Genomic DNA, 135,897 nt, shown 5'->3' on the forward strand with positions numbered 1-135,897 from the left:
TATGAGTGACCAGAGAATACAGGACGCACAGGCTTTCTCTTTGGGGGGGAGGGGAAAGCTGGACTCACAGGCTTTTCTTTGGGAGGGAGGGGAAAGCTGGACTCACAGGCTTTTCTTTGGTGGGAGGGGAAAGCTGGTCTCACAGGCTTTCTCTTTGGGTTGATGGGGAAAGCTGGACTCACAGGCTTCCTCTTTGAGTGGGCGGGGCAAGCTGGACTCACAGGCTTCCTCTTTGAGTGGGCGGGGCAAGCTGGACTCACAGGCTTTCTCTCTGAGTGGGAGGGGAAAGCTGGACTCACAGGCTTTCTCTTTGGGTTAATGGGGAAAGCTGGACTCACAGGCTTCCTCTTTGAGTGGGCGGGGCAAGCTGGACTCACAGGCTTTCTCTTTGAGTGGGAGGGGAAAGCTGGACTCAAAGGCTTTTCTTTAGGTGGATGGGGAAAGCTGGACTCAGGCTTTTCTTTGGGTGGATAGGGAAAGCTGGACTCACAGGCTTTTCTTTGGGTGGATGGGGAAAGCTGGACTCACAGGCTTTCTCTTTGGGTGGATGGGGAAAGCTGGACTCACAGGCTTTCTCTTTGAGTGGGCACGGGAGACAGGATACAGACTTTCTCTATGGTGGGTCAATGAAGCAAGACTCACAGGCTTTTTTTGTCTTGTTCTAACCCTTTTTTACTGTGGGATCTCCTGCTCCAGCGCCTGCTGTGATATTTTTATGTTACTGTCCCCTTAATGCCGACACCTTTTAGCTATCACAGAAAACTTAATTCACCCACACGGCGACACTGAGTCAGATTACAGTATATGCAGCAGCAAAAAAAATCTGCTTACATTCACATTTTACTGAATGACAGGAATACCGAGAGCATGCAGCCAAATGCAAGGCCCTGGTGGTCCGGAGAGCAGCCGTCATAGCACATGGTGGCAGCCAGGAATGTAAGTCACATGTAGAAGAAGGGCTCTGGATCTGGAGGATCTGGGACATCCATGTATGACACAGACAGCCTATTGATTTTAAGTAAAATAGTGTAATACCTCACTTCCCCTGCGGGGGCACTGTAGGGAGATGATAGACTTCCTTACAGGCCCCTTACACTTTATAGCTTGTAGACACATGACTAAGGACACTGTATCTGTAGCCTACTTTCAGGGAATCCTTAAATTTTAGTAAAATGTGTATGGGATATGGCATGTAAAACACAAATTTTAGATTTAATGAATTTTTTCTCTAGCCCCTACACTTCCTTAGCACTTTGTAACATGAGTTTTAGCATCCAGCATTCTAATTGCATTCCCTATTGTCAGGTGGGTGGTTCTAGGCGATTGCGGATAGCCTGGGACCGCCCACTTGACCATAGACGGCTCTATTAGTGTATTGGGTGTTGAAACTAAAAACCAAAATTACTGAGAACGGCAGCAGCGCCAGAATCAGTGGAGTGGCACCTATAAAAGAGTAACATGAAGGAGGTGAGAGGCCCTTATTTATTTTAATAAACGGGATCCACAGAGGAGACAACCTCTGGTGGTATTCTGGTTACTACTGATTGGTTATTGTAAAGCCATGGTTCTTGTATGGTATTAAAGAAGAGAATCTTATCTTTCAAACAGCATCAGGCTTGTAACCGATGAATATAGTTATGTGATCTGCAGACCAAATTCCTGCCTTATTCTTAAACTGCTCGTACCTCCAGTTCTGTAACTCACAGAACGGACCTGAAGATTAGATTCTCTTCTTTAATATGATACCAGAACCATAGTTCTAACTATTGCAGAGCCCAAAATATAGGCATCTAGAGTAATGCTCTCCCTACAGCCTGACTCATCTCAGGTAAAAATTGACTCTTTTCTGCCCATTGTCACATGACTGTTAAAAAGAGGTTGCTTATGGGTAGACGGGTGAGATTTCACCTAAAACAGGGAATTCTGGAAAGTATATTTTATATTGTACCTCAGGGGGTAGTAGTTTATTGGGGTAAAATCTGGTGACAGGTTCCCATTAAGAAAAATGTCTTGTTACAGCAGAAACGTGAGTCTGGGGCATATGGTGCGGTGAATTTCTGGCCTGCGCATGTGGTGCTATTACAGCAGGAATTTCTAGATGGAAACATAATGTTACAAAGAACTGTTCAGACTTTTTTTTATTTTTCCTTTTTTATTTAGTCTGTTTATTGACGTTTATGAAAGAAGCCGAGTTTATTGTTTGTATTTTTTGAAATATATTAAAAAAAAAAAAACTTGGAAAGAAATTTGCTACAGTGTAAGAGTGCCACCTAGTGGACGCCATATGAACTGCGCACAGAGTGGCTTCCAGCACCCAATGTGATCAGAAATCCAGGGATACTACAACTCCCAATATGTGGTTTAGCTCAATCATACAGCTGATAAGAGCAGGGACCTTGTCCCCCCCCCCCCCCCCTCCAGTCCTTGCTGATCCTATGCAGCCAGCAATAGTGGATGAAGAAACTCTGGCCCCAACAGGAATATTAGACAGGTCGTTCTCTGTGGAGTAGATGTGTTTAGGTATTTGATAATTGATCTTTTAATGTCTAATTTGACCTTAACTTTTGGAAGAAAGGTGAAGTCCGTTTTAAGCACAGGTGTCAAACAACAGGACAAATCCAGCACAAATGTGGATTATCTCCCTGCCAGGTTGGCATTAGGGGACAGCAAACTGGGCATTTACTCAGAGCCCTATGTCCTAAAGGGGCCCCCTGTGTGTGGACTTCTGTAGGTAGAGGATGTATTGCTCCTTTCATACTTCTTGGTTGAATCATTTATCATTGAATTGTCTATCCATCTATCCCATATCTATCTATCTATCTATCTATCTATCTATCTATCCAATATCTATCTATCTATCTATCTATCTATCTATCTATCTATCTCATATCTATCTATCTATCATCTATCTATCTATCTATCTATCTATCTATCTATCTATCTATCTATCTATCTATCTCATATCTATCTATCTATCTATCTATCTATCTCATATATATCCATCTATCTATCTATCTATCTATCTACTTAAAGAAAATGTCAGCAGCCACAATCCAAAGATGGTGGGTGCAGGCACAAATAAGACCGGGCCTAGGGTCCTTGGTAAATAAGTCGTAGAAAGAGGCAGCACACCAAACGAAGTCCAGTATCAAGTGTAAAAAGTGGGTTCCATTTTATTCCATGTTTCAAAATACAGCAACGTTTCGGCTCACACAGAGCCTTTTTCAAGCCAAATAACAAGAGTGTGCAAACATACATATATACCCTGTTCGGGTGATCATGTGATACAATTGTTCCCGCCCCTTATTTTGCATATTACATCATCATATTGAAATTTCCACAGTGAACATAAATACAAATTGGTTAAATTCATGATAATAAATGTTACATACAACATGGTAAAGTGCGTGTGCTTATGTAGTGTCTGAATTGACTTGTGCTTAACCGCTAGTGTGTCAACATACATCGAGTGCTAAGTGAATTGTAAACAAAGTTGATCAAAAAAGAAGGTTTAAAAACAATCCGGGTGTCTCACCACCTCATCCACCCACCGCGTGTGCACAAGGTAAAGGAAGCGATCCGATCATCCTTGCCTCTGTTGTGGAGTTGGGCTTGGCGCGCCAATGTCAGAAAGCACTTGACACGCATGGCTGGAACGCAAGCGCAGCAGTGTCATACTGCGCATGCGCGAACTCATCCTGTCGTCAAGGAGATGGCGTGCGACCTGAATAAACAAAGCAGGTTGCTGATGTGTAACTGAAATATAGTAGAGTGAAATCTCTACTGTCGACAATTGTGTCGCGTGGGGAGGCTACTGGCACAGCACGGAGTATGCTTATGATAATGAAGAACAACCACATATATGGGGGAGTAACATGATTATTAACCCCTATGATCCGGGGAAAAAAGTCAGAATTATGTAATCCCTGATGGTCCAGTAGGGACCCTATAGGGAAATTGTAAAAGTAGTGGTACGGCCCCTGGTGGTTAAATAGGAAAATGCAAATACTCCCATTGGCACAAATTGTAGCCACCAGATGATAAATGGTGCGTCACGTGAACATCACCTTGGCAGATTCATTATGTACAAAAGGAAAAAAAGGGGAAAAAAAGGGAGAAGAGGCAGTGCAGGATCTGTTGCATCACAAAAAAGGTGGTGGAAGGGGCTGGTGAGAGAAAAGACGACCCCGGAATGGCTTTCTTAGATTCATATTATCTGAGAAAAGAAAAAGAAAAATTCTTAAGTTAGATATATCATCATTTTTGAGGTATAGGGTATTTCTTGTTACTTGAAAAACCTACATTATGTTTTAGACAATGAATGAGGAGTCTGTCATGACTATATAGTGTGCATTAAATACCTGTTAGCTTAAAGTCAACATTTAGTCCATGTGGACGTAGAGTGTTTAGAGTGAAAATCCAATATAGTTCCTTCTTTTTAAGGATTTTTTCTCTGTCACCTCCCCTGCGTAAGGGGGGAATGTGATCTATGATCTGAAATTTGAGGTCATTCTCCGTATGGCCAGCATCGGAAAAATGTTTTGATACAGGTAAGTCACGTCTATTGTTGCGAATAGTATATCGGTGTTGGTTGAACCTTGTTTTGAATTCCAAAGTTGTTTCACCTATATATAAAAGACCACAGGGACAACTCAATTTGTAAACAACGAATCGACTGTCACAGTTCAGATAATGTTTGATTTTATATTCTGTGTTGTTGTGGAAAAAAGAACCACCTCTGATCATTTGTTTGCAGTTTATGCAACTGCGGCATGGAAAGGAACCCTTGTTTAGTTCACCAAAAATGCCCTTCTGTCTACTAGGTCGCAGAGATCCCACGTCAGCTTTCACTAACCGATCTCTGATCGACTGGGCTCTGCGGTATGAAAAAATGGGGGGTTTTTTGAACTCAGGGGCGGACATGGGGTTACCAGTTAATTTAGACCAATGTCTGCGAATGATCCTCGTGACAGGGGTACTGTATTCACTGTAGGTGGAGATGAATGGAATTCTGCCTGTATCTGCCTTCTTGGTGGTGGACACTAGTGTGCTGGGTCTGTCTATAAGCTGTGCCTTGTCAAAATTTCTTTTGATGATTCTGCGTGGATAACCACGTTGTGTAAATTTGTGTAACATGGTATTCAAATTTGTTGTAACTTTCTGTGAATCACTGGTGATGCGTTTAACCCTGAGAAGTTGGCTATAGGGTAAACTGTTGATCATGGCACGTGGGTGATGACTCTCGAATCTGAGCAAAGTGTTCCTATCGGTCGGTTTCACATATAGATCTGTTTCAACACTCCCATCCTTTAGTGTCACCAAAACATCCAGAAATTGTATTTCACTTCTGGAATATGTCAAGGTGAATTTGATTGTGTCATCGATTGTATTGAGGTACGTATGGAATTCGTTGAGTTCCTGTTCGGTGCCAGACCATAGGAGGAAGACGTCGTCTATGTATCTCCACCACCTCAGGCAATGCCTGAAGTGAGTGGAGGCATAGACGGCGTCCTCCTCCAGAAATCCCATGACAATATTAGCATATGTTGGTGCCATATTGGCCCCCATAGCGACCCCCATTAACTGTAAATAGAAATCGTCTCCAAATAAAAAGTAGTTATTTCTCAAGATCATATCAAGTAAATCTACAATGAATGTTTGTGTAGGTAATGTATAGTCGCTGTTGGAGAGTTTGCTTCGAACTGCATTGATGCCTCTTTCATGATTGATAGATGTATATAAGGAAACAACGTCAAAAGAGGCCAAAATGGTATTGTCAGTGATCAATGTGTCTGCTTCGGTGATTTTATTTATAAAATCAGTGGTGTCTTGGATGTAAGATGACCCAGAAATGGAAAAAACTCGTAGTATTTTGTCAAGGAAAGTAGCGATATTTGAAAAGATGGAACCTCTTCCAGATACTATAGGTCTACCCGGGGGAGACCTCAGATTTTTGTGTATCTTAGGTAGCGTGTATAGTACCGGAGTAGTAGGATGTAATATTGTTAAGAACCTATGCATGTCATCATCGATAATGTTATCAGCCTTCGCTTTATCTAACATAAGTTTGATTTTTTTACTCAGGGTGAATTTCGGATCACCTGGGATCCTGCGGTATACTGTGCTATCAGCCAATTGTTTCTGTATCTCAGCTAGATAGGCACTCGTGTCCATGACGACGACAGCCCCGCCTTTGTCGGCGGGCTTGATGGTGATGTCGCCGTCATGGACAAGTTCCTCTAGTGCCCTGATTTCAGTGTGCGTAAAATTAGGATGGAGAAGGTTATCATTAGTGTTATTCTGTCGAAGTGCATGTATCTCATTTTTTACCGCGGCCATGAATGCATCAATGTGTGGTGCATTCACGTCGGGGTTAAAATGACTGATATTGCGAAGCTGGAACTGTTTCAGAGAAAGTTCAGTATTGTTAGGCATGTTAGTATTGGTTTTTACAGATTGGTTGCAAAAATAATGTTTAAGCTTTATAGACCTAAAGAAATATTGTAAGTCCAGCTCAATTTGGAACCAGTCAGGTTTTGAAGCAATGCAGTATGACAAACCCTTAGTTAGTACAGACATTTGATCAATAGATAACGGTTTAGATGAGATATTTACCACAACTGGTTCTATGTCCTTTTCCTCAGGGCCATGGCTGGTAAAATCTGTTTCTGTTTGGAATATTGGGTGCTTTCTTGATCTATGGTGTTTGTGTCCACCTCGTCGGGTCTTTGGTCGTTGGTCGCAGGTGTGGTCACGCCTAAAAAAGGTGTAGATGCCTGTGAGTTCATGTTGTTGCGTTCCATACGCGATCTTGTACTGTTTTTTCTTATATTTGGGGGTCGTCCTCTGTATTTCTGGTTGGTCTTTTGCTGGGGTGGGGTTTGGAGACCTTGCCAGCTGTAAATCTGTCCTGTTCTGTAGTCCTCGGTGTCACGATTCCATTTTTTTCTTTTTATACTCTCTTGTTCATTTTTAAGAGATATGGTTCTTGTGCTTGTGGTCGAGATGCATTTTGTGAATTCCTCTTCCGTCAATGCAGATTTGAGAGTAGATTCAGTTATTTGTATGTTATTTTTCAAGGTGCTAATCTCTCTTTTCAAAAATTCTATGTTTAAAAGCATCAAATCCAGCGAGTATTTGTTGGAGATAGATGCAAATTTCGTGCAAAAATCGGTGTCATGTGCAAAAAAAGAAGGTGCAATTCTGGAGCGCATGCCCCTGGGTATCATCTGAGCCTTGTAATAACCACATAAGGTTGCAAGATGTAACTGTAAAGATATTAGTCTCTTAGAATCGTTTTCAAACTTACGTTGAATTTCAGAGGTGCCAGGAGTGGTAAGAAATGCATCATCTATGTCTAAGTCCTGCAGGATCCTCTCACTGTCCTCCATACTGTAGGCGAAAACATGGGTTGGGTTGAATGGTGGTGGCACATCCATGGTGTGCGTCAATATCAGTTGGTGTGCACGCTTCAGCCAAAAAATACTTAAAGAAAATGTCAGCAGCACACTTAGTAATCCAAAGATGGTGGGTGCAGGCACAAATAAGACCGGGCCTAGGGTCCTTGGTAAATAAGTCGTAGAAAGAGGCAGCACACCAAACGAAGTCCAGTATCAAGTGTAAAAAGTGGGTTCCATTTTATTCCATGTTTCAAAATACAGCAACGTTTCGGCTCACACAGAGCCTTTTTCAAGCCAAATAACAAGAGTGTGCAAACATACATATATACCCTGTTCGGGTGATCATGTGATACAATTGTTCCCGCCCCTTATTTTGCATATTACATCATCATATTGAAATTTCCACAGTGAACATAAATACAAATTGGTTAAATTCATGATAATAAATGTTACATACAACATGGTAAAGTGCGTGTGCTTATGTAGTGTCTGAATTGACTTGTGCTTAACCGCTAGTGTGTCAACATACATCGAGTGCTAAGTGAATTGTAAACAAAGTTGATCAAAAAAGAAGGTTTAAAAACAATCCGGGTGTCTCACCACCTCATCCACCCACCGCGTGTGCACAAGGTAAAGGAAGCGATCCGATCATCCTTGCCTCTGTTGTGGAGTTGGGCTTGGCGCGCCAATGTCAGAAAGCACTTGACACGCATGGCTGGAACGCAAGCGCAGCAGTGTCATACTGCGCATGCGCGAACTCATCCTGTCGTCAAGGAGATGGCGTGCGACCTGAATAAACAAAGCAGGTTGCTGATGTGTAACTGAAATATAGTAGAGTGAAATCTCTACTGTCGACAATTGTGTCGCGTGGGGAGGCTACTGGCACAGCACGGAGTATGCTTATGATAATGAAGAACAACCACATATATGGGGGAGTAACATGATTATTAACCCCTATGATCCGGGGAAAAAAGTCAGAATTATGTAATCCCTGATGGTCCAGTAGGGACCCTATAGGGAAATTGTAAAAGTAGTGGTACGGCCCCTGGTGGTTAAATAGGAAAATGCAAATACTCCCATTGGCACAAATTGTAGCCACCAGATGATAAATGGTGCGTCACGTGAACATCACCTTGGCAGATTCATTATGTACAAAAGGAAAAAAAGGGGAAAAAAAGGGAGAAGAGGCAGTGCAGGATCTGTTGCATCACAAAAAAGGTGGTGGAAGGGGCTGGTGAGAGAAAAGACGACCCCGGAATGGCTTTCTTAGATTCATATTATCTGAGAAAAGAAAAAGAAAAATTCTTAAGTTAGATATATCATCATTTTTGAGGTATAGGGTATTTCTTGTTACTTGAAAAACCTACATTATGTTTTAGACAATGAATGAGGAGTCTGTCATGACTATATAGTGTGCATTAAATACCTGTTAGCTTAAAGTCAACATTTAGTCCATGTGGACGTAGAGTGTTTAGAGTGAAAATCCAATATAGTTCCTTCTTTTTAAGGATTTTTTCTCTGTCACCTCCCCTGCGTAAGGGGGGAATGTGATCTATGATCTGAAATTTGAGGTCATTCTCCGTATGGCCAGCATCGGAAAAATGTTTTGATACAGGTAAGTCACGTCTATTGTTGCGAATAGTATATCGGTGTTGGTTGAACCTTGTTTTGAATTCCAAAGTTGTTTCACCTATATATAAAAGACCACAGGGACAACTCAATTTGTAAACAACGAATCGACTATCACAGTTCAGATAATGTTTGATTTTATATTCTGTGTTGTTGTGGAAAAAAGAACCACCTCTGATCATTTGTTTGCAGTTTATGCAACTGCGGCATGGAAAGGAACCCTTGTTTAGTTCACCAAAAATGCCCTTCTGTCTACTAGGTCGCAGAGATCCCACGTCAGCTTTCACTAACCGATCTCTGATCGACTGGGCTCTGCGGTATGAAAAAATGGGGGTTTTTTTGAACTCAGGGGCGGACATGGGGTTACCAGTTAATTTAGACCAATGTCTGCGAATGATCCTCGTGACAGGGGTACTGTATTCACTGTAGGTGGAGATGAATGGAATACTGCCTGTATCTGCCTTCTTGGTGGTGGACACTAGTGTGCTGGGTCTGTCTATAAGCTGTGCCTTGTCAAAATTTCTTTTGATGATTCTGCGTGGATAACCACGTTGTGTAAATTTGTGTAACATGGTATTCAAATTTGTTGTAACTTTCTGTGAATCACTGGTGATGCGTTTAACCCTGAGAAGTTGGCTATAGGGTAAACTGTTGATCATGGCACGTGGGTGATGACTCTCGAATCTGAGCAAAGTGTTCCTATCGGTCGGTTTCACATATAGATCTGTTCCATTCATCTCCACCTACAGTGAATACAGTACCCCTGTCACGAGGATCATTCGCAGACATTGGTCTAAATTAACTGGTAACCCCATGTCCGCCCCTGAGTTCAAAAAACCCCCCATTTTTTCATACCGCAGAGCCCAGTCGATCAGAGATCGGTTAGTGAAAGCTGACGTGGGATCTCTGCGACCTAGTAGACAGAAGGGCATTTTTGGTGAACTAAACAAGGGTTCCTTTCCATGCCGCAGTTGCATAAACTGCAAACAAATGATCAGAGGTGGTTCTTTTTTCCACAACAACACAGATTATAAAATCAAACATTATCTGAACTGTGATAGTCGATTCGTTGTTTACAAATTGAGTTGTCCCTGTGGTCTTTTATATATAGGTGAAACAACTTTGGAATTCAAAACAAGGTTCAACCAACACCGATATACTATTCGCAACAATAGACGTGACTTACCTGTATCAAAACATTTTTCCGATGCTGGCCATACGGAGAATGACCTCAAATTTCAGATCATAGATCACATTCCCCCCTTACGCAGGGGAGGTGACAGAGAAAAAATCCTTAAAAAGAAGGAACTATATTGGATTTTCACTCTAAACACTCTACGTCCACATGGACTAAATGTTGACTTTAAGCTAACAGGTATTTAATGCACACTATATAGTCATGACAGACTCCTCATTCATTGTCTAAAACATAATGTAGGTTTTTCAAGTAACAAGAAATACCCTATACCTCAAAAATGATGATATATCTAACTTAAGAATTTTTCTTTTTCTTTTCTCAGATAATATGAATCTAAGAAAGCCATTCCGGGGTCGTCTTTTCTCTCACCAGCCCCTTCCACCACCTTTTTTGTGATGCAACAGATCCTGCACTGCCTCTTCTCCCTTTTTTTCCCCTTTTTTTCCTTTTGTACATAATGAATCTGCCAAGGTGATGTTCACGTGACGCACCATTTATCATCTGGTGGCTACAATTTGTGCCAATGGGAGTATTTGCATTTTCCTATTTAACCACCAGGGGCCGTACCACTACTTTTACAATTTCCCTATAGGGTCCCTACTGGACCATCAGGGATTACATAATTCTGACTTTTTTCCCCGGATCATAGGGGTTAATAATCATGTTACTCCCCCATATATGTGGTTGTTCTTCATTATCATAAGCATACTCCGTGCTGTGCCAGTAGCCTCCCCACGCGACACAATTGTCGACAGTAGAGATTTCACTCTACTATATTTCAGTTACACATCAGCAACCTGCTTTGTTTATTCAGGTCGCACGCCATCTCCTTGACGACAGGATGAGTTCGCGCATGCGCAGTATGACACTGCTGCGCTTGCGTTCCAGCCATGCGTGTCAAGTGCTTTCTGACATTGGCGCGCCAAGCCCAACTCCACAACAGAGGCAAGGATGATCGGATCGCTTCCTTTACCTTGTGCACACGCGGTGGGTGGATGAGGTGGTGAGACACCCGGATTGTTTTTAAACCTTCTTTTTTGATCAACTTTGTTTACAATTCACTTAGCACTCGATGTATGTTGACACACTAGCGGTTAAGCACAAGTCAATTCAGACACTACATAAGCACACGCACTTTACCATGTTGTATGTAACATTTATTATCATGAATTTAACCAATTTGTATTTATGTTCACTGTGGAAATTTCAATATGATGATGTAATATGCAAAATAAGGGGCGGGAACAATTGTATCACATGATCACCCGAACAGGGTATATATGTATGTTTGCACACTCTTGTTATTTGGCTTGAAAAAGGCTCTGTGTGAGCCGAAACGTTGCTGTATTTTGAAACATGGAATAAAATGGAACCCACTTTTTACACTTGATACTGGACTTCGTTTGGTGTGCTGCCTCTTTCTACGACTTATTTACCAAGGACCCTAGGCCCGGTCTTATTTGTGCCTGCACCCACCATCTTTGGATTACTAAGTGTGCTGCTGACATTTTCTTTAAGTATTTTTTGGCTGAAGCGTGCACACCAACTGATATTGACGCACACCATGGATGTGCCACCACCATTCAACCCAACCCATGTTTTCGCCTACAGTATGGAGGACAGTGAGAGGATCCTGCAGGACTTAGACATAGATGATGCATTTCTTACCACTCCTGGCACCTCTGAAATTCAACGTAAGTTTGAAAACGATTCTAAGAGACTAATATCTTTACAGTTACATCTTGCAACCTTATGTGGTTATTACAAGGCTCAGATGATACCCAGGGGCATGCGCTCCAGAATTGCACCTTCTTTTTTTGCACATGACACCGATTTTTGCACGAAATTTGCATCTATCTCCAACAAATACTCGCTGGATTTGATGCTTTTAAACATAGAATTTTTGAAAAGAGAGATTAGCACCTTGAAAAATAACATACAAATAACTGAATCTACTCTCAAATCTGCATTGACGGAAGAGGAATTCACAAAATGCATCTCGACCACAAGCACAAGAACCATATCTCTTAAAAATGAACAAGAGAGTATAAAAAGAAAAAAATGGAATCGTGACACCGAGGACTACAGAACAGGACAGATTTACAGCTGGCAAGGTCTCCAAACCCCACCCCAGCAAAAGACCAACCAGAAATACAGAGGACGACCCCCAAATATAAGAAAAAACAGTACAAGATCGCGTATGGAACGCAACAACATGAACTCACAGGCATCTACACCTTTTTTAGGCGTGACCACACCTGCGACCAACGACCAAAGACCCGACGAGGTGGACACAAACACCATAGATCAAGAAAGCACCCAATATTCCAAACAGAAACAGATTTTACCAGCCATGGCCCTGAGGAAAAGGACATAGAACCAGTTGTGGTAAATATCTCATCTAAACCGTTATCTATTGATCAAATGTCTGTACTAACTAAGGGTTTGTCATACTGCATTGCTTCAAAACCTGACTGGTTCCAAATTGAGCTGGACTTACAATATTTCTTTAGGTCTATAAAGCTTAAACATTATTTTTGCAACCAATCTGTAAAAACCAATACTAACATGCCTAACAATACTGAACTTTCTCTGAAACAGTTCCAGCTTCGCAATATCAGTCATTTTAACCCCGACGTGAATGCACCACACATTGATGCATTCATGGCCGCGGTAAAAAATGAGATACATGCACTTCGACAGAATAACACTAATGATAACCTTCTCCATCCTAATTTTACGCACACTGAAATCAGGGCACTAGAGGAACTTGTCCATGACGGCGACATCACCATCAAGCCCGCCGACAAAGGCGGGGCTGTCGTCGTCATGGACACGAGTGCCTATCTAGCTGAGATACAGAAACAATTGGCTGATAGCACAGTATACCGCAGGATCCCAGGTGATCCGAAATTCACCCTGAGTAAAAAAATCAAACTTATGTTAGATAAAGCGAAGGCTGATAACATTATCGATGATGACATGCATAGGTTCTTAACAATATTACATCCTACTACTCCGGTACTATACACGCTACCTAAGATACACAAAAATCTGAGGTCTCCCCCGGGTAGACCTATAGTATCTGGAAGAGGTTCCATCTTTTCAAATATCGCTACTTTCCTTGACAAAATACTACGAGTTTTTTCCATTTCTGGGTCATCTTACATCCAAGACACCACTGATTTTATAAATAAAATCACCGAAGCAGACACATTGATCACTGACAATACCATTTTGGCCTCTTTTGACGTTGTTTCCTTATATACATCTATCAATCATGAAAGAGGCATCAATGCAGTTCGAAGCAAACTCTCCAACAGCGACTATACATTACCTACACAAACATTCATTGTAGATTTACTTGATATGATCTTGAGAAATAACTACTTTTTATTTGGAGACGATTTCTATTTACAGTTAATGGGGGTCGCTATGGGGGCCAATATGGCACCAACATATGCTAATATTGTCATGGGATTTCTGGAGGAGGACGCCGTCTATGCCTCCACTCACTTCAGGCATTGCCTGAGGTGGTGGAGATACATAGACGACGTCTTCCTCCTATGGTCTGGCACCGAACAGGAACTCAACGAATTCCATACGTACCTCAATACAATCGATGACACAATCAAATTCACCTTGACATATTCCAGAAGTGAAATACAATTTCTGGATGTTTTGGTGACACTAAAGGATGGGAGTGTTGAAACAGATCTATATGTGAAACCGACCGATAGGAACACTTTGCTCAGATTCGAGAGTCATCACCCACGTGCCATGATCAACAGTTTACCCTATAGCCAACTTCTCAGGGTTAAACGCATCACCAGTGATTCACAGAAAGTTACAACAAATTTGAATACCATGTTACACAAATTTACACAACGTGGTTATCCACGCAGAATCATCAAAAGAAATTTTGACAAGGCACAGCTTATAGACAGACCCAGCACACTAGTGTCCACCACCAAGAAGGCAGATACAGGCAGAATTCCATTCATCTCCACCTACAGTGAATACAGTACCCCTGTCACGAGGATCATTCGCAGACATTGGTCTAAATTAACTGGTAACCCCATGTCCGCCCCTGAGTTCAAAAAACCCCCCATTTTTTCATACCGCAGAGCCCAGTCGATCAGAGATCGGTTAGTGAAAGCTGACGTGGGATCTCTGCGACCTAGTAGACAGAAGGGCATTTTTGGTGAACTAAACAAGGGTTCCTTTCCATGCCGCAGTTGCATAAACTGCAAACAAATGATCAGAGGTGGTTCTTTTTTCCACAACAACACAGAATATAAAATCAAACATTATCTGAACTGTGACAGTCGATTCGTTGTTTACAAATTGAGTTGTCCCTGTGGTCTTTTATATATAGGTGAAACAACTTTGGAATTCAAAACAAGGTTCAACCAACACCGATATACTATTCGCAACAATAGACGTGACTTACCTGTATCAAAACATTTTTCCGATGCTGGCCATACGGAGAATGACCTCAAATTTCAGATCATAGATCACATTCCCCCCTTACGCAGGGGAGGTGACAGAGAAAAAATCCTTAAAAAGAAGGAACTATATTGGATTTTCACTCTAAACACTCTACGTCCACATGGACTAAATGTTGACTTTAAGCTAACAGGTATTTAATGCACACTATATAGTCATGACAGACTCCTCATTCATTGTCTAAAACATAATGTAGGTTTTTCAAGTAACAAGAAATACCCTATACCTCAAAAATGATGATATATCTAACTTAAGAATTTTTCTTTTTCTTTTCTCAGATAATATGAATCTAAGAAAGCCATTCCGGGGTCGTCTTTTCTCTCACCAGCCCCTTCCACCACCTTTTTTGTGATGCAACAGATCCTGCACTGCCTCTTCTCCCTTTTTTTCCCCTTTTTTTCCTTTTGTACATAATGAATCTGCCAAGGTGATGTTCACGTGACGCACCATTTATCATCTGGTGGCTACAATTTGTGCCAATGGGAGTATTTGCATTTTCCTATTTAACCACCAGGGGCCGTACCACTACTTTTACAATTTCCCTATAGGGTCCCTACTGGACCATCAGGGATTACATAATTCTGACTTTTTTCCCCGGATCATAGGGGTTAATAATCATGTTACTCCCCCATATATGTGGTTGTTCTTCATTATCATAAGCATACTCCGTGCTGTGCCAGTAGCCTCCCCACGCGACACAATTGTCGACAGTAGAGATTTCACTCTACTATATTTCAGTTACACATCAGCAACCTGCTTTGTTTATTCAGGTCGCACGCCATCTCCTTGACGACAGGATGAGTTCGCGCATGCGCAGTATGACACTGCTGCGCTTGCGTTCCAGCCATGCGTGTCAAGTGCTTTCTGACATTGGCGCGCCAAGCCCAACTCCACAACAGAGGCAAGGATGATCGGATCGCTTCCTTTACCTTGTGCACACGCGGTGGGTGGATGAGGTGGTGAGACACCCGGATTGTTTTTAAACCTTCTTTTTTGATCAACTTTGTTTACAATTCACTTAGCACTCGATGTATGTTGACACACTAGCGGTTAAGCACAAGTCAATTCAGACACTACATAAGCACACGCACTTTACCATGTTGTATGTAACATTTATTATCATGAATTTAACCAATTTGTATTTATGTTCACTGTGGAAATTTCAATATGATGATGTAATATGCAAAATAAGGGGCGGGAACAATTGTATCACATGATCACCCGAACAGGGTATATATGTATGTTTGCACACTCTTGTTATTTGGCTTGAAAAAGGCTCTGTGTGAGCCGAAACGTTGCTGTATTTTGAAACATGGAATAAAATGGAACCCACTTTTTACACTTGATACTGGACTTCGTTTGGTGTGCTGCCTCTTTCTACGACTTATCTATCTATCTATCTATCTATCTATCTATCTATCTATCTCATATCTATCTATTATCTATCTATCTTTCTATCTCATATCTATCTATCTATCTAATATCTATCTCCTATCTATCTATCTATCTATCTATCTATCTATCTATCTCATATCTATCTATCTATCTATCTATCTCATATCTATCTATCTATCTATCTCATATCTATCTATCTATCTATCTATCTATCTATCTATCTATCTATCTATCCATTATCTATCTATCTATCTATCTATCTATCTATATATCTATCTATCTGTCCCTTTATCTATATCCTATCATTTATCTATCTCGCTTTGTCTATCTATTATCTATCCATATATCAATCAATCTTCTATCTCTCGTCTCATATTTCTGCGTTTAGAAATCTCTATCATCTTTCATCTTTATCTTCTATCATCCATCTCCCTATCATCTGTCTCTCCTATAAGATTCTCCTACAGCCCCGTGTTACAGATACTTACCTACTACTGTGTGTAACTACAAAGGGCCACATTTAACACTCGTTTTTCTGTTGTTTTTGCGCCTTTTGCGCCTTTTCGCACCATTTTTGCGCCTTCTTTGCGATTAAACGCCAAACTAGCCACGCAGCAAAAATAACCAGCTTTCCCTCATCTATCTTACCAATCCAGATGTTTTGCTGCGCCTAATGATATTCATCACTTGCAACGTTTAAATTTAGGCGCAAAAACGGGCGCAAAAACACTCCAGCCCGAAGGTGGCGTTATCTGAGAAGAAAGCACTGAGCCCCTTTGCAGAACAGCTCATTTATAGCAGCAAAGCTCAGCCAGACACTGGAACATATAATAGATACATTAGATACACTGCAGACACTAGAACATATAATAGATACATTAGATACATTACAGACACTGGAACATATAATAGATACATGAGATACACTGCAGACACTAGAACATATAATAGATACATGAGATACTCTGCAGACACTAGAACATATAATAGATACATTAGATACATTACAGACACTGGAACATATAATAGATACATTACATACACTGCAGACACTGGAACATATAATAGATACATTAGATACATTGCAGACACTAGAACATATAATAGATACATTAGATACATTACAGACACTGGAACATATAATAGATACATTACATACACTGCAGACACTGGAACATATAATAGATACATTAGATACATTACAGACACTGGAACATATAATAGATACATTAGATACACTGCAGACACTGGAACATAGAATAGATACATTAGATACATTGCAGACACTAGAACATATAATAGATACATTAGATACATTACAGACACTAGAACATATAATAGATACATTAGATACATTACAGACACTGGAACATATAATAGATGCATTAGATACATTACAGACACTGGAACATATAATAGATGCATTAGATACACTGCAGACACTAGAACATATAATAGATACATTAGATACACTGCAGACACTGGAACATATAATAGATACATTAGATACACTGCAGACACTGGAACATATAATAGATACATTAGATACATTGCAGACACTAGAACATATAATAGATACATTAGATACATTACAGACACTAGAACATATAATAGATACATTAGATACATTACAGACACTGGAACATATAATAGATGCATTAGATACATTACAGACACTGGAACATATAATAGATGCATTAGATACACTGCAGACACTAGAACATATAATAGATACATTAGATACACTGCAGACACTGGAACATATAATAGATACATTAGATACACTGCAGACACTGGAACATATAATAGATACATTAGATACATTACAGACACTGGAACATATAATAGATACATTAGATACATTACAGACACTGGAACATATAATAGATACATTAGATACTCTGCAGACACTGGAACATATAATAGATGCATTAGATACATTACAGACACTGGAACATATAATAGATGCATTAGATACACTGCAGACACTAGAACATATAATAGATACATTAGATACACTGCAGACACTGGAACATATAATAGATACATTAGATACACTGCAGACACTGGAACATATAATAGATACATTAGATACATTACAGACACTGGAACATATAATAGATACATTAGATACATTACAGACACTGGAACATATAATAGATACATTAGATACTCTGCAGACACTGGAACATATAATAGATACATTAGATACATTACAGACAGGAGCTGCAGACTCTATTTACAGTTCATCACCTTCTATTTACAAAACAATCTGCAAAACCTGAGCTCACAGCAAGAGCAAGAGAAGCTTGCAGAGGTTTGCAGATACTACAAACAAGTGTCCCCCATGTAATTCTGCACAGTGTCTGAGGGGGATACTGTGCAGAATTACAGGGGTGCAGCAGGAGACCAGCACTGGGGGATCCCCTCCAGGAGAAGCCCCTGCTGAGGAGGTCACTGGGTGCAGGGTGTCACACACCTGGGTGCTGCTGTGGGGGTCATTCTCATTCTGGGCTGTGGGAGAAGCAGAGAGGAGCTTGTAGCAGGATCACATGTAAGTGCCTGAATCTAACATTGCGCCTAAACTGCGCCTAAACTGTGTTACAGTAAAGTGATTAATAAGAGGCAGAAAATATACTTATCACAGATGGTTGTAGCTTGTGATAATTCTGGCAAAACAGTGCGCCCGAATTTAGGCGCAACTACTACACTTAGGCGCACAAAAGTGATAAATGTGGCCCAAAGTGTTATTATAGTGCAGGGCTAAAGGAGCCTCTTACTGACTGTGACACTTCATAAAATAAGTTTATTTTGGGTCCCACTTTTAGTTTTGCCCAGTGCCCCACTAAAACCGGCCCCAGTATCAGGGCTACCTCTATACTCACCTTTTCCTCTTCCCCTGAAGCTACAGCAGCTTCTTCTTCTCATCTGTGCAGTGGCTATAAACGCCGGCTCTGGAGCCGGTAGACGTGATGATGTCATCGCCTCATGTCTGCCGCGTCAGCACTTTAATTGTCACATCGTCCAGTTGTTTGTGCTGTTTGTTTTTATGATGGGGTATTTTTAAACATTGTTGTTCATTGGTGTTTTCTAATAAAGTTATGGATATGAATTACCATTAATCTAGAGATTTTGATATTTATTAACTAAATATTATAATGATCTATTTGTAGTTATAGATTTTGTGAATATTAGGGTGAACCTCAGTATTTTGTAAGTACTTTGAAATAATCAGACCGTATTTGGTGTCTGGAATTATACTCTGAGGAGTGGGGGGGGGGGTACTCTGACTGCTGGGGGGGCACTCTGACTACTGGGGGGGGGGCACTCTGACTGCTGGGGGGGCACTCTGACTGCTGGGGGCTGCACTCTGACTGCTGGGGGATGCACTCTGACTGCTGGGGGGGCACACTGACTGCTGGGGGGGCACTCTGACTACTGGGGGGGGGCACCTGACTGCTGGGGGGGCACTCTGACTGCTGGGGGCTGCACTCTGACTGCTGGGGGATGCACTCTGACTGCTGGGGGGGCACTCTGACTGCTGGGGGCTGCACTCTGACTGCTGGGGGATGCACTCTGACTGCTGGGGGGGCACACTGACTGCTAGGGGGCACTCTGACTGCTGGGGGGCACACTGACTGCTGGGGGGCACTCTGACTGCTGGGGGGGCACACTGACTGCTGGGGGTGCACACTGACTGCTGGGGGGTGCACTCTGACTGCTGTGGTGTGCACTCTGACTGCTGGGGGATGCACTCTGACTGCTGGGAGGGGGCACTCTGACTGCTGTGGTGTGCACTCTGACTGCTGGGGGATGCACTCTGACTGCTGGGAGGGGGCACTCTGACTGCTGGGGGATGCACTCTGACTGCTGTGGTGTGCACTCTGACTGCTGGGGGATGCACTCTGACTGCTGGGGGCACTCTGACTGCTGTGGTGTGCACTCTGACTGCTGGGGGCACTCTGACTGCTGCAGGATGCACTCTGACTGCTGTGGGGTGCACTCTGACTGCTGGGGGGGCACTCTGACTGCTGGGGGGCACTCTGACTGCTGGGGGATGCACTCTGACTGCAGTGGGGTGCACTCTGACTGCTGGGGGATACTCTGACTGCTTCGGGGCTCTCTGACTGCTTCGGGGCTCTCTGACTGCTTGGGGGCACTCTGACTGCTGGGGGGGCAGTCTGACTGCTGGGGGGTGCACTCTGACTGCTTGGGGGCACTCTGACTGCTGGGGGGGCACTCTGACTGCTTGGGGGCACTCTGACTGCTTGGAGGCACTCTGACTGCTGGGGGGGCACTCTGACTGCTTGGGGGCACTCTGACTGCTTGGAGGCACTCTGACTGCTGGGGGATGCACTCTGACTGCTGGGGGATGCACTCTGACTACTGGGGGGGGCACTCTGACTACTGGGGGGGCACTCTGACTGCTGGGGGATGCACTCTGACTACTGGGGGGGGGCGCTCTGACTACTGGGGGGTGCACTCTGACTGCTGGGGGATGCACTCTGACTGCTGGGGGATGCACTCTGACTACTGGGGGGGCACTCTGACTGCTGGGGGGGCACTCTGACTGCTGGGGGGTGCACTCTGACTGCTGGGGGGTGCACTCTGACTGCTGGGGGATGCACTCTGACTGCTGGGGGATGCACTCTGACTACTGGGGGGGCACTCTGACTGCTGGGGGATGCACTCTGACTGCAGGGGGATGCACTCTGACTGCTGGGAGGCACTCTGACTGCTGCTGGGGGGGCACTCTGACTGCTGGGGGACACTCTGACTGCTTGGGGGTACTCTGACTGCTGGGGGACACTCTGACTGCTGGGGGGCACTCTGACTGTTTGGAGGCACTCTGACTGCTGGGGGGCACTCTGACTGCTGGGGGGGGCACTCTGACTGCTGGGGGGGCACTCTGACTGCTGGGGGGCACTAAGACTGCTGCGGGGCACTCTGACTGATGGGGGGCACTAAGACTGCTGGGGGGCACTCTGACTATTAGCTACTGTAGGGGAGCATGCGTGCCTCTGGTTATTTAACCCCTTCCAGACATGTGATGTACTAGTACGTCACGTGTCGGGTCCCGGTACATGGAGAGGGCTCGCGGGCTGAGCCCTCTCCATAGCCGGTAAGTCTTTGCTGCATATTGTAGCAAAGGCTTACCGGTAACACCCGCGATCGGTGCCGGCACCGATCGTGGGTGTTTTAATGCTGATCGCCGACGTCATCGGGGAGCGGCGATCCGTCGCCATGGTAGCTTTGGGTCTCACGAAGACCCAAAGTTACTTCGGGTTAACCCATGCATTACAATGTGCTATCAGCACTGCTATCAGAACTGATATAAATACAAATAAACAGTAAAAATCATTAACACATTAGGTATCGCCGCGTCCGAAAATGCCCGATCTATCAAAATATGATAACGGTTTTTCACTACGTTTAACCCCGTAAAGGAAAATCGTGCCCAAAGTCGAAAATGGCACTTTTTTGCCATTTAAAAAAAATTAAAAATTCTATAAAAAGTGATCAAAAGGTCGTACAGTCCTAAAAATGATAACATTGTAAATGTCATCAAAATCCGCAAAAAACTGCACCACCCACAGCTCCGTACACCAAAGTATGAAAAAGTTATTAGCGCCAGAAGATGGCAAAATCCCCCCAAAAATTTTGTACAGGAGGTTTTCATTTTTTTAAATGTATGAAAACATTATAAAACCTATACAAATTTGGTATCCCCGTAATCGTACCGACCCAAAGAATATAGTAGACATGTCATTTGGGGTGCACAGTGAAATCTGTAAAATCCAAGCCCACAAGAATACAGCACAAATGCGTTTTTTTTTACCAATTTCACTGCATTTGGATTTTTTTTCCCGCTTCCCAGTACACGGCATGGAATATTAAATACCATCACTACGAAGTGCAATTTGTTACGCAGAAAATAAGCCGTCACACAGCTATGTACATGGAAAAATAAAAAAGTGACAGATTTTTGAATGTGGAGAGTGAAAAATGAAAACGCAAAAACGAAAAAGGGCTGCGGCGGGAAGGGGTTAACAATATCTTCAGCTTTGTGATTGCCCTCACTGTATAAATGTAACCACTAAACAGCTGGAGCAGATACATTTATACAGTAATAAAATGACATTTGGCTCCTTCCAGGCCACCACAAGACTGATGTTGCCCGGGGGAATATTAGTTTGACACCCCTGCTGTATATACCAAGTATAAGCCGAGTTTTTCAGCACAATTTTTGTTGTGAAAAAGCCCCCTTAGGCTTATGTTCGAGTATATAAAAAAACTAAGTACTTACCTTTGGCCTTCCCTGCAGCTCCTCTTCTCTCTCAGCTTGTGTAACAGTGCGGGTACAGATGGGTCCATGCACTCTGCCTGCACACACTATGATGTTATCAGCGGGTGACATCACCAGGTCATAGTGTGTGTGTAGGCAGTGTGCATGGACCGGTATCTACCCGCACTGTTACACAAGAAGCTGAGAGAGAAGAGGAGCTGCAGGGAGCGGCGGAGGTAAGTACTAAGTTGATTTTATTACTGGGGGATGTTGTCACCAATGCATTTCCATCCCTAGGCTTATACTCTAGTCCAGGCAGGGGTGTTATGATCACAGTCGCAGGGTGTCAGACCGTGACCGGACGTGGTGCTGGGGTGGACCCGCATCGGCGTGGGGTAGGTGTGAGAACTCTCCAGCACTTAAGGAGGCAGTGGTGCCGGCGCCATCATCCGTACCGGACCGGCCGCCAACAGAGCTCTCTGCTGACTGCTTATGACCCAGGTGTGTGGTGCTGTACATGATGTGTGTGATGCCTGCGTATACTGCGGGCAGAAGAAGAGCAGCGGGACGAGAAGAGGAAGCAGCTAGGTGAGGACTGTTATGAATTTTATATATGACTGGGGGTTCCCTGTTTATCATTTAATATATATAGGTGGCAGCGTGTACAGTGGTGTGGAGTATTATTTAGCAGCACAGTGTGGGACATTGCAGTCATCCAGCGGATACTATATTGTAATAACTGTGATATATTTTAAGTGGCGCAGTGTGGAGATGTGTGTCAAGGAACTGATTGGCTGGCAAATCTTGCAGAGTCGGCTGGGATAAGTCATTATGAGGTTGATGGAGAATTGTCCAGTGTGAGGAGCCCACCAGGATGCAGACTAGGATGGACCAGGGAGAAGGAAGCAACTGTGACAGATTTAATCCATAAGTGATGTCCATCTCTAGCCTTATTGTGCAGTACAGGCAGTCCCCGGGTTACGTACAAGATAGGGTCCGGAGGTTTGTTCTTTAGTTGAATTTTTTATTATATTATATTTTATCATTGTAGATCCAGACAAAAAAATTTTTGCTCCAGTGACAATTGGAGTTTAAACATTTTTTGCTGTAATTGCACCAAGGATTATCCATAAAGCTTCATTACAGACACCTTACAGCTGATCATTGCAGCCTGGGACTATAGTAACATCCAGAGAGGTCACCAGAGGTCACAGTGGGCAGAGGGGTCCGTCTGTAACTAAGGGTTGTCTGTAAATCGAGTGTTCTTAAGTAGAGGACCTCCTGTATTTGTATGTACATATTTATGTGTATGTATATTGCGCCATTTCTCGTGGGCTTGGATTTTACGGCTTTCACTGTGTGCACCAAATGACAAGTCTCCCTTATTCTTTGGGTCGGTACGATCACGAGGATAACTAATTTGTACAGGTTTTATAATGTTTTCATACATTTACACAAATTAAAACCTCCTGTATAAATTTTTTTATTTTGCCATGTTCTGGTGCTAATAACTTTTTCATACTTTGGTGTACGGAGCTGTGGGTGGTATCATTTTTTGTGACTTTTGATGACGTTTTCAATGCTTCTATTGTTAGGACTGTACGACCTTTTGATCACTTTTTATTGAACTTTATATGTTTTTCAAAATGGCAAAAAAGTGCCATTTTCGACTTTGGGCGCTACCGTATTTTCCGTTACAGGGTTAGACAGCGTTCTTATATTTTGATAGATTTTCAGACAAGGCGATACCTAACTTGTTTATGATTTTTACTGTTTATATTTAATTGACTTCTAGGGAAAAGGGTTCCTGAATTTTTTTTTTTTCTATAATTTGTTTTAAACTTTTTTTTATTTTTACTATATTTCAGACCCCCTAGGTCACTTTAACCATAGGTTGTCTGATTGATCCTACCATATACTACCATACTGCAGTATATGGGGAATTTCCTCCTCATTCATTACAATGTGCGAATTGCACATTGTTATTAATAGGTTAAAACAAGACAGCCTCGGATCTTCAGAAGACCCGAGGCTGTCATGGCAAATTATCACCGCTCCGCGATGATATCACAGGGATCGACGATCTTCACCAAGATCTTCATAGATGTGCCGCCATCTATTTGAAGCCACTGGCAGCTTTGCCGGCCCCTAATGGACAGGATAACAGCCACGATCGTTGTTACCGGTAAGTGTTTGCTGCAATATGCAGCAAAGACTCACCAGATTCGGAGAGTCTCCCAGAGATGAATGTCAGCTCCATAGACTTCAAATGATCAGACCGGTCATGCGCGGCGATCTGCTCAATTCATCTCCGGGAGTGATGAGGGGTCCGACAGAGGTTCCTTAGACCCGACAGTCCCCCTGTTCTTGTGATCTGTGCAGGGCACATCAGTGAGACCTCCACCAGTCAACAAGTTAGGCCTTATACTGTGGATAGGAAATAACTTGATATGTGGGAAAACTGCGTTAAAGGGGCCGAATGTCACTTTATTACTCTATAAATGTATCTACTCCTGCTGTTTAGTAGATACATTTATACATTTTGACCATTAAATCAGCCCGATGAGGGCAGCCACAAAGCTGAACATATTGTCAAACGACCCGAGACATTGCCATGTAAAGTATGTGCCCCCACAGCAGCCAGAGTGCCCCTCCCTCTTGGGAAATGTGAGTACCAGAATTACTCTGCCCCAATACTGCTCTCCTCACTGGCGCAGCATAGGGGCAAGGAGCCAAAGCCAGAGGATAACACATGGTCGCGGGGCGGATCTGGTCTTTTTTTATTTAAAGGAAATCTCCCATCAAAATAAATCATGGTAAACCAGGGACATTACTCATAGATCCAGGCACCAGGACTGTGCTAATCTTATATTTCTTATCCATGGCCTTCATTCTTTTATGATAACTTCACCAGCTGTTACACGGTTACCCCTGATGTAATTGTACACAGTGGGAGGGAGAAATGCTCCTACACAGTGTAACAGCCTGGGAAGTTACAGCATGGAGGGGCTCTGGTAACACCCCAGAGCCCTTCATGCTCATTAGTCTGGATCTATGAGTAATGTCCCTGGTTTATCATGATGGATTCTGATGGTAGATCTATATCACTTGTCTGTATCTTCGGTTCTGTAGGTCACAGCTTGATGTGATGTGTCAGTCTCTCCCCTGTATGGGACGTATAGCGGCAGTGTGTGACTCTACCCCTGGTGACAGGACGGATGGTACCGGCCTTAGATCTTCCTGTATGATGGGCTGTACCACTCAGGCTCAACAGTGGGGGTTGGGCTGAATCTCTAATTACAGTCACTTATAATCAAACAGGTTCCTGCAGTATAATAATACAGTATCTATAAAACTTACAGCCTAGTCGTCTCATTAAAAATCACACTAATTCTGTGTGAACAATACCCTTCGTCCGTGACATGACTATGACAAATACCATTTCCCAGTACATATTATTATCACGGGAAGATATTCTTTATTATGACGATTATGAAATGTAGAGACGTCACTGGGACTATATGTGCGTTACCGCAGCGGTTTCCTTTGTGCTCACGCCCTGACCATGCTGTCTGTCTAGCGGGGTCCAGCGAGCAGTGCACATAGCCGCACCCCGAGCACATCGATGCGATCCCTCCACAGCTTCCGCCGGCTCCTGTCATCCATCGCTCGGCGCTGCAGCTGCTCCGGCCTGCGCCGCGGGGTGTTGTGGGTAGCCGTCGTTACGTGGCTCCTCCCCCTCGTGTCTTGGTGCCGGTTGTGTGCGCGTCTCTCTGCCGTCTCCCCGTACACACACACACATGGCGCTGCACGTCCCCAAGGCCCCGGGCTTCGCCCAGATGCTGAAAGATGGAGCCAAGGTAACGGGGAGGCGAATGCCGGGGGGAAGAGGGGAGCGGCGCATGGAAACTTCCAGAACATCACCCGCTCATGCGTCCAGCTCCTACGGTATAGACGGGTGATTGATTAGTCATGTCTCAGCACCGGCCGAACGCGGCCTCCAGTACCCAGACATGATTAATCAATAACCGGAGCCTGCGCTGAGGATGGAAACTTCCAGAACAGGCCTGAGGGGGTGACGGGCACATGCTACACCCGCTCCATCTTATAGATAGGTTATCGGTTACTAATGTGTGGGGGGCATACATGAAACCAGACATAGCTAATCAATAATCAAAATGGAAACACCCTTTAAATTAAAGTGTATGTCCAATTTGGAGTCTGAGTCAGATAAATCTCCTTATAAGGCTACTGATGTGCCCTCTCTTAAAGGGATATTCTGATCAGAGCCAGACTTCCCAGTTATGTGGGTGTGGCTAGAGGGAACATGTGATGGTTATGAAGTAGTCACAGACCCGCCCATCACTTTCTGCACCTCTGTTTTAAACACCCCATTAACAGATACTTCTATCAAACTACAGGTCTGGGTAAAATTGTAACAAATTCCATATGAATGTGAAATCCTGTCAAAATGAGGTGCCCAGTGGGCGGTCCCAATTCTGACAAGTGCTCAGGCTCCTCCTATCACCTTCTGTCCTGTGAATATGTGATTGAGGAGAAGTTATAGAGAAGGGGGGGCTGAGCTCCTCCTCTGCTGTGTGTTGGGGGGGATAGGTATTTTGTTGGGGTCTCTTGATGATCTCCTCTCTATCACCTGCAGCATTACTCTGGGTTAGAAGAAGCCGTCTTCAGGAACATCCAGGCCTGTAAAGAGCTGGCCCAGACGACCCGCACCGCCTACGGACCAAATGGTAAGGGGACCCCCATCCCCCCTCCTCCTGTCACTAGTTCACCCAGTGATGGACTATTAACCCTTCTCCGTCTTGTTGCAGGGATGAACAAAATGGTTATCAATCACCTGGAGAAGCTCTTTGTCACCAACGACGCGGCCACCATCATCCGAGAGCTGGAGGTGGGTGATGCTGTATGCGCGGTGTCGGATATTGTATTAGCGACGGGTCCAACACATGGCACCGCAACAATCATAGTTACATAGCTACTTTTTTCCAAAAACAGCTCCCCCTCTTGACCGTGGTTGGTGCTGGTATTACAACAAAACTGCACTCTTCTCTATAGATTACGCAGCGCTGCATAGAACTTGCCAGATCAGTCCCTGTCCCCAATGGGGCTCACAATCTAATCAGCCTACCAGTATGTTTTGGAGTGGGGGAGGAAACCGGAGGACCCGGAGAAAACCCACGCAAACACTGAGAGAACATACAAACTCTTTGCAGATGTGGACCTGGGTGGGACTTGCGCTGCAGGGCTGTAGCACTAACCTCTGAGCCACCGCACTGTAATACCAGCGCATGGTCAGCTGTGGTGCAGTTTTTGGAAGAAGCGGCCATGTTTTTTAACCTCCTTTAGCAGCAGCAGCCATCTAGATATCCCATGGGCATTGTGCAGTTCAATAGTATTCAAGTGAATGGGGCTGATCTGCAATACTGAGCACGGCCACTACAGCACCACTGTACAGCGCTGTAGTCCCCTCAGTCTAGCTTTAGGATAAGGAATCGGTTTTAGGAAGACGACTTCATGTTGTTCACCGGCTCAGGCAGATTATACAGGAGATTGAGGGGAGACTGAAGGCCTAAGTGATACTCCCCCTGCTATCTTCTGCGTCCTTAGGGTCTCCCCCTGTCTTGGAAATTTGGTGACAGTATCTGATCCCAGAGGAGTTGACAGCTGTGACCCCTTGGGGATCAAAGGAAACGGGGGACCTATTCATGTAAGAAACTCCAAACATCCCATAATGTCTCATTGTTATGATCCCCAGGTCCAGCACCCGGCTGCCAAGATGGTCGTGATGGCGTCCCACATGCAGGAGCAGGAAGTCGGAGATGGCACCAACTTTGTTCTGGTGTTTGCTGGTGCCCTGCTGGAGCTGGCGGAGGAGCTGCTGAGGATGGGGCTCTCCGTGTCCGAGGTGCGGTGATAAGGGGGTATCTGGCTATGGGAGATGTCGCGCATCATAGTAAAATCCCAGTGGGTGGAGGGGGTGCAGGGTCATGGCCGCCGTGCAGGGGCTGCATGGGGACATGGATAAGAGCGTGCGGTGTCCCCTCCATTTTAAGGATAAGTAAATCTACATCTATACCCACGCGGTTTCATCCATTGTGCAGGTTATTGAAGGCTATGAGAAGGCCTGTAAGAAAGCGCTGGAGATCCTCCCCGACCTGAGCTGCAGCTCCGCCAAGAACCTTCGTGACGTGGATGAAGCCGCCTCCCTCCTGCAGACCGCCATCATGAGCAAGCAATATGGCAACGAGGTCTTCCTGTCCCGACTCATAGCCCAGGCCTGTGGTAAGACCCCGCATACATCACTGCCTGGAGCTGACCTGTAACCTCTGACCTGAAATATCCTGACATCAATATCTTATTATTTTCTAGTCTCCATCCTCCCCGAGTCTGGAAATTTCAATGTGGATAACATCCGAGTGTGTAAAATCCTGGTGAGTGGATGTCATTGCGCTGCCTTCAGGGTATATACCATGACCCCCAGAAGTGTATATAATGTGGTGGTTTCCTTCCCAGGGGTCCGGTGTCTGTGCGTCCTCGGTCCTGCACGGCATGGTGTTCAAGAAGGAAACCGAAGGGGACATCACATCGGTCAAAGACGCCAAAATCGCAGTCTATTCCTGTCCATTCGATGGCATGGTCACCGAGACGAAGGTATGTGGCGCTGACCCGGGGTGTTACTGGGCATTAGGGGAGTCCGGGCCATTATATCTCCATATTCTCCCCATTTCCAGGGTACAGTGCTCATAAACAACGCTCAGGAGCTGATGAACTTCAGCAAAGGGGAAGAGAACCTCATGGAGGAGCAAGTCAAGGCCATCGCCGAGGCTGGGGCCAACATCATAGTCACCGGTGGCAAAGTTGCAGATATGGCATTGCACTATGCCAACAAGTACAACCTCATGGTGGTCAGGTGAGCCCCAGGACTGATCAGAGGAGAATAGCCGGGGTCCTGCTGCTTCAGGGGGTCTAATAATCCATCTTTTTTCTGTTATTTAGGTTAAATTCCAAGTGGGATCTGAGGCGACTGTGCAAAACGGTCTGTGCCACAGCGCTGCCCAGACTGGTGAGAGGATAGTAATCCATTACTTGGTTATGCCCAGAAGGGAATTTACAAATAGAGGGGATGAATGGGCTCTCATTATAAAGGACATTACAAGCCTGTGCTCTGTCCCCCCTATAGACCCCACCTACACCGGAGGAGATGGGACATTGTGACAACGTCTACCTGTCCGAAGTCGGGGACACGCAAGTTGTCGTATTTAAACACGGTACGTATGTATTACACGTGGACCTGGATCCAGATCAGCTTCTCTATGATGTGTCACATGTATAGTATACATGTGTGTATAGAGATGTCGTGTGTGTGTGTATGTATGGATAGGGACGTTGTGTGTGTATATGTGTGTTGGGGATGTCTTGATTTTTAGGCAGTCAATGGATTATTGTATATTTTCCCCAGAAAAAGAAGACGGCGCCATCGCTACCATAGTCATCCGCGGCTCCACAGACAACCTGATGGACGACGTGGAGCGAGCCGTGGACGATGCAGTCAACACCTTCAAGGTCCTCTCCCGGGTGAGTGGAAGTGGGGTTTTTTGTTTGTTTTTTCTACATTAATAAAGAGTTTGTCTCAAAAATTGGGGATCAATCTCGTTGGGGGAGGGGGGCAAAAGTCCCTTTGCGTGAAAGATCTGCTCTGAGTGAAAGCTTTTTGGATACTACAATAGTCACACTTAGCTGATGATATGGTTATTCATGGAATTTCCTGGTATAACATCCAGTTGTTTTCTTTCTCTGTTACAGGATAAGCGTCTTGTCCCCGGCGGGGGCGCCACCGAAATAGAACTGGCCAAGCGGATAACGTCCTATGGAGAGGTGAGGTCCTGCTGCTCTTGCTCTATAACACATGATCTGTACCATCCACACACGTGTTCTTGACTCTCGTGTCCTCTGGTTCCAGACGTGTCCAGGACTGGACCAGTACGCCATCAAGAAGTTTGCTGAAGCTTTCGAGGCCATTCCCAGAGCGCTGGCGGAAAACTCCGGAGTGAAGGCCAACGAGGTTCTGTCTAAGCTGTACGCCATGCACCAAGAGGGGAACAAGAACGTGGGCTTCGACCTGGAGGTAAGTGGGCACAGCTACAAATGTGTCTCCTACAGAGATCCCTGGCCGGGTCATAATCCCACAATCCCATCCTCGCCAGGCCGAGAGCGCCGCAGTGAAGGACATGCTGGAGAGTAACGTCCTGGACCCCTTCCTGGTCAAACACTGGGGGATCAAGCTGGCCACCAACGCCGCTGTCACTGTCCTGAGAGTAGATCAGGTAAGTGATGATACCATAAGTACTGTCATAAAGTATTATCCACATAAGTGCCATTTAAAGGGGTTGTCCAGCTGTACAGTGATTGGCCATGGTATTGCAGCTTTGTCCCAAATCTGGGTGACTACTACCCCCGCCCATCTCTCATCATTGATCACCTATTCCAAGAATAGGTGATCATGTATAAAGCTGGACATCCCCTTTAATCAGAGGCATCAAAGTATGAAATTACGGGTTTAACTAAGGAGCGACCTGCAGCGTATATATCATTGTGTGTAAACCCTGAACTGTGTAAAACCTTATAGATTATTATGGCCAAAGCAGCCGGCGGACCCCGCGCCCCCAAGCAGCAAGGACACTGGGATAAGGATGACTGGCAGGATGAGCCCGACCAATGATAGGTCTCCTTGTATAAGAGCAGGTGCCTCATTGTGTGCATTGCACGGACCACACGCTGCATGACGTCACGTATACTAACCGCCTGGTGTGTCTATAACGTGTGATGATGATGAGAAATAACAACCTGTTAGGATGTAAGAGAAACTTGGCTGCTTTCTTTTAGAAATGGCTCCTCCTGAGGCTTCTCCTGGTATTGCAGCTTGGCTCTGTACACTTAGAGATGAAATGCAATACCACCCATGGCCTCTGAGAAAGAGTGGAGCTGTAAATGGAAGAAAGCCTCCATGTTATTAACCTCCAGTTGTGGTACAGCTACAGACGGACACTTGTACCTTGTGCACTGCATGAAGGATTAGTCTCTAAATGTCTAAATCTTTTCCACTGTTAACCATTCAGCTGCCGCCGGTGTGTAGGCGCCACCATCTTGCGTAGGTTTGCCAGGAGTTCTTTACGTAGTTCCTGGGGGCTGGAGCTTCCAACCCGAATGCTGACTACCAGAACCCAATTGACCTGCTGAGTTCAGTTCTGGTTGTCAGCGCTTGGGCATGATGTCCTGGCAAACACACGCTCCGAGTTGGAAGCATCAGACTCGCTCATGTGTGAGGGGATGAAGACTCCAGGACCTGTCATTAAGTCAGATCTATAATAGTGTACCAGGGGGCATAGTATTGCAGTATATGGTAGAAGTGATCAGACCCCCTAGGGGTTAAAGTACCCAAGGGGGCCTAAACTTTTTTTTTAAAGTATTAAAAAAAAAAAACCTACGACTGAAAAATAAAAACAAATAAAATATAAAAATGTTGAGTACTGCCATGTCCCAATCTATCAACATAATATATTCCGAAGTATTCACATCAGGATGGGGCAAAAAAAGAACTTATTTTTGTACAAAAGGTTTGTCATTTTTTTCAAAGTTATTAAAACATAATAAGAACTATATAAATCTGGTTTCCCTGTGATCTTACCAACCCAAAAATAATTAAGGGGAGGAGACGTCTTCCCAGTAGACGGCATGGACTGACACTAGGAAAGTGAAATTCGGTATAAGAGAACAAGCCCTCGCATGGCTCAGTACAGGGTAAAATTATAAAAAGTTATGGATTTGTAAGGACGGAGTGAATAATGGAAACACAAAAATTTGGTCTTTTAAAGGGCATCTACCACCAGGATGAAGGACTGTATGCAAATGAGCCTGAGGGGCTCCAGGCTCCATTAACACCTATGGAGCCTGAAGCCTCTCGGGTTCATTTGCATACAGTCCTTCATCCTGGTGGTAGATGCCCTTTAAGGGGTTGAAATTGGAGGGATCTGTCTGATCTGTGCTGTGACCCTCCCCCATTGTACGGCGTCTGACGTGGAGCTGACTGTATCCCGTGAGTATAAAGGGGCAGGTAGGTGCCCGTCCTAGACCTGAGGTACCTGTTCAAACAGTAGGTTGTGTGGTGGCCTCACTTATGGAGTCCTGACGTGGTCCTACTTTCTGGCCCATCCATCTTTTTGTTGAATGGTCCATCATATAGCAGCAGTGACATAGGTAGGTCCCCCTGGAATGATCTGTACCTATAGCAGGTAATGAGGCCTTGGGGGGCTGCGTACAGGAAACGAGAGATCCGTCAGGTAATAACTTTCTCTTCTCTCCTCCTCAGATCATTATGGCAAAACCTGCCGGTGGTCCCAAGGCACCGACAGGCAAAAAGGACTGGGATGAAGACCAAGACTGATCCCGCCCCCCGCGCTATTTATCTGTCGTCTCCCGCCTGAGTCGCCCCCAACAGATTTTTGTTCACTTAAGTTAATACTGTACAATAAAAATAGATGCGTTCATAATAGATCTGAGGTTTTTTTTTACAATTTTGCATATAAATTTTGCCGTCCTACATGAATCCAGCCTGAAGGGAATGCGGCTCCGTGTTATCAGACTTGGTTCTGATTTGCAGATGTTATGGATGCGGGTAGCACGAGGCCTATGGGGGGGTTGCAGTCTGTCCTCCCCGAGGTAATACAAATCCATCCTGATAAACCACGGAAAATGGAAACTTATGAAAACGGCCCGTGCCGTACTGCTTATATATGGGTAGCCTGCGGCAAAGGGCGATGGGGCCGGCGTAAGAAAATCTAAAGCACGTCCTATATTCTCCACTGTTTCCGTTCTGTATAGAAGGTATAATATATGTGCTGCATACACTGTGCACCGTATATACGTGACCTATCTGTCATATCATGCTATATACAGATACTGGACATATACAGTGACATATGGATGGAAAATGTATATATATATATGACTGGAGAAATCATGTGTTCCTTGAAAAGGGACATTACACCGTGACTGTCATAATCTCTTAATATTTGTTATCCATGGCCTCCTTCCTTCTAACATCAACTTAAACAATAATTCATGAGCCATGAGGGGTGTTACCAGAGCCCCTCTGTGCTGTAGTTTCACTGTCTCCCTCTGATGTAATCTCACACAGTGGGCATTGCAGAGGGGGAGCAGGTGGGAGAGTGATAGATTAAGCCTGTGAAGACAGAGCACTTTGGGATCATTAGCATAATTATAAAAGCTGATTTTAGAAGGGCAGAGGCCATGGACAACACATATAAGAAGATACCACAGTCCCGGTGCCTGGATCTATGAGTAATGTCCCTGGGTTATGACGGTGGATGTTTATGGTAGAATAAAGCACTTGGGGTGAGATTGAAGCTTCCTATTAGTCTCCTGGTCTGTCACGTGTACAAAATCAAGTTTTAAAAGGGGGGAGGGGGTCCCACAAAGGACCTTTTATAACTTTTCTACAGGAGAAGAGTCTAAATAAGTTCAGGGCCTTCCCAGGGTCACAGCTGCCTGGTGTATGGACACCATGGAGGACCCCGAGAGGGTGAGAAACCTACTCTACATGAGGTGGATATCCCCCCCTCCCCCATTCTAGGTAAGTTGCCATTGAATGATCTGTTGAAGGGGGTTTCCAGTTTTTGTATGGTCCATCCTCAAGATCTGCTTCCAACCTTGTCCATCCAATATGAACCATCAGTCATGACAGACCCCAGTATGAGGTTTAATACCTCCCGCATCAGAGGGTAGTCACCCAGAGATGTCACTATGGTATTCTGACAATGGACAGAATTTAGGCATCTTGCTCTGGAGCTGAAGGGATCTCCTGACCGGCTGAGGTCATTCCAGTGGTCAGAGGGTCAGGAGATCCCTTCAGCGCACGGAGCCATTTTCACTGACCGCACTCGTGGCTAAGAGGCTGTAATCCAACCATGAACATCCAGGTGTCTCCTCAGCCAATGGAAGGCCAAGGCCTCACCCAGGAGTGGACTGTACTGTAGATGTTCTGCATAAAGAACAGGTCGACCCAGGTTAATGTTCTCACAGACTGACCCTGTCCATGACTAAATGTGAAGGTCTCTAAGGAATAAGTCTTAAGTAGATCCTTCTCCTGCCTTGTGGTCCGTATTAGCCAGGACAAGGTAACTTCTGGCTCTGTGCTAATAATAATAATTCCATTATTTATATAGCGCACACAGATTCCGCAGCGCTGCACAGAGTTTTGCCAAATCAGTCCCTGTCCCCAATGGAGCTCACAATCTAATCAACCTACCAGTATGTTTTGGGGGGTGGGAGGAAACCGGAGGACCCGGAGGAAACCTTGTAAACATGGAAAGACCATACAAACTCTTTGCTAATGTTGACCTGGGTGGGACTTGAGCCCAGGACCCCAGTGCTGCAAGGCTGTAGAGCTAACCACTCAGCCACCTCTCAGGGTCCAACTTACCACCTGAATTTAGCTCTACATTTTATACTGCGGTTGTTTTGGGCTTTTGCTCAGTGCATAGAACTCTCTTCCTGGATCCGGCAGAGAACTTTAAAAACCAAATAGTTTCCATTGATTTAAAAACATTTCGGGACCAGGTATTTGTCTCGTCTCCCGCCATCTTTAGGTCCTGTGTCTACCTCCTGTTTGTACCTTCCATGTTATGGTGTATCTTACACATGGGAGTTAGTATCCGGAGGGATTTCTCCTTTTCCAGCAGATCCAGTTCTGTATTTTCTTACTTTCATCCGGTTTCATTTAACATTGGCCCCCACACACTATAGAAAGATAGATCAGAACCATCCTAGTTCTTGGGTTCCTTGAAAGTCTACCAGAAATATTGTTAGTAACAACAGGACTGCAAAATATAGATTTCTATTCCAGGATTGTGGCTGGACTTGTGGTAGGTCTTAACACTACTGTGCTCTTTGATATCCACATTACACTGCTCCCCTGTACTGTAATAATCTAACCAGAAGCCTGCAATGGAGCAGTGAGAGCTCATTCTAGTACAACTACAATCCTGGAATATACATCCATATTTCACAGTCCTGCTGCTACTTAGAACACACATCTCTCAAGGGGCAATAGCCTTCGCTGCCTGTCGCTCTATATACGGTTAATACTGCTGGTAGGCTCTGTGTAAATATTTCGGATTACAGCAAATTTGGAATTTTTGGTGAGTAGCAGAATGTGACGGCGAGCACCTGAAAGCCAATCATGAGGGACTCAATCACAGCTGCCTGGGTACAGTCCTCCCCTAAGGACCCCCGACCTTTCTTCAGAGGAGGTCTCAGCTTACATGCACCCCAAGGGATCAAAATTTAAAGGGCGTCTACCACCAGGATGAAAGACTGTATGCAAATGAGGGGCTCCAGGCTCCATAGGTGTTAATGGAGGCTCATTTGCATACAGTCCTTCATCCTGGTGGTCGATGTCCTTATCCTTTACTACACTTTTTGGATTTGAGAGCTGTGTGTGATGGTTTGTTATTTTTCTGCAGATGCAAAAACCGCCCAATCAGAGCTGATCTAATGCAGGACCCTGGCATTGATGGGTGACACCCGCTGTGTATCAGGGGCATCTCTTGGGGTCGTGGAGGCTAATATCTGCGCCAGAGCAGGTGACGTTACATCGCATCACTTACACAATGATTAATAATAACAACTGTATGTCATTTATTGCATAAGTATAGGCACCCGGACCGCCCCCCCATGTGTCAAAATAAAACTGCTCTGGTTGTGCTCTTATATACATATTAACACGTTCTGCATAAACCTACACAAGAAAGGGGGGGGGGGCAACGGTGGGGGCAGCAGTCACCCCTCCAGAGGTCCATTAAAATAAATATTCCTTGGCAGCTGAGGACATGAGGGAGGGGGAGGGTCACAGTATCCGCTCGTAGAACAGGAGGTAGGCCTGGGCACCCAGCACCCTGCTCAGGGGCACGGCCTGCACGTGGCGGTCGCTGATGTGGCACCAGTGGCCTTTGCTCGGGTCCGTGGTAGAAGCTGCAAAACAAAATTACTGGTTACTGGCCTTTACTAGAAACACAAGGACCCTCCTGCCTTACACATTATACACTTATTCGGGGTCTTTTAACCCTCTTATCCCTGCACCCATTTTCCACGTTAATCCCCTGCACAATTTTCAGAGGTTTTGTTTGCCTTCTGCAAGCTATAAAACTTATTTTTTTCCCTGTATGGGGTCTTGTTTTGTTTTTTTTAGGACAAAATGTAGGTTTATTTTTTTTAACAGCACAATTTTGTGTCCTACTGATGACCTTTTATTAACCATTTCTGTGCAGCATAATTTATAAAAGAACACAAAATCTGACAAAATCAGGGAAAAAAATAAAATAAAAAAAATCTGCATTTATCGTGGAACTGAAAAAAACTTCTCTGGGTCAATACGCGCACATGTGTAGTGCAGTGCACACCGATATGGCCTGATAGATGGATGCTCCACTCAGACCAGGGGTCCCCCAGGAGACCCCTAGGCTGTCTAGGACACCATCAACACCCTGCAATTGTAGCTGCAGGATCCCAATGGGTCCATGTCTGACCGTGGTGTCTAAGGGGTTAAACACACAGGATTTCAGCTTTAACGATCCCCGGTGTTAGTGCCAGGGCTGGGCTGTGGTAAGAGGCCAGCGCCAGCACGACCCGATGTCTTGCAGTCCTCCTGATGCGGTGCCATAGAAAGGCGTCACATGAGAAGAAGTACCCATAATGACCACTGGTTATTAAGGGGTTAAATAGACACAAACACCCCCCCCCCCCCCCGATTATTTCTTATAAAAGGGCTGCACATGTTCTTCCTAACAGAGAGAGCCAATTGAGCGCGTGTAACGCCGCTCCATCAGCGCGAGCCAAGTCCAGCGCCCAGTTATCTCCAGAGGTGACATATTGGGGGCCGAGGGGGCATCACTATCATTCCCCTTCATTTATGAATGCCAACTTATCACTGCTGCCCCTTGGCACTCAGGAGAGCATCTGCTTAATTACTGCAGCAGAATTCAGAGCAAAAGGGAGGAGCTGTGGAGCAGAGATCTTACAGCACAGCAGTGTGAGGACACCAGCACCCCCCCCCTCTAGTGACCCCAGGGATGTGCCCCCTCTTACCTTCAGGCAGCGCTCCCCGCATCACCAGATCAGACAGGTGAGGGTTTGGCGTCCGGGATTTCACATACGCCGTGTAGTGTCCGGAGCGCATGGTGCCGCTGTGCTCGATCACCCCGTACAGAGAGTACAGTAACCTGCGCTCCCCCTCCCGGATATTCTGGACGGAGAAATGGAAAGATCAGGGCACAATTAGTCAACAAAGGACTAAAATATCCGAATGGATTGTTCTAGTGGAAGTGAAACCTCGAAATAAATCTCATCTTGTGCAAAGAAGTCAATGAGGCGCTGCTTATCCCTTGTGCTACATCCACAGGGACCATTCAGGGGGCTGCTGATAGTTCAGGGGTCCCAGCGATGTGGCCGCTCTTTGGTAGGACTATTACCCAGTACCAGATTTTACCCAATTAAAACCGCAGCAACATAATCATAGAGAATTCCCACTGTTATGAGAAATCTCAACCATTTACCTATAAAAAAAAAAAATCTCCTCCAAAGTACGTGAGAAAGAGCAGAGAAGAGTCAAGTTTAGAGGCTGCAGAGGAGCGTCTCATCACACGCACCCATCTTCAGTTATATAGTATCTAGAAACAGGGTGTCACATTAAAAGTACGGATCTTATCATTCAGTACATGGCAGCCTCATGGTTCTGCGATCTACAGAACCAGACATACAGGCAGTTAAACAAAAAGGCAGGAACTGGATTTTTATCTGAAGCTCACATTTCAAAACTATGTCTTTATCCGCTTGCATCTCCTGTTCTGTTCATCATGGAACCAAAATCTGTTCTGAAAGATGAAATTCTGATCTTTAATATGACACCAGCAGCACATTTCTAGGTGCTATAGAACAGAAGACAGGGGCAGAAGATACCACCTGCAGCCCAAATATGACTCTTCTCTGCTCATTGTCACATGACTTTGAAGTGAGAATTCACATAAATTAGGCAATTCTAGAGAGGAAATTTCATCCCCTAGCTGAGGTGGTGGTAGTTTAATGGGGTAAAAAGGTCCCCACTAAACACCAATTCACAAAATTGATTGTGCTCAATCCATGGCAACAATGCAGAGTATCCATGGTAACAGACTACAAACAAACCCTGTGTAGTCCGACCCTACAAGTCTCTTCCTCTCACCTTACACTTTACGGTACAGAACGGAGCCAGATCCATCACCTCCGGAAACTTGATGTGTTTATTCAGTTTTTGGAGACTAAAACCGTTCTGAGGAAGAGAAAGAGAAAACACAGGAAACATTTAAATTTTTACCAAATACAACAATGGGTTTAACTCAATCATTTCATATTTAAGATCTTATATAACAAGAGGTTTACAAATATCAGTCTGATCAGGACTAGTAGGGATTGCATAGAAGCACAGATGGTTTTCATTCACTGACAGCAAGCGCTGATCTTCACACTAGTGAAAAACTAAACGCAGGGAGTGGAGGAAGGTTTTTCTATCCTCCCATGTGATGGGAACTTGTGTTGTCGGTCTATTCAGATAAAGTATAGATTTATAGAGGGTCTCAGCAGTAGGACCCCGCCCCCGCCCCCTCCCCCCACACACATCAAGACCCCCCCCCCCCCACAAACACACACCAGGGGCATGGATGACTCCAATAAGGAGGGGGGAGTCACCTGATCCCTCCTCTCCCAAAATCCGAGGGTCCCAGAAGCAGGACCCCATCCCCACATATGACACTGATGTTATCACGTATGTACGTGGACACGGTACCTGCTGGAACCTCTTCAAGTGCAGCGTCAGGATGGGGGGAGGGAGCGACACCAGCATCTGCTTCTTGGCGTTGGTGTATACAAACTTTTTATCACCTAAAAAAAAAAAAATAATAAAATCCACAAAGTCATGTGACAAGGAGCAGAGGAGAGTCATGCTTTACCTGAGATGAGTGGAGACTAGCGGCTGCAGGGTGAGCGTCACTTCAGATGCCCTCCCATCGTTTGTTCTACGGCACCTAAAAACACGCTTTTAGTGTTGTATTAAAGATAAGGATCTCATCATTCAGATCACACCAGCATTGTGGCTACAGAACCAGAGACACAGGCAGCTTAATCATAGTTGAAAATGCGAGCTGCACATAAAGATCCAGTTCCTGCCCATTTTATTACTGCCTGTAGGTCCAGTTCTCACAGAACCACAAGCCTGATGTGATCTGAAAGAATTTATCTTTAATAAGACTCAAAAAGCATGTTTTTAGGTGCTATAAAACCAAAGATCTGAAATGACCCTCCCGCTGTAGCCTCTAAACATGACTCATCTCATGTGAAAAGGATCCGAGAAGAGTCATATTTTTTTTTTTTTTTTGTTAGTTATAGGTAAATGGAAATTTACCATAAAAGAGGGAGTTCTAGAAAATAAATTTCATCCCCTACCTAAGGGAGGGGGGGGCGACACTAAATCCGGGTGCAGTGTAGATCGCATTAGGTTTTCGTGTTGTGACGTGCAGACGCGCTGCGTTCCTTACCCTTGGTGTTGTTCCTCGCGGCCTTGGCCTGCCTCTGGGTGCACGTGTTACACAGCAGCTGGTTGCTGCCCACCAGGCTCTCCTTGCGGGTGAACTGGTCCAGGCACCCGAGGACGGACCCGTTGTCCGGCTGCAGGTCCTTTCTGTCAGAGAGGGTACAGAAGGCCGTTTTGGGGTCCTCATTCACCACCTCGTAGACTTGGGGGCTGGGAGAGTGGTCAATTATCTCAATCTCTATGTCGCCAGGCTCCAGGCCTGCGCTCAGGTTCAGCCGGTTTATGCTTTCTGTTAGCTGCTCGGCCTCTTCCTCCTCCTCCTCCTCCTCCTCCTCTTGGTGTTGGGGGTTCTGGGTCACATCGTCTGGACCCTCCAATTCGACTCCATTTACCTGGACCTCAGTACTTTCACCAGTCGTCTCACATTCATCTTCTGGGTTTCCAGAACTTGCTTGGGAGTCATTGAGATTGGTGGACCGCCACTCCTGACCCCCCTGCTGGTCCTCTGGACCTTCACTCGTGTTCTCGGACCTTAGGTCCATGGTTCCACTGTCATCTCCTGAAGGGTCCTCCGTCTTCTCCGCATCAGTTTCCTCCTTCTCTCTTATGGAGAGGTCATCATCCGCCTGAGCCCCGGAGTTATTGTCGGATGTGGGGTCCACCTCCTCCTTCTCCGGGTCGGGCCGGCTGGCGCTGAGGTCACAGAACCGCACAGTCTTTCCTTGCAGCTTCTGTTGTTGCCTTTGATTCTATGTAACGTAAGACACGGAAAACATTTACAAATACAAAGCAATACTAGGCCGGCACCATCACCCCTCCCCACACACACACACACACAGGAAGTGACCTCCCAGCCAATCACTGCGCGAGGTGGTGACCACCCTGGGCGGGGATTGGCTGAGCTCTAGAATAAGAAGCCGCCGGTCGGGAGCGGTCAGATTCCCGTATTATTTCTGTCCGGATTCCAGAGAAGATCTGGGTTGTGCCCACCAGGTGCCCCGGCTTCTGCAGAACATCGCTCACCTTTGCTTGCTTTTTCGCCTGTTTCCTGGCTTTCTTTTGAAGGTGTTTGCTCGTTCCGGATACGGCGTCGTTCCGGTCTTTTACATAACTATCGTCGTCTTCCTCTTCCTTCTTGTGTTCGGAGACGTTCCTGAAGGCTTTGGGGTTATTCTTCTTTGTGGGCTGAAAAATGTAGATTGAAAGTGACAAATTTTGGGTAAGAATCATCTCCTTTTTGAGGAACCAGATCACCTGAGTGAAGTTGGCCCCCCCCACCTTGTCCAAATCAAACAAAACTGGTGTCAAACGTTTGTGCTGGTTTGTGCAGCAGAAATTTTCGTTTGTGCCGCTATCGTTTTTAAGATATTCATGAAAGTTTCCAGAGGTCATCAGAGGTCAACCAGCCCCCCCACATTGCTCAAACCAAACCAAACTAGTGCCGAACAATTCTGCTACGTTTGTGCAGCAAAAAATTTCATTTGTGCCGCTATCATTTTTACGGTATGTTCAGGTGTTTACATAGGTTAAAGGAGTTTAGGATGAACTGGTAAAAAAACAAACCTACTGACACTTCCCTGGTTTGATCACCAGGGGGAGCTAGCAAACACATTGTACTTTGGAAGAAATGAACTCTGATGACCTCTGGAAAAAAAGTATGAATATATTAAAAATGATAGCGGCACAAACGAAAATTTTTGCTGCACAAACGTAGCCCTAACATTTGACACCAGTTTTGTTCGATTCGGTTAATGTGGGGGGGGGCTGCTTGAACTTTTGACCTTTCATTTTTTGTTCACATATTCAAAACAAAAGCAGCACAAACAAAAATTTGAGCAGCACAAACGTAGCAGAATTGATTGGCACCAGCTTTGTGTGGTTTGGGCAATTTGAGGGGGGGCTGGTTGACCTCTGATGACCTCTTTCATTAAAATCTTAAAAACAATAGCGGCACAACGAAAATTTTTGCTGCACAAACGTAGCACAAACGTTTGACACCAATTTTGTTTGATTTGAACAATGTGGGGGGGGGGGGGGACTTCACTCAGGTAACCAGATCACCTCTTCCCCATCAGCTACAACGCGCTGCTTCTACATTAGTAAAGGTATGGCCCCTTCCCCCCCCCCCCCCCCCCTCCACCAATGACTGAAAATGGTTGTACAACTATTTACAGGGAACCGGTCACCACATTTTTCACAAATACAGTTACTAGGGCTCTATAGGAATATCTGACCCCCTTCTTTAAAGAGGACCTGTCACCCCAAATTAGTGCACCCATCCAAACATACCAACTGAATCTACTCCCCGGCCCCTTTCTAATGCTGCCCATTTCAAAGTCCTGGCATTAATCAAACTTCAGTAATCGGCGCTATAGCATATGGAACATTACATACTTGATGTCCGATCGACGGGCCAGCAGTCCGGCTTATTCATTAGGGGGCCGTCCAGGCCAGGAGTCACTCCCCCGGGCTCTAATTGTCACGCTGCGCATGCACAGTAAGTGCCGAGAGCATGTAGACTGCAGCGCTTGCGCAATGGATGCCACGATCTCCGGCATCTAGTGAATAGGAAAAGAACTGGTGCCCTGGGGAGTGGCGGCCTGTGGAGAAGTGGAGTGCCTGAGCGGCCCCCTAATGAATAAGCTGGACCGCTGGCCCGTATGTTATGTGCCATATGCTATAGCGCCAATTACTGAAGTTTGATTAATGCCAGGGCTTTGAAATGGGCAGCATTAGAAAGGGGAAGGGGAGTAGATTCATTAGGTATGTTTGGATGGGGGCACTAATTTGGGGTAACAGGTCCTCTTTAAGCTAAAAATTGTTTCCCTCACATCTCCATAAAATCAGAGCTATAAACTTGCCTGGTATCAAGGGATCTATAAAGTGAGTCAAGGGGCGTGGTCTATTGTCATGTGACCAGGGTGACATCATCACAGGTCCTTTAGCCTCTTAACATTAGCAAACTGTTAAAATCACAGCAGCCTGTATGGACTTCTATTCCTCTCCATGCTGCCGCTGTGGTTTCATGTGATATGATATACTGTGATTTCACTAGCTATATGCTTGGTGTACAGTTTGCTAATGTTCTGAGGCTAAAGAACCTGCGATGATGTCACTAATCGCATAAAATTATTTCTGCATGCAGAAGAAGCATGGGGAGGAGATGCTGGATACAACCCGAGGAGCCCCCACCCCAAAAAAAAAAAACCTTGCTCTAGATGTAACATTATAAAGTTGAATTGATGAATCTGAAGGGAACAATTTTTAGCCAAAAGAAGGGCGTCAGTTAGTTACTAGGGCTCTACGGGAACCTGTCACTAGCTGTATTTGTGAAAAATTTGGCACATGTTAACTTTAAGCTCCAGATATAACAAGATGCTCTTTGTGGTCCCACGGGACCTCCAACAATCTGGGGAACAGGATGGACGAGTGTGTGTCTTGCTGCTCCATTCACTAGTACAGGAGCGCCGTGTTCAGCAATCTCTGACCGCTCCCATAGAATAGAATGAGGCGGCAGTACTCGTGCTTGTCCATTAATGCAAATGGGACCTCTGTTCTCCATATTGTTGGGGGTTCAGGTATCAAGATTGGGGTCAGCCGTGGATCAGGGAGGTTGGTACAACCTCTAAGCCTAGATTTACATCTGCCCTGGAGGGTCGCAGATTTTATTATGAGTTGGTGCAGCATGGGGAGCAGCCCCCCCCCCCCCCTCATTATAGTTATTGGGTACCGATGGGCTTCGCCATGTGATGACCACCACATATAGCGATGTCCTATAGAGGCGTGTAGATTATTCCCATAGCTCTGCACCAGATGCAACGCTCATCTACAAGCCCCCCCCCCCCCTAATACTCCCTTTCATCAGGATCAAAATTAAATTTTCTCACCAGATCATCCAACACTGGAAGAGACAGATCAAGAAAAGGCTCGTGGACCAGAGAGACCTAAAACAAAGATGGAAAACCCCTTATTACAAAATAATCGCCCCCAACACACCTGGGTCGTGTTCAGACAGCGCATTTTTCCAATACATTGTTAACCAATATCTAATCTAATGTGTAAAAAGGAACTCAAATGTGTTCCACTTCCCTCCGCCCCCAAAAAAAACACTTGTCAAGTAACAGCGCGATCCATCACAATATGACAACGCTTATTTCCGACGTTGAACCCCGTTTCGAAAAATAGTAGCAGCCAAATGTCCGCAATGCCACTTTTTTCACCATTTTGCAACTCCAAAAAAATAAATAAATTCATAAAAAAGTGAAAAAAGTGGTCATACGGTCACAAAAATAGCAGCAATGAAAACGTCAGTTCATCTAACAAAAAAACAAAACCCCAAGTATGAAAAAGTTATTTGCGTCAGAAGATGGCGAAACGAAGACTTTTTTATTTTCTGCAAAAAAAAAAAAAGTTTTAATTTTTTAAAAATGTATTAAAACACAATAAAACCTGCAGACATTTGGTGTCCATGCGACGGCTTCCAGTAACAGAATAAATGGGATGGCGTCATTTGGGGCGCACAGTGAAGGACGAAAAAAAAAAAAAAAAAAGTGTGTAGACATAAACATGGCGCAATTACGTTTTTTTTTTTTTTTTTCACCAATCTCACTGCGTTTGGAATTTTTTTTTTTCCTGCTTCCCAGAATATGGAATAATAAAAAAATGTCACTAGGAAGTGCTAATTATTCTGCAGAGAAAACAAGCCCTCGCACAGATCCGGACAGGGAAAAATAAAAAGCCGGAAAAAAAATGGAAACTCAAAACTGAAAAAGGGAAGTGACGGTCCGGCGCTTTTTACCTTCCCCTTTAACACCCCATACAGAACAAGGAACATACCGTGCAGCAGGCCTCACACATTATGGTGCTCGTTAGTTCCCCTCCGAATAAGCGATCCACAAAGCTGGGGATGGATCTCCTCTTCTCACATTCTAAAATGACAGAGAGTGGGGAACGTGCAGGAATGTAAGAAAGCAGGGTGGCAGTGCGGTACACACACAGCAGCAGGCAGTACAGGATAAAGGTTTCTTTCACACTACCGTAGTACAATTGCCCCGGATACAGCCGCGCGCTGGAGCGGAAGAGGGGTGATCGCTGCTCCATAGTGCCGCCCAGCCATATTTACTGGGAAAGAAAGAGCATGCACCATCTTCTTCCAGTGTATACTACTATATGGCGACACTGCTGTGTGGTCACTGTACCGTAGCCAGGCGCCATAGGTGCCTATGCGGATGTATATCCTATACGTCCCCAAAATGTGTGAAAGGGGCCTTAATGTGAACCTAACTAAAACTATGTAGTTCAGGCTGCGTACGTGATATCAGTGCATGATGAGACATGTAGTCTCCATGATCTAGTAGCTCTCCTCTCTGTAGCGCTCTGTGTGCGTGTGCCGACCTAGCAGCTGTGACTCACCCCCTCCCAGTAGACTTCTATGAAAATTGATATTCCAGGCAGTTTTGGTCCCTCTTGCGAGCAATGACAAAGAAGCATTTTACTCTGATCAGATCCATCACGATGTTACCTGGGTTTACTATGGAGTTATGTAAAGTTTGTCGAAACCCTGTCCTGGAATGTCCCTTTAAAGAGTGACGATCACACATGGAGATTAACCTACCGGGGCTGCTACACAGATTCAGGGGTACTTTGAATTCTCTTTCTAGCCCTCACAGTGGCCGAGATATCAGTCCCAGTATCTGACAATTATAATCCTATCTACTGTCAGAGAGGAGGTGCTGGAGCAGAGTTTACAGCATCTATCTCAGGAAACAACCTTGAGAATGCTGTAACTGCACTGATGCAGAAACATATCTTGTTTAATCCCTGATCTGAGTGCTTTTGCTGAAAAAAAACAATTATAAAATTCCGGATAATGAGTCTGTCGCTCCTTTGCCTGGCTCAGCGCCTCTCTTCTTACACTGCTCAGGAGAATGATGTAATCACTGACAGGGAAAAGTAATCAATCGCTGCATCATCCGCCAGCCGCTGTGTATGAGTGATCCAGCTCAGGTTAATTAGTCCTGTCTGGACCAGTGCAGACAGCTACGTGTAATGTGTTTATGTACTGCAAGAAGCATGCAAACCAGCTTTCCCAAGGTCCTGAATGTCATAATTGTTTTTTCAGCAAAACCACTCAACTCAGGGATTAAACAAGATATGTTCCTGCATCACTGTGGCTACAGCATTCTCATGTATGTTTGGTTCATATTGCATGAAAGCACGCCCCCTCCTCTTCTCCATGTCCTACTCTCTGACAGTGCAGAGGATTACTATGGACACATACTGGAACGGATATCTCAGCAACCGTAAGGGCTAGAAAGAAAATTCAGAGATATCAGTTCCAGTTTGTGACCATTGTAATTGTCTGTCAGAGAGAAGGGGCTGGAGTAGAGGAGAAGCCGTTATCTTATGATCTTCTCTAACACAGATACAGTAAACTCTGCTCCAGCTCCTCCTCTCTGACAGAGAGCATTACAGTGGTCAGATACTAGGACTGATGTCTCAGCAACCGTGTGGGCTAGAAAAAAAAAAACACAGCAAACCACAAGTCCTTGGAATCATCCGAATGGGGGTCCCGCTAGGTAATCCCGCGCACCAATCAATCTCGGCTTTGTCCCCCACATAAAACATTGGCCGTACCTTTAATAACCTTTTTAACCTCTTCCTCATCCATCGGATCGGAATCATCTTGTAAAGACTTGAAAAGTGCTGAAGAGACTCTCTGAAAAGGCAAAGGACCAAAAAACACATAAGAACCCTCCCTAGGCACTTCTGAGCCCCCCAATCCCCATATATGAAAGGTGTCACTCAGACGAATGGTGTAGAAGGTGAGCTGTGCTCCCCTCTGTGATGCAGCTTTAAAGGCTGTTACACTGTGCAGGAGAACTTCCCCCCTCCCACTATGTGAGATTACAACATCCGACATGTGGACAGACCGTTTGGTGGAGTATGAAGAGAAGTCCTGCTACACCACATGATACTAGACACGTGTTCTCACATACCTGGATCTCCTCTCCTCTCATCCCATCCAGCAGGTAGCGGAGCAGTTCTTGGCTGTCCTGCTGCTGGTAACCTCTGAACCTTACCGCCCTGGAGGTGACACAACACACACAGAGCACTGCTCATACAGGGAACACACAGAGCACGGACACACAAAATCCAGCAATGTGACCAGTCCGGCTCTATGACTTAGATTGTAAGTAGAACCTATCAGCAGATTGCAATGTCCTCACACTGCTGTGCCACATTTCTGCATGCTCCATGGCCCCGTCCCCTTATGTTGAAAGCTTCTGGTCAAATACTAAAGAAGGGGAGAAGCTGTGTAGCAGCACACGGCAGAGAACAAAGAGCACAGCAGTGTGAGGACGTGCCCCGGAGCACAGTGTTGCATGGTCAAAGCTGCTGACCAATTCCCTTTACGATACTCAAAAGCCATTGATAGATTCAGATTGTTCAGGTTATTTTATGGTTATTGTTCTGGGTACATACTCACTTTTTACAGACCTGAGAGAAGAGCTCCTTAGGGGTCACAACCCCCTTCTTAGTCTCCTGCATCTCGGTCAGAAATTGCCCCATGGCCATGGTCAGGGGTCCGGGCTGCTGCTCCAGCTTCACTTCTCTGTGCGACTGCAAACACAAGGGACACAAATTCAGGACTTTATACAGGGTCCTGCGCCCCTGGGAGGCACTAAGGGAAACCCTGTGTTCATGGTTATCCATCACACTGGGCTTAAGAGTCCATATGGTCCGGCACTTTAGTATTATGGGCTATGGCGCATCACCCACCGTCCCAGGACAACTGGAACCAGGACCATGTGTGATACAATGTCCAGTGATGGGGCCATAGCTCCTGGTACAGTGCATGGAGTCTATGGCACACGGTATAAAACCAACAGCACCGGGCCGTATGGAGATCACCGGATCACTGACACATACATTATACACTCACCGGCTGAGTATCCGGAACTTGCACCGTCACCGTCCTTCCTGGATGTTTCACTTCGTTCAGGAGCTCTCGTAACGCCGGCGTCTGCGACAGGTTCTTATAGAAGAGACATAAACTGATAAGAAAGAGAAGAAGCTGTGTCTGGTTGATAAGAGGGGCACTACTCTGCGTTATAGGGGATTCTGAGCTGGGGTTCCCTTATTCCTGTGTTGTCCTTATTCCAAAAACAGTTCACATAGACAGATGGGATCACAGTTTTCTGGCTTAGAAGTAGTAAAACAATCGCCAATGTGATGTCTATTCCCAACTAGTATTCTGTAAGCCTCTATAGCAGTGATGGCTAACCTATGGCACTGGTGCCAGAGGTGGCACTCAGAGCCCTGTCTGTGGGCACCCAGGCCATCACCAGAGATGACTCCAGGTATATACCTGCAGTCCCAGACAGCACAGGACTTGCTGTGCACAGAGCTATTTTAAAGTGACAGCTGTACCTGGGACTATTTTCTGCTTTATTGGTGTCCTCAGGTGCTGGTATAAATGAAAGCTGTGACAGAGAAGGGAGTATGAATTACAAATTACATTTCTGTGTTGGCACTTTGCGATAAATAAGCGGGTCTTTGTTGTAGTTTGGGCACTCGCTCTCTAAAAGGTTCGCCATCACTGCTCTATAGCTCCCCCAAGTGGTGGCTGCAGATAGCCAACAGGTTATCCATTACATTACATACGGTATGACATGGACCTGGACTAGAAGGTAGTATGCTACCTGCATGACAGCGTTGAAGAAGCAGGTGTTCCCCAAGTTACTGAGCCCTTTAACGGCGACTTCCTTGTTGTCAGGAGTGGCGCCGACTACTTTGTCCACTAAAGTCGCGGACTTCGAGGAGTCTTCAACAGTCGTATTCGTTTCCTTCTGTGGAAGGTTTTCTACATTGCTGATAACTTGTTCTGTGTGACCTGCAAGGAATCAACAATAAGAAAGATAAAAAGATAATAATGTAAAAGAAAAACCAAACATGGTAAACATAAAAAGATAATAACATTTAAGAAATAATATTATTTTAAAAATCTAATATAATAGTAACAAAAATTTATAAAAGGAAATATATTGTTAAAATGAAAAAAAAAAAGAATATAAAAATTAAAAAAATATATATTTTACCATCAATATAAATAAATAATATAATAAATATAGTTATATAATATAATGGAATATATCAATATAATAATAACACAATTTCCAGCAAAACCAACCTTCATGTCATTTATCTATCCTCTAACCTGTAGCTTTTCGAGTTATCTCGGAACTACAACTCCCACCATGTGGAGTAGTGGTTGTCATACAGTAACCGTCAGGGTCCTTTGCATCTGATGACATCCTAAGGGAACCACATACCTTTTCCCCCGGTCCGGACATTAGTCTTGGATCTCCTCTGGATGAACTCCACCAGCTGTCCGAGCCGCCCGGAGGTGTTGGGATCTATCTGGTTATCGCACAGGTAGCACCTGACAGTACAATACACAACATGGGGTTAATAATAAGAATAGGTCATGTACATCTCTGTACAACTGCAATGGTTAATAGAGATCCTGGATCATAGTTGTGGGGTTAAAGGGTTTTCCCCTATAACCAGGACAGGGATCCCCATTGATCCCCCTCCAGGGCACCCACATTCCCACAGTCACACCATGGACTTATATGGGATGTTTTTCGCCATCCGAAAAAAAAGGTTCCATATAAGTAAATGTTGTGTTGGCGCAGGAGGAGAGGGACCTGGGGGCAATAACTGACCCCCATTTCCCTGATCAGACCCCCAGAAAGTCTGAAAACAAATAACTACAACTAATGTTCCCTCTCTCCCTGCTTTACACTGCAGCTCTGCTTGCTGACACTGAATATGACCATCAGGTAGACGGCTCCTATAGTATTATTACCATAACTTGTGTGTTCTGTACTCCATTAGTCCGCACCAAAAAAATACCAGCAGAATTAACCCCCCAGTAATAACTGGGGTTTGCGGTTCCTACCATACGTTCCAGTCTCCGTTGCTGAGCACCAGGCAGTGCGGCTCTGATCTCGGGGTGTTGTAATGGTTCAGCGCGTGCTGCCTCTCCGAGTATCTGCCGCAGCCCTGCAGGGAACAAAGACCGACACATGTACAGAGAGCCGAATACTACACAACCACAGCGATCACAGAACTCACAGCACTGGGAGGCGCGAGAGACGCTATTACAGAAGCTGCTGCGCCTCCCTCCTCCCCACTCCATAGACTACTCATCCGACACACCTCAGTGGGCTGGGGCCTTTCACATCAGCAAGATGGAACTTGATAGTTTCAAGGGGATGTCCAGTCAGATCAAGTGCCACATCAAGTTTTCCCCTCTATATACATATCGATAGGGAATACCATTCCGATGGATCACAAGCATAGGGCTCAAGAATGGCTCATCTATGGCACTGGTGGAGGTAGCCAAATACAGAGCTCAGCTATCTCATCAGCTCTACACAGGTGAAGAGAGCAGCAGAGAACATGTGCAAACAGCTGTTATCATCTGTGGGGGCACGTCAGTGGGGGTCTCACTACTGGCACCCATGGAGATCAGCAAGTTATCCTCCAATCTTGTGGGAAGGGGAAAACCTCATGTGGCTGAACAACACCTTTAACTTTAATCACATTGGGAGGGAGGATGAAGAGACAAGTAAGCGGAGAAGGAAGCAGTTTCTTCTGATGGAAGTCTGTGTATTACATTGTTTCCCCCTATGAGCGGAATATGACCCCCCCCCCCCTATGAAACTCATGGCTGAACAAAGCATTATGCTGAGTCTAACAGGTTCCAGATCAACATTAGGAGGGGAGGGGGGGGGGGGGGGTTCGGCTTTGTGTATGTGAGAGGGCAGCAGGTTACAGGATCCTCTCACAATAGGACGAGTGCGAACGTCTTTTCTGTCACATAAGGGGCCACAACCTCCAGATCACACAGATCATAGAGGATTTCTGGTCCAAGTGGGGAAGTCCCAAGAGGTGGGGACACGGACGTCACGGCTGAGTGTTCATGTTCTTATTTCAGATGACACCTGGATACTTACACCCCACCCGGGGACACTGGACAGAAAGACCCTACAAGTAGAACCCCCCCAACAATGAAGGCTGGAGGATCCTACCCTGTGGCCACATTTCAGACAGATCCAGATGACGTCTCCCTCCTCTTCCTCGGAGCTGGTCTTCTCCTTCCCCTCTGTATGACAGTCCTGACACACGTCCCACTCCACGTTGACCAGCGCCTTCTTCACCGCTCCCTCGTCAAGTCCTTTGCGGATGTGTTTACATGTAGGTTCTGAAAGACAAAACCGCAATGAGCGCCCACAACACACAGAGACCACAGCTCTACAGTATATATACACAGGGGAATAGATTTCCCTTACACAGTCCTCCCTTATACACAAGATAAATGCTCCCTATAATCCCACCTGTCTCCACAGACTCCTGGACAGGGAGGTTCTTTGCTTTCTTTTTTGCCATTTCCCAAATTTAATATCACCTAGAGAAAAAATGTAATAAAAATGATTGATCTTAAAGTAAAATGATTACTGAATCCACCAGCAGAATAGTGAGTGCAGCTCTGCGGTATAATACAGGATGTAACTCAGGATCAGTACAGGATAAGTAATGTCATGTATGTACACAGTGACTGCACCAGCAGCAGAATAGTGAGTGCAGCTCTGGGGTATAATACAGGATGTAACTCAGGATCAGTACAGGATAAGTAATGTCATGTATGTACACAGTGACTGCACCAGCAGAATAGTGAGTGCAGCTCTGGGGTATAATACAGGATGTAACTCAGGATCAGTACAGGATAAGTAATGTCATGTATGTACACAGTGACTGCACCAGCAGCAGAATAGTGAGTGCAGATGTGGAGTATAATACAGGATGTAACTCAGGATCAGTACAGGATAAGTAATGTCATGTATGTACACAGTGACTGCACCAGCAGCAGAATAGTGAGTGTAGCTCTGGAGTATAATACAGGATGTAACTCAGGATCAGTACAAGATAAGTAATGTCATGTATGTACACAGTGACTGCACCAGCAGCAGAATAGTGAGTGTAGCTCTGGAGTATAATACAGGATGTAACTCAGGATCAGTACAGGATAAGTAATGTCATGTATGTACACAGTGACTGCACCAGCAGCAGAATAGTGAGTGCAGCTCTGGGGTATAATACAGGATGCAACTCAGGATCAGTACAGGATAAGTAATGTCATGTATGTACACAATGACTGCATCAGCAGCAGAATAGTGAGTGCAGCTCTGGGGTATAATACAGGATGTAACTCAGGATCAGTACAGGATAAGTAATGTCCTGTATGTACACAGTGACTGCACCAGCAGCAGAATAGTGAGTGCAGCTCTGGAGTATAATACAGGATGTAACTCAGGATCAGTACAGGACAAGTGATGTCATGTATGTACACAGTGACTGCACCAGCAGCAGAATAGTGAGTGCAGCTCTGGGGTATAATACAGGATGTAACTCAGGATCAGTACAGGATAAGTAATGTCATGTATGTACACAGTGACTGCACCAGCAGCAGAATAGTGAGTGCAGCTCTGGGGTATAATACAGGATGTAACTCCGGATCAGTACAGGATAAGTAATGTCATGTATGTACACAGTGACTGCACCAGCAGCAGAATAGTGAGTGCAGCTCTGGAGTATAATACAGGATGTAACTCAGGATCAGTACAGGATAAGTAATGTCATGTATGTACACAGTGACTGCACCAGCAGCAGAATAGTGAGTGCAGCTCTGGGGTATAATACAGGATGTAACTCAGGGTCAGTACAGGATAAGTAATGTCATGTATGTACACAGTGACTGCACCAGCAGCAGAATAGTGAGTGCAGCTCTGGAGTATAATACAGGATGTAACTCAGGGTCAGTACAGGATAAGTAATGTCATGTATGTACACAGTGACTGCACCAGCAGCAGAATAGTGAGTGCAGCTCTGGGGTATAATACAGGATGTAACTCAGGATCAGTACAGGACAAGTAATGTCATGTATGTACACAGTGACTGCACCAGCAGCAGAATAGTGAGTGCAGCTCTGGGGTATAATACAGGATGTAACTCGGGATCAGTACAGGATAAGTAATGTCATGTATGTACAGTGACTGCACCAGCAGCAGAATAGTGAGTGCAGCTCTGGGGTATAATACAGGATGTAACTCAGGATCAGTACAGGATAAGTAATGTCATGTATGTATACAGTGACTGCACCAGCAGCAGAATAGTGAGTGCAGCTCTGGAGTATAATACAGGATGTAACTCAGGATCAGTACAGGAGAAGTAATGTCATGTATGTACACAGTGACTGCACCAGCAGCAGAATAGTGAGAGCTGCTCTGGAGTATAATACAGGATGTAACTCAGGATCAGTACAGGATAAGTAATGTCATGTATGTACACAGTGACTGCACCAGCAGCAGAATAGTGAGTGCAGCTCTGGGGTATAATACAGGATGTAACTCAGGATCAGTACAGGATAAGTAATGTCATGTATGTACACAGTGACTGCACCAGCAGCAGAATAGTGAGTGCAGCTCTGGGGTATAATACAGGATGTAACTCAGGATCAGTACAGGATAAGTATTGTCATGTATGTACACAGTGACTGCACCAGCAGCAGAATAGTGAGTGCAGCTCTGGGGTATAATACAGGATGTAACTCAGGATCAGTACAGGATAAGTAATGTCATGTATGTACACAGTGACTGCACCAGCAGCAGAATAGTGAGTGCAGCTCTGGGGTATAATACAGGATGTAACTCAGGATCAGTACAGGATAAGTAATGTCATGTACATACATAGTGACTGCACCAGCAGCAGAATAGTGAGTGCAGCTCTGGGGTATAATACAGGATGTAACTCAGGATCAGTACGGGATAAGTAATGTCATGTATGTACACAGTGACTGCACCAGCAGAATAATGAGTGCAGCTCTGGGGTATAATACAGGATGTAACTCAGGATCAGTACAGGATAAGTAATGTCATGTATGTACACAGTGACTGCACCAGCAGCAGAATAGTGAGTGCAGCTCTGGGGTATAATACAGGATGTAACTCAGGATCAGTACAGGATAAGTAATGTCATGTATGTACACAGTGACTGCACCAGCAGCAGAATAGTGAGTGCAGCTCTGGGGTATAATGCAGGATGTGGAGAACTAATGACATGACAGACTCCATATAAAGCAGTTGGAGGAAGTGATGACTCTCGCAGTTATATGAAGTCTATGGGATAATCCTGACCTGTGTATAACATGATGTATAAACATTCATTACCCCTCTCACACTGCACCGGAACATCAGCGCATTTCTATGTAGATTCTCCCTATACTGGGGATATGGAGAGGCTTGTGACCACCTACCTCAGCAGTTAGGTCCGAACATATGGCAGTGCTAGGAATACAGGGGCCACAGCTTACAAATACAACATCTGGCAGGTATATTATAAACTACAAGAGTATTATAACCGGAGCATGCGCAGTGGCGTCCTATCAGCTCTCCCCACGTGTCGCCGCTGGGTCATCTGCCGTCGCCCCTTCTACACGTTACCGGCTTTCTCTTCCAGCCGGGATCAGCAATTCTGCGTAAAGTCCAGAGAAAATAGGTGATGAATCGGATTAAAATTATTGTCTCCATTTACCAGGGCGAAAATCAATATCGGCCATTAACTTGGAGACCAAATAGCATGGACTATATAGTAAATCTCCACAACAATATGGCGGAACTAGAACATCTTACTAGACGGATTTATCAATGTAGCAGCGTGACGGACGTGAATAACTAGCAACCGCGTAGTGATTGGTTACAAATATGACAGCCAGGGTAAACAACCAATCGGAATAAAGAAACTAGAGCAAAGCTCCTCCTATTAGTACTACTACGGTAACGTATGGCGTCAATGCCACTGACGTGTTATCCTACTGAGTATCAAAACGCCATTCTGGATTTGGTCAACTCATATTTTCATTATGTGGCTTGCCCATAACAACAATGGCGGCTGTGTCGTCTGAATTGAGCGTCATTGAATGGTCTTTTTTTTTATTTTAATAACTTTAATAGTTATATGTACTTTATTGCATTGTCTTGATTATTGATAGACGAATCTGTACCCGGACCTTGTACGTTCCACTTGCCTGGTCACGTGCTCATCAGCTGACCAATGGGATACAGCAGTGACTAACATGTGTCTCCCTGGAGTCTAGAAGAAGTTGGTAAGAAGCTTCATTTTGCTGTAGTAGAAATGTGTATACTAGCAGGGACTCCCAAATTTGAGATGTTGTGATGCACAAAATTCATGCGCTGTGGTTTTTTTTTTCTTAATTGAAGCCACGTTGTTGTAATGATGTCATCGTATATTGCAATGATGTCATCACATCGTGCCTACCGTACTCTGACATCAACATGGGAGCCGCAGGATGGTGGAGTGGGAAGCCAGTGGCCGACTTCTGCCCCATTATGCCTCACTAGGTGAATCAGTCCGCGAAAACGTACGTGTGCGTCCAATACAGCATGCAGAGATGTGGACCACTGTTGGACCGGCCCTTCAGATGATCCACCAGGCGTGGGAATTTGCCTTTTTAAACACATCCATTTGGCATTTTGGATGTATCCAAAAACCCCACAAAAATGCCACGTGTGAAACCGCCCTCTGGTGGCCCGAGTTCTAACCAAGTAATGGATCACAGAGATATTAAATATATAATAGGGAGCCGTAGGACAATCAGTCACCCCACACCACTTTTAATCCGATTTTATCAGGTTAAAGGGGGTGTGGTGACCCGTGTAGGGCAGGGTTTCGTGAGTCATCGGCTTACTGAGGTGAGCCGGCTCACGTTGTTCACGCGAATGAGCTGGCTCTTTGTTCCGCCTCGTTCGCGAACGACCCATCACTAATAGAGATAAGACAACCCTATTTGGAAGCTCCTAGGGTCTATTTCTTAAGGTTTTATCAGAACATTTCCCCCAAAACAAGTTAGGCCCTATGCACAGGATATGACCTAACTTGGTGATCGTCGGGGGTCTCAGTAATGAGCCTAGCTTGTATTGTTGGGCTCTATAGACTTTGTATCCTGCATGTAATTCCCCGCATTAATCTTAACATCGGACTCGTGGGACGGACAGACAGACGGACAATTCACTAATTATTATTCATCACTTCCTCCAGAGTATGACGAGCCATGAGGAGGCCGAGGCTCAGATTTCGGAGCTGGACCTTCTCTCCAGCATGTTCCCGAATGAAGAGGAGTTCAGTGTCACGGATCAGCTAGCGCTGGCGGAGCTCCGGGACTACGCAGAGAAGCGCAGCGCCGCAACCCCGACCTTCCAGGTTCAGTTCACTCTGACTGTGAAGCTGCAGAGTTCTGACACTGTGCAGGTAACATCACGTCTATTAATAAAGAAGCTTCCTCCCTCTACTTTGAGTAGGATAAGACTCTGGTTAGAGTGGGATCTTGGGAGCAGTGTAGTGCAGCGACCAAATAACTCAGCAGTGTGAGGCCACCCCTTTCCCCACAGTGCGGTTGGAGAAGCTACGTTTCTGGAATATAAATCCAAATGTAACAGTCCTGCTGCTACTAACAACACACACAAAACTATGATTACACATTGCGCATGGGACAATACTGAACTCTGACTGCAGAGAGCACAGCAGTGTGAGGACACTTCTCTGCCGCCCACAGTGAACTTGGAGAAGCTACATTCCTGGAATATAAATCCAAATTTAACAGTCCTGCTGCTGCTAACAACACACACAAAGCTATGATCATACACGGCGCAAGGGACCATACCAGAAAGCGCAGCAGTGTTAGGACACACCTCCAGAGAAGCTACAATCCTGGAATATAAATGTCATAGTCCTGTTTCATTTTATCCACATTAGTTTATTATTACATTATCGACTAACATTACTCTCCTCTTTGTCTTGTAGCACGTGCTCTCCTTACATTGTTCTTACCCTCCACATTATCCAAATGTAGCTCCCGAAATAGTCATCAGGTAAATATATATATTACTATTTTTCATGTATTGGTTGTGTTACCTGTCACAGGTCATTGAATCACACAAAAAAAAAAGTTTTTTACTGTGTCAGGAAGAAATTCCTGTTGCTTTTGATAGGTCAAATAAAGTCAAGAGATTGTGATACCCACATTAGGAAATACAGGCAAGTCCCCGGGTTACATATAAGATAGGGTCTTTAGGTTTGTTCTTAAGTTGAATTTGCATGTAAGTCGGAACTGTATATTTTATCATTGTAGCCCCAGCCAGAACTTTTTTGGTCTCTGTGACAATTGGATTTAAAAAATGTTGGGTTGTCATAAGAACCAGGATTAATACTAAAGCTTCATTACAGACACCTGTGATAACTGTTACAGCTGATCATTGTAGTACAATAAATTACCAATGTCCAGAGGTCCGTTTGTAACTAGAGGTCGTATGTAAGTCGAGTGTTCTTAAGTAGGGGACCGCCTGTACTGAGAACAACCTCAAGAAAACTCTGCCTAAAGACAATGGGAAAGATTTAGCCAGTGTAAGAATTTGCTTAGTTGCCCATGGCCACCAATCACAGCTCCCCTTTAATATATTCACAAGCACTGGCAAAATGAAAGCTGAGCTGTAATTGGTTGCCATGGGCAACTAAGCACATTCTTACTCTTAGGAAGCCTGATAAATCTACCCCAATGCTCCAAAATCCCTCTATTGTTGTGCTACAGACAAGCCCCAAATCTAAGGACAGTTAATGGGGTTCTCCCAAGGTTGAAAAACATGGTTGCTTTCTTCCCAATAAGTAGAAAATGTCTCCCCTCCCCCTCTCTCTGCTCTCTTCCTCCTCGCTCTGCCTGTGTAATCCACATCGTGTGTAATCTACTATTACCGCGCAATAACATAGTGTGTAATCTAGCAGCAGTAGGACCTGCAGGGGGAGGGGAGATCTGCTCTGCTCATTGTAACAACCAGTGAAAATACATTACTGATGGGCTCTGGAGACACCCCCCAGAGCCCTTCAGGCTTATTAGCATAATTTTAAAAGTTGATTTTAGAAGAAAGGAGGCCATGGATAACAAATATAAGAAGATTATCACAGTCCCGGTGCCTGGATCTATGAGTAATGTCCCTCATATAGTGCATTATATATATATATATGGACACTTTGGTTTCTGGCTGCGCTGTCTAACCAATCCCCTTCTTGTGAGCAGGTCGCCATCCTTGGTCCGGTCACAACAGGCACAAATAAATTCGGACCTCAGCACCTACCTGAGAAGCGCCTGCAATGGAGACGTCTGCATCTTAAGTGCCACTGAGTGGGTGCAGGACAACGCCGAAACTTACCTGGACTCAGCGACTCCTACAGATAACCAGCCAGGAGGAGTCGCCGCGGAGGACGCCATCTTTACCAGACTGTGGATCTACAGTCACCACATATACAACAAGCAGAAGAGGAAACATATACTGGAGTGGTCCAAGGAGCTGGCGCTGTCCGGCTTTAGCATGCCGGGGAAACCGGGGATCGTGTGCGTGGAAGGGGCTCAGGAGCCGTGTGAGGAGTTCTGGTCCCGGTACGTAGGTGGAAGGGGCTTCTTCACTACATGGGGGGGGAGGCTGTTTTATCCAAGCAAATCGCCTGAACTTGTACATGAATCAGACATCACTACATCCTATGGCAGCGGGGGCCATAGTGTCACTGCTCTTACAGGAAAGAATCCCGTCTACAGCCATGAAACCTCCCGAACCTGTAACATAAGGAGATGTCCCCTGGTCCTGGTGACCGGTCTAGGAGTAAAAGGATCAGTAGAAAGATTCTGATAGATGTGCAGAGTAATTAGACCCACACTGAATCCAAGTCTGATGACCTGTCCTTGTACCCTAATCCACTCATTACCCTAATTACCTTGTACCCTAATCCACTCATTACCCTAATTACCTTGTACCCTAATCCACTCATTACCCTAATTACCTTGTACTCTAATCCACTCATTACCCTTATTACCTTGTACCCTAATCCACTCATTACCCTTATTACCTTGTACCCTAATCCACTTATTACCCTAATTACCTTGTACCCTAATCCACTCATTACCCTAATTACCTTGTACCCTAATCCACTCATTACCCTAATTACCTTGTACTCTAATCCACTCATTACCCTAATTACCTTGTACTCTAATCCACTCATTACCCTTATTACCTTGTACCCTAATCCACTTATTACCCTAATTACCTTGTACCCTAATCCACTTATTCCCCTGATTACCTTGTACCCTAATCCACTCATTACCCTAATTACCTTGTACTCTAATCCACTCATTACCCTAATTACCTTGTACTCTAATCCACTCATTACTCTTATTACCTTGTACCCTAATCCACTTATTACCCTAATTACCTTGTACTCTAATCCACTCATTACCCTAATTACCTTGTACTCTAATCCACTCATTACTCTTATTACCTTGTACCCTAATCCACTTATTACCCTAATTACCTTGTACTCTAATCCACTCATTACCCTAATTACCTTGTACCCTAATCCACTTATTCCCCTGATTACCTTGTACTCTAATCCACTTATTCCCCTGATTACCTTGTACCCTAATCCACTTATTCCCCTAATTACCTTGTACTCTAATCCACTCATTACCCTAATTACCTTGTACTCTAATCCACTTATTCCCCTGATTACCTTGTACTGTAATCCACTTATTACCCTAATTACCTTGTACCCTAATCCACTTATTACCCTAATTACCTTGTACTCTAATCCACTCATTACCCTTATTACCTTGTACCCTAATCCACTTATTACCCTAATTACCTTGTACCCTAATCCACTTATTCCCCTGATTACCTTGTACCCTAATCCACTCATTACCCTAATTACCTTGTACTCTAATCCACTCATTACCCTAATTACCTTGTACTCTAATCCACTCATTACTCTTATTACCTTGTACCCTAATCCACTTATTACCCTAATTACCTTGTACTCTAATCCACTCATTACCCTGATTACCTTGTACTCTAATCCACTCATTACCCTAATTACCTTGTACTCTAATCCACTTATTACCCTAATTACCTTGTACCCTAATCCACTAATTACCCTAATTACCTTGTACCCTAATCCACTTATTACCCTAATTACCTTGTGCCCTAATCCACTTATTACCCTGATTACCTTGTACACTAATCCACTTATTCCCCTAATTACCCTGTAATCTAATCCACTCATTACCCTAATAGCCTTGTACTCTAATCCACCATGAGGCTGCGTTCACACGCTCAGTTTTTCGGATGCAGTTTTGGGTCATAAAGGGTGAGAACTAGAGATGAGCGAACACTAAAATGCTCGGGTACTCGTTATTCGAGACGAACTTTTCCCGATGCTCGAGTGCTCGTCTCGAATAACGAACCCCATTGAAGTCAATGGGAGACTCGAGCATTTTTCAAGGGGACCAAGGCTCTGCACAGGGAAGCTTGGCCAAACACCTGGGAACCTCAGAAAAGGATGGAAACACCACGGAAATGGACAGGAAACAGCAGGGGCAGCATGCATGGATGCCTCTGAGGCTGCTTAAACGCACCATTATGCCAAAATTATGGGCAACAGCATGGCCATGACAGAGTGACAGAATGAAGCTAGATAGCATCTAAAACATGCAATAATTGACCCTGACACTATAGGGGACGGCATGCCGAGGCAGCGGCAGCAGCGGCAGGCTAGAGAGTGTCATGGCGACATACCCTAAATGGACTCAGGCTTCAAACCAATGGGTGGCAGAGAGGAACCAAAGGAGGTGAGCAAGAAGTGCTCAAATAATATCGGTACATGATAAAAGTTTGCCAGTATATTTTGTGGATTACACAGCAGGGTGGCGACAAAGTTAACATGGAAGCCATGAAAACAACCCAAAATTCTGCCTGACACAGCTCGTTTGATAAGGGGACCATGTATGGAGGCAGTGAACTAGTAGTAGATTAAAGGTGCTGCAGTTAAAACTATGTTAGTTGGATCTTGGCATGGAGCTGGCGCTCCGCTGCCAGGCGAGCTTTCGCCAATCCAAGCCCCTGTCTCTAGGCTACTCCCCAAACAGCACTTCTAAGAACCTTTTGTATAAGATCAAGTGTAGTAGCGTTCTTATAAGTTTAGGATATGGCGGGTGAGGGGAATGTAAACAGATGCGCAAGAAGCGCTGAAATAATATCCCTAAATGGTAAAAGTTTGCAAGTATATTTTGTGGATTACACAGCAGGGTGGCGACAAAGTTAACAACTTTGATGTGGAATCCATGAAAACAACCTAAATTTCTGCCTGACACACCTCGTTTGATAAAGGGACGATGTATGGAGGCAGCTATATGGACGACTTTTGGAGGTAGGAATGGAGACAACGTGTGGAGGCTGCTATGGAGACAATTTAATTTGGATAGTGCCTGTATGTGGCAGTCCCAAACATTTTTCAAACCAGAGGAGCAGGTAGGTGGCCCTCCAGTAAAATGGGATAGATTGAGTGCCTGTATGTGGCAGTCCCAAAAATTGTTCAAACCAGAGGAGCAGGTAGGTGGCCCTCCAGTAAAATGGAATAGATTGAGTGCCTGTATGTGGCAGTCCCAAAAATTGTTCAAACCAGAGGAGCAGGTAGGTGGCCCTGCAGTAAAATGGAATAGATTGAGTGCCTGTATGTGGCAGTCCCAAAAATGTTTCAAACCAGAGGAGCAGGTAGGTGGCCCTCCAGTAAAATGGGATAGATTGAGTGCCTGTATGTGGCAGTCCCAAAAATGTTTCAAACCAGAGGAGCAGGTAGGTGGCCCTCCAGTAAAATGGGATAGATTGAGTGCCTGTATGTGGCAGTCCCAAAAATGTTTCAAACCAGAGGAGCAGGTAGGTGGCCCTCCAGTAAAATGGAATAGATTGAGTGCCTGTATGTGGCAGTCCCAAAAATTGTTCAAACCAGAGGAGCAGGTAGGTGGCCCTCCAGTAAAATGGGATAGATTGAGTGCCTGTATGTGGCAGTCCCAAAAATGTTTCAAACCAGAGGAGCAGGTAGGTGGCCCTCCAGTAAAATGGGATAGATTGAGTGCCTGTATGTGGCAGTCCCAAAAATGTTTCAAACCAGAGGAGCAGGTAGGTGGCCCTCCAGTAAAATGGAATAGATTGAGTGCCTGTATGTGGCAGTCCCAAAAATTGTTCAAACCAGAGGAGCAGGTAGGTGGCCCTCCAGTAAAATGGGATAGATTGAGTACCTGTATGTGGCAGTCCCAAAAATGTTTCAAACCAGAGGAGCAGGTAGGTGGCCCTCCAGTAAAATGGAATAGATTGAGTGCCTGTATGTGGCAGTCCCAAAAATTCTTCAAACCAGAGGAGCAGGTAGGTGGCCCTCCAGTAAAATGGAATAGATTGAGTGCCTGTATGTGGCAGTCCCAAAAATTGTTCAAACCAGAGGACCGGGTAGGTGGCCCTCCAGAAAAATGGAATAGATTGAGTGCCTGTATGTGGCACTCACAAAAATTGTTTCAAACAGAGGACCGGGTAGGTGGCCCTCCAGAAAAATTAAATGCATGAAGTATAGCAAGAGCCAGTGGGCCCTGTCAAAAAATAGCCATTTTCCTCTGCTTTACTGTACAAAGAGGAGGAGAAGGAGGAAAATGAGGAGGAGGAGGAGGAGTGGATCAATTATTCAGGTTGAGCTTCCTTCACCTGGTGGAGATTGGAAATTCTGAGAAATCCAGCCTTTATTCATTTTAATAAGCGTCAGCCTGTCAGCGCTGTCAGTCGACAGGCGTGTACGCTTATCGGTGATGATGCCACCAGCTGCACTGAAAACCCGCTCGGACAAGACGCTAGCGGCAGGGCAGGCAAGAACCTCCAAGGCGTACAGCGCCAGTTCGTGCCACATGTCCAGCTTTGAAACCCAGTAGTTGTAGGGAGCTGTGTGATCATTTAGGACGATGGTATGGTCAGCTACGTACTCCCTCACCATCTTTCTGTAAAGATCAGCCCTACTCTGCCGAGACTGGGGACAGGTGACAGTGTCTTGCTGGGGTGACATAAAGCTGGCAAAAGCCTTGTAAAGCGTACCCTTGCCAGTGCTGGACAAGCTGCCTGCTCGCCTACTCTCCCTCGCTACTTGTCCCGCAGAACTACGCACTCTGCCGCTAGCGCTGTCAGAAGGGAAATACTGTTTCAGCTTGTGCACCAGGGCCTGCTGGTATTCATGCATTCTCACACTCCTTTCCTCTGCAGGGATGAGAGTGGCAAGATTTTGCTTGTACCGTGGGTCCAGGAGAGTGAACACCCAGTAATCGGTGCTGGAATAAATTCTTTGAACGCGAGGGTCACGGGATAGGCAGCCTAGCATGAAATCTGCCATATGCGCCAGAGTACCAACGCGTAAGAATTCACTCCCCTCACTGGCCTGACTGTCCATTTCCTCCTCCTCCAACTCCTCCAACTCCTCTTCTTCTGCCCATACACGCTGAACAGTGAAGGACTCAACAATGGTCCCCTCTTGTGTCTCGCCAACATTCTCCTCCTCTTCCTCCTCATCCTCCTCCACCTCCACCTCCTCCGATATGCGCTGAGAAACAGACCTCAGGGTGCTTTGGCTATCAACAAGGGAATATTCTTCCCCCGTCTCTTGTGACGAGCGCAAAGCTTCCGACTTCATGCTGACCAGAGAGTTTTTCAACAGGCCAAGCAGCGGGATGGTGAGGCTGATGATGGCGGCATCGCCACTGACCATCTGTGTTGACTCCTCAAAGTTACTCAGCACCTGACAGATATCAGACATCCACGTCCACTCCTCATTGTAGACTTGAGGAAGCTGACTGACCTGACTACCAGTTCTGGTGGAAGTTGACATCTGGCAGTCTACAATCGCTCTGCGCTGCTGGTAAACTCTGGATAACATGGTCAGTGTTGAATTCCACCTCGTGGGCACGTCGCACAACAGTCGGTGAGCGGGCAGTTGGAGGCGGCGCTGCGCTGCCCTGAGAGTGGCAGCATCTGGGCTGGACTTCCTGAAATGCGCACAGATGCGGCGCACCTTCGTGAGCAAATCAGACAGATTGGGGTATGTCTTGAGGAAACGCTGCACTATCAGATTTAACACATGGGCCAGGCATGGCACATGTGTCAGTCTGCCGAGTTGCAGAGCCGCCACCAGGTTACGGCCGTTGTCACACACAACCATTCCCGGCTTGAGGTTCAGCGGTGCCAGCCACAGATCAGTCTGCGCCGTGATGCCCTGTAATAGCTCTTGGGCGGTGTGCCTTTTGTCGCCTAGGCTCAGCAGTTTGAGCACCGCCTGCTGTCGCTTAGCGACGGCACTGCTGCTGTGCCTAGAGCTACCGACTGATGGCGCCGTGCCCACGGATGGTAGTTCGGAGGAGGAGGTGGAGGAGGGGTGGGAGGAGGAGGAGGCATAGTAGGCCTGAAACACCTGGACCGAGGTAGGCCCCGCAATCCTCGGCGTCGGCAGTATATGAGCAGCCCCAGGGTCAGTCTCGGTCCCAGCCTCCACCAAGTTAACCCAATGTGCCGTCAGCGATATATAGTGGCCCTGCCCGGCAGCACTCGTCCACGTGTCCGTGGTCAGGTGGACCTTGTCAGAAACGGCGTTGGTCAGGGCACGGATGATGTTGTCTGACACGTGCTGGTGCAGGGCTGGGACGGCACATCGGGAAAAGTAGTGGCGGCTGGGGACCGAATACCGAGGGGCGGCCGCCGCCATGAGGTTGCGAAAGGCCTCGGTCTCTACTAGCCTATAGGGCAGCATCTCCAGGCTAAGCAATCTGGAGATGTGCACATTAAGGGCTTGGGCGTGCGGGTGGGTTGCACTATATTTGCGTTTCCGCTCCAGCGTCTGGGGTATGGAGAGCTGAACGCTGGTGGATGCTGTGGAGGATCGTGGAGGCGACGATGGGGTTTTTGGGCCAGGGTCCTGGGCAGGGGGCTGACTAGCAGCTGACACAGGGGAAGGAGCAGTGGTGTGCACGGCCGGAGGTGAACGGGCTTGTTGCCACTGAGTGGGGTGCTTAGCATTCATATGCCTGCGCATACTGGTGGTAGTTAAGCTAGTAGTGGTGGAACCCCTGCTGAGCCTGGTTTGGCAAATGTTGCACACCACAGTCCGTCGGTCATCCGGTGTTTCCTTAAAGAACCTCCACACTTCTGAAGATCTAGCCCTCGCCGCAAGAGCCCTCACCACGGGAGCTTCACTAGTTGACAGTGGCGCTGATGCACCAGCTCTGGCCCTGCCTCTCCGTCTGGCCCCACCACTGCCTCTTCCAACCTGTTCAGGTCGAGGACTCTCCTCCGTCTCAGAAGCACTGTGTTCACCCGGCCTCTCAACCCAGCTTGGGTCTGTCACCTCATCATCCTCCGATCCCTCAGTCTGCTCCCCCCTCGGACTTCCTGCCCTGACAACAACTTCCCCACTGTCTGACAACCGTGTCTCCTCATCGTCGGACACCTCTTTACACACTTCCACTACGTCAAGAAGGTCATCATCACCCACAGACTGTGACTGGTGGAAAACCTGGGCATCGGAAAATTGCTCAGCAGCAACCGGACAAGTGGTTTGTGACTGTGGGAAGGGTCCAGAAAACAGTTCCTCAGAGTATGCCGGTTCAAATGGCAAATTTTCCTGGGAGGGGGCAGACTGGGGGGGAGGAGGCTGAGGTGCAGGAGCTGGAGGAGTGGGGATTTCGGTGACATGGGTGGACTGCGTGGAAGACTGACTGGTGGTGGACAAATTGCTCGAAGCATTGTCAGCAATCCACGACATCACCTGTTCGCACTGTTCTGGCCTCAACAGTGCTCTACCACGAGTCCCAGTAACTTCAGACATGAACCTAGGGAGTGTAGCTCTGCGGCGTTCCCCTGCTCCCTCATCAGCAGGTGGTGTCTCACCCCGCCCAGGACCACGGCCTCTGACCCCTGCAGTAGTTGGACGCCCACGTCCCCGCCCTCGTCCTCTACCCCTAGCCCTGGGGTTAAACATTTTTAAAATGAGAGTTATAACTTTTTTTTTTTTTTTACTTTTTTTTTTTTTTTTTGTGTGTTTTTTTTGTGTTTTTTGTTTTTTTTTGTGTTTTTTGTTTTTTTTTGAGTTTTTAGAACCAAACAATCCTATCCTATTGCTATGGCTATTTTCTAGCCAAGTATCAAAGGAAGCACACTACTATGCCAGATGAGATGACACTGAGTTATTGCCTAATAGAAATCCAACCCCTACTGAATTTTCCCACTTCAGCCTTTGCTATGGATATGTGCGCCACTAAGCGCAGAACACAGCGGTCGCAAGTCTCACTACAAATTGCTCAGAATTGGCAAGTACATGCACTGCAGAAACTACAGCCACCAGCAGATCAACCAGAAATCAAATATATAGAACGCTACTGTAGGCTTCAAGAAGCTGTTTGTATTCTCCTATGGCTATTTTCTAGCCAAGTATCAAAGGAAGCACACTACTATGCCAGATGAGATGACACTGAGTTATTGCCTAATAGAAATCCAACCCCTACTGAATTTTCCCACTTCGGTCTTTGCTATGGATATGTGTGTCACTAAGAGCTAAACACAACGGTAGCAAGTCCCCCTGCTAATTCCTCACAAAATGGTAAAAGATGCAAATTAAAATAAAAAAAGTAGAACGTTATTGTAGCCCTAAGAAGGGCTGTTGGGTTCTTTGAGAATCACTCCTGCCTAACAGTAAGCTAATAGAACACCCTAACGCTTTCCCTGACCAGCAGCAGCTCTCTCCCTAGCGGCATCCAGAGACAGAATGATCCGAGCAGCGCGGCCAGCGGCTAGTCTATCCCACGGTCACCTGATCTGGCCAGCCAACCACTGCTATCGACGTGTAAGGGTACCACGTCATGCTGGGTGGAGTGCAGAGTCTCCTGGCTTGTGATTGGCTCTGTTTCTGGCCGCCAAAAAGCAAAACGGCGGGAGCTGCCATTTTCTCGAGCGGGCAAAGTATTCGTCCGAGCAACGAGCAGTTTCGAGTACCCTAATGCTCGACCGAGCATCAAGCTCGGACGAGCATGTTCGCTCATCTCTAGTGAGAACATCACTGAGAGAAGCTGCTCCTTGTCTTTTCACTTCACTCCTGGTTTAGACTTTGAAAACTGCATCTGATAAAGCAAACGTGTGAACGCAGCCTCAATTGGTTGAATTGCTCTCCATTGCCTCAGATTTACCCAGTTTTCAACTTAAAGGGAAGCTGTCGCCGGGTTTTACCCCACTAAACTGACAGTGCTGTGTTCAGTGAAGAGATCTCACACACAAGTCCAGCTACAAGTCCAGCTACAAGTCCAGCTACAAGTCCAGCTACAAGTCCAGCTACAAGTCCAGCTACAAGTCCAGCTACAAGTCCAGCTGGGGAGATGTGTAATCAGACCTTTGTGTGTGTTGTCAGTAGCAGCAGCAGGACTGTGAAAAATTAGCTTATATTCCAGGACTGTAGCTAGACTTAGAGTGTCCTCACACTGCTGTATTCTGTGGTCTCTGTAATCAAGTGTCTTCCCAGCCCCACCAATACTGTACTATATAACCAAAAGTGTGCTACAGCTCTTACTGAGAGCAGGAGAGAGTGCTGTGTTCACTGAAGAGATCTCACACATAAGTGCACTTGGTCCAGCTACAATGCTAGAACATAAATCCATAGTTCAAAGTCATGCTGCTGCTACTAACAACACATAAAGTTATCATTACACATTGTTTCAGGGACAAAACTAGACTCTCTTTAAAGAGAACCTGTCAACAGGTTTTACCCCACTAAACTACCAGTAGGGAATGAAATGCGTTTAATAGAATTCCTTCTTTTATGTGACATCTCACTCTCTGTTTACCTATAGAAGAAAAATTTCCTCCAAAGTCAGGCAAATATGACTCTTCTCACCTCATTTTTGCATTAGATAAAGTTTTATAGGACTGCAGAAGTCCCTATTTTATGTTCGGTAACACCTAGAAACATACAGTGGGTGTCATATTAAAGATATTGATCTCTTCTGCAGATCATACCAGGCTTGTGTGCTACAGTACCGGAGATACAGACAGCTAAAAACCTAGTTGTAAATGCAAGCTGCAGATAAAGATCCAGTTCCCACCTTTTTTTACTGCCTGTGTGTCCAGTTCTGTAGATCACGGAACCAAGAGATTCTTATCTTTAATATGACACAAAAAGCTTGTTCCTAGGTGCTACAGAACAGAACACAAGTCCCCCTGTAACTACTAAACTGGAGTCAACTTATGCGGAAATGAGGTGAGAAGAGTCATATTTGCCTGACTTTGGAGGAGCTTTTTCTTTTATAGGTAAATGGATTTGATGTCACATAAAAGAGGGAATTCTAGAAAGGACATTTCATCCCCTACTGGTAGTTTAGTGCGGTGAAACCTGGTGACAGGTTCTCTTTAAAGAGAGTCTAGCAGCAGTTTTGACCATTTTGTCCCTAAAACAATGTGTAATGATAACTTTGTGTGTTGTTTGTAGCAGCAGCAGGACTGTGAACTATGGATTTATGTTCTAGCATTGTAGCTGGACTTAGTGCACTTGTGTGTGAGATCTCTTCACTGAACACAGCACTCTGAGTAAGAGCTGTGGCACACTTTTGATTATATAGTACAGTATTGGTGGGGCTGGGAAGAAAATTAAATACAGAGATCATACTGCTGTGTTCTAAGTCCAGCTACAGTCCTGGAATATAAGCCCATTTTTCACAGTCCTGCTGCTGCTACTGACAACACACACAAAGGTCTGATTACACATCTCCCCAGGGACAATACTAATACTGGCTGCAGCTTTGCAACGTCAATACATGGTGGTAGAACATATTATAGCTTTCTATGGTTAGCTGTATACAAAGTAATCAATCTTTATCGACATTTATATTTCAGAATACGGAAACTGACGTGGAAACGCATATTGATCAGACATCGGGAGGATTTCCCGCTCTCCTGCGCCGCCTCAGAGACTCTTATGGAAATCCAGAAACTAAGGAAGTTCCCGGCTCTTGAGGAGATGGCGTTTGATGTACATGGATCCCGAGGAAACCACATGGATCTAGGCCAGCTCTACCAGTTCCTGCAGGAAAAAGCCTGCGCCGAAGTCTTCCCCATGTACTTCGGGATTGAGGGACGATAGAAGACGGGGATTGTGGGAACTGAAATCTGTACAATGTCTGGTTTACACTTTTTATAAGACATGTGTCACCTCCAGTTAAAGGGAACCTGTCATTGGACTGTCCTTTCCAGAATTCCCTCTTTATAAAAAATCCCCTCCAAAGTCAGAGAAAATGAGCAGAGAAGAGTCATATTTTGTCCAAGATGATTGACTTTAGAGCCCAAAAGGGGAGTCACTTCAGACGCCTTATATTCAGTTCTATAGCACCCAGTAACATTCTGGTGTCATATTAAAGATAGGAATCTTATCTTTCAGATTTCATCAATCTTGTGGTTCTGTGATCTACAGAACCGGAGATGCAGACAGTAAAAAATTGGATTGGATTAAATTGGATTTTTATCTGCAACTCGTATTCCCCGCTATGTCTTTACCCGTCTGTATCTCTGATTTTGTTGATGACAGAACCACAATCCTGATGATCTGACAGATGAGATTCTTATCTTCAATATGACAACAAAAACTGAAGCTAGGGGAGTCTGTGGAGATGCTCCCCCTGCAGCCTCTAAACTTGAATCATTTCAGGCAAAATATGACTCTTCTCTGCTCATCTTCACATGACTTTGGAGGAGAATTCGTATAGATAAATAGGTGAGATTTCACATGAAAAAAGGGAATTCTAGAAATTTCTGATTTGAAGGGGCTGGGGGATTAATGGGGGAAATCTGGTGCCCCTTTTAAAGAAATCTACCATTGAAATCCATCATGATAAACCATGGACATTACTCATAGATCCAGGCACCGGGACTGTGGCAATCTTCTTATATTTGTTGTCAATGGTTTCCTTCCTTCTAAAATCCAATGCCCCCAGGAGGGCTCCTGGGGGTGTTTCCAGAGCCCCCTGAATGCTGTAGCATCACAGGATGTTACACTGTGCTGAAATTTCCTCTGTTGCAGTGAGGTTACATCAGGCAGAGGGAGGGGGAAGTGCTGATGGAGCAGGGAGGGAGGGTAGCTATAGCACGGAGGGGCTCTGGTTACGCCCCCAGAGCCCTTTAGGCTCATTAGCAGGTGATTTTAGAAGTAAGGAGGCCATGGAAAACAAATATAAGAAGATTACCACAGTCTCGGTGCCTGGATCTATGAGTAATGTCCCTGGGTTATCAGGATGAATGTTGAGGGCAGATTTCTTTTAAAGGGATATTTCAGTTGCCTCCTATTGGGATAACTTTCACACACGAGAACGTCCCCTGTTACCTGCGAGTTCCCATAATCATGGATTCCGAATCATTTTCATACTACAGGACCACAGAGTTTATTGGGCATTTAATTCTGCAGGATCTGATTGGGGGGGGGGGGGGGGGGGATTTTTAAATAAATGAATATTATTTTTTTTTTTTTGGTGGATTTTTATTTTTGTTTTGTTTTTGTACCCTATTATGTGGGCCTGAGTCCGATCACTGAGACGAACACGTACGTCAGGAGGTGCCAAGGGGTTAAACTGCATACTTCCTCCCCTGGTTAGGCTGCAATGGAGTCACACTAATACACTAAGTGGCTGCAATAGGTTATTACTATGTAATATAATCAATATGTATTTTATACTTGCAACCTGAAAGGGTTAATGTTTAGTTATGTTAAAGGTATCTTCCTGCAGGTTAGCAGGCTAACGATTGGCTGGCCCCCAGGAAAGTTCCAGAACAGAGAATCTTATAAATTTTCTCTTGTTGTAGGTATCATTTTTTTTTTAAGATTATTGTCTTATTCTCATTTCTAGTCATTTGACTCTCGGTCTTTTGGACTTTAGTTCTTCAGAGGGACGTATCTCTGCCTGGTGCTACTATCTTGCTGTTGATGCAGCAGAGCCCACCTGGCTCCACGGGAGATCTTCCCAGCGAAACTGACCACTGGTCCACACTGACTTTCGGCTCTCATTACTTTTCAGTTTCCAAACAGTAATATGGGCATAAAAAAGGCTACTCAGGCCAAAAAAATACTGTTTGGAATAAAGTTCACAGCTTGTTAAACCTGATCTGCTTTTGAGACTGATCGTTTTACTGCCGAAAAGAGTTACCTACTAACATTTCCCATATCTTAACTTCATGTTTTCATCAAGGCTTCCGTGCACCTGCGGCTCAGATACTATCATAGTTGGCCCCTTTGGGTTCTATTTCCTGCTGGCCCGCATGCTGTTAGCCCCGGTGGGGATGTTGCACCAGCAGTCAGACCCCACTGGGTGATATCTCCTACCCTGTGGACCCTGAGTGCAGAAGCATCTAGTGGATGTGTGTGTTCCCCATCCAGTGCTTCTGTCATTCCCAGATCACATGACACGTGTCCCGGAGAGAGTGGCAATTCCCAGCCGGAATTCACAATAAAGTATATATATGTAAATAGAAGGAATCTGAAAATGAAAAATATAATGGTAGTCTGTCCACATTCCTGTTTACTTGTCTCCCCTATTTAGAAACGCGATTCACGCACAGCGGGGAAGAGCGTCTCCTGTTTAGACCGAAACGCTTGCGTTCTAAACGTGCGAGAATGGGACAAGGGTAGTCATTAATAATTGTAACACCAGCTCCATGGAGGCAAATGGGGGCATTTACCGTACTGGCCTCTGTATTAGCCAAAATGATGAGAATGGAGGGGGCTGCATGATCATTGTCATGTTGGGGGTATAGAGGGTCCATCAAAAATGGGGGTCGTGCAGACCAACCCTCCATCATATAGGATGTATCATCACTGGGATCTAATAATCCCAGAGCATGGACTTTTATGGGTTCTACCATAGGGCTATACCATGGGAAGAAGAGCCAGAGCAACACATGAGAGATGAAAGCCAAGAGGTGATAGAGACAACTGTGCAGTTGTAAGTGTATATTTGCACAGTTCTCTCTATGACAGACAAAGCGATGGTAACAGATAGTTGTTGGTGTGGAACAGCTGCCAAACCTGTTTGGTTGAAACTGATCCGACGGGTTTTATGCGAGTGACCCTTTCAGTATTAACAAAGATCTGCTGCTCTCAGTGGCTCCGATACTGGTGGAAGCTGGCCCAAAAAGTCCAGGAGAAGAGCCAGGGGCCCAGGCAGAGAACAGTCACAGCAGGCTGGGGTCAGAGCGGGTTGTGTTAGACATAGGGACAGGTAGAAGTCAAAGGTCAGGGCAGGAAAACTATGGTTCAAAGTCAAATCAAGTCAAGGTCGTCACCAATCACCAGAAGAGCCGAATCAAGTGTCACCGGCAGCCAATCACTGGCCTCATAGAGCAGCATTCCCAGAGGCTAGTGATGGATCGTGGCCATACAACACATCACTACTGCAGGACAACTCAGTAAAAAAAAAACCCGGAATAGGTGAGTTTAATTTTTGCTATAGCCCAATTTTTATCATTCAACTCCTGTGAAATGAGAATATACTTGATTCAAGCTACACCCGATCGATTATTCCGGACTCGACCCAGTTCTGTAAACAAGCTGCTAGGTAACGGTGGAAGAGTCATCCATGGAGGCACCTGCTGGGTGCGCTGTCACCTCAGGGTCAGGCATCTGCTGGTAAAAGGCAGGGAAAGCACCTGGCAAGGGATGCTGGTTGGAAAGGCAGCAAAATATTTTGGAAATCTTCCTGTATAACACCTGGGGCTATACAAGGGCACGGTGCGGCATAAAGGGTAGGATTCATCCACAAGGGAATTATAAGGGCACATACACGAGGGTGCAAACTCTCCGCACTCCATGTACAAGTAAAATCCGGCCTGAAATTTGCATATTCCTAGTCAAATTTTAATGCACCAATTTCCCGCAGCGCGGGGATGGAAAACGTTGTCATCGCAGTAATTTCAAAGCCAGCGCAATCCGCATGAAATGTTTGCACCGTGAGGGTGAAGACACACATGGCGTTTTTGGGCCGTTTTTACTAAGTGCGTTTTCAGATCGTAAAAAACGCATCAGTTTTTAAAAACCGCATGCGTTTTTTGAAAACGCATGCTTTTTTGTCCGTTTTTCCGAATTTGCGCAATTAAAAACGGACAAAAACGCATGCGGTTTTTTGCACATGCGTTTTTCACAATCTGAAAACGCACTTAGTAAAAACGGCCCAAAAACGCCATGTGTGTCTTCACCCTTAGCGAGGACGAGCTTTTCCCATTTGTTGATGTGTTAAGACCTAAAGTTTTGTGTAGGGGAAAGAGCAACGCGTTTTTCAGAACACAAACTTTTACGCTTCTACATTTGAATTCCGCTTCGAAAGCAACGTGTGAACGCAGCCTAAGCCTGGCAGCACATGAACGCATTCAGCCTGTGGAAACGGACCCACGTGCTGGTCGGATCCCACAGACTGAACCCAGTGAAGTGGACGGGAGTCTGTCTTACAGAAATATGATGTAAGGACTCCCTGTCTGCCGGCCATACTGCAATGCCGACACTTTAACATTTGCTATAGCGCCTGCGTTGCATCTCTGCTGCCAGACAGGGAGTCTTTCCATCATAGATCTGCATGATGCAAGGACTCCCATCCGCTGCGAGTTGTTTGGTCCATGCACATGGGTCCGTTTCCACAGGTTGAATGCGTTTGTGTGCAGCCGGTCTAAGGTTATGTTCATACTTGTTGAAGTAACATTGTGAACCTTTGCATTGTGTTTCAAAACGCATGCACCATGTATGAATGCAGCATATGGATTTTCAGCAGAACCAGCCAGATCCGGGTTCAGCCGATCCCTACCGCTAACCACCACCTGTTACACTTTTAATGTGTTACACTTTAAGTGCCACAAGCGGCAAATAAATCCCATTGGCGCATGCACAACGCCATCTTCCAGAGGATCTTAGCTCCCCCTGAAGTCATCACAGGGACCCGAACATTGCCGGTTCAGGTCCGATCATGTATAGTCATGAAGTGGGGCCCATAGCATGAATATTGCGGGGCCCCACATGATACTGTCGCCCCCCCCCCCCCATCTCACAGAAGGTGGTAAAGTCCTAGGACTCCCCTTCTGGCCCAGCTGTTACCAGGCGTCCGTCATGTCCTGGCAGATTAGTGCCCACAGCTGATTGGCTATTTTTGGTAACATCTGCCTAGATACCATGGACAGCTGTCATTGGCTGTCAGCTGTCCAGTGGCGGGAAAATGGTCTATAAGAGGCGCTCTCACTGCTGGGCTGATCCCAGGTTTTTTATTTTATAGCCCCAGAGCTGCAGTCCACCCTCACACCCTTCATTAGAGGGGGATTATTACCCCCTGAGTGGTGGGGACTGATGTAGATGTACTTTTATCTGTGGTTTCTTTGTTTTGATGATTATTTATATGAGTTATTCTGGCATTCCATTTTTTCCAAGTTTGTGATTAACCCCCCTAATAATGCTGCCGCCAATTTTATTGGCGTTCGGGTACAGCGCATGTATTGTCTACAAAACATTTGTGCATACCCTACTTTTTTACAGGTCATAACCAATATACTTTTTTTTTTTTTTTTAATTTAAATTTTCTTTTATTGAATTTATAGTAGAAAAAGGTATAAAATCCGATTTGTTGTACATAAACAGTAAAATGACATTTTCAACTGCAGACCACACTGTACATATCATGCATGTCAATCCCCAGCCCCCCACCCCATTCCCAAATTTTTGCCGCGGGGGGAGGAGAGGGAAAAAAAAAAAAAAACCATCAGCGGACAGGGAACTACTATATTGATTTTATTTGGTATAGCCAGGGCTTATCACTACCTGAATTTTTCTCCCTTCGGGCGTATTGTGTTTTCTCATACTGTTCCACTTTGCGACATAGGGCCTCCCAGTGACTTATGTTTGGTGGAGTCGTGTTTTTCCAGCTTTTAGCTATAACAACTTTGGCTATTAAGGAGAGTCTACAAATTGCTTCTATTTGGGGTTTCCTCAGAGCTGGATATAGTTTCCGGCTGATTACATTAAGAACTAATATCTCTACTGAGGCTTCTATAGAAATATCAACTCGGTCTTCTATTTTTTGATGTACCGCTGCCCAAAAAGGGCCAATCTGCGGGCAGCTCCAAACCATATGATAGAACCCCGCATCAGCGGCGCCGCATCGCCAACAGTGTGCGGTGCTTTGCTTCCCCATTTTAGCTATTTTCCGGGGTGTGTAGTATAAACGATGCAGATAATTAAAATACACCATCCTGTGATTCATATTTATAGACGCGTGGTTAATGTTGTGAAAGGCACATTGCCATTGCTCATTGGTCATCTCCCCCGCTTCTAATTCCCAGTGCCCTAGTGCTTTGAATTTCATATTCCGTGTACTTTCGCTATTTAACATGTTATATATTTTAGATATCGTATATTTACCCGTCCAATTAACCCAAATCTTATCTATCAACGTGTTTTCTTCAATTGTGAAAAGAACTTTGCTCGTGGATCCCCTATATGCATCCATGATTTGTATGTAGTGCAAATAGTGTTTGTTATCAATCCCATAATCTCTTTGTAGTTCTATATATGGTATCAGCTTGCCGTTTGTGAATATTTGTGCCATCTTAGTTATCCCCAAATTACGCCAAAAATTCCCTGTGTCCTGTGCTTTCCAAAACTCTCTAATGTTTAAATTATACCACAAGGGGGTAGATTCTATCGCTCCTTTTATTTGCCCTACTTTCCTTAATGTTCTCCATGTTTCATTGAGCATATTGCAAAGAGGATTTTTCCGAAATTCCCCGATGCCCCACTGGCCTGACTCTAATACTTCCATCCATTGTCCCAGTCCACTGGCACTACCTACTATCTCCTTCATCACATCAGTGTCCTTCCATCTAGACAAGAAGCATATTTTAGATGCTAGGAAGTAAAGTCTGAAATTGGGGATGGACAAACCCCCTTCCTTATATTTTTTATATAAATAGTCCAACTTGATTCTTACATGTTTGCGTCCCCATATTAGTTAGTTTATGAGTCTTTCTATTAAATGAAAAAACTTATCGTGGATCCATACCGGGGAGGCCGACAATACATACAACAGCTGTGGTAGCATAATCATTTTAAGAAGGCCCACCCTGTCTGCTCTGGACAGTGGCAGCTTGGTCCATATCGCTACTTTGCCCCTTAGTTTGTGTATAACAGGAACGATGTTAAGCCTAGCATAATCCTCTATCTTAGTTGAGACCTTAAGGCCTAGATATTCCATTTCTTGTTCAGGTGAAATAATAGTTATGGGGCCGAGTCCTGCTGGGGGGGTATGGCCCAGGGGTAAGAGCATGGTCTTATCCCAGTTGATGGCCAGCCCAGATTTCCCACCGAATTCCTGGACCACTCGCATCACCTCAGGGATAGAGACTTCAAGATTCTTCAAACACAATAGTATGTCATCTGCATATAATATAATTTTGTCGGTGGGATCCCCACCCTCAAATCCTCGTATGTTCTTATCTTCCCTTATAAGTGACGCAAGTGGCTCCAAAAATAAATTAAACAACATAGGAGAGAGGGGGCACCCTTGTCTTGTGCCCCTCTCTAACCTAATCTGCTCGGACCATCTACCATTGACATCAATTCTGGCGGTAGGATTCCTATATAATAGCTTTGTCCATGACAAAAAACTCTCGCCAAAACCATATCTACCCAGCACTCCCCATAGGAACGACCACTCCACCCTGTCAAAGGCCTTTGAGGCATCCAGTGACAGGATGGAGTGGTCGCCCCCACGCCCGCATCGTTGAATATTTATAAACAACCTGTCAAAGTTGTTAACTGCCGACCTTCCCGGCATGAACCCGCTCTGGTCTCGGTGTATCAAGTCGCCAATCACTCTCTGTAATCTAAGGGCTAAGGCTTTCGCCAGAATCTTAATGTCTGTGTTCAACAGTGATAGGTCTGTAGGAATCGCAATGTAGCGGGTTTTTATTTTTCTTCGGTATCAAAATTATAATAGCTTCTCTCATTGAACTCGAGAGAGAGTTCTCATCCCTAGCCTTATTCAAGACCCCCATTAACATAGGGAGGAGAACCTCACCGTATCTTCTATATATTTCAAAGGGGAGTCCGTCAGATCCTGGACTGGTGTTTCCCTGAATGGAACGCACTGCCACCTTTAATTCTTCAACCGTCAATGGGGACTCTAATACCTGTATCTGTTCCTCCGTTAATTTAGGAAGTTTAATTCCATCAAGGTATCTATTAATATCCATCTCTCCAACTCCCTCCTGAGATCTATACAAATCTGCATAGTATCTCTCAAAGGTGTGTCTGATCTGTCCCTCATCGGCTAAAATGTCGCCTATAGTATCCTGGATCTGTTGAATCTTGTTACCCCTACCCTGTTCCGAGATAAGCTCCGAGAGGAATTTACCTGGCTTACCTGACATACAAAATTGATTCTTACCCCTGAAAAAAATTGCTTGTTGTGCTTTGTGTGTTAAAAATTCATCGTATTCCTGTTTCAGTGTATTTAATTGTTGACTGTTGTATGGTGTAGGATGCTCGCGATGTAGGTGTTCTAGATGTTGGATATCGCTCTTTAATCTCAACTCCTTTTTATTATATGAGGCTTTCGTGTTTTTGATTTCCCTATGCCACCAACCCCTGATGCATCCCTTCAGGGTGTCCCATACTATGCCGATATTTGCTGTATCCACGTTATGTTGCCAAAATTCAAGTAGTTCCTTGATAAAGTGTTCGTCTCTTGTGGTAATAATTGCCAGCCAATGGGGGTTTAGTCTAAAAGGCCTTCTCCAGTTATCCAGCTTGCTCTGGAGCTCTAATTCTACAATCATCATGGAGTGATCCGAATGACTAGCTGCTTGGTATTTCATACATTTAACATGAGCAACGGAGTCCCGCGGGGCAAGTGCCAGATCTATTCTCGACATCACCGTGTGTGATCTGGAAAAACATGAATAGCCTCGTTTATCCCCGTATAGGTGCCGCCAGATGTCTACCCATCCCGCCTCTTGGCAAAACTTAGCTAGCGGAGACCCTTTGTTTTGTGTAAAACCTGGGGTCTTATTCAAGTTTACACGGTCAACCTCTGAGCTCATAGTACAGTTATAGTCACCAAGCAGATAGACGGGGCATGTTCTCTTTGAGGCCATAAAAAGCATAGCCTTCGCTAATACTTTTAAAGAGAAGGGGGGGGGGGGATGTACACGAACATAAGGATAATTATTACGCCATAAAATCTACCGTACAAAAAAACATATCTGCCCTCTACATCCAACTCTGAGGAATATATTTCAAAATTGATTTTTTTATGAATGTACACACTTACTCCCCGAGAATAGGATGAGAAAACTGAATGATATGCTACCCCTGCCCATTTTCTTTGCATAAATTTCACGGTTGCCTTGCTCAAATGAGTTTCAACCAAGCACACTATAGCTGGTAAATATGATTGTACGATGTCAAATACTATGCGCCTTTTTATTCTGTCCCCCAGCCCTCTAACGTTCCATGTAATTAAAGATAACATCTAAAAAGAGAAAAAAAAAAAACAAAAAAAAAAAAAAAACAAACGGCCCTCCCCTCTCTCCCCGTCGGCAGGCCCTCCCCCCTTAGTGTACCAAAATACTCTAATGGTACTCATACCTTGGGTAGTCCCTCTGTCCCCCCCCTCCGTCCCCCTACTCCCCCCGCGTCCTGCCCTATATTAATTATAAACCTTTGGACTCTACCCATTTCATTCCCTCCTCTGCGCTATCAAAGAACCAGGATTTTTCTTCGTATATAATCCTTAGGCGGGCTGGAAAAAGAAGGGAATAAGATAAACCTGCTTGTATTAAGCGTTTTTTGACTTCAAAAAATCCCCTTCTTTTTAGCATTGTCTGTTTAGAGTAATCTGGGTAGACTGAAATTTTATTCCCATCAAAGGCAACCTCCCTGCTGTTTCGAAGTACTCGAAGTATCGTATCCCTGTCCTTAGATAGAAGGATCTTACATATTAGTGATCGGGGGTGGGCCCCTGGTATAGGTCTTTTCCCCGGGACACGATGTGCACGCTCCACACAGAACATGGGGGATAGATTCTGGGCGCCAACTGTGTCCGTTAACCATTTCTGTATGAACTGCTCCGTGTCCTTCCCCTCCACCCCCTCTGGGAAGCCTATTATTCTTAAGTTGGCCCTTCTCGACCGGTCCTCCATGTCCACCAACCTGTTTTGTAATTCCTTATTTTCGGCTTTGACCTGATCTAACGCCGTTTTATTATGTTCTGTTTTTTTTTCCATCTTGCTCATTTTAGTTTCTTGCAAAGTGAGTCTATCTCTGATTTTGGTAAGATCTTCTCTAATTGCCAGGACATCATTTCTAGTCTCGGCCAATTGTGTAGACAGATTTTCTATTGCTGGGTATTTCTATTTTATTTACTGCCTGTAGGATTTCCTCCCAAATTAGTGGTGTCGCTGGGTTGGCCGGGGGATCCCCATCTTCGCTGTCTGTCTCTACATATGCTTGCTTAGTGGCTACCTCCTTAGCTCCCTTTGGATTTTTGTTGGGGGTATTTTTTAGGAATCTGTCAATTTTGGAGGAATTTTTATCCTTGGGGGAGCTTGACCCCGCTGACTTTCTAGCGACACTTTTTGGTGGCATTGTTCTATATTCTGTGCACCTTTCCTGAATAATTCGAGATATTTTTTCCCTTTTCCCCCTATTTCTCTTTTCTTCCCCTTTCTTCCTGTTTTTCCCTCCCCTAGCTGCCCCTCGCCTTCCCACTCCTTATCCCTTACGCAATCATATACAGATATATGCCTCTACGGGAAAATCCAATGGGTGCTCACAGTGATGACCTCAGTCACTGATATGTATCTGAGGTAGAAGTTAGTTCGATATCATACAATTAATTATATATCACATATCTTGTAACAGTAATCCTATTAACAATATGAACAAGTTAGCAATAATAAACTGGAGTTAGACCAAACAACATTATAGTTCCGCGATCAGTATACAGTTAATGATCAAGCCTGTTCCCCGATGTCTCAATCCGTTCAGCTTTGTTCAATTCAGTTATGGAGGAGCAGGGGTTTGGGACAGTTAGCGGTGCCCCATGTACTCCCTGCAAATGTCGATTTTAACAACAGGTTTAGAGAGGCATGTGATGACGAGCCCAGGTGCTCGTATATTTGGTGTCAGTTAGTATAGACAAATACGGGTTAGTTTGCTGTCAGTTGGTATAAACAGGTACAAAATGGTTATGCCAGTTGTTAGTTCTAAATAGGATTAATGATACAGCTTAATTCCAGACGTTAATTCAGCTATTTGTTAGCGGTAAACGGTTGCTGATCTCCGACCACTGTACCCGTGGTCGGTCAGGTAGTGAGGCCTGTCTCCCAATGCTAGGCCTATAATTGGCTTGACCTTGACTGTGTCAAATCATAACAAAGACCACTCAATTATGGCCAGCAAGCATGGAGCTTCCTTGATCAATATACAAATACTATCCTAGCTCGTCTGTAATAACACTGGGCCCTGTCACCAGTGTCTCAGTCCATTGACACTGTTTCTGGTCAGGAAAACATTGATCTAAGTGGTCACTGTTGTCGATAGTTATGGTTCACACGTTAGTGACATGCAATTTTAGTATATACTCTGTACAACCATGTGGCTAATAGTCACTGTTGTTTATGGTTACAGTTCATGCATTGGTGACCTGCAGTTTTGTTAGTATATACTCTGTCCAGCAATGTAGCTAAATACAGATTAGTTACGGTTAGTTGTTAGTTAGTCTTATAGATTTTATATCTGGGGCTCAAACCCCTAATCATTGTAAGGTGACTTTCAAATTAAATGAGTCTGTGTCCAGCGCTGGAATGTGACTAACTTGAATGAAAAGACAAGACCTGTCCTTGCAGGAAGTTAGCAACAAGACTGATAAATTTATTGAGGTACCGACATTTATAGAAAATCATAAGGTACTTTACATAAGGCGTGTAATTAGGAAAGCAGCCACTATAATTGGGTGTTCTCACCCAGGAAATGTAACACTATTGGATGTAAGCACACAAAGGAGTCTGATACTATTGGCTACATGCAAATACTGAAACTTCACATAAACCAAATGTCCAGATGTCCTCCTGGATACCTTCCACTAGGTGGTGCTAGCGAACACTAAGCCTTTGTGTGCTGAGTGACCAAACCCAAACTTTAGTTATCACTACACAAAGTTATATGAAATGAATGCTGAGTCTTTAAAATGTCCGACAGTATGTAAGATGGCGTCTGAGTCCAGTGTAATATCTTTAACATTTCCCCCCTTTTGAGCTTTGCTGGCCTGTAACTCTGTCCTGAGTGACCTCCTCAAACTCCAGGTACATACAGGTAGGCTAAGCCCTTACCTGCTGGACTTTGTTAACTCTTCACCAGATCCCCTGAAGGCCAGTCACTCGGGGGTTTACAGGCCCGCACACTCAAATTACATAATTGTGTTTCCATAGTTTATGGGTTTATTAACAGGCTGGTTCTTCAACAAGATGGTATCCTCCGCTCCGGGCACTTCTCCTGTCGTGGTTCTTACCACCTGGACAGCCATCTGGGACATGGTGGACTTGATGAGGGGGACCACACAACACGCAATAAGTGACGAGAGCAAAATCACAATCCCCAATATCACCCCCACTTAAAGGAAACCCTTCCAATCCCCCAACTACAAAGTGAAGGACAAAGTGTCCACCCCAGAGTTTCTCTCGAGTTCCCTGGACAGTCCTTCAATCTTTTCACGAGCATGGGTAATGGATCCATAGGGGGCGATGTCATCCGGGATGTATATGCGACAAGCCACTCCCACCATCTTACAGACTCCTCCCTTCTCAGCAAGGATCATGTCCAAAGCCATGCGGTTCTGGAAAGCATCTCGGATATAATTCATAAATCTCTGTTGATTACAATAAAACCAGTTAACCCAACCAACATCTTTGCTCATAGCTATCTGGGGAATAATGGACTCTAGACCTGCCCATATCTGATTGTGGGCCTTGTACTCATCTGGGACCCCCCTTGGTGCTCCCACTGTATCCATATAAACGTTGTCATCTAGGCGCTTCTCTCTCAGACCTCCAGAATCCTTTGGGATTCTCTACCTTTTCTTTATGTGTCTGATCAATCTTATCCCTGGGGATCACGAGGAAGGAATACACAAGTCTTATCACCGTACACTCACCTTCCCAGCCTCTAGGTCTGACCTGACTCTCCTATCCCCACAAATCCTGTACACATCAGACACTGCTAATACAGGGTTACCTGTGCTGTCATTGTTATAGAAGGTCATTGTCTTGTTGCACCAACCGTAGGTAAAGTCTCCTACCCTGAGGGCATGCTGGTCAGCCCTATAGTTACAGTGATAGTCATGGTTGGGTTGTCCTTGAGCATACAAGTCAGTCAGAAGAGACCAGCTAGCAAGAAGAATAAGTAAGTTTGCAATAGAAAGTGTGGGAAGCGTGCCGACTTCCCTCTAGCTTCACAGACGTGGCACTGGTCAGCAGGACTTGCAAAGGACCGTCGTAGCGAGGCTCCAGACTCTCTCTTTGGTGTCTCTTTACCACCACGTAGTCTCCAGGCTTCAGGTTATGCGTCCTGAGGTCTCTGTCTGGATCTGAAAAAGGAATCAGAAACATTTTTGCGGACCTTTTCCAAGGCCTGGCTCAACTGGCATGTTCCACCTGGTTTCCTGCCATCAGCTATAGGGTCTATGGAAAGTAGGGGCCTAGTCTGGGTGCACAGCCAAAAAGTACTTCAAAGGGGACAATCCCATCTTTCTGGTGGGTGTGGTCCTAACTGAATGGTGGGCAGCAGGAAAGCACTCGGGCCATGGTTTCCCTGTTACTTCCATGGCCTCCCGGATCTTTAACTTAAGAGTGCCGTTTAGTCTCTCAAACCGACAACTAATTCGGGAAGGGGTGTGCAGGGCCTCTTCTACACCCAGGAGGGACACGGCTTTAGGTTTTTACCTGTCCAGTGAAGTGGGTTCTGCGACCGGACTCTATGGTCTCTGGAAGTCCAAACCTGCAGAAAAATCTCACTCACCAACTTCTTGGCTGCAGCTCTGGCAGTAGCCTTGGTCATGGGAGAAGCTTCTGGCCACCCTGGAAAGAGATCAATGCACACAAGCACGTACTCCTACGTACCACTTTTGGTAGCTGGATAAAATCCATCTGCAGTCTCTGGAAGGGATACAGCAGCTTGGGTGTCGCCTTCCGTGGGGTCTTTACCACCTTACCCGGGCTGTGGCGGGCACAGACTATACAGGCTTTCACTAGTCTAGTGACAGGGGTAGTAATGCCCGGGCAAACCACTGATGGTTTATGAGCACTAGCATGGCCATTTTGGATATGTGTGTGTGTCCGTGGGATACTTGACTTACTGTCGGGTGCAGGGCTCTGGGCAGGCACACCCTCTCTCCCAGCATCCAGGTCCCATCGGCATCTGGGCTCCAGCTTTCCTCCACACTCCCTTCACTTCTGATGACACTCGGGCCACCAGGGACTGGAACACCTGTGGATCAAACTTTCCAACTCAGAACTCACCGCTGAGACTTCAGGACAGTCTCTGGGATCCATCTGTGCAGCCGCCTTCGCCATCCTGTCAGCCACATACTTGCCCTTGGCTTGTGGAGTTACCAAATTGTGTGTGCTTTTAGTTTTACTATCCTCACCTCTTGTGGAAGTAAGAGAGCATCCATGAGCTCTATAACCAGCGTGCCATGCTTCAAGGGGTTCCCTGCAGAGGTGAGGAAATCTCTAGCCTTCCATATGGGTTCATAGTCGTGTTTAGACCCCAGAACTATACCTTCAGTATAGATGTTCGCCCTTTTACCTTCCACCAGCTGTAGCGCTTCCCTGAGTGCCATCACTTCACCTCCTGCGCTGACCTGTGTGGAGGGAGTGGTTCTGCTTGTACTACCTCATGTGCGCCACGGACCACTGTATATCCAGTGTAGAACCGTCTGTCTTCTCCTGCAGACCTGGAGCCATCAATGAGAAAAAAACTCAACATCTGTTAATCACCCTTCTCTCCCCCCTCTCTGAATCCTGGAATACCGGTGATAGAACGAAGGATTCAGAGCTGTGCACCTTATCAGTGTGACGGGGGATCAGGAGTGCACACTGGAGTCTGAGCTGTCTGGCCTTTGCTCACATGCTTGGGCTGTACTTGGGTGAGGACACTGTGCAAGGTATATGGCGTTTGCACTGTAACTGAGTGATCTAGGATCAGCTCACTGGCCTCACTGCTGCAGCTACTGACACATGAGGGGCTCCCCTCACGACTGAGTCTAACCGGGTCTAATAGTGGGCCACTGGGGAGGCCACCACGTTCCTGGGCTAGGACACCTGTGGCCTAGATACTCAGTGCAAAAATAAAACAAAAGTTTGATCCAGTGGGATGTGCCTAGGGCTGGGGCAGACAGGATTTCTCAGCTTAAGGCTATAGAATGCATCAATTGCCTCCTGACTAAGGGCAAATGGAGAAGAGGCAATTCAATTATCAAGGGGCAACATCAGGCTTGAGGCAGACCTTATCCCAGGCCTGAAGGAACTGGCCAGTCCTAGAAACATGTGAAGAGGCTTAGGGCCTCGGGGCAGGGGCACATTCTGGACTGCCAGCCTTCTTTCTGGTGTTTGCCTGTGGCTGAGAATCAGTGGCCTTGGAAGACCACCTTCTCCTGGCAGTACCGGAGTTTGTCTCAGGAAACTTTGCAACCCTTCTGGAACAGAAAACACATAAGGTCAATAAATGCATCCTGGGAAACAAAAACAGTAGGTCATCCGCATACTGATGAGGAGAACATCCAGTAAGGGGCTAGTCTGCCAGTCTACTCCCTATAGGGCCGTGTAGTATGGAGTACTGGCTGGGGGAGTTTTACCCCCCTTGTGGGAATCTGCACCAGGTATACTGGAATACTACACTGGTAAAGGCAAATAGGTACTGGAAATCCTCATGTTGGGGCACAGAGAGGAGGACATTTGCCAACAGGGAAGAGTTCTACAATGAAAGGCACTAACTCTATTTGGGGGGGGGCTTTCAGAAGAGGGGGACTGTTCTCGCTGACATCCTTGTCCGTTACCACCTCCCTTGTCCCGCCCTGTTGGGGCCGTCTACGTTTCCTAGAGTGTGGGAAGTCACTTCAGTAATGTCTCCTCCCTGTAACGCCCACTTGAGTCTGGCTGTCGGCGCAACCCAGCTTTCTCTCAGTCTCTTTTTGGCGCGGTCTGTGAAACTAGTCTCTGTTCTTCCTGGCTTTCTGCTAACACCGGTCTCCGCTTTATCTCATCTAGACATATTTGATTCTCTCAACCATCTCTAGTTCAGTGTTCTGTGCTCTCTATAAAATTCTGGCCAGACTCCAAGTCTCAAACAGAAGTCAGGTACAAATGTGTTGGTTTTTAATCAAAAAGGAACAAAAGTCAGTCATAGGCTCTGTAATACAGTTAGGGGCTTGTTCTTGCTTAGTCTGCTCGTGGGGTACACAGGAGGACGTCACATCATACTGTCTTTTTGTATTCTTATCACAAGCAAATTCCTCTACGTCTTTTAGGCTGTCAGCTCTGTCTCCCCCACTCAACACAGATGCTTTCTGTGTGCTTCAAGGCCACTTCTCACAGACACACATAAGACAAGATAAGACAAAGCCCAGCTGCACAGAGATCTCCCTGATTAACTCTTCCAACTCCAGAAAGCAGGTACCAGAGACATTGCAACACTTTTTCTAGTAATTTTTCTGCAATTATCAGAATCAAATAAGTTTAAAAATAAAATAAACAAACAGCGTTGCACACTCAAGACCCATAGCAAACGTTTGAAATTAGTGAAAATATTCACCTGCCGGCGTTTATTTCAAACGTCCGCCAGGACGCCTCAAGGGTGACTCGGCTGCTATCCTACAACCAGCCTACAGTGTAGAGTTATAGGCAATTAACTTTCAGGGACTTGAAAAGAATATACTGTCTTAAGATGGCCGCCACTGAAAAATGGTAGGGCGTGTCATCTTCTCTAACCCCCAGATACGGGGGTGGAGTCTAAGAGGGTGCTGGTCTGCATTCCAAAAGATTTTTTTTTAATGGGCACTCTCTAGGATTCCTGTCCCTCTGTTCTGGTCCGTCCGTAGTCACTGGTCTAAGTCTCCAGTAATCAACCCCATCCACTTTCCTTTGTCATTAACTCTCTACTTACATCAAAACAACCTTCTGCCTGGGTGTGCCACTTTTTGTCTTTGAGCCAGCCACCATTTTCATCAAGTGCTGTCTCCCACCTTTGCACACTCAGGGGATCATCTAACATACACAAAAACTTCAATACCTCATAACTTCCTTTTACCCACTCTTTACCTTTCCTGTGTGACACTATGTCAGTTGCCTTTTTAGGTCTGCAGTGTCCAGCTACAGTCTTACTTTGCTCACTACCCATTTTGTGGAATCTGTGGAATACCTGATTTTGTTCAAAGGCTATAGATATCCTCCGTACATACAGCTCCAGACTACCCCGCTAACTATCAGTAAGTACAAATTAGAGACCTTCACACAATACTTCAGAAATCAAGGAGATTACGCTCAACTGTAAAATTCCCGTCAGTGTCCTTCCTGCCTCTACCGTATTTTCCGCATCACGGGGCCGCATCAATCCCGAAGGAACGATACGTAAATTTGGCCAGAATTTGTCTCTGCAAACTTCCAGATTCTATCCGCGCTTACATAAACGAAAATCTCCACCATCACAAACTTTCTGAACTACATCAACAATCCACAAGAGGGCACTGCAGACCTTTCTCTACAACATACATATGCACGTCCAGTCTCTGTCCGTCCATCACCTTACAAGGGATCCTTTATCACAATTGTAGTGAACATACTATTATATATGGACATTTAGGCAAAGTACATAATATCACACAAGGAGATGACCTTACCCAGTCCCTTTCAGCCAGTGAAACAGAACTACAGTCAAGGTAGACAAAAATAGACTTGACTCACCCCGACGAGCGCTCATTGTCAGTTCTGGTCACTGGCCGCCTGGACTCTTGCGGAGGTCACCTCGATGGTTAGATGCCCATAAAAGTATGGCCAGCCAGGAGACGCCATTTTCTTATAGATTTTATATCTGGGGCTCAAACCCCTAATCATTGTAAGGTGACTTTCAAATTAAATGAGTCTGTGTCCAGCGCTGGAATGTGACTAACTTGAATGAAAAGACAAGACCTGTCCTTGCAGGAAGTTAGCAACAAGACTGATAAATTTATTGAGGTACCGACATTTATAGAAAATCATAAGGTACTTTACATAAGGCGTGTAATTAGGAAAGCAGCCACTATAATTGGGTGTTCTCACCCAGGAAATGTAACACTATTGGATGTAAGCACACAAAGGAGTCTGATACTATTGGCTACATGCAAATACTGAAACTTCACATAAACCAAATGTCCAGATGTCCTCCTGGATACCTTCCACTAGGTGGTGCTAGCGAACACTAAGCCTTTGTGTGCTGAGTGACCAAACCCAAACTTTAGTTATCACTACACAAAGTTATATGAAATGAATGCTGAGTCTTTAAAATGTCCGACAGTATGTAAGATGGCGTCTGAGTCCAGTGTAATATCTTTAACATTAGCAATACTGGAGTCATGATTAGTTGCAAAAACACAGTTCCAGCGTCCAGTTAGTTGATGGTAGTAGTTAGTGACCGCTCTCCGATCAACCCGGACATAAACAGTCTACTTAGATTTAGGATGTAGATTAAAGGCATACGATACCAGGAGTATGGTGCTGCTGCTGCGCCCGTGTTTAGCACATGAGTGCCGGATGTTCAGGATCCTCTTACTTTTTCCACAAGTGGACACAGATGACCCCAGGGTCCAGGGGTACTGATCCCAGGATGCCTCAGCTATGGGTCCGCGACGGTCTGGCCGTGGTTCCTAGTGGCTCTTGGCTGCACTGTAGGGCTATGATACCTGGTACCGCCTCTTCGTGGGCGCCAGCGCGGTAACGCCGGACTGGTGCCTCAAACTGGTCCGTGCGCCGGAATCTCGACGTCGTCCTACAGGTGGTACGCCGCGTCAGCGGTCTAGCGGTCTAGCGGGCAGCTCCCGAGACTCAGAAGCTCTGGGTATCTTCCTGGTGCCGGGTGTTCCGGTACCTTTGGGCATCTGGCCATGTGTCCCCGATCCGGCACAGCTTGCGAGGTACGTCTGAGCGGTGCGTACTAGGATACAGCACGCGAGGTACGTCTGACGGGCATGTGCTCGGACTCGAACATCGGGCGGACTCGTGGGACGGGGGAGGGGCCTCGGACGCGGCCACTCACGTCATGCCGCACGTACCCTCCCCCACTCTAGCCCATAACCAATATACTTATTCGATACCCAATACACTGATCCGAGACCCAATATACTGATCAATACCCAATACACTGATCGATACCCAATATACTGATCCGATACCCAATACGCTGATCCGAAACCCCAATATACTGATCGATACCCAATATACTGATCCGATACCCAATACGCTGATCCGATACCCAATACGCTGATCCGATACCCAATATACTGATCGATACCCAATATACTGATCGATACCCAATTCACTGATCCGATACCCAATACACTGATCCGATACCCAATACACTGATCCGATACCCAATATACTGATCGATACCCAATATACTGATCGATACCCAATACGCTGATCCGATACCCAATACACTGATCCGATACCCAATATACTGATCCGATACACAATATACTGATCCAATACGCAATATACTGAAGTGATATACCGATGATATAGGCGATATTCTGATCCGATACACGATATAATAACAATAATTCTTTATTTATATAGCGCACACAGATTCTGCAGCGCTGCACAGAGTTTGCCAAATCAGTCCCTGTCCCCAATGGGGCTCACAATCTAATCAACCTACCAGTATGTTTTGGAGTGTGGGAGGAAACCGAAGGACCCGGAGGAAACCCACGCAAACACGGAGAGAACATACAAACTCTTTGCAGATGTTGATATACTGATGCAATATGTGATAAACTGATCCAATACGCGATATACTGATGAGATACACAATATAGTAATCTAATACATGATATACTGATGCATTACGTCATATACTGATCCGATACGCAATATACTAAAGTGATACACAATATACTCATCCGATACGCGATATACTCATCCGATACGCAACATACTGATCCGATACACAATATACTGATCTGTTCAATTTTGAACGGATATCAAAAAATAAACAACATGACGTCACTTCACAAAATCGTGTCCAGGTGACGCAACGCGAGAGGGAAACTAAAACCTCTGACGTCACCGCGCGGCGCGCGCACGCGCTGCAGACAGAGAGTAAATCACGTGAATTTTTCCAACTTCTCCCTTGCCGTTTGTCGGACCAAGTGGCAATCATCTCTCTGCGGCCAATCAGCAAGCAGAGCATCGCTGCCCAGCCCGGAGAGGGGAGGGACGGCGGAGCAGCTCGCTGTTTCTGTATGAGATTCTTCAAATGGGGCGAAGAAACCGCAAGAGGTGATGGAGCGGTGAGTGTGAGCTGTGCCATATATCTAAGGGGGACTGTATACAATACACGTGCACTGTATGGCAGCATTATCCAGTGTGTGCGTGTAATTCACGTTGTTATATGGGGTTACTATCTTGTCTGTATGTGTTATATTCTATATTATATGGCTTAGTGTGTGCACTATATGGCAGCATTCTCTAGTCTCTGTGTTATACACTATATTATATAGATCGGTGGAATGTATGTGCACTATATGGCAGCATTATCTAGTCTCTGTGCTATACACTATATTATATAGATCGGTGGAATGTATGTGCACTATATGGCAGCATTATCTAGTCTCTGTGTTATACACTATATTATATAGATCGGTGGAATGTATGTGCACTATATGGCAGCATTATCTAGTCTCTGTGTTATACACTATATTATATAGATCGGTGTAATGTATGTGCACTATATGGCAGCATTAGCTAGTCTCTGTGTTATACACTATATTATATAGATCGGTGGAATGTATGTGCACTATATGGCAGCATTATCTAGTCTCTGTGTTATACACTATATTATATAGATCGGTGTAATGTATGTGCACTATATGGCAGCATTAGCTAGTCTCTGTGTTATACACTATATTATATAGATCAGTGTAATGTATGTGCACTATATGGCAGCATTATATAGTCTGTGTTATACACTATATTATATAGATCAGTGTAATGTATATGCACTATATGGCAGCATTATCTAGTCTCTGTGTTATACACTATATTACATGGATCACTGGAGATGTATGTGCACTATATGGCAGCATTATCTAGTCTCTGTGTTATACACTATATTGTATGGATTAGTGTAATGTATGTGCACTATATGGCAGCATTATCTAGTCTCTGTTATGTAATATATTATATGGATCAGTGTAATGTATGTGCACTATATGGCAGCATTATATAGTCTCTGAGCTATACACTATATTACATGGATCACTGTAGATGTATGTGCACTATATGGCAGCATTATCTAGTCTCTGAGCTATACACTATTATATAGATCAGTGTAATGTATGTGCACTATATGGCAGCATTATCTAGTCTCTGTGTTATACACTATATTATATGGATCAGTGTAATGTATGTGCACTATATGGCAGCATTATCTAGTCTCTGTGTTATACACTATATTATATGGATCAGTGTAATGTATGTGCACTATATGGCAGCATTATCTAGTCTCTGTGTTATACACTATATTATATAGATCAGTGTAATGTATGTGCACTATATGGCAGCATTATCTAGTCTCTGTGTTATACACTATATTATATAGATCAGTGTAATGTATGTGCACTATATGGCAGCATTATCTAGTCTCTGTTATATAATATATTATATGGATCAGTGTAATGTATGTGCACTATATGGCAGCATTATATAGTCTCTGTGCTATACACTATATTACATGGATCACTGGAGATGTATGTGCACTATGTGGCAGCATTATTTAGTCTCTGTGTTATACACCATATTGTATGGATTAGTGTAATGTATGTGCACTATATGGCAGCATTATCTAGTCTCTGTTATATAATATATTATATGGATCAGTGTAATGTATGTGCACTATATGGCAGCATTAGCTAGTCTCTGTGCTATACACTATATTACATGGATCACTGTAGATGTATGTGCACTATATGGCAGCATTATTTATCTTGTGACTGTTATATACTATATTTTATTGCTTAGTGTAGGTGTATGTGCACTGTACTAGAGCATTATCTAGCCTGTGTTTTATTCATGAAATAATAAGGCTCAGTGTAGATGTATGTGCACTATATGGCAGTATAATCTATCTCTATCATACAGTATATTATAGTGCTCAGTGAAGGTGCTTGTGCACTGTATGGCAGCATTATCCAGACTGTGTGGACCGTGTATGTGCTATATCATCTGGGCAGCATGACGGGCTCTTCTGTGTTCTGCTGCATATTGTGTGAGCACGCTATGGCAGTATTTTTTAATACTTTTTTTTTTTCTTTTTACACTAATAACATCAGAAACTACATTAAGAGATGGATATCCGTATTAGATTTCCGTGTATGGCGCTAATATTTTAACACTTAAAATCCTATATGACAGTAATGCACTGCGTAGTAGGATTATTGTGTCCTGGATTGTCATGTCATAATATGGCGCAGCCGTATAGCGCTTCATGTTGTCACAGTATGGCGCTTTTATTGCCTTACTGTACAGCGGTATTTTCCAGGCCTTATTTTTTTTTTTCTCAGTGTTTCACCTTTGTACAGTATGGTGCTATTATTAATCTCTTGAGTAGTGATTTTGTATTGGTATTCAGTATTATTTATGTTTTGGTTTTTATTTTGGCACAGTATGGCGCTATTATTTATCTATTGTGTAGTGGTTTTATGTTAGCACAGTATGGCGCTATTATTTATCTATTGTGTAGCGGTTTTATCTTAGCACAGTATGGCGCTATTATTTATCTATTGTGTAGTGGATTTATCCTAGCACAGTATGGCGCTATTATTTATCTATTGTGTAGTGGATTTATCTTAGCACAGTATGGCGCTATTATTTATCTATTGTGTAGCGGTTTTATCTTAGCACAGTATGGCGCTATTATTTATCTATTGTGTAGTGGATTTATCTTAGCACAGTATGGCGCTATTATTTATCTATTGTGTAGTGGATTTATCTTAGCACAGTATGGCGCTATTATTTATCTATTGTGTAGTGGATTTATCCTAGCACAGTATGGCGCTATTATTTATCTATTGTGTAGTGGATTTATCTTAGCACAGTATGGCGCTATTATTTATCTATTGTGTAGTGGATTTATCCTAGCACAGTATGGCGCTATTATTTATCTATTGTGTAGTGGATTTATCTTGGCACAGTATGGCGCTATTATTTATCTATCGTGTAGTGGATTTATCTGTGATGTCCTTGTTGTCTAACACTTGTTTTATACTGGGATGCACGTTATGGCGCCATTATTTCGCTGTGGTAGAGCGGTATATCTATAACCATATGGCACTGTTATTTAGTAGTTTATCATGTCACCACATGGCGTCGTTAGTTTCCCTGTTGTATGGCGGTTTACGATGTCACTGTATGACGCTGTTATTTCTTTGTTGTATAGTAGTTTATTATATAACCGTATGATGATATTTCCTTGTATAGCGGTTTATTATGTCACTTATTTTCCTTGTCGTATGAAGGTTTATGTTGTCGCTCTATGGCACCGTTATTTCCTGGTTGTATAGCGGTTTATTAGGTAACAGTATGGTGCTGTAATTTCCTTGTATAGCGGTTTATAATGTCGCTGTTTCCCTGTTATGTCTGTAGTGCTTTTATCTTGGTACTATATGGCCGTATTATATCTATATTTCATATGTGTATCCTGACGGCGTAGTATAGCGCTGCTATTTCCCTGTGGGATGGTTGGATCTTGGCAGAGTATTGCACAGTCTTTGTATAGCGGTATTATCACAGTATGGCACTGTTATCCTCCTGCTAGTGGTATTATTTGGGGCCACAATAAATAGTGGGATGACTCGGTATACTACGGCCCCGATATCTTAACGTCTACTGGTTTTATCCTGTCACAATATGGCACTTTCTCTTATTGTGGTGATGATGTTTTTGTTTCACTTTTATATTACGATCCATTGTTTAATGATCATGGCACAGTATGGCGCTATTATACCTCCTGGCTTTACCTTGGCACAGTATGGCACTATTATACCTCCTGGCTTTACCTTGGCACAGTATGGCACTATTATACCTCCTGGCTTTACCTTGGCACAGTATGGCACTATTATATCTCCTGGCTTTACCTTGGCACAGTATGGCACTATTATACCTCCTGGCTTTAACTTGGCACAGTATGGCGCTATTATACCTCCTGGCTTTACCTTGGCACAGTATGGCACTATTATACCTCCTGGCTTTACCTTGGCACAGTATGGCACTATTATACCTCCTGGCTTTACCTTGGCACAGTATGGCACTATTATACCTCCTGGCTTTAACTTGGCACAGTATGGCACTATTATACCTCCTGGCTTTACCTTGGCACAGTATGGCACTATTATACCTCCTGGCTTTACCTTGGCACAGTATGGCACTATTATACCTCCTGGCTTTACCTTGGCACAGTATGGCACTATTATACCTCCTGGCTTTACCTTGGCACAGTATGGCGCTATTATACCTCCTGGCTTTACCTTGGCACAGTATGGCGCTATTATACCTCCTGGCTTTACCTTGGCACAGTATGGCACTATTATTTATCCACTGACTAGCTGTATTATCTTATTATTGTATGCTATTATCCTTGCACGGTTTGGCGCTTTTTAGTACTCGCCCCCACAGATTCTGTCAGTGATGTCGCTTTCCTATTGCGGTATTATTTTACCACTTTAGAATTAGGGTGATGGCACACGTGGCGTTTTGAACGCGTTTTTGCAGCCCGTTTTTGAGTAGTCCGTCAAAAAACGCATGCGTTTTTGACCAGTTTGAATTAAGATAATTGATCAAACCTGTCAAAAAACGTAATGCGTTTTCAATAAAACGGACCAAAAATGCGCTCAAAACGCCACGTGCGCCATCACCCTAAGGCTGCGGTCACACGTTTAGAAACTTTGGTGAACCAGAACTTGGGAGGCGCTAAGCCCGATCGCACGTATATATACAAAACACTTAGGGTGATGTCACACACACGTTTTTAGGCCGTTTTTAGTTAGTGTGTTTTCAGATGGAAAAAATCGCTAAGTTTTTTGAAAATGCATGAGTTTTTGTCCGTCTTTAATTGTGCAAATTTGGAAAACCGAACAGAAACGCATGCGCTTTTTGCAATCTGAAAACACACTAACTAAAAACGGCCTAAAAACGCCCTGTGTGACATCACCCTTAGGGGAGATTTATCACAAGTGTCTGAGAGCAAAATTTGTCTAGTTGCTCATGGCTACAAATCAGAGCTCGGCTTTCATTTTATAAACAGCTGTGGGAAAATGAAAGCTGAGCTCTGATTGGCTACCATGAGCAACTAGAACAATTTTGCCACGACCTGCTTCTCAACCGGAAACTGATCTGCATTGTGGTTGCTGGTCTTTTATATTGTCCAGGACTAGAAAAACATGTCTTCTTTCTACTAGAAACAGCGCCACCACTGACCATGAGTTGTGTGTGGTATTGCAGTTCAGCTCCATTGAAGTAAATGGAAATGAGATGCAGTACCACACAACAGCTATGTTGTTTTAGACTATTCCTTTAACATGTGAGGCAGTAGCTGCCGCTGTGGTGACTATTTTGGGGTCCGCCTGGTGCGTGTCTGTATGACACTGCAGACAGAGTTTGGTGCAATGGGGAAGCAGGGAACAGCAGGCTGCCTGCTACACTGCTGGGCCTCTGCCAGCCAAAGGAAGAGAGGTGGGATGTTCAGGTGGGAGTATTCTACCTTGTGGGCACAGCAGGGGGCAGGATTGGGACATAAGGACCTATTTCTCTCTAAACATCCTGCCAGCAGATAAAAGGGGTTGTAATACGCTGGATTGGGTATAACAAGCTGATTAGTGGTGGTCCGACTGCTAGTGGAGCAGCAGGATGAGCTGTCAGACCCCCACTGATCACAAGTACAAGACAGAGAACGGGGGTCTCGGTGGACAGGAATGACAAGCTGTCGGACCCCTCCTATCACGAGAACAAGACGTAGAACGGGGGTCTCGGTGGACAGGAATGACAAGTTGTCGGACGCCCCCTAACACGAGAACAAGACGTAAAACGGTGGTCCCGTTCTCACTAATGGGTGGCGCATCACAACGAGCAGTCGGACCCCCACCGATCATGAGACCAAGAAATAGAATGGTGGTACCGTTTTATGTGATATCTTTAACTATAAAAAAAAAATCTTGTTCAAAGTCATGTAAAAAGGAGCAGAGAAGAGTCATATTTTGCCTGAGATGAGTCACATTTAGAGGCTTCAGTTGGAAAGTCTCTTCAGACGCCAATATCTTCCGTTCCATAGTTTTTGTGTCATGTTAAAGCTAAGTATCAGAGATACAGGCAGTTCATAAATAGCGCAGGAACTAGATCTTTATCTGCAGCTCACATTTCCAACTTCGTCTTTAACTACCTGTATCTCTAATTTTGTAGATCACAGAATCACAAGCCTAATGTTATATGAAAGATGAGATTCTTATCTTTAATATGACATGAGCAGAATGGATCTAGATGCTATGGAACCAAAGATAGGATCGTCCAAAATGACTCTCCCACTGTAGCATCTGAGTAAAATATGACTCTTCTCTGATCAGTCTTACATAGCTTTAGAGGAGATTTTGTTCTAGGTAAACGGATGAGATTTGACATAAAAGATGGAATTCTAGAAAGGACATTTAATTCCTTGACTGAGGGGGGGGGGGGCTGCTAGTTTAAATCACCTCTGGGTGACAAGTTACTCGTCCTGTTGTATGTCTGGTATATAGGAGCGTCCTGCTGGTGTGACGTATATCCTATTGTATGTGCAGTCATTCTACTTCATTCATGGAGTAACGTTGGGCCTTCCGGATGCAGCTTATTATTTTTTTTGTAAAAGAATGTTGTAATAATTCTACAATGTGCGGAAAAAGACAAAAATGTTCCGGAGTTGCTGGACTTCTTCTCCACATTCAGCCAATCAGGGGGCGCTATTTTTTTTATTGTTGTGGGGGGGGGGGGGGGAGACTTTGAATTGCAAATAGTTCTCTGTTTTGTTTTTGTGTAAATTTCTGCAGACCTCATAGCAGACTGTTTAGACCAAAATTGGATCCATCTGTAACAAAACTTCAGCTGTGGGAAGTATGAAGAGAAAAAACCCCGAGTTCTTTTTATCATAGGGTGACTAAGCTTTCCATCGTACTAGACACACCCCAACAACGTCCTAATAAGCATATTAGATAATATTTTTGTAGCGTCTTACACTTTTTTTGGGGGATATCCATATTTTTAACTATAACATGTATCTTACTACAAGATGTACCCCAGGCTTGGTCACCTAAAAAAATGAAAAATGTATTTGACACCATTTAAAAAATTCCGGGTAGTCACACATAAGCGCACACAGCTCTGCTACACTCACTCACTCACACGCAGCTCTGCTACACCCACCCACTCACACACAGCTCTGCTACACCCACCCACTCACACACAGCTTTGCTACATTTATTCATACATGGCCCTGCTTCATCCATGTATTCACACACACACACGACTCTGCTTCATCCATGTATTCACACACACACGACTGCTTCATCCATGAATTCACGCACACACGGCTCTGCTTCATCCATGCTTTCACACACACACACACACACAGCTCTGCTACATCCGTGCATTTACACACATGGACAAAATTGTTTGGCCCCCTCATTCAATGAAACAAAATCCCACAATGGTCACAGAAATAACTTGAATCCGACAAAAGTAAAAATCAATGAAATTTTTATGAAATGAACAAATAAAAGGCAGACATTGCTTACCATCCAACAACTCATAAAAATGGCCTGGACAGAAATGATGTTTTCCTTAACTTAATATTTAGCTGCATAACCTGTATGGTTCTGGTTCCCTGGCTCTAGCGTGCTGCTCACTCCTCCCCTCCTCATAGTGAGGCATGGATCCCCGTCCGTAGCGCGCTGCTCACTCCTCCCCTCTTCATAGTGAGGCAAAGTTACCTTGCTGTAGCACGCTGCTCACTCCTCCCCTCTTCATAGTGAGGCAAAGTTACCTTGCTGTAGCACGCTGCTCACTCCTCCCCTCTTCATAGTGAGGCACAGTTACCTTGCTGTAGCACGCTGCTCACTCCTCCACTCTTCATAGTGAGGCAAAGTTACCTTGCTGTAGCACGCTGCTCACTCCTCCACTCTTCATAGTGAGGCAAAGTTACCTGGCCATAGCGCGCGGCTCACTCCTCCACTCTTCATAGTGAGGCAAAGTTACCTTGCTGTAGCGCGCTGCTCACTCCTCCCCTCTTCATAGTGAGGCACAGTTACCTTGCTGTAGCACGCTGCTCACTCCTCCACTCTTCATAGTGAGGCAAAGTTACCTTGCTGTAGCATGCTGCTCACTCATCCCCTCTTCATAGTGAGGCAAAGTTACCTTGCTGTAGCGCGCTGCTCACTCTTCCACTCTTCATAGTGAGGCAAAGTTACCTTGCTGTAGCGCGCTGCTCACTCCTCCACTCTTCATAGTGAGGCACAGTTACCTTGCTGTAGCGCGCTGCTCACTCCTCCCCTCTTCATAGTGAGGCAAAGTTACCTTGCTGTAGCACGCTGCTCACTCCTCCCCTCTTCATAGTGAGGCAAAGTTACCTTGCTGTAGCACGCTGCTCACTCCTCCCCTCTTCATAGTGAGGCACAGTTACCTTGCTGTAGCACGCTGCTCACTCCTCCACTCTTTATAGTGAGGCAAAGTTACCTTGCTGTAGCACGCTGCTCACTCCTCCACTCTTCATAGTGAGGCAAAGTTACCTTGCTGTAGCACGCTGCTCACTCCTCCCCTCTTCATAGTGAGGCACAGTTACCTTGCTGTAGCACGCTGCTCACTCATCCCCTCTTCATAGTGAGGCAAAGTTACCTTGCTGTAGCACGCTGCTCACTCCTCCACTCTTCATAGTGAGGCACAGTTACCTTGCTGTAGCACGCTGCTCACTCATCCCCTCTTCATAGTGAGGCAAAGTTACCTTGCTGTAGCGCGCTGCTCACTCTTCCATTCTTCATAGTGAGGCAAAGTTACCTTGCTGTAGCGTGCTGCTCACTCCTCCCCTCTTCATAGTGAGGCAAAGTTACCTTGCTGTAGCGCGCTGCTCACTCCTCCACTCTTCATAGTGAGGCAAAGTTACCTTGCTGTAGCACGCTGCTCACTCCTCCCCTCTTCACAGTGAGGCATGGCTCCCCGGCAGTAGCACACAGCTCACTCCTCCCCTCTTCATAGTGAGGCCTGGATCCAAGGCCGTAGCACGCTGCTCACTTCTCCCCTCTTCATAGTGAGGCATGGCTCCCCGGCCGTAGCATGTTGCTCACTTCTCCCCTCTTCATAGTGAGGCATGGCTCCCCGGCCGTAGCACGCTTCTCACTCCTCCCCTCTTCATAGTGAGGCATGGATCCAAGGCCGTAGCACGCTGCTCACTTCTCCCCTCTTCATAGTGAGGCATGGCTCCCCGGCCGTAGCATGTTGCTCACTTCTCCCCTCGTCATAGTGAGGCATGGCTCCCCGGCCGTAGCATGCTGCTCACTCCTCCCCTCTTCATAGTGAGGCATGGCTCCCTGGCCGTAGCACGCTTCTCACTCCTCCCCTCCTCATAGTGAGGCATGGATCCAAGGCCGTAGCACGCTGCTCACTCCTCCCCTCTTCATAGTGAGGCATGGATCCCCGGCCGTAGCACACTTCTCACTCCTCCCCTCTTCATAGTGAGGCCTGGATCCCCGGCCGTAGAACGCTTCTCACTCCTCCCCTCTTCATAGTGAGGCATGGATCCCCGGGCGGAAAACGCTTCTCACTCCTCCCCTCTTCATAGCGAGGCATGGATCCAAGGCCGTAGAACGCTTCTCACTCCTCCCCTCTTCATAGTGAGACCTGGATCCCCGGCCGTAGAACGCTTCTCACTCCTCCCCTCTTCATAGTGAGGCATGGATCCCCGGGCGGAAAACGCTTCTCACTCCTCCCCTCTTCATAGCGAGGCATGGATCCAAGGCCGTAGCACGCTTCTCACTCCTCCCCTCTTCATAGCGAGGCATGGATCCCCGGCCGTAGCACGCTTCTCACTCCGCCCCTCTTCATAGTGAGGCATGGATCCCCGGGCGTAAAACGCTTCTCACTCCTCCCCTCTTCATAGCGAGGCATGGATCCAAGGCCGTAGCACGCTTCTCACTCCTCCCCTCTTCATAGTGAGGCCTGGATCCCCGGCCGTAGAACGCTTCTCACTCCTCCCCTCTTCATAGTGAGGCTTGGATCCCTGGCCGTAGAACGCTTCTCACTCCTCCCCTCTTCATAGTGAGGCATGGATCCCCGGGCGGAAAACGCTTCTCACTCCTCCCCTCTTCATAGCGAGGCATGGATCCAAGGCCGTAGCACGCTTCTCACTCCTCCCCTCTTCATAGTGAGACCTGGATCCCCGGCCGTAGAACGCTTCTCACTCCTCCCCTCTTCATAGTGAGGCATGGATCCCCGGGCGGAAAACGCTTCTCACTCCTCCCCTCTTCATAGCGAGGCATGGATCCAAGGCAGTAGCACGCTTCTCACTCCTCCCCTCTTCATAGTGAGGCATGGCTCCCCGGCCGTAGCACGCTTCTCACTCCGCCCCTCTTCATAGTGAGGCATGGATCCCCGGGCGTAAAACGCTTCTCACTCCTCCCCTCTTCATAGCGAGGCATGGATCCAAGGCCGTAGCACGCTTCTCACTCCTCCCCTCTTCATAGTGAGGCCTGGATCCCCGGCCGTAGAACGCTTCTCACTCCTCCCCTCTTCATAGTGAGGCCTGGATCCCCGGCCATAGAACGCTTCTCACTCCTCCCCTCTTCATAGTGAGGCATGGATCCCCGGGCGGAAAACGCTTCTCACTCCTCCCCTCTTCATAGCGAGGCATGGATCCAAGGCCGTAGCACGCTTCTCACTCCTCCCCTCTTCATAGTGAGGCATGGATCCCCGGGCGGAAAACGCTTCTCACTCCTCCCCTCTTCATAGCGAGGCATGGATCCAAGGCCGTAGCACGCTTCTCACTCCTCCCCTCTTCATAGTGAGGCATGGATCCCCGGGCGGAAAACGCTTCTCACTCCTCCCCTCTTCATAGTGAGGCCTGGATCCCCGGCCGTAGAACGCTTCTCACTCCTCCCCTCTTCATAGTGAGGCCTGGATCCCCGGCCGTAGAACGCTTCTCACTCCTCCCCTCTTCATAGTGAGGCCTGGATCCCCGGCCGTAGAACGCTTCTCACTCCTCCCCTCTTCATAGTGAGGCCTGGATCCCCGGCCGTAGAACGCTTCTCACTCCTCCCCTCTTCATAGTGAGGCCTGGATCCCCGGCTGTAGAACGCTTCTCACTCCTCCCCTCTTCATAGTGAGGCATGGATCCCCGGGCGGAAAACTCTTCTCACTCCTCCCCTCTTCATAGCGAGGCATGGATCCAAGGCCGTAGCACGCTTCTCACTCCTCCCCTCTTCATAGTGAGGCCTGGATCCCCGGCCGTAGAACGCTTCTCACTCCTCCCCTCTTCATAGTGAGGCCTGGATCCCCGGGCGGAAAACTCTTCTCACTCCTCCCCTCTTCATAGCGAGGCATGGATCCAAGGCCGTAGCACGCTTCTCACTCCTCCCCTCTTCATAGTGAGGTAAGTTCCCTGGATCATGCTCAATTGTTTTCAGTGTATGGTACAGCGCTGCGTCTACAGGGACGTATATATGGCCACAAACATGCGCATACATTCAATCACACACACAAAGCTATTCTTCATAACCAGTCACAGGCGCAACTTTTCTCTTTGGTCCATTGTGACCTATTACTGGCCATGTGAAAGGGTTTAAGGACCTTGTAGTGATGCAGAAAGCATGTGATCCGTCACATTACTCTAAGGTAATGCATATGATATCCATGTCAGGACGGGTAGGGAGAAGGAGAGAGCAGTGCAGAGATTCTGCTCTCCGAGATCCGATGAAGTGCTGTGTCAGCGCTTCACCCGATCTCCAGCAGTGGGTCTAGTAGTGCTGGATCCTCCTGATTCCCACTATAAGACTTTTTCTTGCCAACAAGTGTGACTTGTGAAATGCAGCACTTACATACGTATAAGTAAAGCAACTGAATACTATGGTGCGGGTAGAGGCCTATGTTCATACATTACACACTTTTCAACTTTATTGGAGGTCCTACAAGCTGCTCCTAATATGTATATACCATATTTTTTGGACTATAAGGTGCACAAAAAAACCTGCACCTTATGTGTGCCTTATAGTCCAGATGAACCATACTTACAGACAACAGCTGCCTTGAACTGTGCACAGGTCTGCCACCTGCTGGTCATTCATCCTTACAATCAGGTGCGCCTTATAACCCGGTGCGCCTTATATATGAACCTAGACATTTATTGATGGTGCGCCTTATAGTCCGAAAAATACGGTAGTTAAAGGGATTGTGTATGAGGACCTGGGTCCAAAAACTATCCCCTACCTAGGACATAATTGCTATATATTCTGGGAGATTCGGCATTACACAGAATCAGATCTTTGAACCCTGTGTACAAATGACCTGTAAGGAGTCACAATAGGATGACCCCCCCCCTGGCCCGGGTGATGTCCCATAGTACCGGTACAGCATCACCAGTCTTGGTGGAAACTTCTAAAGGTATCTTATGATGATGTACTTGGCCTATGGGATGTTATTTTGGCTAAGAGGGATATGCTCCGCCCCCATGACTCCTCACGGGTCATTTGTATTGTATTTGTCTGTGTAATGCTGAATCTCCCAGAATATAGAAGGACATCCTAGTGATCCTATCACAGTCCTGGATAACAGGACTGCTTGTCGGCCTAAAACCTCATAACCGGTTCCCTCTGGCGACCCTGTGGCGCTCCTCAGGTGTTTCCTGCTCGACTGCATTTTTCTCGCTTCCTCCTAGGTTGTCTTTCTGTTTGTTTCACTGTAATCTCAGGTCCTGTCCTATTTTTGGATGTTTTGGCACACATTGAGGTCTTGGGTCGGGTCCCACGGTTTTTTTGCGTTTTACATCCAGGTTTATAAGTTTTTTGCTGACTGTTTTTGCTTTTTGTTGATTGGACACAAGGCACACGAAAATCATCACATGACCAGGGTTAAATTGAGGAAAGAAGCCAATGATATCATTTACGGATCCGCAAAAAACGGAGGACACTCGGATCAGTTTTGCAGACAGAGAACAAAAAAATGGGTCAGAAGCACAATGTAAAAATGGACCTACACTCCCGAGTCTGTGCACAGAGGTTTTGCGTGAAAGTGGCCTAAGGCTTCATGCACACGGCCGGGAGGAGGAGGGATGAGCGCTCTTCTCCCTCACCTCTCCATCGAAAGCTGTAAGATGGCAAAATATAGTCCTGTATTTTGCACGGTGGTCGTCCGGCTCAGTCACTATGTTCTCACTGTACCATGACCTGGTGCCTTAGGCTTCCATGTGGGGGCCATGATACGGCCACAAATTGTCATGCTGTACCACCCACCCCATACGCTCATGTGAATACAGGATAATTTGGAAGAAGGACAAGCTTCCTTCTCCTCTTACTTTTGCCTCTTAACATCCTCCCTCCCTCCTCATCTAGTTTTTCACTCTTCTGAACTCCATTTTGCTATTAAGAAGGACAGAAGCTCCCTGAGGTGTCAGATTACATAGAAGTCTGTGGAGAAGGGAGGGGGGAGCAGTGAGTCACAGCAGCTAGGTCTCCCCTTTCCATCTTAGTGGGATTATGACTAAACCAAACGTACAGTTTATTCAGGTTTTTACTAATTTAGCACAGTGTGAACCATTTCTATGAAGTAAAAATCTTTTCATGGGAGCTGCAACTGATTGTTTTTCATTTTTTTTTTTTAACCTCGTAAAGTCTTTAGAAATCCCCCATTTCTCATTTATAAAGTTTTTATTTTAACAAATAGATATTGTTCCCCGATCCCTTGTCTGTATGCTCAAGTTCTATTTTGGGTGATAATCCTGTATAAACGAGGTGAAGAGCAGTGTCCTGAACGCACACGCATTGCTGTGTGTATGCAAATGAGCATTTCGGTGCAGCATGGGCGTGGCTAGGGGATAACATGTAAGCTTGGGACAACCTGCTAAGCTATGGAGGTGCCGGGGCCCCCACCAATCTGATATTGCTGATGTGACATCTTGTTTTGCCGTACTATGGCCTCCGTTCCATCGTTTATGTCATGTATTTTATTTGTGGTTTTATTTTTCTCGTGCAGCTTTCACACCGAGGCGAGAAACAGGATGTGGCATTGCCTTTAATCGGCAGGTGGTACCATGGAGCCCAGAGCTGTGTTACTAGCCTGCTATCTTATGTTACAAGGTGAGTACTACAGGACCTACCGGTATGTAGGAAGGTTGGGTTGTTTTTTTATGATTTGTATCCAGATCACAAATAACACAGTAAAAAAGCTCTGACGATGAATGCACAGTGTGAACATAGTCTTAGTGCTATGACCAGTACACATGGGATCAATGCTGACACAGTGCATGGTGCGTAGGAACCACTTCCCCAAATACAGTGAAAAGACCTTCAAAGGAATTCACATGACCACGTCCATTTATACCCAAAAAAAAAAATTAGATCCACACTTCCCTACTCTGTTCTTTTTTGGTCAATGATTTGAACTATAGTCTATATTTTTGTAGCAATGTTAAGATTCTTGGTTGTTGGTGGAGACCCGTCGCTGTGTGGTCTCCCGTACACTGGTTGTTGGTGGAGACCCATCGCTGTGTGGTCTCCCATACACTGGTTGTTGGTGGAGACCCGCCGCTGTGTGGTCTCCCGTACACTGGTTGTTGGTGGAGACCCATCGCTGTGTGGTCTCCCATACACTGGTTGTTTGGTGGAGACCCGCCGCTGTGTGGTCTCCCATACACTGGTTGTTGGTGGAGACCCGCCGCTGTGTGGTCTCCCGTACACTGGTTGTTGGTGGAGACCCGTCGCTGTGTGGTCTCCCGTACACTGGTTGTTGGTGGAGACCCGTCGCTGTGTGGTCTCCCGTACACTGGTTGTTGGTGGAGACCCGTCGCTGTGTGGTCTCCCGTACACTGGTTGTTGGTGGAGACCCGTCGCTGTGTGGTCTCCCGTACACTGGTTGTTGGTGGAGACCCGTCGCTGTGTGGTCTCCCGTACACTGGTTGTTGGTGGAGACCCGCCGCTGTGTGGTCTCCCATACACTGGTTGTTGGTGGAGACCCGCCGCTGTGTGGTCTCCCGTACACTGGTTGTTGGTGGAGACCCGTCGCTGTGTGGTCTCCCGTACACTGGTTGTTGGTGGAGACCCGTCGCTGTGTGGTCTCCCGTACACTGGTTGTTGGTGGAGACCCGTCGCTGTGTGGTCTCCCGTACACTGGTTGTTGGTGGAGACCCGCCGCTGTGTGGTCTCCCATACACTGGTTGTTGGTGGAGACCCGCCGCTGTGTGGTCTCCCATACACTGGTTGTTGGTGGAGACCCGCCGCTGTGTGGTCTCCCATACACTGGTTGTTGGTGGAGACCCGCCGCTGTGTGGTCTCCCATACACTGGTTGTTGGTGGAGACCCGCCGCTATGTGGTCTCCAATACACTGCACATAGAAAGCAGAGAAAGATCTTCTTCATGACTCTCACAAGTATCAGCAGGAACATGTAGGAGAGCCCCGACACTCAGGGGGTCTGATAGAATCAGCCACCTCAGTCTAAGGACTCATTCGTGGGACAGTGACCGTACGTGGACTGACCACTGTGACCCCCCCTAAGTAATGGTAATGCCGAACTGTAATCATTATTACAGATGAAGGCTGCTATTTTACAGGGAAGAAGGGACTCCTTACATCATATATCACTATAATGCACGTCCTCTACACTTTGGTTGGTCCAGGAAACATGGTCACACACAGTCCATGTCTATTTTAGCCTTAAAGGGGTCACGGATCATGGCCCCCATGACATCATCGGCAGGCGGCGATCCGTTGCTATGACAGCCAGGGGCCTAGGTGAGACTCCCAGACATGTCACTAAGCACAATCTATAACCGTGTACCACACTTTTATAGATGTGTAACATCCAGAAACAAATCCAGCACTTTCACGGGAGATGCAGATAAAATCAGTGATTCTTTATTTTCAAGCTTTTAAAATCCATGGTACAGCAAAGTAGGAACGGTACAAATCAGACCTATGCTTAATCATGGTCTCACTTTTTTTATAGATCATCAAGAAAATCCCCAAATACTGCAGTACGGTATTATTGCAATGTACGGCAGGATCCATCAGATCCTCTAGGATTTAAGTAAATTACAGTTAAAAAAAAAAAAAATGAATAAAAACCTAAAAGCTCAAATCGCCCCCTTTCCTTAGAACAGATAAAATCCTTACACGTTAGGTATTGTCGCATCCCAAAAATGCCTGCTGTAGCAAAATATATAAAAATTGGTTATTCCCGGCGTTGAACCCCATAACGGAAAGTGTCGTCCAAATGTCCGAATCGCCACTTTTTTGCCATTTTGAAACCCGTAAAAATTTTAACAAAAAGCGATCAAATGGTTGCACCGTCTTCAAAATGGTCGCAATGAAAACGACATCTCGTCCCTCAAAAAATGACACCACACACAGCCCCGGACACTAGTATATGAAGAAGTGATTGGCCTCAAAATATGGCAAAATAAAGATTTTTTTTACATTTTTCTACCAAAACATAATAAAACCTATATAAATTTGGTAGGTGGGAGGTGTCATTTGGAGCGCACAGTGAAAGCCAAAAAAATAGGGACCAAAGGAAAATAGCGCAAATGTGTGTGACTGGAATTTTCTTCCAGCTTCCTGGTACATGTTATGGAATATTAAATACCATCACTAGGAAAGACAATTTGTTACACAGAAAGTTCGGCTCGGCTTTCTTGACATGTAAAGTCTTTTACCTCATCAGTCAGACATTCCTGATCATAAATGGCCGCAGATGGAGGGTCATGTGATCTCTTACTGACCATGAATTCATGAAAATAAGATAAAGGTCCTGGCAGGGCGATTGTATGTCCATGAACAATCATCCTGCCAAGACCTTAAAGGAAACCTACCAACAGGAATCTACCTATTAAGCTCATCTGAGGTAGGTTCCCTTTAACATCCTAAACCCTAAACTATAACAATTCGTAACCTAATCTACAGTTTATCTAAGAGAGGCTACTGGGGGAAAGGCTACTATACGCCCAAGTAGCCTTTGCTGTACCTGCGCTCCGGCAGAACTCTGCGCTTGCGCAGTAGCTCAGTCTTCAGTGCCGGCGGCAAGCGACTGTGCGCACGTCCGGCACCGCAGCCCGAGCTACACTTACTGCACAGAGACAATCGGTATAACTCATCGCCTTAAAAATCTGATCACCGTTAGTCCCTTCCCCCAAGAACCTGGAAAGGAGGTGGATGTTCCTAGTAGAGATTGCAGGAAGGGAATTGTCCCAGTGACTGTATGGCGATCATTTTGCAGAAGAATAGACAAAAAAAATAGCCTAAAATATGAGTATACAGTATTTTTCGGACTATAAGGCCCATCGGAGTATAAGGCGCACCATCAATAAATGCCTGCTAAAACGTCTAGGTTCATATATAAGGCGCACCTGATTATAAGGATGTATGACCAGCAGGTGGCAGACCTGTGCACAGTACAAGGCAGGTGTTGTCTGTAAGTACGGTTCATATATAAGGCGCACTAGACTATAAGGCGCACCTTTGATTTCTGAGAAAATCAAAGGATTTTTAGTGCACCTTAGAGTCCGAAAAATACGGTATATAAGACGTCTGTGGGAATCTCCGGCTGCTGTGTAGCCATATTATACAATATGGGTTTCCAGCCTACGCTGCGCTAATGTTCTCAACGTGCAGTTTTCGGTGTAAACCTCCGGATTTATCTTTAGAATATCTACAAGTGAGACTTGTGAAGGAGAAGGCGGGCAGCACACGATGGAACCATAGAGAATGACCTTGTAGGTGCAGTCCCTATTCAACCGCTTCTCTGGGGGGGGGGGGGGGGGGGGTATATTATTCTCATATATATATTCTCTAGGTGTATACATGTGAGATGAGTAGTAGGAGCGTGGGTGTAATACTCAGCCTTTATTTCATCGCAACTTCCTCATCGAAGAGAACCTCAGTTAACCTTGTGGTTAACCCCTGCAGTGGCGCATTCAGACGTGAAATTAAAAATGACACATCCCTTATACTCAGCGGTTCAGTAAAAATATGGAAATCTATGTAGCTTTGTTCTGTTTTAATAGATTTTAAGCTACTCTGCCTCCACAGGGACTTGTGAGAGAGATGCCGTCCATGGAAGTCGCTGAAGAGAATTCCTCAACTAACTCGTGCCCCCCCCCCTCTCTCGGGAATTCTCTACAGCGAGTCACAGAGCAAACAGCGTAGCTTGACTGTATGCTGGAGCTCCCCACCTTCATGACTTCATGAGGACATCAATAAAAGTCTTTTTTTTTTTTTTTTTGGAAGAACGGTGTCTCTTATCCCATGGATAGAGGCATCGAAATGGTATTGTGTATGGTTTGTGGGAAGTGGTGGGGGAAGGATCGCTGATGACAGGTTCCCTTTAATATCGTCCCTCTTCCCAGGCTATCAATGATGGGCACGATGAATCAGAAATTCTTGGGATGTCCTGCTGTATTGTTAGCGAACGACTAAAGTATTTCTGGTCACATCAGGAAATTCCGATTTCCTTGATATCCTGCAAAATGTCTCTGAACCAATTATATTAATATATATCAGGCCCTTCCTCCGGAACATCTCGGACATTATGGGGGTCATTTACTAAGGGCCCGATTCGCGTTTTCCCGACGTGTTACCCGAATATTTCCGATTTGCGCCAATTTCCCCTGAATTGCCCGGGGATTTTGGCGCACGCGACGGAAATCGGGGGGCGTGGACGAACAAAAACCCGACGGATTTGGAAAAAACCACCGCATCTAAAAAAAAAAAATTTGCCGCTTGGCACGCGCTTACCTTCACTCAGCCCGGCCCGGTGTACTCCAGCGCGTTCTGATGCTCTTCAGCGCAGCAGCGCCATCTGGTGGACGTCGGAGGAACTACCTTAGTGAATCCCAGCCGGACCCGAATCCAGCGCAGAGAATGCGCCGCTGGATCGCAAATGGACCGGGTAAGTAAATCTGCCCCTATAAGTATTAAACGGTATCCCCCCCACACCACCACCATGAAGTGCAGCTACTGGCGGAGCTCCAGCGATTCCTTAAGAACCTCAAGACTTGGAGCCGTAAGTGGAAACTTGACCGTTAATATGGCGCAAGATTCTGCAGGAATCCACATGGCAGCACATAACCCTATCCGTTATTATAGACCCCCCTGGGATTGTTTATGGCCTTGTTTGGAAGGTTCATAAGGCTTAATGTGTTCCTATAGAAGAAAAATTTTATAAAAATTTTGAAACTTTAAAAAAAAATATTTGATATATTGTTCTCTTCTTTTTTTTTTTTTTTTTTTTTGTCTACCCATCCTACAGTTTCCGCAGCTCTACTTCCTCCAAGGAACCTTAAACTCTCCTCCGAAAATTTCAAGCATGTCCTGACCTGGGAAGATCCCAACAACGAGTCTCTCATCTACTATAACGTGTTGTATTCTCAAATGTAGTAAGTTGGAAATAAGTTTATTAAAGCTGTGTTTACATGTGGAATTAGGGCTTTCTGCAGAGCTGGGGTTAAAGGGTTAAAGGGAACCCATCACCAGATTTTGCCCTATTTAACTTGGAACCCCCTCAGGTTGTGGATATAATGTCCTTTCTAGATTCTCTCTTGTATTTTACCTATAAAAAAAAAAAAAAAATCTCCTCCAAAGTTATATGCAAATGAAGAAGAGTCACTTTTTGCCTGAAATGAGACACCTTTAGAATCTGGAGGGGCTAGTGTTAGTTCAGATGCTCTATTTTCGGTTCTATAGAACCTGGAAATGTGGTGCTGGTGTCATATTAAAGATAAGAATGTAATTTTTCATATCACATCAGGCTTGTGGTTCTGTGATCTACAGATCGAGAGACACAGGCAGTAAAATACTGAGTTGGGAGTGTGAGCTGCAGATAAAGATCCAGTTCCCTCCTATTTGCTTGTATCTCCCGGTTCTGTAGATCACAGGACCACAAGCCTGACGTGATCTGAAAGACTAGATTATCTTTTAATAGGACACCATAAAATGTATGATTTGAGATACTAATGGAAGAAAAAGAGGCAGCTTTTAACCCTTTCCTTGCCAAGGAAGTGCCTCTTGTATCGTCACAGGGTGACATCTCTATAGCCAGTGACGCATGGCTTTTGCTTTAGCATGTAAATTCTTGTTGATTCTTGTTGTGTGTTGAGGTACATATAAATCCGCACACTTTGACTTATTGGGGCACATTTACTTACACGGTCCAGTCGCGATCCCGCAGCGCGTTGTCAGACGCTAATTCGGGTCTGCCGGGATTCACTAAGGTCCGTGCGCCCGATGTCCACCACTGAGGTCCGCCGGAGTTCACCTACTTCTTCCCGGTGCATGTAAGTGCTGATCTTGCGACACACATTCTTTTTTAAATTCCATGGTTGTTCCGAATCCGACGGCCACAATTGGTCTTGTCAATAACACGAAAATTTTTCCAGAAACGCCTGGCAGGGAAAGGCAAGGATAAACTTGACTTATCTCAGGCAAAATATGACTCTGCTCTGCTCATTTTCACAAGACCTTGGAGGAGATTTTGTTAAATAGTTAAGATGTCACAAAAAAGAGAGAATTCTAGAAAGGACATTTCATCCCCTACCTGAGGGGACTAGTTGTTTGATAGGGTAAATTTGGGTGACAGGTTCCCTTTGAGGCTAAAATCTGCATGGAAAACCTCATAAAATATGCACTTTTTAATGCAGATTTCAAGTGGATTTATCTATTTAGTGTTGTGTTTTTATTGTGTGTGGTTTTTTTCGTCATGCATTTTTTTTAACCTGTTTTGTTTCATCTGATCTGACATCATTTCACCAAAATCGGCAGGGAATCGGCAACTTGTGCAAATAGCCTAGAGGCTCTTTCAGGGGTATTTTGGGATTTAATGAGTATTTTCCACAACTGCAAGATGTGTCGTATTTACTTGATGTCATATCTTGATGATTGGTTTGGGTTTTTTTTGTTTTTTGCGGGGTCTCCGAAAGTCCTGAGGTTGAGGTCCTACTGTAAGACGCATGTTCCCTGCTGCTCCATTCATAGTTGATATCTGTCGCTCCATATGTATGAGGGAGAATGGACCCAGTTTTTGGGAATCGCTGAGGTTTTTTCCTGCAGCCGTGACCCTCAGAAGTCTGACTTTTCCTGTTGTTTCCCAACCCCTTTAACCTTCCAGTATTAGCATTATGACTGATCCCGGACGCCGGTGTTGGGTCTGTTTTGTTTGTTCCTTTTTTTTTATGACATGATTTATACTTGTACCGACCTAAAATTCCGGAAATGTTCTGGTTTAATTTTGGCCACCATTACAGTAGGCGGACACTTCCTGTTCTGTGGAGATCAGTCATTTCCTTATCATCACGGACTCCAATGACGAGTAACACTACTAACATTTAGCACTGGATCTATGGCTGATGATGGGGGATGATGAATGTGAGCTGTGACATGACCTCCACTATGCTATCCCATAGGAGTCATTTCCACACGGGATGATTTGATTTTGGTCAGGAAACTTGACCACAGTAAAAAAAAAAACTACAAAAACTGAAATTAAAATGAAAAAAAAAAAAAAAAAAATTTTACAGATTCAAAAAATGTATATGAATCATCTGGTTTTCAATAATAATGAAGCAAAATTCTAGTTGAAACTTCCCCTTTAAATTCTAAGAGTCTCGCTACAACGTTTAGTCTTTGTTCTCCTTGAGTGATCGCACCTGGATAGAGAATTTCAGTAAAAATAAAATAATAGCTCAAGCATAATGATGTGTCCGTCCTTGTAGTATCAGGAAAACATCCTCCTCCTCCTCCTCCTCCTCCTCCTCCTCTGTAGCAATTAGCAAGATCCAACAAGAGGAACCTTGATTCTCACAACTGCAATTCATGTCCATAACATCGGTAAGATAAAAATGAGCATGAGGAGTAGCACTTATTTTATGAAATGTTATATGTATTCTGGATTTTTAGCAGTTTTCCCCTCTGCAGTCTCCATCTCTAATTCTCAGTTGTCTCTGTGCTAGTAGTTGGAGACCGGCTGCTGTCATGTCTCCCATACACTGCACATAGGAAATGGAGTAGAATCTGTTCCATAATTCTCTCTCTCTCATCAGCATCAACGTTCAGAACTTGGTAGAATAAAGCACTTACTATTAGCTCCAGCACCCTCAGTCACTGCTCTCTCAGCTCCTTCTCACTCCTAACCCTCCTTCATCTCCATAGACTATCATGAAATATCGTGAAATATGATTGAGGACGGCATAATTTGATGGGACAACATCCGAACATGTAGTGCTAGCGTTCACACACATTTTGAAGACTTTCTTTTTTTTTTTTCCTTCTCAAAAAAAGCGCCAAGCAACTTGGAAACCACGATGGGTTACCACGAGCTGGTTATAACTGATAACTAATAACAACTAGGCACACTGTAGGCACACCAGGCAGTTAGGTACCACCCGTTGACTGTTGGCACAATAGCCAGTTACGTAGCACATCTGATGACTGTAGCACAACCAGTGACTGTCGGAAGACTGGGCATTCATGGAGCACACCCGGTGACTGTAGACACGCCAGGTGGTACGGAGCACACCCAGTGACTGTAGACACGCCAGGTGGTACGGAGCACACCCAGTGACTGTAGACACACCAGGTGGTACGGAGCACACCCAGTGACTGTAGACACACCAGGTGGTACGGAGCACACCCAGTGACTGTAGACACGCCAGGTGGTACGGAGCACACCCAGTGACTGTAGACACACCAGGTGGTACGGAGCACACCCAGTGACTGTAGACACACCAGGTGGTACGGAGCACACCCAGTGACTGTAGACACGCCAGGTGGTACGGAGCACACCCAGTGACTGTAGACACGCTGGGCGCTATGGAGCACACCCAGTGACTGTAGACACGCCAGGTGGTACGGAGCACACCCAGTGACTGTAGACACGCCAGGTGGTACGGAGCACACCCAGTGACTGTAGACACGCTGGGCGCTATGGAGCACACCCGGTGACTGTAGACACGCTGGGCGCTATGGAGCACATCCGGTGACTGTAGACACGCTGGGCGCTATGGAGCACATCCGGTGACTGTAGACACGCTGGGCGCTATGGAGCACATCCGGTGACTGTAGACACGCTGGGCGCTATGGAGCACATCCGGTGACTGTAGACACGCTGGGCGCTATGGAGCACATCCGGTGACTGTAGACACGCTGGGCGCTATGGAGCACACCTGGTGACTGTAGACACGCCAGGTGGTACGGAGCATACCCAGTGACTGAAGATAAGCTGGGCACTATGGAGCACCCCGGTGACTGTACACAAGCCATGGGGTTGCAGAGCGCACCGGTGACTGTAGACACGCCAAGTGGTTGCGGAGTGCACTCGGTGACTGAAGACATGCCAAGTGGTTGCGGAGTGCACTCGGTGACTGAAGACATGCCAAGTGGTTGCGGAGTGCACTCGGTGACTGAAGACATGCTGGGCACTATGGAGCACACCTGGTGACTGTAGACAAGCCAAGCGGTTGCGGAGCACACCCGATGACTATAGACAAGCCAAGTGGTTGCGGAGCACACCCGGTGACTGTAGACAAGCCAAGTGGTTGCGGAGCACACCCGGTGACTGTAGACAAGCCAAGTGGTTGCGGAGCACACCTGGTGACTGTAGACATGCTGGGCACTATGGAGCACCCCGGTGACTGTAGACAAGCCAAGCGGTTGCAGAGCACACCCGATGACTATAGACAAGCCAAGTGGTTGCGGAGCACACCCGGTGACTGTAGACAAGCCAAGTGGTTGCGGAGCACACCCGGTGACTGTAGACAAGCCAAGTGGTTGCGGAGCACACCTGGTGACTGTAGACATGCTGGGCACTATGGAGCACCCCGGTGACTGTAGACAAGCCAAGCGGTTGCAGAGCACACCCGGTGACTGTAGATACTCCGGGCAGTTAGCGTGGGGTTAATAAATACTACGACCAAGCAGTTTTATTAATGTACTTACCTGAATTTTCTTTGCTTTCTTAGCCAGAAGAATGTGACGGTCAAGGACTGCGCCAATATAACAGAGCGGTGCTGCGACCTGACCAAGTACTTCCCCAGTATCACACAAACTTACAGAGTACATGTCCGAAGCTTCACCGACCGAGAATCTCCAAAAGCTTCCGGAGCTGTCAACATGACTCCAATTCAAGACAGTAAGTTGATGTAGGAAACAGCCCATTCACCAAGCTGTTTTTTAAGCTCCTCCTTCCAAAAGCAATAAATTAACTATTTTTACCTTTTCATTCTGTTGTTTGGGGGCTTATTTTCTGACATCCATGGAGATGAACGGGTTAGGGTGTCTTGCTTTTTACTTTCAACAAAACTTTATTGATAAGCAAAAAGATGCCTTACAATAGGATATACTCCTGCTTTTTAGAGCAGATTTGGTTTTTAAGTTTTAAAAACACTTAAACCTAGTGGAAACGGGAGAGCTCCCCCACCTGGATTTATCAAGCCTACTGGTACGCTTAAATATACAGCAGGGAGGGGAGGGGGTACTTTCTGACAGGTTTTGTTTTTATAAAAATATAAAAAAACGTAATGGAAACATTTTTTTAAATTTTTTTTATTGATAACAGTTTGGCGACTGATTAAGTTTCTTACTTTTTGTTTTTAGTTTTAGATGTGCCTAGAGAAAAAGGGGTTCTTAAAGGGGCTGTCGGAAGTTACATTTTTGGCCCTAAGGGTGCTGTCACACGGTGCGTTCTTGGACCATCGCGTCTTTGTATGTTCACAGCTGCTTACACTTCCAGAAATGAAGGGAAACTGATGCAAACCAGCCAAACGCATGGTAAACATACAAAAACACACCGAGAACGTTCTAAGAACTGTCCAAGAACGTGTGACAGCACCCAATCCACACAAAAATATATGATGGTACCGGAGACGCCCGGGTGCTGTGCCTATTTCTGGCACATCTGTACATGAATTGAGTTGCAGGGCTTGACCCGCCACGCCATGAATAAAAGGAGGCGCAACCCTGTGATTGGTGGTGGCTCCCAGGGGTTGGACCTCCACCGGTCAGATCATCAAACCTATCTACAGGATGACAATCTGGAGACAACCCCTCCCACCGGTGATTGCATGGACTCGACCACTATGACTATACAAAGCATAGGACCAATTTGTCCTAAAATTGATCTCTTTAGGAGTCCATGACTGGACCGATGATGAAAGTAATGAAGCCATGTGTGATGTGTTTTATCTCCAGCTATCCTAGGTCCCCCGAACGTCAGTATCGTCGCGTGTAATTGCTGCATCCAAGTTTCTATCCAACCTCCGGTCTCTCATCTGTGGAGCAATGAAGAGCAGCAGTATCTAAGCCTGGTCAGTGATACGGTCTACCCAATCCTCATATGCACAGTTAAAATCAAGTACATGACAGAGGTAAGTAGCCCGCTTTCTTCTTCTTCTTTTTTTTTTTTTTTGAGGAGGGGGGGGGGGGGCAGTTCACTTTGTATACAGAAGTTTATACACCATTAACCCCTTAGGTATAAGGGATGTATGAAGAGGGCTCATGGGCTGAGTCCTCTTCATACAGAGGTGGGGGTTTTTGCATTTTGCACAAAACCCCCACCGCTAATAACCGCGGTCGGTGCTTGCACCGATCGCGGCTATTAACCCCCTAAACGCCGCCGGCAAAGTTGCTGGCGGCGTTTAAAAGACGGCGGCGCGCGGGCGCCGCCATCTTTTTTTCGATAGCCACGCCCCCGAACGTCATCGGGGGGCGGCGATCGGTTGCCATGGTAGCCTCGTGTCTTCTTTTGACACGAGGCGATCTGGCAGCTGCAGATTCGTTACAATGAGCCAGTGGCTCATTGTAATGAATGTGCTGCAAAAATGCCATATATTGCAATACAGAAGTATTGCAGTATATGGTAGCAGCGATCTGACCATCTAGGGTTAATGTACCCTAGATGGTCTAAAAGATAGTGAAAAAAAAAAAAAAAAAAAAAGTTTAAAAAATAAAAAAAATTAATAAAATATTAAAAGTTCAAATCACCCCCCTTTCCCTAGAACGGATATAAAACATAACAAACAGTAAAAATCACAGACATATTAGGTATCGCCGCGTCCCAAAATGCCCGATCTATCAAAATATAAAAACGGTTACGGCCGGCGGTGACCTCCGAGGCGGGAAATGGCGCCCAAATGTCCGAAATGCGACTTTTACACCTTTTTACATAACATAAAAAATGAAATAAAAAATGATCAAAATGTCGCACAGACCTCAAAATGGTAGCAATGAAAACGTCGCCTCATTTCGCAAAAAATGACCCCTCACACATCTCCGTGCGCCAAAGTATGAAAAAGTTATTAGCATCAGAAGATGGCAAAAAATTTTTCTTCTTTTTTGTACACATTCGTTTAATTTTTGAAAATGTATTAAAACACAATAAAACCTATATAAATTTGGTATCACCGCGATCGCACCGAACCAAAGAATAAAGTAGGCGTGTTATTTGGAGCGAAGAGTGAAAGTCGTAAAAACTGAGCCCACAAGAACGTGACGCACGTGCGGTTTTTTTTTCAATTTTTCCACATTTGGAATTTTTTTTCAGCTTCGCAGTACACGGCATGTTAAAATAAATAACATTACGGGAAAGTAAAATTTGTTACGCACAAAATAAGCCCTCACACAGGTCTGTACACGGAAAAATGAAAAAGTTATGGATTTTTGAAGTTGGAGAGCGAGAAATGAGGTGAAAAACCCTCCGTCCTTAAGGGGTTAAAGGAGTTCAGTTATTTCCCATTCCCACCATGTGTGGGATCCATTTAGATCAAGGGAGGAGCTGACCCGTTAGATTTATGTCCCCTCTCCGAATTAATCTTGCACTAAGCTGCAATACTCACCACGTACTAAGATTGAATCCTTATATTTCCGAAACAGGGAAAATGATGTATCCTATACCTAAACAAGTAATGGGTGAGGGGCCATTTATCTGGATCAATGGCAGGTTTATCCAACGGGTCACGTAGCAGATCAAAGATGAGCCGCAATGACAATACGAGAATATTGCGATTGTCATTCTGATTTACATAAAGAGGATACAAATTAGGTGATGACCTTCTTCAGATCAAAATTGGCGGTCACACTGTCCCCTTCGACCACCTCACCTTTTGTATCCATATTAGTGTATCAGTACACGAGGGAATACGTCTGTGCCCTCCATCGTAAAGACACGTTGCGAATCACAATGTGATGTGGATCCAGCCCTAATGTTAGCAATAGTCTGGTTTGTAACTCGGATACTTTATCATTGACAGGTCTCATCCTATGAGAAAGAGATGATCTCTGACAACTATACGTTTACCCAACCCAACCTGCTGCCCAACGCCAACTACTGCGTGTCCGTATCCGTAAGTGCGACGCTAAACGGAAAACCCTCAATACCATCCGAATGGAAATGTGTAGTCACCGAATACCATGTGAGCGGTAAGTGCTTGGCCTTTGGGAAGGTTATTAATAGTTTTGGGCAGAGAATCGCCTTCAGCCCTCAGTCAGTAGACAATATCTGGTAGCCCCCTGTGGTTATCACAAGGTCCTTAGATGCCATCACTGAGGTGTTGACGGATCCTAAATAGATTATGATTTTTTTATGTTTGTTTTATTCAAAAATCATCCAAAAACATTAATTTTGTTCCCGCAGAGAGCAGTAAAGTGTACATCATTGTGGCTGCAGTCTGCGGAGTCTTGCTCTTCGCCGGTTTGGTCCTGCTCCTGGTTGGATTGGACTTTACGGGATATATCTGCAGGACAAAGACTATTATCCCAAAAGTGTTGGTATGTATATAGTTTTATGGTTTGCTTTTTGTAAGTGATGTATAAGGGAGGTGACCGATTCACGCTACACCAAAGTCTGGTGGTGCCCCCCTCCCCCCCCCCCCCCCATTAAGTATACAGATCTTATAGGAGTATTCTGGGAACATGATGTTATCCCCTGGCTCTGCTATGGGACTTTCCTAGATCTTGAGAATGGGGGTTTGTTGTGTACCACCTGGATAGGTGATAAGTTATTGCTAGGGGAACCACTGCTGATCATGAAAATGGTCGTCTGATGTACCCCCCCCAAATGAGCAGAGCACATCACAGCTCTTAGCTACTTCCATCAGCACCATCGGCGCATGTGCAACTATCTGTTCATGTCTGTTCATGTGGGGGTAGATCAGACAACCTTTTTTTATGATCAGTTGGGGTCCCAGCAGTTGAACCCCCACCAATTAGTAGGTTATCCCCTATTCTGTGGATAGCAGATAGCTTCATGGTGCTGAAAAGAAAAGAGAACTGCTGATCTATAACGCTGCTATATAATGACATGACCACATAAGGTGAACAACGTCTGCCTCCGGGGATTGGGAATATCCCCTAATTACTTCTGTGTTCAAGGAACTTTGAATAGATCAGCAGTACAATGTCTGTACATGAAGATTAACACAGATATACAGCATATATACACACACATCCATCATATACAACATACACTCCGATATACAGCATATATACACACACATCCAGTATATACAACATACACTCCGATATACAACATATATACACACACATCCAGTATATACAACATACACTCCAATATACAGCATATATACACACACATCCAGTATATACAACATACACTCCGATATACAGCATATATACACACACATCCAGTATATACAACATACACTCCGATATACAGCATATATACACACACATCCAGTATATACAACATACACTCCGATATACAGCATATATACACACACATCCAGTATATACAGCATACACACATATACGGCATATATACACACATCCAGTATACACAGCATACACACATATACAGTATATATACAGCATACAAACACATACAGTATATAGAACATACACACACATATACAACATATATACACATACATCCAGTATATACACCATAAACGCACATATACAGCATATATACACACACATCCAGTATATACAGCATACACACATATACAGCATATATACACACATGCATCCAGTATATACAACATACACACAGATATACAGTATATATACAGCATACACACACATCCAGTATATAGAGCATACACACACATATAAAACATATATACACATACATCCAGTATATACACCATAAACACACATATACAGCATATATACAAACACATCCTGTATATACAGCATACACACATATACAGTGTATATATACAGCACACACACACATACACAGCATGTACACACATGCATCCAGTATATACAACATGAACACATATACAGCATACATACACACATACACCGCATATATACATACACACAAGTGCCATAATTATACTCCCCCACCTTCATCCATGTCACTCTGTCGTCACGTCGCATTCACATATACAGTATAGGAGACATAGTTTTCTCCGTTGTTTCGGAAATAAAAGGGGTTCCCTGGATTTAATGTCAGTACACTGAGTGGCTGTGGTGAGTACTGTAGCTTAGTTCAAGACTAATTCGTGTAGGGGACATAAATCTAACAGGTCAGCGCCTACCTTAATCTAAACGGTATATCCACCCATCCCACACATGTGGCGGAAAGGAAATAACTTATGATAATTACTGAACTTGGGCCGACTCCTTTAATGGTGTATAAACTTCCCGTTTACACACGTGCTGACAATGAGGGGTATAGTGCTGCAGTTGGTTTGTAGTCTGTTACCATGGACACACATGACTCTGCACAGGAGCTGGTAGTGCATTTTTCCTAAAACCTAATGCATTATTTTAATTTCGGATGCAGTTCAGCAATGAAAGAGATCTTCGTTATTGTGGAGGCTGCGGAGTTTGTCTGCAGATTATAATTATTAACATTTCATAGATATCTCGCGTTCTGAGTGTTTCACCGCTTCATGGCCTCGCATCAAAGTGACCCGTCCCAGCGGTATGTCAAGGTCGTCGGGAGGGAGGTTTTCTTGATAACACTAGGGCTTTGCCTAAAATGTTTTACACTAGATAACTACATGTGGATGTGAAAAGTAATAGTGTAATAGTAGCTTCTTGTATATTATATAAAGGACTTTTTTGGGAAATGTTAAATGGGCAAAGGCAGACTTTTTTAACCATGAAAATTTGCTTTAAAAGAAAACCTGACACCAGGAATGTGATTTTTAGCTGGTGACAGGTTCCAATAGCCTCTGCTGGTTTTAATGATGCCTTTGTCAGCATTGTGATTCATTTCAGTACTTTATAATAGTTTATTCACATTACCCAGCTCCCCGCCACCAGCGTGTGGTGAGTCATGGAGGTGTAGCAGCTGTAGTTTGTTCACGTTATCCGCATTCGGGCTTTCAGACTTATGTCCTATATATTGGGCTATATTCACACGAAGGTGTGTTCCCCGTACCATCGCCGCCCCTCTCCATAGTGATATATGGCGCACGGCGCTGTATTCTGGGGACATGTCCTATCTTTCTCCAGGCTATGGAATGGTACGGTGCTGCGCGTGTGCTGCACCGTACCACTCCCGTTTGGCCCCGTGTGCCCATTGCCGTCTATGGAGGATGTATACAGGGCTTATATCCATGGGCCATATATACATCCCCCATATGGCAGTGTGAATGTAGCCTTAGACAGTATCGGGCAGATTCTTTGTGGAATCCGTAGAGCGGATGGGGCATTCATTCTATTGTACAAGTGTCTATCCTTTGCATAACCAAACCATATTCTGTTTTCTTCCTCTTCAAGAAATCGTTGCCCTCGTCTGAGAGTACGTTCACAGACAGAAGTGAAGTTCCCTCCCCGGCAGAGTCTCTGACTGTGGAAATTATCAGTCGAAAATCTGAGACGGAGCAAAAGTCGGAAAGCGAGAATAAAAGTTTTGAAGAAGGCTATACAAACCGAAAGAGACTTCTTCTAGTCAGCGACGGGAGCAGCACTATGGCCAGTGGAGAACTTCCTTCTGGTGGCTCGTCCTCCAATGAGTCAAGTGGACAAGCCACCAGCTCCACCGAGGAAGACGTCTCTGCGGGACATCTAGTAGAAGGGACGTCTTCTGTTGTCTCTGAACTTGGAAGCTTTTCCGGTGGTGCACGGACCACTGGTGCCATAGAGGACTCCTCCAACCTGCCCATCAACACCAGTGGGGTCTTCAATATAAATCTGAACTCTGTTGCCATAGCCGACCCTGCTAATGTCTGGACTCGTGGGAAACTAGAAGAAGTGCCTCGAGAGGTAGCAGAAGACTCTGCCAAAGCTGGGATTGTACCGCACCAACACAATGTTGGCATCTGTTTAGGCACCGATGACCTGGAAGATGAGGAGAACTGTAGTGATTATGAGGAGGAACAGGACATTTCGGAGAATAGTGACTCCGATAGCCACCTCATATCGGGCTACATGAGAAGATGAGTTTGATTCCATCCTGTGCTTATTTTTATAAACTTTATATACTGTAACACTCATTCATCCGTCTTCAACGTGAAGTAGTGACTGTCCTGTCCAATAGGTGCACCAAGATGGCGGATCAGAGGTTACACTTCTATACAGATCTGTTGTATATAACTCCTATCCAAAAGTATTAGAGGCATTACTAGTGCTCTCCAAAATCTGTACCAGACCCTGCTATATAGTGGAACGTTCACCTTATGGACCCCCTAAGTCTCTCTCTCTCTCTCTTTCCTTTTTTCTCTTTTTTTTTTCTCTTTTTTTTTTCTCTTTTTTTTTCTCTTTTTTTTTTTCTCTTTTTTTTTTCTCTTTTTTTTTTCTCCTTTTTTTTTTCTCTTTTTTTTTCTCTTCTCTTTTTTTTTTCTCTTTTTTTTTTTCTCTTTTTTTTTTCTCTTTCCCCTGCGCCGCTGTCTGGACAGGTTTACATTTCGTCTCCCCCGTCTGTTGTTCACCACTTTCAGAATGCATTTTTATACAAGTATTATTTTTACATTGTCAACAAAATAAAAAAAAAAGTCAAAATATTCAATTCTGCCCAATTTTCTAAAATACAGTTGGTTAATTGTTTGGGGGAGAAGGTTGGAAATCCCATTTACAATGTCTGGTCTGCCACAAGTGTTGCCTCAGGGGCTCCCATACCCTGGAGACATCCACAGATCTAGACCCCCACAGTACAAGTACATGATGGAAGTGCTACTTACCCATTATTACAGTATAGTAACTGCAGAAAATCTCGTGGCTTATTGGGTCCAGGATTTTCCTGCAGATCAGCCTTTCATCTTTGGTGAAAAAAAAAAAGTTCCTGCAATGCCCTCCAGGAGGTGACTGGAGAAGAATGACAAAAATGGATGTGATGGGGAAAAAAAGGTGATAATGAAAGAAGAGAAGTTCCTGTATCACTGGACACTGAAAGCAATGGTGGATCTTCATAGAGGTGGTATGGGCGGGCGCCTGGGGCCTCTGTCTTTCAAAGGGCCCACCATGCCTTAAAAAAACCTTCTATACTCACCTTCCGGCTTGTCCCTGGCTCCGTCTTCTCCTCGCGGCTCAGTCTACTGTCCTGGGCGCGCAACCTATTACGCGGTTGTGTCACGGTGCTGCACGGCCGGCAGGAGACAACGAAGCCGAGCGGTGAGTATAGAGGGTTTTTTTTTTTTAAAGCGGGCTCTGCTGTGGACATTTCATTAATAGGAAATGGGCCAGGCGCTGTGGACATTCTGTAAAGGGGGGGGGGATCTGCTGTGAACATTTCAGTAAAGGGGGGGCATCTGCTGTGAACATTTCAGTAAAGGGGGGGCATCTGCTGTGAACATTTTAGTAAAGGGGGGGCATCTGCTGTGAACATTTCAGTAAAGGGGGGGCATCTGCTGTGAACATTTCAGTAAAGGGGGGGGGCATCTGCTGTGAACATTTCAGTAAGGGGGGGGCATCTGCTGTGAACATTTCAGTAAAGGGGGGGGCATCTGCTGTGAACATTTCAGTAAAGGGGGGGCATCTGCTGTGAACATTTCAGTAAGGGGGGGCTCGTTATATCACACAGGTGCACGGCTCGTTATATCACACAGGTGCGCGGCTCGTTATATCACACAGGTGCGCGGCTCGTTATATCACACAGGTGCGCGGCTCGTTATATCACACAGGTGCGCGGCTCGTTATATCACACAGGTGCACAGCTCGTTATATCACACAGGTGCACGGCTCGTTATATCACACAGGTGCGCGGCTCGTTATATCACACAGGTGCGCGGCTCGTTATATCACACAGGTGCACAGCTCGTTATATCACACAGGTGCACAGCTCGTTATATCACACAGCTCTGTTTACTCTCTATGATACTAACGAGCCGTGCACCTGTGTGACATAACGGGCCGCGCACCTGTGTGATATAACGAGCCGAGCACCTGTGTGATATAACGAGCCGAGCACCTGTGAGACCATGGTCAGATTTCTGGCCTCTGTAAGTAAACACAGAATTCTATAGAATGACAGCAAGCAGAGATTTAGAAAACCGCAAGTAATTGATATAGAAAGTATATTGGAAATTTGTATAACTTTTCATTATTCAAACAATATCCATTAAGTCCTAACATCCGGGCACATGTTTTTTGGACACCCTAGTTGGGTGTACAGCCCAGGGTTCATGGGGCACTTAATCCGCCACTGATTGCACAGGGAGGGGTAACAACAGAATGTGACCCGTAGTCATGGCGATAACATGAAGAAAACTTACGGTATCCTTTCACAGCGGTTACTAGGCCCCGCACATGAGGAGGGATATCAATGATTAGTGAGAGGTGATAACATGGAGAAAGGTTCCTGTATCCTAATACTGGAGGGGCCGGACACTGCCCGGAGGAGGAATAACAAGGGTTACACAGGTAGATTCCTCCATACCCCAAAACATAGAGACCCCAGACCTCACCCTATAAAAATACAGATGTCAGATCAGACCAGACACCCCCCACCATCAATTATCTTCTCTTTATCCATCAGCAGATCCCAGACTTTTCAACAGACTCCTAAAAGTTTGGAGATTATTTATCTGTATGGTCTGGGGGCTGGATACAGCGAGATGATGATGATGATGTTCAGCGTAATACTTGTGGCCTTAGGCCGCATTCACACAACCGTAGTGGGGGGGGGGGGGTGAGGTTGAGGGGTGACACAAGAGCTTACAGTCTATGAGGATGAGGGGGTGACACAAGAGCTTACAGTCTATGAGGATGAGGGGTGACACAAGAGCTTACAGTCTATGAGGATGAGGGGGTGACACAAGAGCTTACAGTCTATGAGGATGAGGGGGTGACACAAGAGCTTACAGTCTATGAGGATGAGGGGATGACACAGGAGCTTACAGTCTATGAGGATGAGGGGGTGACACAAGAGCTTACAGTCTATGAGGATGAGGGGGTGACACAAGAGCTTACAGTCTATGAGGATGAGGGGATGACACAGGAGCTTACAGTCTATGAGGATGAGGGGGTGACACAAGAGCTTACAGTCTATGAGGATGAGGGGGTGACACAAGAGCTTACAGTCTATGAGGATGAGGGGGTGACACAAGAGCTTACAGTCTATGAGGATGAGGGGGTGACACAAGAGCTTACAGTCTATGAGGATGAGGGGGTGACACAAGAGCTTACAGTCTATGAGGATGAGGGGGTGACACAAGAGCTTACAGTCTATGAGGATGAGGGGGTGACACAAGAGCTTACAGTCTATGAGGATGAGGGGGTGACACAAGAGCTTACAGTCTATGAGGATGAGGGGGTGACACAAGAGCTTACAGTCTATGAGGATGAGGGGGGACACAAGAGCTTACAGTCTATTAGGATGAGGGGTTGACACAAGAGCTTACAGTCTATGAGGATGAGGGGGTGACACAAGAGCTTACAGTCTATTAGGATGAGGGGTTGACACAAGAGCTTACAGTCTATGAGGATGAGGGGGGCAGGGATTCCCAGCCTCTCAGTAGCTGTTTCTAGCACAATGTTAAAGCCAGTAAATCTGAGTGACACATAAAAGTTTTTATTGATTCCTTACAAGAAGAGACACTGATCATGAAGGAATAGTTTTTGATAAAAATCTCATTTATATTATACATTATAAAAAAAAAAAAAAACTCTAATGTGCTGAAAACACCAGATTAATAACCTTGAATATTCTGCCTGTCTGGACAGTCCCTGATATCTAGTCCTGGCAGCCGTCCAGCACATTCCCCGTTACGTTACTAATCTTTCTTCGAAGCGACATCTAATGCGTGGGACGTCACGTCTCTAAACCTGTCCTGTGGCCCTGAGGAATGCGCCGCGTCTATTTGTTGGCATAGAAATACGGAAATAATGTGACTATAATCTGATATATCCCGACTTACAACAACCACAAAGCGCAGTATAAAGTTTACATAAGCATAAATATTCGCCAGCACTCCAAACCCCCATCACACGGACATAGAATTGTAATGTGGTCCATTGGACCTGAGGTTGACAACAGCCGGAAACTTGTAGCAGCTTTGGGCCGAGCCAATTTGACGCAGGTCCCAGAAGACACTATTGATCAGCAAGAGTGACAGCTTGGTGCCTCAATGGATGAGTCAACGGTTATTTCAGACAACCAAATCAGAGTCACGTGGATGGGCCACGAATTCCAAGCTAGGAGAGTCCTCATACAGCATGATGGACTGGTCCATAACTTGTGGTGGTAAGGGGGGGGGGGGGGTAAGATGGAGGGCTCTGCACTTCCAACGGAGGATGAGTGTGGCAAAGATAACCCCATGGAAGGCTGCCATGTTTGCCATGTAAGTGGCCTCAACTTTGTGTGGCCTATTGGGGCCCACCAGTACACGCCACACACCCTGGTGCCTACTTGCTGCAGAGGAACCTGGAGCAGGCAGAGATAATAATTAATAATAATTCCTTTATTTATATAGAACACACAGATTACGCAGCGCTGCAAAGAGCTTGTCATATCAGTCCCTGTCCCCAATGGGGATCACAATCTCATCATCCTACCAGTATGTTTTGGAGTGTGGGAGGAAACCGGAGGACCCGGAGGAAACCCACACAAACAGGGAGAGAACGTATAACTCTTTGCAGATGTTGACCTGGATGGGACTTGAAGCCAGGACCCCAGCGCTGCAATGTAGCACCAGCTCCATCACCACCAGCAGCAGTAGTATTACCACAGCCGCCTCCCTGTCCCCTAATTCCTGCTTTCCTCATTTGTAAAGGACGCTATTCACTGACAACAAGACTTTTATGATCCACGTATAACAGCGCAATATTCTCTGATAACAGGGCTCTTCTGAACTAGGTATTTGTGTGCGCTATTCTCACTGACCAAACCTTTCTGTACTAGGTAGAAAAGCGCAATATTCTCTGACGCTGTGATTTTTCTGTACTAGTTTTTTGAGTTATTTGTGTGCTCTATTATCACTATGAGGCAGATCCTTCAGTCATCATAAAATAGTCGCGTTTCGGAACTACTCGCCCAACTACCTCTTGAGACGTCTTTTCCACCAGATCCTATTGGTTATTCCTACTTCTGGGAGACTTGTCAGCTCTTTAACCCCTTCCCGCCGCGGCCCTTTTTCGATTTTGCGGCTTCATTTTTCACTCCCCACCTTCAAAAATCTATAACTTTTTTTATTTTTCCATGTACAGAGCTGTGTGACGGCTTATTTTCTGCATAACAAATTACACTTCAAAATGTTGGTATTTACTATTCCATGCCGTGTACCGGGAAGTGGGAAAAAAATTCCAAATGCAGTGAAATTGGTAAAAAAACGCATTTGTGCCGCCTTCTTGTGGGCTTGGATTTTACGGATTTCACTGTGTGCCCCAAATGACAGGTCTACTTTATTCTTTGGGTCGGTGCGATTACGGGGATACCAAATTTGTATAGGTTTTATAATGTTTTCATACATTTAAAAAAATTAAAACCTCCTGTACCAAATTTTTTTGGGGGGATTTTGCCATCTTCTGGGGCTAATAACTTTTTCATACTTTGGTGTACGGAGCTGTGGGTGGTGTCATTTTTTGCGGATTTTGATGACGCTTACAATGTTATCATTTTTAGTACTGTACGACCTTTTGATCACTTTTTATAGAATTCAATTTTTTTTTTAAATTGCAAAAAAGTGCCATTTTCGACTTTGGGCGCGATTTTCCGTTACGGGGTTAAACGCAGTGAAAAACCGTTAGCATATTTTGATAGATCGGGCATTTTCGGACACGGCGATATCTGATGTGTTTATGATTTTTACTGTTTATTTATATTTATATCAATTCTAGGGAAAGGGGGGTGATTTGAATTTTTATAATTTTTTTATTTTAACTTTTTTTTAATTTTTATTTTTACTTTTTTTCAGACTCCCTAGGGTACTTTAACCCTAGGGTGTCTGTACGATCCTATCATATACTGCCATACTGCAGTATGGCGGTATATGGGGATTTTACTACTCATACATTACCATGTGCTGACAGCACATGGGAATGAATGAGTTAACCCGAAGTAGCTTCGGGTCTTCGTGAGACCCGAAGCTACCATGGCGACGGATCGCCGCTCCCCGATGACGTCACGGGGAACGACGATCCACGGAAAGATGGCTGTCTTTTTGAAGCCGCCGGCACCGATCGTGGGTGTTACCGGTAAGCCTTTGCTGCAATATGCAGCAAAGACTTACCGACAATGGAGAGGGCTCGGCACGCGAGCCCTCTCCATGTACCGGGACCCGACATGTGACGTACTATTACATCACATGTCGGTAAGGGGTTAAGGAGTCCTGAGGTCTCCTCTTTTTCTGGGAACCACCCTGACATTCTTATAATATTTTCCGATAATTATATATGAAGGCACATCCAATCATTTTAAGGGACACATCTCGGCCTGAGCAGACAGGAAGTCCTCTCACTGTCCACTTCCTGTCTTTACCAGGACGCAGTCCCTCTCACTTCATGGTGTATTTAGCAGTGAGCACCGTGTGGGAAACTGCAGATCTTCTCACCATTTCACGCAGGCTAATTGGTTATGGGCGGGGTCACCTACCAGTGGGCGGAGCCAACATAAATAAAGGCAGAAAAAGTTTGGGGAACAATTTTACTGGTCGTCGGAGTCAGATTTAAGCTGGGACGCCTGCGCTGCACCGTGGGGGGTGAGTAAGGTTTATTGTTTCTGTTCTTGATGACAGGTTCCCTTTAAATTACACCCCAAAGACAAAACCCAAGTGTGTAAATTGGAACATTCCTGTTTGAGAATTGGAGAAGCTTTGATAAGAAAACATAAATGTTTTATAGTTTATCTATTCATATGTATGTCCTAGGAATACAAGGTTTTTTGTTTTTTTTTTACTACATCTGCATTAATGTTGCCTCCAACACACATTTTGGGAACTATGTGAAACATGCACTCACTGGACACTTTCCAGACGGTGGGAAGTAGATCTGTGTAGAAGGTGGTATCAGAACTAGAACATGAACCATTAGGTCCTACCCCCAACATCAGACGTTTTGGACCTTCTGAACACCCCAATAAGTCACCTAGGACAAAGAGCGGACTTTAAAGGAAATCTACCACCAGGATGAAGGATTGTAAACCAAGTACACTGAAATACTGGTGACAAACTGCTCTTCTTGTAGCTTTGTATGCCTTTGTTTTTAAGAAAAAGAGGTTTTAAAAATTATGCAAGTGAGCCTTCGGGGCTCCAAGCTCCATTGACATCTATAGATAATGTATAGACATCTTTGTATAATTTGTGAAACCTTTTTATTGAGAAAACAAGGTCCTAAGAAGCTAAAAGAAAAGCAGAACCTGCCAGAGAGGGCACTCACCAGTATGTCAGTGTGCCTGGTTTACAATTCTTTATCCTGGTGGTAGATTTCCTTTCTGTTCTTCTGTTCTGACACTAGGGGGCACTGTACCATCATATGATACCATTACAATACAAGGTGACGCTTCCTGGATCTCTAGGTTTTGTAGAGAAGTGAAAAAATGGTAATAAGGTCCAATTTTCTTTCTTCAGAACTTCCTTCTTTATGTAAAAAACATCAATGGATATATGGTGCATTACAAATAGCCGACATGTTTCCGCAGTCCTTCTCCGTCCTTCGTCGGATGCGTCGGATATTTGTAATGAACAATATGTCCATTGAAGCCACTTAAATATACACTTGAATTTGTCTCTGACTTTTGTGTCAAACCCTCACTAGTCACGGGGGCCTTTTAGTCTAAAAACTAGGGCTACTCTGTTCCAGGAACAGTGCCCCCCCTCTCCACAGTTTGTATCCGGTATTGCAGCTCACTAAAGCTGCTTTCACACGTCATGTTTACGATAGCTGAGAAATTTGCCAAAATCCCGGGGCAATACAGGGGAAATCGGTGCAAATTTTCGGGTAACACGTCGGGAAAACGCGAATCGGGCGCTTAGTAAATGACCCCCAATGTGTTAACCCACTGTGTTTTGTAAAAGCAAATGTTAACACCAATGTAATTAAATGTAATTAAGCAAATCTCACACCAGGATGTCAGTGTGCTTGGTTTACATTCCTTCATCCTGGTGGTCGATTTCCTTAAAGTGAACTTAGATGACGTGCAATACCGCACACAGCCACCGGAAAAGTGTGGTGCTGTTATGAAAAAATAAAAAAAGGAGACATATCTGTCTAACCTTAAACAACCCTTATAAACATTGGGACTGTGTCACAGTAGAAGGAAAGACTAGTTATTACTCCGTCTTAAAGGGGTTATCCTGCAAATGAAACATTTTCTGTCCACAGCAGAAGAAGGTCTAACTGCAAAGTATTGAGGGGGACTTTCAGCCCCCCATTTTCCTGATTGTTAAAAGTCCCAGTTGTCCCCTATAATAGATCTGACAAGTTTACTTTGTGGGACAACCCCTTTAAATAGGAAGGGTTATATATTTATGAGCACTGGGACATTGGTGTCACCGTCTGAATACATTTTCATATGCAAATATGTTTCTGCGCTGACATATTGAGGTTCATTCACAGGTATGCAAACATCACAGCAGACGGGTATTACAGCATTTGCATAAATGTGATAGTCAGTGACTTAGGTGATGATACCTGTGTAACATGGCCCTAAAATAGTGATCGGTAAATATTATCTTGGCATAGTGGCTGCCAGACAGCTGTGAGACCCTTTCCACAGGCCGACAAGGTCCCTCACCAGGGGTCAAAGCATACAGACAAGATCAGGGGTCAAACCATATGGACTATGTTCCCTCATCAGGGGTCTAAAAATATATGGACAATTTCCTTCATCAGGGGTCAAAGTGCATGGACAAGGTCCCTCATCAGGGTTCAAATCACACAGACAAGATCTCTTATCAGAGGTCAAAGCACATGAAGTAGGTTTCTCATTAAGGGTCAAAACATATGGACAATTTCCTTCATCAGGGATCAAAGTACATGGACAAGGTCTTTCATCAGAGGTCAAAGCATATGTACAAGGTCCCTCATCAGAGTTCAAAGGACATGGACAGGGTCTCTCATCATGGTTCAAAGCACATGGACAAGGTCCCTCATCAGGGTTCAGAGAACACACACGAGGTCCCTCACCTTGGTTCAAAGTACAAGGACAATTCACCTAATAAGGTGTCAAGGCACATAGACATGTTCTCCTATCAGGGGTTACAGAACTGGACAAGGTCCCTCATCAGATTTCAAAGCACATGGACAAGGTCTTTCATCAGGGTTCAGAGCACATGGACATGTCCTCCTATCAGCACTGGACAAGGTCCCTCATCAGGGTTGAAAGCACATGGACAAAGTCTCTTATCAGGAGTCAATGTACAGTTCCTCTAGCAGGGGTCAAAGCAGTGGACAAGATCCCTCGCCAGGAGTCAAAGCACACGGACAAAGTCCTTATCCGGGGTTAGAGCATAAGGACGATGTCACACATAAGAGGTCCATGGACAATGTCCCCACCATTTGTTGTTCAGTTACTTGTTGATAGGAGTTCTCTAAAAAAACCCAATCGGCATCTGTCTCACATCTATTTGTGGACCAATAAAAAACTGTCACCATCCAATGAACTGTGTTACCAAAGTTTTGTCAGAAAACTATTTTTCCACCATCTAACCATTATATGAGAGCAACCCAGGGGATATTAGTAATCGTACGGGTCTCCCTCTTAATGTAAAACATTACAAAATAGCCTAAAACCTTATAAATCCTGTCAGAATACATGACATATGACTTGTCCAAGCCCTCCCTGAACCCTACACAAGGCCTTCTCCTTCCCACCATCTCTCCTCCGCTGCTCTGTCATGGTCTTACACAACCTGTACACACAGAGGAGGTTGTGGCGTCGTCAGCAGTCTCCTCCCTCGTGTGACTTGTCTTTTCCTGTAACTGTGTATTCCCCACACATAATAAACGAGGAAGTGTAGTTACACAGGGTGTAAATGTATAACGTGACAGAGCGTCCAACACGTAGGACCCCGGGCGGATCATGGATTATCACTATGGGCTTATTATACTTCTCTGCTTCTGGGTTCCAGGTGAGTTGTCACTTGACATGACTATATATTGGGATATACTCAGGGAAATTGATATTCGTGAGGTAAAACTCATTTTTGGATGTGTTTTAGACCTTCTATCGACAGTTTCGAAAGTGGTCAAGATGAAACATGTCTAAAAATTCGGCAAAACCCCCCAAGTTTCTCATACAGCGCACGGTATGAGGATAGACTTTCCTATTTATGTGGTGTAGCTGTGTCCTGTCTAGCTTTAGGACTGGAGTAATAGTTCTTTGTGGATATAGACTATAAGAATAGTGGGGGGGGGGAGGGTTCCGACATGGGGTTCCCCACCAATCAGCCGGGGAACCTGGGAAAATAAGGCTTGTAAAAGTTACCTTCACAAGTAATAGGTCTCCCCCGTCTATCACAACGTATATAATACAAGACTACAAATACCCCCTAACTACAGCTTCATAAAATGATAGGAAAGTTGGGTGAACCTTAACCCAGCTTTCCTACAAACCTCTACAAGAGGAATAAACAATGTCAGGCTGGAATGTTAGAGGAAGCCACATGAGCGTCAGTCCCCACCCAAATCAAGAACAAAGGGTCCTACAGCTTTTTTTACAGGCGTTAAGAAAAGGTTTTTTTTACAGGAATTAGATATCTCGAAATTTTTAGGGGGGGGGGGGTTGAAGTGCGATCACGAAAACATTGTTTATTTGTGATAAATCAACTTATCTTTGTCCTTTTGAACATGTAAGCTTTATAGATAGTGTCAGCGGTGGAGACATTCCTGTATGTCATATGTTGTGATACATGATAAGGTCGTAAGTTACTATGCGTAGTACATAACATAGGGAGGGTGCAGGGGTTGTGTATAAGAAAGAAGACCAGCGCTCCCTACTGCACAGGTGATCCTTAGATAATGGGAATATAATTGCAGAAAATGAGCTGCTCACCTTAGTTGTACTATAGAGATGCCGTCATGTAATCCGTAGGGTGGATATTCCCCGGATAATCTATAGCATACATGGAGGATCCCAAATGGAGGTCTTAATGGAAGAAGTGTTGGAGGTCCGACTGGAGCAAAAGCCGGACTCTCATAAGTATATTGGGTTCAAATATAATACAATGATATAAGGAAACACACTTGGCCATATGTACCATGTGAAACGCGTTGTTTTGTTAATCATTTTATTATATTTTAACCAACTAAAAGCCAACACTTATTTCCAGCGCCGCCCGGTGAAAGTCCATCTTTTTCTCCAATCGGACCTCCATGCAGGATCCTTCGTATAAGCTCCGGTGTAGGAGTTGTAGAGTAATAATAACATGGATACGGCAACTAGGAAGAGGATACAGCCGTAGCATATAACAAGGCTAGTGAGTCGCATTACAAATACTATTCTATGTGCACAGGGAACCTATCATCAGATTTCACTCCATTAAACAAGCAGCCCCCCTCAGGGAGGGTATGAAATGTCCTTTTAGGAATTTCCTCTCATGTGAAATATCACCTGTTTATCTATAAAAAAAATCTCCTTCAAAGTCACGTGCAAACGACCAGAGAAGAGCCACTGACTGTCTAAGATGAGTCACACTGAAAGGCTGGAGGGGGAGCATTACTACAGATGTAGATCTTCGGTTCTCTAGCGCCTGGAACCATGTTTTTAACATCTGTCATACAGCACCACGATTCTGTTTTACCTTGTGATGGAGCTGATGGTGAAACGCGCCTGGAGGTGTTGTGGTGGTGGTCAATGTCCATGAGGTCTGGTTACTATCCATTGTAGGTCTACTTCAGGACGTCTTGTAGAGCTTTCAGATTTCTCACATTATGTTCTGCCTTCTAGTATGGATGTTGCTTGTTAACTGTTTGGTTTTAGGTCTTGATGGCCCCATGTTATGGTATTTATTGAGTTATTTGTTCCGGCATTGGGATGGATACCACTAAAACACAGAAAAGTTATGGCTTTTGGAAGGTGGTAATTATTAATTAATAAGTTACACAGATTTCTTGCATTCACAGGGTTCGGGAAGATTCCAGCTCCTATCAATGTCACCATGGACTCCTTCAACTTCAGGAATATTTTACGATGGATTCAGCCAGATGACCTCAGGGGTGACGTGATCTACACTGTGCAATCTAAAATGTAGGTTATCTCTCCTCCTATTTATCAAGAATTGAAAAAGGTGCCGAAACGCCATACGATGGAATCAGGGCACCCTGCTTTTGACTACCATTGGGAGATCTTACAGCTATGTGTCCTTGTTTTCCAGTGATACCAATTCTACGACAGCTGACTATAAGACTATATGTGTTACTCATGAGCTGCAGTGCGATTCTTCTGTTATTGCAACTAAGTCTTATGTACGAGTGAAGGCGCAGCAAAATTTCACCGAATCAGAGTGGACGACCATTCATTTTGATCCTTTAAGTGAAGGTAAGTTGGCTTCTATTTACTATGTATCTGTGGCCACCAGCATGTGATGTGGACCTTCGTACTTTAACTAGATTGACTTATCTCCCAGGCTTTCACAATTTGATCCCTAAAGAGGTGCTGGGAGAGAGGGCGCTACCTCTGAAGTTAGTCTCAGTATGAACAGCAGCTACTGCCTTGGAGAACAGTGCATGGCACCAAAGTATTAGGAAAAATAGTGGTCAGAGATAGTCTGAGGTTAGGGAATGACGTCTACAAGCACAGTCGGACGTGGATCAGGACAGAGATAGTCCGGGGTTAGGTAATGACGTCTACAAGCACAGTCGGACGTGGATCAGGACAGAGATAGTCCGGGGTTAGGTAATGACGTGTACAAACACAGTCAGACATGGATCAGGACAGAGATAGTCCGGGGTTATGTAATGACGTGTACAAACACAGTCAGACAGGGATCAGGTCAGAGTTAGTCCGAGGTTAGGGAATGACGTGTACAAGCACAGTCAGACATGGATCAGGACAGAGATAGTCCGGGGTTAGGTAATGACATGTACAAACACAGTCAGACAGGGATCAGGTCAGAGTTAGTCCGAGGTTAGGGAATGACGTGTACAAGCACAGTCAGACATGGATCAGGACAGAGATAGTCCGGGGTTATGTAATGACGTGTACAAACACAGTCAGACAGGGATCAGGTCAGAGTTAGTCCGAGGTTAGGGAATGACGTGTACAAGCACAGTCAGACATGGATCAGGACAGAGATAGTCCGGGGTTAGGTAATGACATGTACAAACACAGTCAGACAGGGATCAGGTCAGAGTTAGTCCGAGGTTAGGGAATGACGTGTACAAGCACAGTCAGACATGGATCAGGACAGAGATAGTCCGGGGTTATGTAATGACGTGTACAAGCACAGTCAGACATGGATCAGGTCAGAGTTAGTCCGAGGTTAGGGAATGACGTGTACAAGCACAGTTAGACAGGGATCAGGTCAGAGTTAGTCCGAGGTTAGGGAATGACGTGTACAAGAACAGTCAGACATGGATCAGGACAGAGATAGTCCGAGGTTAGGGAATGACGTGTACAAGAACAGTCAGACAGGGATCAGGACAGAGATAGTCCGAGGTTAGGGAATGATGTGTACAAGAACAGTCAGTCATTCAGTCATATAAAAAGGAAGATGGTCAGGGAACAAGACAAGGTTGTGTATTATGCTGTGTGTGCCATTGTGATCAAATGTATTGTTGATGAATAACAGGTAATGATATCCACACTGATTTCTTGATCATACAGGATTCTGGAAGATTCCAGCTCCCATCAATGTCACGATGGACTCCTTCAACTTCAAAAATATTTTACGATGGAATCGTCCAGCTAACCTCAGAGGTGACGTGATCTACACAGTAGAGTATAAAATGTAGGTGATCTCTCTATCTATCTTATATCTATATGTCCTTGTTTTCCATCATGTATCTCATATCAAGTATACTCTGTGACTTGTAACACTCTCTGAAATAGGGTCACAGGTGCTGAGCGATTTGGTAAACCATACAAAACAATGTATACTTACTGTATGGAGAATCCCACCATTGCTTTGGAGTTTAGCGCATTCTCCGCGCAAATATCTTCACATCTGGAAGGTTCTGTAGGCTCATTCAATGAGATTTAGTTCCTTCTATAGATTTTCTGTTTGATCCAGATTTTATATTTGACCATTCATTCATTTTTGCAATTTTGTGTAGTTTACCAATATCAGATGCTAAAAACCAGGCCACTACCATGATGTCCCCCCCCACCTCCAAACCTCACTGTTGGTATGGTGGGTTGCATTTTGGCATCCAAAGAGTATCTCTGTATCTGACCAGATTATATTCTCCCAGTATTTCGCGGATTTGTCTTAATGCTTTAAACATACATTTTATGGAGTAATGGAGTCTTGCACGGTGAGTATAAACTCCACTTGTAATACCTTCTGATTCCAGAGCCAGACCACAGATGGTCCTTGGCTCTTGGACAACTTTTGTGATAAATTTTTCACACTCCAACTTCTGAAATGTTGTGGGGAGCACTTGGTCATGTTTATGGTGAAATTATGTTCTACTACTTCTGCATTATGGCCTAGGCCTAACACTGCTCACTGGAACCTTCAGCAGTTTAGAAATTCTTCTGTAACCAATGACATCAGTTTGTGTTTAACAATAAGGTTTCAATGTCTTGAGACATCTCACTGGTTCTACCTGTCATAAGAACTTCTTGTGTGACACCTTAGTAATGAGACACTTTTTTTTTTAAAGCCCATTAGTTGAACCAACAGATTTTTCACAATGTGGCAGAATTGCTTTCGAATTACTGACAGATTTCATCTAGTGTCATGACTTTCCATGGCTTTTTGCACCTCTC

At 45.1% G+C, this 135,897-nt stretch overlaps 5 protein-coding genes across 11 annotated transcripts in view; 4 read left to right on the top strand and 1 right to left on the bottom strand.

Annotated features, from left to right (window-relative positions):
• The first annotated feature begins 26,086 nt into the window (after positions 1 to 26,086).
• On the top strand, positions 26,087 to 32,987 carry CCT8 (chaperonin containing TCP1 subunit 8). 2 transcript variants are annotated; one of them, XM_072138657.1, is made up of 16 exons: positions 26,087 to 26,277; positions 27,078 to 27,168; positions 27,250 to 27,329; positions 28,194 to 28,343; positions 28,540 to 28,720; positions 28,808 to 28,869; positions 28,952 to 29,089; positions 29,170 to 29,348; positions 29,435 to 29,501; positions 29,619 to 29,706; positions 29,898 to 30,013; positions 30,242 to 30,313; positions 30,399 to 30,563; positions 30,643 to 30,762; positions 31,065 to 31,180; positions 32,805 to 32,987. In XM_072138657.1, the coding sequence occupies exons 1-15, from the start codon at positions 26,218 to 26,220 to the stop codon at positions 31,155 to 31,157; spliced, it is 1,662 nt and encodes a 553-aa protein (XP_071994758.1). In that variant the 5' UTR covers positions 26,087 to 26,217; the 3' UTR covers positions 31,158 to 31,180; positions 32,805 to 32,987. The 2 variants fall into 2 exon arrangements, with proteins under 2 accessions (XP_071994758.1, XP_071994759.1); XM_072138658.1 differs by lacking the exon at positions 31,065 to 31,180 and having other exon boundaries at positions 26,089 to 26,277.
• A 3,143-nt stretch (positions 32,988 to 36,130) lies between these two features.
• USP16 (ubiquitin specific peptidase 16) lies at positions 36,131 to 54,741 on the bottom strand. Of its 3 annotated transcripts, none has more exons than XM_072138660.1 (18): positions 54,565 to 54,741; positions 51,485 to 51,555; positions 51,179 to 51,351; positions 50,044 to 50,147; positions 49,412 to 49,521; positions 48,782 to 48,972; positions 48,022 to 48,114; positions 47,566 to 47,699; positions 47,075 to 47,162; positions 46,713 to 46,794; positions 44,913 to 45,004; positions 43,964 to 44,020; positions 41,100 to 41,261; positions 40,081 to 40,825; positions 39,333 to 39,427; positions 38,733 to 38,819; positions 37,601 to 37,757; positions 36,131 to 36,487 (listed from the first exon to the last, which is right to left on the bottom strand). In XM_072138660.1, exons 2-18 carry the CDS (start codon positions 51,534 to 51,536, stop codon positions 36,363 to 36,365), a joined length of 2,547 nt encoding a protein of 848 aa, XP_071994761.1. In that variant the 5' UTR covers positions 51,537 to 51,555; positions 54,565 to 54,741; the 3' UTR covers positions 36,131 to 36,362. The 3 variants fall into 3 exon arrangements, with proteins under 3 accessions (XP_071994761.1, XP_071994762.1, XP_071994760.1); XM_072138661.1 differs by having other exon boundaries at positions 54,647 to 54,667; XM_072138659.1 differs by having other exon boundaries at positions 54,460 to 54,594.
• Positions 54,634 to 70,565, top strand: RWDD2B (RWD domain containing 2B). Of its 2 annotated transcripts, XM_072138663.1 has the most exons (6): positions 54,634 to 54,701; positions 55,195 to 55,308; positions 56,262 to 56,471; positions 57,024 to 57,091; positions 58,291 to 58,650; positions 68,993 to 70,565. In XM_072138663.1, the coding sequence occupies exons 3-6, from the start codon at positions 56,265 to 56,267 to the stop codon at positions 69,237 to 69,239; spliced, it is 882 nt and encodes a 293-aa protein (XP_071994764.1). In that variant the 5' UTR covers positions 54,634 to 54,701; positions 55,195 to 55,308; positions 56,262 to 56,264; the 3' UTR covers positions 69,240 to 70,565. The 2 variants fall into 2 exon arrangements, with proteins under 2 accessions (XP_071994764.1, XP_071994763.1); XM_072138662.1 differs by lacking the exon at positions 54,634 to 54,701 and having other exon boundaries at positions 55,058 to 55,308.
• Positions 70,566 to 89,550: 18,985 nt separating this feature from the next.
• LOC140119527 (interferon alpha/beta receptor 2-like) lies at positions 89,551 to 121,301 on the top strand. Of its 2 annotated transcripts, none has more exons than XM_072138664.1 (8): positions 89,551 to 89,709; positions 103,670 to 103,773; positions 108,940 to 109,066; positions 113,642 to 113,811; positions 114,870 to 115,045; positions 116,927 to 117,095; positions 117,310 to 117,443; positions 120,375 to 121,301. In XM_072138664.1, the coding sequence occupies exons 2-8, from the start codon at positions 103,728 to 103,730 to the stop codon at positions 121,035 to 121,037; spliced, it is 1,485 nt and encodes a 494-aa protein (XP_071994765.1). In that variant the 5' UTR covers positions 89,551 to 89,709; positions 103,670 to 103,727; the 3' UTR covers positions 121,038 to 121,301. The 2 variants fall into 2 exon arrangements, with proteins under 2 accessions (XP_071994765.1, XP_071994767.1); XM_072138666.1 differs by lacking the exon at positions 89,551 to 89,709 and adding an exon at positions 89,735 to 89,787.
• A 9,635-nt stretch (positions 121,302 to 130,936) lies between these two features.
• The window catches only part of LOC140119529 (interleukin-10 receptor subunit beta-like), a 23,269-nt gene continuing 18,308 nt past the window's right edge, over positions 130,937 to 135,897 (top strand). For both annotated transcript variants that reach the window (XM_072138668.1, XM_072138667.1), the window contains exons 1-4: positions 130,937 to 131,095; positions 133,089 to 133,212; positions 133,340 to 133,503; positions 134,791 to 134,914. In XM_072138668.1, coding sequence (XP_071994769.1) covers positions 131,047 to 131,095; positions 133,089 to 133,212; positions 133,340 to 133,503; positions 134,791 to 134,914 — 461 coding nt within the window. In that variant the 5' untranslated portion in view covers positions 130,937 to 131,046. The remainder of the gene's footprint in view (positions 131,096 to 133,088; positions 133,213 to 133,339; positions 133,504 to 134,790; positions 134,915 to 135,897) is intronic.

Source organism: Engystomops pustulosus, chromosome 2 (assembly GCF_040894005.1).
Source record: "Engystomops pustulosus chromosome 2, aEngPut4.maternal, whole genome shotgun sequence".
Classification (NCBI taxonomy): Eukaryota; Metazoa; Chordata; class Amphibia; order Anura; family Leptodactylidae; genus Engystomops; species Engystomops pustulosus.

Coding starts and splice junctions, on each gene's coding strand:
- CCT8 (XM_072138657.1), top strand. CDS start 26,218: ATGGCGCTGCACGTCCCCAAGGCCCCGGGCTTCGCCCAGATGCTGAAA. Junction 29,707..29,897: donor AGTTGTCGTATTTAAACACG/GTACGTATGTAT, acceptor TATTTTCCCCAG/AAAAAGAAGACGGCGCCATC. Junction 30,564..30,642: donor ACGTGGGCTTCGACCTGGAG/GTAAGTGGGCAC, acceptor CATCCTCGCCAG/GCCGAGAGCGCCGCAGTGAA.
- USP16 (XM_072138660.1), bottom strand. CDS start 51,536: ATGGCAAAAAAGAAAGCAAAGAACCTCCCTGTCCAGGAGTCTGTGGAG. Junction 49,522..50,043: donor AACGGAGACTGGAACGTATG/GTAGGAACCGCA, acceptor TTGTACTGTCAG/GTGCTACCTGTGCGATAACC. Junction 48,115..48,781: donor TCTTCAACGCTGTCATGCAG/GTAGCATACTAC, acceptor CTCTTCTATAAG/AACCTGTCGCAGACGCCGGC.
- RWDD2B (XM_072138663.1), top strand. CDS start 56,265: ATGACGAGCCATGAGGAGGCCGAGGCTCAGATTTCGGAGCTGGACCTT. Junction 57,092..58,290: donor GCTCCCGAAATAGTCATCAG/GTAAATATATAT, acceptor TCTTGTGAGCAG/GTCGCCATCCTTGGTCCGGT. Junction 58,651..68,992: donor TGTGAGGAGTTCTGGTCCCG/GTACGTAGGTGG, acceptor TTTATATTTCAG/AATACGGAAACTGACGTGGA.
- LOC140119527 (XM_072138664.1), top strand. CDS start 103,728: ATGGAGCCCAGAGCTGTGTTACTAGCCTGCTATCTTATGTTACAAG. Junction 117,096..117,309: donor CACCGAATACCATGTGAGCG/GTAAGTGCTTGG, acceptor TTGTTCCCGCAG/AGAGCAGTAAAGTGTACATC. Junction 117,444..120,374: donor CTATTATCCCAAAAGTGTTG/GTATGTATATAG, acceptor TTCCTCTTCAAG/AAATCGTTGCCCTCGTCTGA.